At 47.2% G+C, this 107,360-nt stretch overlaps 6 protein-coding genes and 5 pseudogenes across 31 annotated transcripts; 1 reads left to right on the top strand and 10 right to left on the bottom strand.

Annotated features, from left to right (window-relative positions):
* Positions 1-1,682: 1,682 nt before the first annotated feature.
* LOC123781813 (uncharacterized) lies at positions 1,683-2,608 on the bottom strand. Of its 19 annotated transcripts, none has more exons than XM_087854419.1 (3): positions 2,404-2,608; positions 1,954-2,172; positions 1,683-1,887 (listed from the first exon to the last, which is right to left on the bottom strand). In XM_087854419.1, exons 1-3 carry the CDS (start codon positions 2,526-2,528, stop codon positions 1,683-1,685), a joined length of 549 nt encoding a protein of 182 aa, XP_087710545.1. In that variant the 5' UTR covers positions 2,529-2,608. The 19 variants fall into 19 exon arrangements, with proteins under 19 accessions (XP_087710545.1, XP_045637485.1, XP_087710540.1 ...); XM_045781529.1 differs by having other exon boundaries at positions 1,683-1,893; positions 2,239-2,528; XM_087854414.1 differs by having other exon boundaries at positions 1,683-1,802; positions 1,893-2,118; positions 2,239-2,528.
* Positions 2,609-23,539: 20,931 nt separating this feature from the next.
* LOC148107953 (uncharacterized) lies at positions 23,540-24,408 on the bottom strand. 2 transcript variants are annotated; one of them, XM_087854421.1, is made up of 2 exons: positions 24,087-24,408; positions 23,540-23,993 (listed from the first exon to the last, which is right to left on the bottom strand). In XM_087854421.1, the coding sequence occupies exons 1-2, from the start codon at positions 24,406-24,408 to the stop codon at positions 23,608-23,610; spliced, it is 708 nt and encodes a 235-aa protein (XP_087710547.1). In that variant the 3' UTR covers positions 23,540-23,607. The 2 variants fall into 2 exon arrangements, with proteins under 2 accessions (XP_087710547.1, XP_087710546.1); XM_087854420.1 differs by having other exon boundaries at positions 23,540-24,408.
* A 4,253-nt stretch (positions 24,409-28,661) lies between these two features.
* LOC148107952 (uncharacterized) lies at positions 28,662-29,335 on the bottom strand. Its single transcript, XM_045781538.1, has one exon. The coding sequence runs from the start codon at positions 29,333-29,335 to the stop codon at positions 28,730-28,732; it is 606 nt and encodes a 201-aa protein (XP_045637494.1). The 3' UTR covers positions 28,662-28,729.
* A 4,255-nt stretch (positions 29,336-33,590) lies between these two features.
* Positions 33,591-34,264, bottom strand: LOC123781818 (uncharacterized). Its single transcript, XM_045781551.1, has one exon. It carries the CDS (start codon positions 34,262-34,264, stop codon positions 33,659-33,661), a length of 606 nt encoding a protein of 201 aa, XP_045637507.1. The 3' UTR covers positions 33,591-33,658.
* Positions 34,265-38,519: 4,255 nt separating this feature from the next.
* LOC123781816 (uncharacterized) lies at positions 38,520-44,079 on the bottom strand. Of its 7 annotated transcripts, XM_087854400.1 has the most exons (3): positions 43,552-44,079; positions 39,086-39,142; positions 38,520-38,977 (listed from the first exon to the last, which is right to left on the bottom strand). In XM_087854400.1, the coding sequence occupies exons 1-3, from the start codon at positions 44,077-44,079 to the stop codon at positions 38,588-38,590; spliced, it is 975 nt and encodes a 324-aa protein (XP_087710526.1). In that variant the 3' UTR covers positions 38,520-38,587. The 7 variants fall into 7 exon arrangements, with proteins under 7 accessions (XP_087710526.1, XP_045637497.1, XP_087710527.1 ...); XM_045781541.2 differs by lacking the exon at positions 39,086-39,142 and having other exon boundaries at positions 38,520-38,918; positions 43,550-44,079; XM_087854401.1 differs by lacking the exon at positions 39,086-39,142 and having other exon boundaries at positions 38,520-38,947.
* A 12,354-nt stretch (positions 44,080-56,433) lies between these two features.
* On the top strand, positions 56,434-57,394 carry LOC123781881 (uncharacterized; annotated as a pseudogene).
* A 13,943-nt stretch (positions 57,395-71,337) lies between these two features.
* LOC148107951 (uncharacterized) lies at positions 71,338-72,141 on the bottom strand (annotated as a pseudogene).
* Positions 72,142-75,221: 3,080 nt separating this feature from the next.
* Positions 75,222-76,025, bottom strand: LOC148107950 (uncharacterized; annotated as a pseudogene).
* Positions 76,026-79,105: 3,080 nt separating this feature from the next.
* Positions 79,106-79,909, bottom strand: LOC123781922 (uncharacterized; annotated as a pseudogene).
* Positions 79,910-82,989: 3,080 nt separating this feature from the next.
* On the bottom strand, positions 82,990-83,793 carry LOC123781920 (uncharacterized; annotated as a pseudogene).
* Positions 83,794-87,257: 3,464 nt separating this feature from the next.
* Positions 87,258-95,446, bottom strand: LOC123781921 (uncharacterized). Its single transcript, XM_087854399.1, has 5 exons — positions 95,123-95,446; positions 94,937-95,023; positions 91,239-91,529; positions 91,084-91,139; positions 87,258-87,614 (listed from the first exon to the last, which is right to left on the bottom strand). Exons 1-5 carry the CDS (start codon positions 95,444-95,446, stop codon positions 87,266-87,268), a joined length of 1,107 nt encoding a protein of 368 aa, XP_087710525.1. The 3' UTR covers positions 87,258-87,265.
* Between the last annotated feature and the right edge of the window lie 11,914 nt (positions 95,447-107,360).

The following is a 107,360-nucleotide window of genomic DNA, read 5'->3' as shown; positions in this document are numbered from 1 at the left end:
GACGTGGCATACATCTCCATTTATCTAGACCTTCTCCAGTTTCTCTTTGTAAAGTTTTGTAACTGTGGGGGCAGAGCTCTTCCATATTTTTGTTACCTTTTTCCCTCAACATGTTATGTTTTTGATGCTTTTGAAAGCTGAATTGCTCTTATTTAATTTTAATTATGTAGTTGTTGATAGTTATATAAAATACAATTAATAATAAAATAAAATTAATTTATAATGATACAAATCTCATGTCCTTGTCAAATTCACTTACTAGTTTCAGGAGTTGTTTTTGTAGTGTGGGAGCCCAACCTTCTATTCTCACCCCAAGTGAGTAACTGATGACTTAGCTCCTTTCTGTTCTTCATCAGTGAACGTGTCCCTACCTCTCTCTCCTAACTCAGTGATCTTACTGTGGCTGTAGGGTTGAAGGGTGGGGTACATTATTAATAAAATTGTCCTTTTGGGAACTGTGTCCCCATTTGTATCACACTTTCATCTAAAGAGGGGCTTCAAAACTCAGTCTTATTAATACAAGTAAAAGCGCAGAGAAAAAATATTGTGTAGAAACCCGAGTGGACAAATGTATAGAAAAACATTTAAAAGTAAATAACTCTACTAGAATATCTGCTCTGTTACTGTAGAGAGCTTTCTGTGTGTTGGTCTCCATTACTCCAGTACTTTTAATAGTGCCTCCCATGTAATAAATGCTCAATAAATACTATCTGGATGAATGAATGAAAAAATTGGCATTTGGGAGGGTCAATGAAAGCAGACCCACTTTTCGGTGAAAACACTGTGTCCCCATTTCCCCATGGAAGCAACTGACAGGAACTCAAGAATACCCTCTTATGTGGTCATGCAGTCTACAGTTTGTCCCAGTTTCCACCAAACACATCATCTTATCAAGGGCATGCTTTACTCATCTAGGCTACCTGCCTGTCCCTTGAATCTGAAACTTCTCTATCAAAAAAATAAGACATGACTGAGGCCCTGTCGCACACTGCACATTTGATCTGTTACATGAATGACAACAGTGTTATTCAGTACGAGTCTGAATATAGACTTGTACACTGCTAAACAATACATTGCATAGCTATGGTGGCTGGTGTGAGGCATGAAATGTGCATTGTGTTCTTTTTGCTTTTATATACCTACAGTCTTCCAAACTTCTAGTTTTCACTTTTTTGTTTATTTTCCTAGGACAGATTCATAGTGCTAGGTGATTTACCCATAAAATAAGGAGGCATGTAGGAAAGAATCAGGCAGTGAATAATGGAACCTGACTGTTACTGAGAAGTGACAAGACCAAGTGTGTATCCTGCAGGTGTAGGTTAAATACACTTGCCTGCGAGCTGAAGACAGAATCCTAAGGGACCAACAATCACACTGAATTGTTAATGCAGGGCGGTGTAACTTTATTTTGGTACAAACATATATCAGGTTACAGAAAAGGCCTAGGAAAGGGAAGTTAGGAGAATGATTTCAGCAATTGTCAGGTCGAGGGGTAAAATCTGTTACTGTATAAGTGCTCCATGCCATATCCATCGTCAACAGCATGATTGGTTCCTCAATGGAATCAAGGACCAATTCAGTTGAGCAACATCATTTCCAATCCATGTGTTCTAAAAGCACAAAAGGAGGGTCAACAAATGTGGGGCAGAGGTAAGCAGAGATGGTGGTCACAGGGAAGGGTCTCAGCAGCAAGAGGAGGCACAGCACATGGGGCGGGGGCAGGTGGAGATGACACAGGTGGGGCGATAGCAGGTGGTGTGGCAGGAGACCCGGCCACAGACTGGGCGCAGACAGCAGGAGGGGCAGCAGCAGGAGGGCTGGCAGCAGCTGGAGCCACAGCCGCTGGAACCACAGCAGGAGGGGCGGCAGCAGCTAGAGATGCAGCAGCTGGGCCTGCAGCAGCTGGAGCCACAGCAGCTGGAGCCACCGCAGGAGGGGCGGCAGCAGCTGGACACACAGCAGCTGGGGCGGCAGCAGGTGGTCTGGCAGCAGGAGGGGCGGCAGCAGCTAGAGATGCAGCAGCTGGGCCTGCAGCAGCTGGAGCCACAGCAGCTGGAGCCACCACAGGTGGGGCGGCAGCAGCTGGACACACAGCAGCTGGGGCGGCAGCAGGTGGTCCTGCAGCAGGTGGTCTGGCAGCAGGTGGGGCGGCAGCAGCTAGAGATGCAGCAGCTGGGCCTGCAGCAGCTGGAGCCACAGCAGCTGGAGCCACCGCAGGAGGGGCGGCAGCAGCTGGACACACAGCAGCTGGGGCGGCAGCAGGTGGTCCTGCAGCAGGTGGTCCTGCAGCAGGTGGTCTGGCAGCAGGTGGGGTGGCAGCAGCTAGAGATGCAGCAGCTGGGCCTGCAGCAGCTGGAGCCACCGCAGCTGGAGCCACCGCAGGAGGGGTGGCAGCAGCTGGACACACAGCAGCTGGGGCGGCAGCAGGTGGTCCTGCAGCAGGTGGTCTGGCAGCAGGTGGGGCGGCAGCAGGTCTCCTGGCCACAGCCCTGGTCAGAGCAGACGGAGCCACAACAGGAGTTGACCATGGTGTCAGAAGGTGGAGGTTCTGATATTAGTAAGAGAGCGAGCTTAGTGAATTTGAAAATCCCTCTGCTGCTTGTCCTCTTTTATACTCTGCTGAAGCTGCTATGTTCTTGTCCTGGACCATTTCCTAGTTTTATTTTCCTAAAGAAATATTAGTCATTAAATTAGATCACTGTATTTTTCTGGTTAAGTATTTTCAAATGAAGAAAAATAAGATTTCCTTTTCCTGGTGTGCTAAGATTTCCAATCTGGTCATTCTCAAAATTGTCTTTTCTATTTTCTTGTTTGTCAAAAGGGCCTATCACATGGGTTCAGTCACTGATGTTTACCTGTGATCTGTGTATCACTCCATGATGTTGTTTGGACAAATTATTCACATGTTGCCAAGGTCTTTTTTGATGTCAAAAGAGAGGTAGAATTAGGGAATAGAAAAAAGTTCATCTTTATGAGTTACCTGTGAGCTATGAGGAAGACAGACCCTATCTTTGAGTTGTGAATACTCATTAGAGAATAGATTCTGGCTGTTTCAAAGTATGTGCTAAGTATTACTTCCTGTGTTCAATTTGAAACCGTTACCAATGACTCATTGTTTGTAAATTTTAAAAGGTATTTGGAGCCTCTTTGAAGGGACTCTCATTGGCCCAGTATGGGGCAACTTGAACAGCAAAATAAATAGTGGTAGTAATGGATTTTAACCCGTTTAAAAAAAAAAAAAAAACCCGTGAGTCCATATTGAGACTAATTAAAGAAATGAAAAAGAAAGATGAGAAAGTTATCCATGGTAGTAGAGTGTCAACTAATAAATGTAGAAGGAAAAATTGAGTGACAAAATCACCATTTACAACCCTCATAATAAAACTTGATTCAAATAAATATCGTCAGTGGATTCGATAGCTATTTGGCGAAAGTTTGTTGGGGGACAGGATATTTGCACACTTTTGAAATATTTCCTCATCAGTTATTTATTATTTCAAAGGAAAAAATGCTAACTTTACTGTGGAGAAACTTGAGAAAAAAGCTTTAACCATGGGATCAGTGTTAGCGTCGTTAATAATAGGACCAATGGACATGTGTCTCCCTAGGTCACACACTGAAAGGACACATCACTTATGTAGTATTTCTGTCAAAATGCATCACCCAAATCAAATTATGAGGGATTCAGACAAATACATACTAAGGAATATTCCACATAATGCCTTCCCTTTAAAAATGTCAGAGTCAACAAATATAATGACAAACCAAGGAATTGTTTCAGATTTAAGGAGACTAAAGAGACACAATATCTAAATGCAATTCATGAGTATGGATAAAAATTTCTCTATAGGATATTCTTGGTACAACTGGCAACATGCTGATATTAAATGTATATTAAAGGATAGTAACACATCAGCATTTAATTGATATGTGTTCTCTGATTATGCAGGAGAATGTCCATAGTCTTAGAATCTAAGTTTATATATCTATATTTAAATCTTTGTGTCTGTATCATATCTACCTACCTCCCTATGTCTGTCGATTGGAGAGAAACAAATGTGGCAAAATGTTGAATCTAGATGAAGCTATATGGTATAAAGGAGGTCTTCATATTACCATTCTGTAAGTTTGACATTTTTTTCAAAAGTAAAAAGTTAAAAAATATTAGAAAAGATTAGGATTGAAAGAATCTTTTGCTGCAGTGTTAATATATTAAGAGGGAGTAATTTCTGTCTTTGGGGGGAAATACTAAAGTATAAAACAAATTTTACTTTATAGGATCTTCTATAATAACCCTTTTTATATTTCTAACTAGTGTAGTAAATCTTTCATTTTCTTGGGGACTTGAAAATATAGGACTTTTGGCAACATTGCTGATTGAGTTGTACAGGCAGATAGAAATGCTTGAAAAATATTTTAATTACATGGCTGAACTTGAAAAAAGAAAAGAAAAATTCTCATTTTCCAGAAATGAAAAGAGAACTCAAACTGTAAACAGTAGCTGATGTCCTAGGGCCTATGGAATTTGTTGGTCTCTAGTTATAAGCTCTCGGAATTGGAGGCTGGTAGTTAATACCCAGGCAGGTGTAAGAAATGGGACCTGAAACCATCACAAGGCAGGATCCAAGAAGGGAGAACTCTATAGAGTTTGCACGTCTAAAGTGGCACCTTTTAGGATGGGGACAAGAAAACCTTATCTACCCACGAGGGATTTTACATGGTAATCAAGGCTCCTGGGAACATCTAAGCCACAGTTACACTAACAGGCTTTCTAATTTATGCTATATGCATACTGAAGGGATCTCAAGGGGCAAAGTGTTACAAAATAGTGAACATCCTTGGAATCATCAGAAACAAAAGCAAAAATCATAGCACACAGAAATAACTGCTATAAAGGAAAAATTCAAAATAAAAAAGCACTAGGAAAAGAAACCACACATAGGCTGGATGGGATTTCCACAGGGGAAAATGTTATAAAATACGCAAGAGAATAATCCACCATGAGGGGCATAGTAGATAGAAGAAAAGAAAATATAAACTCAAGAATTGAGATATAATTGAAGATTCTGAAGAGTATAAATAAACTGGAGTTCAAAGGGGCCCTTCAATCTGTGGCTTGATGTTTCTGTCACTTTTGTTAAATTGCCCATCAGGCATCTTTGTGTGTAGCTTCTTCCCTGTTCTCTTCTCCGGGGACTCAAGTTTGTGTGCACATTTGATCTTCTTTCACTTTGTTCCGTGTGTATGTCATGCTCTTGTCTGTATTTTTTTTTTTAACCTTTTTCCTCTTTGTATTTTAGTGTGGATATTTTCTACTTCCAATGTGCTCTCTCTTCTGTCCGGTCTGCTAAACCCCTTTATTGAGTTCTGAATTTCAGATTTTGAGTTTTGCAGTTCTAGGATTTTCACTAGACTTTTGTTCTCATTTTTGTCTTTACATATTCTGGTTCTCTGATGAAATTGGCCATTTTTCATCTATTACTTTAAATATATTAATCATAGTTATTTTAAAGTTAGTTTTAATACTTTATGTGGATCATCTTTGAATCTGTTTCTACTGTCTTTTTCTTGGTTTTAGTAATTTGGTCCTTTTTTTCTTCTGGCATATCTATTTTTAATTGAATACCAGACGTTATATATGAAAAACTAGAGAGGCTTGAGGTGATTTTATCTTCCACCTTGAAGGATTTAATTTTCTTCTTAGACTCTGGGACCCTCAATCCTGCCTGCATTGATCAATTCCCAGTGCTTAAAATCAATTGTTCTCTTCATTTTATCCAGTTCTTATAGTCATCCTCATTGGGAAGTTTGGTCCGGTACCAGCTACTTCATCATAGCTGGATGTGGAATTCTGTCCTTTGATTTTTGTGCCACTCTCTTTTGGACGCTCTGCTCTATTACTCGTCTTTCCTCTGACTGTTCCTTTCTAGTGCCTGTCCTTGCTCTTCCTTCAGCTTTCCTATAGCTCAGGTCAGAGATGTCTGCTCTGTAGATACTTCCTACGGCCCAGGAAACCACCTTCAGGCCCGCAGCATTAAAACTCATTTTAGATTTGTAAGCACCTCTCTTACATACTGTAGTTGGTAGCCTCTAAGATGACTGCTGGTGATCCCTGCCTCCTGGTACTCCTGTCCTTGTGTGATCCCCTCCCCTCAAGTGTGAGCTAGACATGGTGATTCATTTGGAAAATAATGGAATACAGCAGTACCGAGAATATGTCCCTCTCAAGATTAGGTTATTATAAGCTTTCCATCTCGGGTTTTCTTGCTACTTTTCTCACCTTCTTAGATTACTTGCTCTGGGGGGAGCCAGATGGCATGTTGCTTGAACAGCGCACATGGTGAGGAACTGAAAACTCCTGCCAGCAGCCATGTGAGTGAGCTTGGAAGTGGATTTTTCTGCCCTCATGCGAATGCAGCCCTGGTCAACAGACTTGCAGGCAATCTCAGGAGAGAGCCTGACTTGCCACTTTTGGATTGCTAACCCTCAGAAAGTATGTGAGATAATAAATGTTTGTTGTTATAAGCTGTCAGATTTTGGGATAACTTGTTACACAAGTGTAGATAAGTGATATGCATACCAATTCCGTATGTGTGAAATTCTCCTGAATTTTTCATGAAGACAATCATATTATCTGCAAATAATTACAGGGTGTTTTTGTTGTTGTTATTGTTTTCTTTCCAATTCTTCCAATTATATTCTTTTTCTTAAAATTTTTCTTTATTGTGAAGGAAAAAGTACTGATAGAGCCCCTCCCCCTCAAAAACAAAAAGTTTTTACGCTCAAGCCAACTGAAGGTGCAACTAATTCTCATCTGCCATCTCAGATCTATTAGGAGTTCTGTGCCTTCAGTGGGGTTGAGAAATAATGTCCCTAGGCAAGTTAATTTATGGAGTTAAGCACAATCATGAGTCAGTCCCACTGTATTACTTATTAGCTCTGCAACTCTCAGAATATGCATTTAGTACAAAGTTTGCTAAATGTTTCTCCTTTCACTAGCATGAATTCATCAGAAATTTATTTGTACCTTTTTTTTTTTTTTTTTTTACTGGATGGAGTCCATAGGGATTTGGGAGTATTCTGGGCTTACTAAGAACCAAACTAGTGCATTGATTGGTTTCTTGTCAGTCCCACACTCCTCATAAAATTTGTTGACAAAGTGCCCCTAAACATGTCTATAAGTACACATCCCAGAAAGGTTGTTAAGATAAGGAAATATTAAAATTCAAGTACTTTCCCTTTTCTGCTATCCCCCAACTACTCAGGGAGATTGATTTTCCTAAAAGATCATTTTTTTGTTGTTAATGGTTGGAGATGAAGTTAGAGAAGCTGAGAGGGTAATAAATTGGATTACACAGGAGATGGATGGACTGTAAGGAAGACCCCCTGGTTTTCTAAGAAAACCAGACAAGGGAAGAATAATGGAGGTGGGGAAAGGAAGGGAGAAAGAAAGAGGAAAGGAACAGAGGGATGAGAGATCTACGAGGAGTGTAGGGCAAAGTAGGCTCCCAGAAATATTGAAGAAAGGCTTGCTGTGGCATATAACCCTTTTCCTCTATGCCCCTAAATTTTTTGCATAAAAATCTTTGATTCTTCAGTGCTTTTGGACATTCTGTATATTGTTATTTCTGAGTCGGTTGGTTGGTTTTTAATGTCACACTCCATGTTGGGATTTTCCTGAAGGTAAGAACAGGGACTAGGAAGCCTGATTCAGTGGCATGTTGGGTTTAATTTCCCAGCAAATGAGGACAATCACTGCAAAGCAATAGACACAAGAACATTGTATTTTTAGGCCAGGAAGGTGGAACTTTATTCAGAAGCAGCAACAAGATACAGAAATCTTCCTGTAAAAGGAAATACAGACTTTTGGATCTGATGCTGTGACAGCAGTGCCCCTGAGGACCCTGCAGGAATTTCTGTGTTTGGAACAGGGTGACTTGGCACCCAGAAATCAAAAGGTCACATGTAGAATTTGGGCAATTCTAGTCATTTCTTGCTATGAATACTACCTAATTCCATACTCTGTGTCCACTTGGGGGAAAAGTCAACAAAGGTGAGAGTTTGGCCTGAGGCTGGGATGTGGACACACAGTTGTTGGGAATGGCCACCCCTAAGGCATCCATATGGTGTATAGAGTCTGCTGCTGTGATGAACCCAATGAAGGGAAGAGGGTGGGTTCAGGGAAGGGTCTCAGCAGCAAGAGGAGGCACAGCACATGGGGCGGGGGCAGGTGGAGATGACACAGGTGGGGCGGTAGCAAGTGGTGTGGCAGGAGACCCGGCCACAGACTGGGCGCAGGCAGCAGGAGGGACAGCAGCAGGAGGGCTGGCAGCAGCTGGAGCCACAGCAGCTGGAACCACTGCAGGAGGGGCGGCAGCAGCTAGAGATGCAGCAGCTGGGCCTGCAGCAGCTGGAGCCACCGCAGGAGGGGCGGCAGCAGCTGGACACACAGCAGCTGGGGCGGCAGCAGGTGGTCTGGCAGCAGGTGGGGCGGCAGCAGCTAGAGATGCAGCAGGAGGGGCGGCAGCAGCTGGAGCCACAGCAGCTGGAGCCACCGCAGGAAGGGCGGCAGCAGCTGGACACACAGCAGCTGGGGCGGCAGCAGGTGGTCCTGCAGCAGGTGGTCTGGCAGCAGGTGGGGCGGCAGCAGCTAGAGATGCAGCAGCTGGGCCTGCAGCAGCTGGAACCACAGCTGGAGGGGCAGCAGCAGGTCTCCTGGCAGAGGCCGTGGCTGCAGCCCTGGTCAGAGCAGACAGAACCACAAGAGGAATTAACCATGGTGTCAGAGAGTGGAAATTGTGGGTGTGTTTCCAAAAGAGTGAGTTTGGAACTGTCCTTGCCACATGGCCCCTTTTATACCCTGCTGAGGGACTTCTATGATTATGAAAAGACTATTTCCTTCTTTTTTGTTTATATGACTACAAATACAATTAGTAAATTAGATTATTATGTTTTTCTAGTAAAAACTCTTAATGCATAGAAAATAGTTATTTCCCTTTTCTCAAGTTCCCCAGGGTTCTCATGTGAATCACTTCCTATTTCTTCCTTTGTTCGCAGTGTCACAAGACTTTAATCTCTGGGTATCATGTGACACAGTTGGGTCCCTGTCTCTTCTATGTTTCTCACCTTAACATGATGGAGAAAGATCTCTAGTGGAAAATTCATATTTCAATAGATGGAATGCTGGTAGGAAAAAGGAAAGTAAGCTTCTTCTTTTTGAGCATAAGAAGTGAGGAGACTTATGATTCACTGTGTATATTGTGGTGGTCTTTGTGTTAATGAAATTTCTACAGCATTCCAAGCTGTGTTATTTCTCATCATTCTGATGTACTTTGAAACAGCAGCAACTCAGGGTTTTTAAATAGCAAAGAGTCATCTGGGATTGATCAGTATTGATCTTCAGAAGTGTCTTCTGGACTGGGCTAGAGTAATTGGGCTGATAGTTTTTGACCTGTCTTTTGAAATGTCAGAATATGCCATGGTTATACTTTATGGCCATTTTTATTAAAATTTTTTTCAAATATTCTAACTGAAAATGTCTGTCAGTTTTTGTGGTATCATTTATGTTTAAGATTTTCTTGGAAGCATTAAGAGGAATATAAATGATATTTATGATCTTTCATGTAACTTACATAGTAATTGCATCCATAAAGAGTTTTGTAATCAAGGCCACATCTAGTTATGCTCCTAAGTAAGAGGGATTCTTAAGTGCCGTAGGTATTCAGGGAAAAAAATATTCAAGGAAAGAGCAAGTTACATTCATAATAGTCCCTCTTCGTGCGAAGTCTCTCATGAGCTCAGTGTTCTCCTAGTTATCTTTTCCCATTGAGTTAAAATGCCACCTTCCTCCTGTACCTTCCTTGGCATGACACAAAGTCAAGTCCTTTCTCCATTGCACTTCCATTGTGCTTTGTACATGCATGGGTTCCATCATGTCATTTTCTACCAGAAATGCATTTATGTATCTGACTCCCTCTAGGATATAAACTTGATAAGGGCAAGGACTGTGCTTTACTCATCTTTGTATTCCCCAGGGCCTGAAATAGAATGGTTTTTGATAAAGGAGATTTCTTTTTTTTTTTTTTATTAATGATTTTTTATTATATTATGTTAGTCACCATACAGTACATCCCCGGTTTCCAAGATAAAGGAGATTTCTATTTAATGAGTGTAGATGTCTCAGTCATCAAAGAAGACACATTGCCCTTTTGTTGTTCAAGAGAAAGGACAAGATTTGAGATTGGGCATAACTCTGGCCTGTGATGATGAAAGGGAAATGTCTGGAAGGTTTACTTTAAGAAGTAGTGAGAGATAAATTGAGATTGCTAGAATGAGGGAGAGATTGTGTGTAGCCTTAAATTTCAGGAGAAATGGTGGGATTTATTAAGAGCCATTAGGCAGGAATGCAATAGATATATGCCATATATAATTTACTTTTATTTTTTATTTGCCTTTAGAAATGCCAAAATACACTTGGCTTTCTGGGGAGAGACGCTGTTTAAAGGTTGAAGTGGAGCAAGGTGAGAGGTGCGCTCTCAGCCTCAGGTGATGGTAATGAGCATAACAGTGTTACTTCAAAGAAAGAATCAGCAAAGGCTTGAACCAAATTGAACATAGAGGTATGAGGAAGGTTTTTCATAAAACTTACAAAACATACTCCATCCATTTTTATGTATTTTATAACTATATCCATGTATATAATGTATGCCCTTTCCTCCTAAAAGCCAATAATTTAAAGTTTTAAGGGAAAATAAATTAGAAAGTATTTATGTGCTAAAAAAAGAACTGAAACCATTTAGAGATAAAGAAGAGATATTTGGCATAATTACGCACTGAGTATACCTGCCCTTTTTAGGAGCCTACACAAAATGAAAACACGATGGATTGTGGAATTCCTGTCCTTCTTTCCTTCCTCCTCCAGCCTCTGAGTGCTGCCCGCTGAGCACTTTGCTGGACGCTGCACTAACACAACCACCAGCACCTTAGGCAGTTGTTCTGGTGCTTTCCACAGTTAGCACATTTGCCAGTCCCAACAACCCAGTGCAGTAAGTTTCACTATAATCTCCCCTTTACAGATGAGGAAACTGAGGCACAGGGAGAATTAAAACCAATAAATAGGAAGCAGTGATTTGTTTCCAGCCAACCCAGCACTGGAGTCCACATTTTTAAGCACTATACACACTGCCTGTCTGAAAAGTTAGATGGGAAAGACATTGTCGTTACCCGCACGCTGCTCTAGGTTAATAACGCACTCTGCATTATTAACGTATAAAATAAGCGTGCAACTTCCATAGAGTCATTTGAAACCCCACTGTCAGCACATATCTATGGACATGTATTCTGCGTTTTTCAAATTCCTTATCATGGGCCTAAGAGCCCCCTGTTGGTCACTATTCATTTAGTATTTTTCTATTTCTTTTTGGAATTAGCTGTGACCATTGTATATTTTTCTTAAATAATTAGAACTAAAATCTGTATCCCTTCCAGATGATGTGATTTATTTTGTAATAAAGGAGAACATGTAATACTTTAACAGTTCCCTTGGAATTTACCTCTATACCCCAAACATGCTTGCTTATTATGTGATTCTTCCCTTAGACAGTAGGGAAGTGCATACCCAGTAAAGCTGCCTCAAGTGAGGTAACTGAATTATGATGTGATACCACTATGGTGCTTGTCATTTTCCACACGGGGCTGGAAAACTTTTCCCCACCCCCTTCCCTTTGTCTGAATCAGTCCTCTGGTCATAACCACTGAGCTGGGCTGTGGGTTGCAGCTCTGCGTCCACCCCTCCATCCCTGTGAGCTTTGGCAAGACCAGCATTGCTAAGACATGAAAAGAAAACAATCTCCTTCTTTAGAAGGAGTGTAGGGATAGTTTAAATGTTGCTTAGCATTGTCTTGGGTAGGGAAGAAGTGGAGGTAAAAACAAAACAAAAACGAGTCTCTGATGAAACGTTTTTATATTTTCCATCTTTTATACTTTAAAATTTAATTTGAACATTTTGAATATCATTTTTTCACATGTATTCCTCCCACCTTCCCACAGTCACCTAAATTCTCTCCATGAAGGCAGCCAGAGCTTCCAGGTTTTTGTTGCTCATTCTGAAGATATTTAATACCTAAGAAACAAATAAGAATGTTTATTCATTTCTTTCCTTTATACCAATGGTAGTACATCAGTCATGGTCCTCTTGCTTTGCTTTTTCACCTGAAGCATTCAGAGAGTGCATATACCACCTTGCCATTCTCTTTCTTTTACCGTAGCATTGTATTCGATTTGTGAAGGTATTATAATTTATTGGACCAGTCTTCCGGTGTTGGATATTTAGTTTGCTTTTAGTCTTTTGAGATTACATACAATGCTGCAATGAATAAGCCTGTTCATACATAATTTCACATGTGTGAGTGTTTTCTGTAGAATAAATTCCTACGGAAGTAGAATAGCTGGATCAAGGAGTATACATTTGTTTATAATATTTGTTAGGTAATGCCAACTCCACCTTCCACAGAGGTTGTACCCATTTACACATCTACCAGCAATGTGTGAATATTTTGTTTTTCCCCATTTTTATTGATGCAATGGTACACAGGATACACAAATACATAGATACATATATAGAGATATGTATTTATGTATGTAAACACCTGTTTATCATTAATCTTGGTCAATATGATAGGTGGGTGAAAAAGTTTCTCTAGGTGATTCTTTTTCTTTTTCAAATTTTTATTTAAATTCTAGTTAATTAATATATAGTGTAATATTGGTTTCAAGAGTAGAATTTAGTGATTCATCACTTAATATAACACCCAGTGCTCATCACAAGTGCCCTCCTAAATACCCATCACCTATTTAGCCCATCCCCCATCACCTCCTCTCTCTATGTGATTTTAATTTGCATTTCCCTTATTGTAAGTGAGATTGAGCAGCTATTCAGATGTTTAAGGCTATTAGTATTTCCTTTTCTATAAGAAAAATTATAGAAATTTATAGAAAAATTATAGAAAATTTTCTATATTGTCTATAATTTGTTTTTATGTTTTTCTACTATGTTTAACCTTTATACATTGATTTTTGTAGGAGCTCTTTATATAAAGCATAAAAGGCTAAAAATTAGCCTTTTTATGTAATATGAATTTCAAATATTTTTCCTAGTTTGTCTTTCTTCTTTGACATTGCTTATGTGGTTTTTGCCATGCAGATGTTTACTTTTGATATGGTCAGATTTATTAGTTCTTTTTCTTTTATGACTTATGGGTTGGTGTCATACTTTGAAAGACCTTTCCAGTTGTGGTTTTGCATAAACACTGTTTCATAATTTCTTCTGTTCAAAGTTTCATGTTTTATGTTTTCAAATATTTAATCCGTGAGGATTACAAGATGTGAGGTTTAAATGTTTTTAAATCTGATATGAATCATAACCTAACACCACTTACTAAAAAGTATTTTTCCCCCTACTGATTTAAGATGCCACCTTTTCATTTCTTTATGTATTTGAGTCTATTTCTGGACTTGCTTTTTCAAATTCATTGATGATTTTTCACTCATGAATTCCACAATTATCAATGTATAGTATTAACTTGCTCTTAATGGTTATCAGGTCCAAGCCAGCCTCACTAGATTATGGCAGTATGCTAGTGAACTCAGACATCCATGTAGCCAAACATATAAATCTATACTTGGTTACCTGCCATGAGGATGTAAATTGCACCTGGCAGAACCTGAAGCTGGCATGGAAGAGAATGCAGCAGGCAAGTCTGGGATGGCGTACCAGTCTGGCTAGGCTTGTTGTGCCTCCTATAAAGTTCTGATATATTAGTTACAACTGAAGCAACCAGAGGAAAGAGCTGTTTAATCACCAGGAGTCTGCTGTTAACCTCCAAGAACTGTCTTCCCTTACACTGGCCAGACAGGACTATTAAAAGGGTTTGTGGGGATTATAAGGCTCCCTTCAGCTATCTCCTTCATCAGAACAGTCATTTCTTGTCGCTCTTCTGTAATTCAATATTGCTTAGAGTTTACTACTGAGGAGGGCTCGAACAATTCAGTGGTGCATATTTAACACGGCCAAATAAAACTGGATGAAGGGCAGACTTACTCCATGCTCTGTTCACTTAAAATGTGTGTTTGGGTAAAGTCAATGGGACCACAGCCCCACTTTCCCGTTCATAACTGTTTCTACCTTGGTTTTCTCTGCCACAGTATCTCTGGTATCACACTTTTGGATCTTTCAGAGCACAGTAACTCTCTCTGATGGAAATTACTGTACATTGAGTGCCTGTATATAGTAATCCTGAGAAGTTTGGCATGCTGCCCTTTGACGACTTTACCTGAATCCTTGCATAGGTCTTCAGGCATAGGGTAACTGCTCCTTGCTATTACAAGCCCTGCTATTGAGTTATTCCTTGTTGCTTTCCCTAAGCTCTGTCCACACTTTCGTAAACAGTCCTTTTATTACACAGATTAAGAGTGCGATCTTGTTCCTGCTGTGACCCAGTTCTTGTTATAAAAACAGGAAATTATAAGCCTCATATACTTCAATACTGAAAAAAGCAGTATAAAACCTACATTCTTTGATTCAGCTCTAGCTAATAAAGCATAACATTAAAATGAGAGCCTGCATCCTATAATTAGTACTCACCAAAGAGGGACATATGGGAGGATGAATGATTAATTCTAGTGTGAATAGACAGGGCTGTATTCTATAGAACATTTCAGAGTAAGTTGAAAAGGTCAAGCTGAAAATGTCTACCAGACATTTCTGTGATATGCTAAGAATATGGTATCCAGCCTGTGTTGGGGTGAACCCCATTTTATATCAACTCCTATCTGGTTTGTCTCTTATACCTTATAAATTTTTTTTTTAATTTTAGAAATAATAACTCCTAATTACACTTGTTAAATTTTTGGGAAATATAACACAGCTAATAGATAAAACTGATGTATGCACAATTTGAATTGAAGATGTTTTTATTGTACTTCAGATTATGAACCAAAATGTATAGACCCTTATATTTGTATAAACATGATATTATTATATATATTGTGACATATTCTCAGCTAAGGAAGATTATTCTTCCCTGAGTCTGGATGCTGAGAAAACTGAGTCTCACAGAAATATCATATGAATATCTCTTAAGTAAAACCAGGCAAGTTGATAAGAGCCCAAAGTGAAAAAAAATCATCAACAAGATGAGAAACTTCAGTAACATGAGAATTTTCATGAGACTGAAAAAATAATATAGTTTTGGTCTAGAAATACTAAAATTTTGAGCATCTATTAGTGAAAAGTTTTAAAATTTTTATGGAAAAGTTGCCATGGACTTCATAGATTTCCAGAAATCTGGATTTAGAAGGTATACTTAGTATTCTAAAAGAGAGTTTTTGTGCTTAGAGAGGAAAGGAGGAAGGAAAGAAGAGGAGGGAAGGAGGGAGGAGAAAATACTTGAGCTAGGTAGAACACCCGATATTTGCACAACCAATAATGGAGCATACTGGAAGTAGGAATATAGTTAAGTGAAATTTAGATGACTTTATGATGTTCATCTCACTAGTGTTGTTAAAAGGACATTTGAGACATATACTAAAACTTAATTTTGAGTTATAGAGGACAGTGAAACAATTATGAAAACTTCCTCTGCTGTTTACCAAAGACAATACTATGCTAAGATAGTAATCTAGTCCAAGGTAGTGTTTCAAGACAAATACCCAAAAAAAGATATTTATTGAGAGCGTACATTACGTGCCCCACCCTGTGCTAACTGTATTACATGGATTATGTCTTTGAACCTTTGAGGAACATAGTGTGTTGTCCCCATTTCTCAGAGAAAGCAAAGTGAGCCTTGGAGAGGTTAAGCAGTTTTTGTCCATGTCATAGAATGAATGCCTAGCGGAGTCTTGATTCCACTGTAAGTAACTGCTCTTGAACATGTTCTCCTGCATTTGAAGAAAGCTGGCCTTTGGTGTGAGGTGATAGGTGAAGGCACACACACATACACACATGCACACACACATGCACATGTGAAATCATTAATAAATTGGGAGATTTTAATATCAGAGGAAATGACTGTTTATTAAGAACATAAGAAAACAGTGTCCTCTAAGATCGTCATAGTCAGTGTATACAAGGGATGAAGATATTGCTGGCCTAAAAATAAATGCACTTGGACCTGGGTTAAAAATCATTTGACGGGGGCGCCTAGGTGGCTCAGTCGTTAAGCCTCTGCCTTCAGCTCAGGGTGTGATCCTGGCGTTCTGGGATCGACCCCATATCAGGCTCCTCCGCAGGGAGCCTGCTTCTTCCTCTCCCACTCCCCCTGCTCATGTCCCCGCTCTCGCTGGCTCTCGCTCTTTCTCTGTCAAATAAATAAATGTTGAAAAAGAACATTTGACAGATGTTTTTATCTGTCATTTCCTAGAACTGAGTGCCACCTCTGAATGCCAATCAGAAGATGAAGAGTTAGCAGCTAAGAGTCCATTTCGCAGTCACTGGGTGGCTCTAATATATTTTATGTGGCTTGTGAAGACATCCATATATCACAAAGATTATACACAGACTCAACAGCAAGAGGATGCACAGCACATGGGGCGGGGGCAGGTGGAGATGACACAGGTGGGACGATAGCAAGTGGTGTGGCAGGAGACCCGGCCACAGACTGGACGCAGGCAGCAGGAGGGGCAGCAGCAGGAGGGCTGGCAGCAGCTGGAGCCACAGCCACTGGAACCACAGCAGGAGGGGCGGCAGCAGCTAGAGATGCAGCAGCTGGGCCTGCAGCAGCTGGAGCCACAGCAGCTGGAGCCACCGCAGGAGGGGCGGCAGCAGCTGGACACACAGCAGCTGGGGCGGCAGCAGGTGGTCTGGCAGCAGGTGGTCTGGCAGCAGGTGGGGCGGCAGCAGCTAGAGATGCAGCAGCTGGGCCTGCAGCAGCTGGAGCCGCAGCAGCTGGAGCCACTGCAGGAGGGGCGGCAGCAGCTGGACACACAGCAGCTGGGGCGGCAGCAGGTGGTCTGGCAGCAGGTGGGGCGGCAGCAGGTCTCCTGGCCACAGCCCTGGTCAGAGCAGACGGAGCCACAACAGGAGTTGACCATGGTGTCAGAAGGTGGAGGTTCTGGGTGGGTTTGCAGGAAAGTGAAGGTCTTGAGTGTGGAGGTCTCCTTGCGCCATGGCCTCTATATACCGCCCGAACAGGGTGGTTTGTCAACACATCTTCCTTGTTGTTGTTTACCTAACATTTAAGTAATTATCAGGTACACAACAGTGTTTGTCTATGTAATGGTTTAAACTCATGGGAAACAAATTTTCTTTTCTAGATGTGATCAATTCTATCTGGCCTCCTTTTTCCTCCTGACTCACACCCACTGGCATCTTCTGGACCGCCGTCTCCTCCTCTTCCTCCACAGAGGGCTGTTATGTGATAGGTGGCCTTTGCAATTACATTTCTTCCTCTCCCCTCCTGGATCCCCTAGCAGGATGGGATCCGGGCCAACACATCTCTGGTCGTGCATTTCTTCCCGTGATCAGCGGGGAGGACATCCCACGTGCATCGTGTGGCATGTGAGAAGTAGCACAAGACAAGAGGAAAAGGCCCGATATTACGGGTCATTGTTGAGCAATGAGGAAGGGGACAGCTGTCTATGTGTGTGTGATGTTGTTGATCCCTGCCACTGGCATGGGTTTTCCTGGGTGTTTCTACCTTTGGGATCACGTTGTCTACCCTGAAACCGTGGCAGGCCATTGTCTGTACGCTTCCCGTCACTGCCCTGAGTCGTAGTTCATTAAGTGCTAACTTTGCCGTCACATATTTTTCTGTTGCATTTCTCTGGATGGTCTTTACGGTCCGAAAAACTTAGCCTCATTTTTATTCTTATGTCATTCTTAATTGAAAATACTCTTCCACAGAGCAAAAAGGATATGTTGAATAATCAGAAGGTGCCTCTCCTCAGAATTTATCTCCAGAGCTGGGAGATCTATAGCACATGTTTTTTGTTTGTCTGTTTGTCTGTCTGTCTGTTTGTTTTTTGGTGGGGGGATGCATTTGAAATGTGTATGGATCTTAGTCAAGGTAACTTCATTTAGTTACTATTTCTCCTTCTTCTCCGCTTAGTGATAGTCCAACTTTAGCATGCAGCAAGTCATCGAAAGGGCCTATGAAATCTGTCGGGACAAACGCTACAGGTTGTGATTACACGGGGAGCCTGAGGTTTGGCATTTCTAACAAGTACCCCGATGATGTTGGTGCCGAAGGCCCAAGGACCACACTTAGGGACCTACTCCTTCATTCTGTTCATTCCTGCTTTGAGGAAGTGCCTCTATCAAGTTCCTTCCTGTTCCTTTTCAGTTACTGGAAGCAGCGCCCCCCATAGCCACACACACACACCCTTACCAGCAGTAGACTATGTAAAATACCATCAGACGAGCTCGTAGTAGTGTAATGCAACTTCAACAATGGTGTTTAAGGCAAAGTAGCCAAGATGAGAATTTGGTAAAGACAGAGATTTATTCAGAAATAAATGGTTTAGTCACTATTTCTTGTTTACATTTCCTGATTGATTTTATATTTTTGGTGGAATGTGCACACATTGAGATTCAAAAAATCCTAAGTGTCGTCCTCCATAGTGATGGATTTTGTTTGATACTCAGAAACCCACCCGTGGAATTCCCACATCTATCAGGATAGAACATTTCCATTATACCAGAAAGTGCCCGCTTGTCCCTTAGTAAGTCCCCACTTGTCCCTTAGTAAGTCCCCACAGCCGTAGAGGCGACTGCCGTTTCAATATGTTTTCTTTTACCATAGATCTCTTTTGATCTAGAACATCAAACAGACTCTGTGTCTATATCTATGTGTATATCTATGTCGTGTGTGTGTGTGTGCGTACACTTTCCATACAGCATATAGCATTTCTCTTTGGTTTGGCACCATTAACCTGGCTTCTGCCTGTAAGAATGCCTGATGTTGATGCGTGTATCACTGTTTCAGCCAGTGGTGTACTAGTGAAGTAGCAAGACGTACTTTAACTCTTAGCATTAAATTTCACGGTAGGGTGACCATCCATTCCCTAAGGTAACCTTCATTTTAAATCTTAAATAGAGTGTGCATTTCAGTTCAGCCTAAAGTTTTAAAAATTCTTTCATATGATGAAAAATGCACATAACCAAAAAGCTTGTAAAGTATACAAGCATAATATAAAAAAAGTAGTTATGGAGCAAACATTTGTATGCCCAAAGCTTGAGTCAAGAAATAGAACATTGTTGCCACCAAGAAGGCTCTTGCTAGGTCTTTTCTTGACCACAGTGCCTTTTCCACCCTACAGGCGATTACCATGCTGATCGATCGATCTTTTTTTTTTTTTAAATTTTAATTATTCATTTGAGAGGGAGGGAGAGAAAGACACCCAGCGAGAGCAGGAATACAAGCAGGGGGTGTGGAGAGGAAGAGGCAGGCTCCCAGCAGAGGAGCCTGATATGGCGCTGGATCCCGGAACGCTGGGATCACGCCCTGAGCCCCCCAGCGGAAGGCAGATGCTTAACGACTGAGCCACCCAGGCGCCCCCCATGCTGATTTTTCAAGTAACCTATTCATTTAGTTTCCTTACAGTTTTATTAGCTAGGTATGCATGCCTAAAAGATACAGCTTTGTTTTATGTTTCTGACATTTTTAAAAGGGAAATCTTACTATGAAAGTGTTTTGATTCTTTCACTCAATACTATGTAAGAGTTCTGGTAGGCAGCCTCCAAGAAGGCCTTCAAGGGGCTTTCCACCTCCTGGTGTTCACGGTCTCATGTATTTCGCTCCCCTCGAGTGACTTGCTTCTAAACCTCGGCAGATGGCAACATCAAGGGGTTGAGTTACAAAAGACGGTGACTTTCATCTTAAAGCCAGCCCTTTCTCCCTCTCTCACGGGCTTTGATGAAGCCAGGTGCTATGTGGGAGACATCCTTGCAGCAGAGAACTGAGCACAGTCTCCATTCACCAACCAGCAAGGAAGTAAGGTCGTCACGCTAGTGGCCCTCAAGGAACTGAATCCCGCCGGTGACCACATAAGTGAAGTGACAAGTGGCTTCTTCCCCAGTCGAGACCTCACCTGAGACCCCAGTGCCAGGCAGCACCTTGCGTGCAGCCCTTTGAACCCTGTGAAATGGATGGTCTAGGTGGGCCATACCTACCTAGATTGTGGATCCACAGGACCCGAGATACTAAAAATGAGTGTCATTTTAAGCTGCTAAATTTTGAGGTAATAGTGCATAAGAGCAGATACCCAGTGCGGATTTATGTTGGACCGCAGCACACACAGGTGAGAAAGGAGGAATTGAAAGGTGCAAAGAAGTACAGATGCCAAAATAAAATAGATGTAGTCCTAAAGCCTGACAACGCAAACTGCCTGTGTTCCCTAGGAGAGATCTGGGGGCACTCTGTTTACTCAGATATTGAGGAATCATCAAATCCCAGTGCCAGCATGGTCACTGAGAGAGTAGTGCCTATTCTGTAAAGTCAGAGGTTGTGTTGGGATTGCTGGGACCAGGAATATGCTCCCTAGGAATAATGGGGATGATAATATCCCTGAATGGTAGAGTCCAGGTGGCAGCATTTAAGTCTAGGAAGCAATGTGGGTATAATTATGTGATGGCCAACAAGATTGGAATGACAAAGGGGCAGAATGATGTGTAACGCTCAGGGACCTAGCAATATGGTTAATAGATCATGGTGTCCCTCATAATAGGATATAGGCAGCCAGGGGGCGAGGGCTGCCTGGGTGGCTCAGTTGGTTCAGCGTCTGCCTTTGTCTCAAGGCATGGTCCCGGCATTCTAGGAACCAGCTCCGGGTTGGTCTCCCTACTCAGTGGGGAGTGTGCTTCTGCCTCAGCCCCTCACCCCGCCTGTGCTCAGTCTCTCTCTCTGTCTCTCACTCTCTCTCTCACCCCTCCCAAAATAAATAAGTAGATAAGTAAGTATATAAATAAATAAATAAAGATATGGGCAGCTAAATAGGGTGCAGTTTTGTGTGTGTGTGTGTGTGTGTGTGTGTGCGCGCGCGCATGCGTTCTGGGGCGCGCGTGTGTGCGCACACACCCCCGTCTGCCACGTGTGTATTTAAAAGAGCTTACGAATATAAGAACAAAGGCTGAGGTCATTGACCCCCGTAGAAGGTCATGATTCTTGACACAGTTTGTAGACCTCAGGCTATTCTCAGACCCATTAACCCATCGTCGGAGAGACCAGTCTTCTTGGATGAAGGATCACGGCAAGTGTATATCATCGAATATCCTTGGTCGTTGCCCAAGAATCTATAGCCATTGACCCAGGGCAAGCTGGAATACTCCTATGTTGGCAGGCTGTTGGACATGGGATCTGAATTGAACAGATTGCAGGAGATCCAAAATCTTTCATGGCCCCTGTTTGAATACCCCGTTCTAGATGTTAGAGTGAAAGGAGAAGTTTCCTCATTATCTTCATCCCGGTGATCCATTTGGGGGAATTTGTGGCTCCTTCTACCATAATTGTAGGCTGTGTGCATCTAGGGGTCATGGTTCTAAGAGTGGACAGCTAGCTGGAGGGGGACGTGGTAAAATTCTGATCGGCATGAAAACTCTGGCTGTCACCTTATCCCTTTGGGTTTCTAGTGCCAGGAAATCATCAAGCAAGGAAGGGAGCTATGGGAGCCGTCAGGAAGATGTTTAGCATTGAGGTGATCTGCAGGGGCGTTCTTGGTATTCCACTTTGCAGTATCAACCGCTGATGAGCAAGTAGTGTAGCCTGAAGAGGACATAGGAACGACGGGCTCAGGGCTCTGAGGGATGGGGATGGAGGTCAGTGCCCCAGGCAAGTCAGCTAAAGGAGGCGAGGAGCCACCCACTAACTCCCCTCTTGTAGGTTCTTCTGGAACTTGTGGCAAAGCGCATGGAGGGAGGTTAATGAGGGTAATCCATAGACACGAGCAGAGCTGGAGGTAGCTATGTGATACTCATTCGCATCCCTTTTTCCATAAATGCCCTGATCCGCACGCTAGTGCAGAGTATGGACTACTCGTGGCTCACACTGTTCACCCACACTGTTCTGCAGGCAATTGTCTCGGCCTAGGGGTGGACCACACCTGGAAGTCTGCCCCCTCCATCATTTCTACCCACCAAGGGTTGTCCACGGGTAGTGATAAGTGATGTAGGAGTACATAGGCCCAACCCCTTCGCGTCTAAGAGGAGCAGGCCCGGAACACGGTCCACACCCCTCATCTGTGGGGTCGGAACCTGAGGGTAGAATTGAACTGAAACCACATTTTGCATTCGTTTCCTTTAGACCCCCCTCTTTTGTTTCCCTCCGTTTCTTACTCATTTCTCCTGAGAGGTGTTCCTTACACATCCTGTTTTAGTCTCCGGATTTTTGAATGCAACATTAGAATGACAGTTTGGGACAGGTCCCCTTAAACAGGCCTCCTTTAGGGAGACAGTTCCTAAAATGGTGTGCCGTGTTACTCACGGGAGCGTGTCCTGTCCCTCAGGATAGAGAGTGATATTTTAAAAATTGGAGACTAATAGTCTAAAAGCAAGTGTGCAAAGAACGGTAAGAAGAAACAGCATACTGTGAAAAGATTAAGTGCATCCATGGAGAATAGGTTCCAAGAGTTGACTGCCACCATTGTTACCATTCCTCTTGTATGGAAATGTTTTGAAGGCACTGATACTGAGATTCAGAACGCTGGTGTTAGGGTGATGTCAGGAGCAGACTCACAAAACAGGGGTTTGAGAGCAAGTAGTTGGTTTGGGAGATGATCTCAAGAAGTGCTGTAGGGAACCTGAGAAACGATGCAGGGAAGGGATGGGAGCCAAACCAGAACGATTTCAAGAGCGCATGACTCCTGTAGGAGCCTGGGGTTCCGTCCTGGCTGAGGACCTCTGGTCTCACACGCCCCACTGAAGGGGAAAGAGGCTAGGGCGCTTATCCACCAGGTGCTGCCCACTGGTTGAGGACTTCTCCTAGAGACTTACTTTCCCTACCTCTGGCCTGCCGAGAGCTTCCTCCGTCACCTAGACAAAGCCCTCCGCAGAGAGCTCCAGGTGCTGGCTGTAGCCCACCAGTGTCAGTGTGAGCACGGGGAGTGCTGGGGGAATAGCGGTGCAAATCTGAAAGTCATCTACTGTGGACTCCTCTTTCTGCAGGGAACACCAGAACCACAATCCGACAGCTACGGATAACAGTTCATGAGGGAAAACTAATGAGACACAGTGCCCTTCGATCTGTATGCCTGGAGAGTTTAAGATTTATTTAAGATATAGGAACATCTCCATATGAGGAAACCTGGCAGGAAACAAAAATGTGATTGGGATGACATGCTGGTTGACAGATCTCAGAGAACGTTCAAGCTCTGTATTCATTTGGGAGGGAGCTAGTAAGAAGGAGGTGGGGAGGAGGGTGTTGGTGGTGAGGGGCCGTGTTTGGAGGCCAACTCAGTTGAAAAGTCCGCCGGAACTGAGGTTTGACCTCAGTTGGCCTCTCATGATTCAGCTCGCGGTTGGACTACATCAAGAAGATTGGCTGATGAAAGAGAGCGGGGTGCTGGCCAGGATACTCAGCAGCAGAAGCCACTAGAGCAGGTTGGGCAGCAGCAGGTGGTCTAGCAACAGCTGGGGCGGCAGCAGCTGGACACACAGCAGCTGGGGCGGCAGCAGGTGGTCCTGCAGCAGGTGGTCTGGCAGCAGGTGGGGCGACAGCAGCTAGAGATGCAGCAGCTGGGCCTGCAGCAGCTGGAGCCACCGCAGGAGGGGCGGCAGCAGCTGGACACACAGCAGCTGGGGCGGCAGCAGGTGGTCCTGCAGCAGGTGGTCCTGCAGCAGGTGGTCTGGCAGCAGCTGGGGCGGCAGCAGGTGGTCTGGCAGCAGGTGGGGCGGCAGCAGCTAGAGATGCAGCAGCTGGGCCTGCAGCAGCTGGAGCCGCAGCAGCTGGAGCCACCGCAGGAGGGGCGGCAGCAGCTGGACACACAGCAGCTGGGGCGGCAGCAGGTGGTCTGGCAGCAGGTGGGGTGGTAGCAGCTAGAGATGCAGCATCTGGGCCTGCAGCAGCTGGAGCCACAGCAGCTGGAGCCACCGCAGGAGGGCCGGCAGCAGCTGGACACACAGCAGCTGGGGCGGCAGCAGGTGGTCCTGCAGCAGGTGGTCCTGCAGCAGGTGGTCTGGCAGCAGCTGGGGCGGCAGCAGGTGGTCTGGCAGCAGGTGGGGCGGCAGCAGCTAGAGATGCAGCAGCTGGGCCTGCAGCAGCTGGAGCCGCAGCAGCTGGAGCCACCGCAGGAGGGGCGGCAGCAGCTGGACACACAGCAGCTGGGGCGGCAGCAGGTGGTCTGGCAGCAGGTGGGGCGGCAGCAGGTCTCCTGGCCACAGCCCTGGTCAGAGCAGACGGAGCCACAACAGGAGTTGACCATGGTGTCAGAGGGTGGAGGTTCTGGGTGGGTTTGCAGGAAAGTGAAGGTCTTGAGTGTGGAGGTCTCCTTGCGCCATGGCCTCTATATACCGCCCGAACAGGGTGGTTTGTCAACACATCTTCCTTGTTGTTGTTTACCTAACATTTAAGTAATTATCAGGTACACAACAGTGTTTGTCTATGTAATGGTTTAAACTCATGGGAAACAAATTTTCTTTTCTAGATGTGATCAATTCTATCTGGCCTCCTTTTTCCTCCTGACTCACACCCACTGGCATCTTCTGGACCGCCGTCTCCTCCTCTTCCTCCACAGAGGGCTGTTATGTGATAGGTGGCCTTTGCAATTACATTTCTTCCTCTCCCCTCCTGGATCCCCTAGCAGGATGGGATCCGGGCCAACACATCTCTGGTCGTGCATTTCTTCCCGTGATCAGCGGGGAGGACATCCCACGTGCACCGTGTGGCATGTGAGAAGTGGCACAAGACAAGAGGAAAAGGCCCGATATTACGGGTCATTGTTGAGCAATGAGGAAGGGGACAGCTGTCTATGTGTGTGTGATGTTGTTGATCCCTGCCACTGGCATGGGTTTTCCTGGGTGTTTCTACCTTTGGGATCACGTTGTCTACCCTGAAACCGTGGCAGGCCATTGTCTGTACGCTTCCCGTCACTGCCCTGAGTCGTAGTTCATTAAGTGCTAACTTTGCCGTCACATATTTTTCTGTTGCATTTCTCTGGATGGTCTTTACGGTCCGAAAAACTTAGCCTCATTTTTATTCTTATGTCATTCTTAATTGAAAATACTCTTCCACAGAGCAAAAAGGATATGTTGAATAATCAGAAGGTGCCTCTCCTCAGAATTTATCTCCAGAGCTGGGAGATCTATAGCACATGTTTTTTGTTTGTTTGTTTGTCTGTCTGTCTGTCTGTTTGTTTTTTGGTGGGGGGATGCATTTGAAATGTGTATGGATCTTAGTCAAGGTAACTTCATTTAGTTACTATTTCTCCTTCTTCTCCGCTTAGTGATAGTCCAACTTTAGCATGCAGCAAGTCATCGAAAGGGCCTATGAAATCTGTCGGGACAAACGCTACAGGTTGTGATTACACGGGGAGCCTGAGGTTTGGCATTTCTAACAAGTACCCCGATGATGTTGGTGCCGAAGGCCCAAGGACCACACTTAGGGACCTACTCGTTCATTCTGTTCATTCGTGCTTTGAGGAAGTTCCTCTATCAAGTTCCTTCCTGTTCCTTTTCAGTTACTGGAAGCAGCGCCCCCCATAGCCACACACACACCCCCTTACCAGCAGTAGACTATGTAAAAAAACATCAGAAGAGCTCGTAGTAGTGTAATGCAACTTCAACAATGGTGTTTAAGGCAAAGTAGCCAAGATGAGAATTTGGTAAAGACAGAGCTTTATTCATAAATAAATGGTTTAGTCACTATTTCTTGTTTACATTTCCTGATTGATTTTATATTTTTGGTGGAATGTGCACACATTGAGATTCAAAAAATCCTAAGTGTCGTCCTCCATAGTGATGGATTTTGTTTGATACTCAGAAACCCACCCGTGGAATTCCCACATCTATCAGGATAGAACATTTCCATTATACCAGAAAGTGCCCGCTTGTCCCTTAGTAAGTCCCCACAGCCGTAGAGGCGACTGCCGTTTCAATATGTTTTCTTTTACCGTAGATCTCTTTTGATCTAGAACATCAAACAGACTCTGTGTCTATATCTATGTGTATATCTATGTCGTGTGTGTGTGTGTGTGTGCGTGCGCACACACCCCCATCTGCCACGTGTGTATTTAAAAGAGCTTACGAATATAAGAACAAAGGCTGAGGTCATTGACCCCCGTAGAAGGTCATGATTCTTGACACAGTTTGTAGACCTCAGGCTATTCTCAGACCCATTAACCCGTCGTCGGAGAGACCAGTCTTCTTGGATGAAGGATCACGGCAAGTGTATATCATCGAATATCCTTGGTCGTTGCCCAAGAATCTATAGCCATTGACCCAGGGCAAGCTGGAATACTCCTATGTTGGCAGGCTGTTGGACATGGGATCTGAATTGAACAGATTGCAGGAGATCCAAAATCTTTCATGGCCCCTGTTTGAATACCCCGTTCTAGATGTTAGAGTGAAAGGAGAAGTTTCCTCATTATCTTCATCCCGGTGATCCATTTGGGGGAATTTGTGGCTCCTTCTACCATAATTGTAGGCTGTGTGCATCTAGGGGTCATGGTTCTAAGAGTGGACAGCTAGCTGGAGGGGGACGTGGTAAAATTCTGATCGGCATGAAAACTCTGGCTGTCACCTTATCCCTTTGGGTTTCTAGTGCCAGGAAATCATCAAGCAAGGAAGGGAGCTATGGGAGCCGTCAGGAAGATGTTTAGCATTGAGGTGATCTGCAGGGGCGTTCTTGGTATTCCACTTTGCAGTATCAACCGCTGATGAGCAAGTAGTGTAGCCTGAAGAGGACATAGGAACGACGGGCTCAGGGCTCTGAGGGATGGGGATGGAGGTCAGTGCCCCAGGCAAGTCAGCTAAAGGAGGCGAGGAGCCACCCACTAACTCCCCTCTTGTAGGTTCTTCTGGAACTTGTGGCAAAGCGCATGGAGGGAGGTTAATGAGGGTAATCCATAGACACGAGCAGAGCTGGAGGTAGCTATGTGATACTCATTCGCATCCCTTTTTCCATAAATGCCCTGATCCGCACGCTAGTGCAGAGTATGGACTACTCGTGGCTCACACTGTTCACCCACACTGTTCTGCAGGCAATTGTCTCGGCCTAGGGGTGGACCACACCTGGAAGTCTGCCCCCTCCATCATTTCTACCCACCAAGGGTTGTCCACGGGTAGTGATAAGTGATGTAGGAGTACATAGGCCCAACCCCTTCGCGTCTAAGAGGAGCAGGCCCGGAACACGGTCCACACCCCTCATCTGTGGGGTCGGAACCTGAGGGTAGAATTGAACTGAAACCACATTTTGCATTCGTTTCCTTTAGACCCCCCTCTTTTGTTTCCCTCCGTTTCTTACTCATTTCTCCTGAGAGGTGTTCCTTACACATCCTGTTTTAGTCTCCGGATTTTTGAATGCAACGTTAGAATGACAGTTTGGGACAGGTCCCCTTAAACAGGCCTCCTTTAGGGAGACAGTTCCTAAAATGGTGTGCCGTGTTACTCACGGGAGCGTGTCCTGTCCCTCAGGATAGAGAGTGATATTTTAAAAATTGGAGACTAATAGTCTAAAAGCAAGTGTGCAAAGAACGGTAAGAAGAAACAGCATACTGTGAAAAGATTAAGTGCATCCATGGAGAATAGGTTCCAAGAGTTGACTGCCACCATTGTTACCATTCCTCTTGTATGGAAATGTTTTGAAGGCACTGATACTGAGATTCAGAACGCTGGTGTTAGGGTGATGTCAGGAGCAGACTCACAAAACAGGGGTTTGAGAGCAAGTAGTTGGTTTGGGAGATGATCTCAAGAAGTGCTGTAGGGAACCTGAGAAACGATGCAGGGAAGGGATGGGAGCCAAACCAGAACGATTTCAAGAGCGCATGACTCCTGTAGGAGCCTGGGGTTCCGTCCTGGCTGAGGACCTCTGGTCTCACACGCCCCACTGAAGGGGAAAGAGGCTAGGGCGCTTATCCACCAGGTGCTGCCCACTGGTTGAGGACTTCTCCTAGAGACTTACTTTCCCTACCTCTGGCCTGCCGAGAGCTTCCTCCGTCACCTAGACAAAGCCCTCCGCAGAGAGCTCCAGGTGCTGGCTGTAGCCCACCAGTGTCAGTGTGAGCACGGGGAGTGCTGGGGGAATAGCGGTGCAAATCTGAAAGTCATCTACTGTGGACTCCTCTTTCTGCAGGGAACACCAGAACCACAATCCGACAGCTACGGATAACAGTTCATGAGGGAAAACTAATGAGACACAGTGCCCTTCGATCTGTATGCCTGGAGAGTTTAAGATTTATTTAAGATATAGGAACATCTCCATATGAGGAAACCTGGCAGGAAACAAAAATGTGATTGGGATGACATGCTGGTTGACAGATCTCAGAGAACGTTCAAGCTCTGTATTCATTTGGGAGGGAGCTAGTAAGAAGGAGGTGGGGAGGAGGGTGTTGGTGGTGAGGGGCCGTGTTTGGAGGCCAACTCAGTTGAAAAGTCCGCCGGAACTGAGGTTTGACCTCAGTTGGCCTCTCATGATTCAGCTCGCGGTTGGACTACATCAAGAAGATTGGCTGATGAAAGAGAGCGGGGTGCTGGCCAGGATACTCAGCAGCAGAAGCCACTAGAGCAGGTTGGGCAGCAGCAGGTGGTCTAGCAACAGCTGGGGCGGCAGCAGCTGGACACACAGCAGCTGGGGCGGCAGCAGGTGGTCCTGCAGCAGGTGGTCTGGCAGCAGGTGGGGCGACAGCAGCTAGAGATGCAGCAGCTGGGCCTGCAGCAGCTGGAGCCACCGCAGGAGGGGCGGCAGCAGCTGGAGATGCAGCAGCTGGGGCGGCAGCAGGTGGTCTGGCAGCAGGTGGGGTGGTAGCAGCTAGAGATGCAGCATCTGGGCCTGCAGCAGCTGGAGCCACAGCAGCTGGAGCCACCGCAGGAGGGCCGGCAGCAGCTGGACACACAGCAGCTGGGGCGGCAGCAGGTGGTCCTGCAGCAGGTGGTCCTGCAGCAGGTGGTCTGGCAGCAGCTGGGGCGGCAGCAGGTGGTCTGGCAGCAGGTGGGGCGGCAGCAGCTAGAGATGCAGCAGCTGGGCCTGCAGCAGCTGGAGCCGCAGCAGCTGGAGCCACCGCAGGAGGGGCGGCAGCAGCTGGACACACAGCAGCTGGGGCGGCAGCAGGTGGTCTGGCAGCAGGTGGGGCGGCAGCAGGTCTCCTGGCCACAGCCCTGGTCAGAGCAGACGGAGCCACAACAGGAGTTGACCATGGTGTCAGAGGGTGGAGGTTCTGGGTGGGTTTGCAGGAAAGTGAAGGTCTTGAGTGTGGAGGTCTCCTTGCGCCATGGCCTCTATATACCGCCCGAACAGGGTGGTTTGTCAACACATCTTCCTTGTTGTTGTTTACCTAACATTTAAGTAATTATCAGGTACACAACAGTGTTTGTCTATGTAATGGTTTAAACTCATGGGAAACAAATTTTCTTTTCTAGATGTGATCAGTTCTATCTGGCCTCCTTTTTCCTCCTGACTCACACCCACTGGCATCTTCTGGACCGCCGTCTCCTCCTCTTCCTCCACAGAGGGCTGTTATGTGATAGGTGGCCTTTGCAATTACATTTCTTCCTCTCCCCTCCTGGATCCCCTAGCAGGATGGGATCCGGGCCAACACATCTCTGGTCGTGCATTTCTTCCCGTGATCAGCGGGGAGGACATCCCACGTGCACCGTGTGGCATGTGAGAAGTGGCACAAGACAAGAGGAAAAGGCCCGATATTACGGGTCATTGTTGAGCAATGAGGAAGGGGACAGCTGTCTATGTGTGTGTGATGTTGTTGATCCCTGCCACTGGCATGGGTTTTCCTGGGTGTTTCTACCTTTGGGATCACGTTGTCTACCCTGAAACCGTGGCAGGCCATTGTCTGTACGCTTCCCGTCACTGCCCTGAGTCGTAGTTCATTAAGTGCTAACTTTGCCGTCACATATTTTTCTGTTGCATTTCTCTGGATGGTCTTTACGGTCCGAAAAACTTAGCCTCATTTTTATTCTTATGTCATTCTTAATTGAAAATACTCTTCCACAGAGCAAAAAGGATATGTTGAATAATCAGAAGGTGCCTCTCCTCAGAATTTATCTCCAGAGCTGGGAGATCTATAGCACATGTTTTTTGTTTGTTTGTTTGTCTGTCTGTCTGTCTGTTTGTTTTTTGGTGGGGGGATGCATTTGAAATGTGTATGGATCTTAGTCAAGGTAACTTCATTTAGTTACTATTTCTCCTTCTTCTCCGCTTAGTGATAGTCCAACTTTAGCATGCAGCAAGTCATCGAAAGGGCCTATGAAATCTGTCGGGACAAACGCTACAGGTTGTGATTACACGGGGAGCCTGAGGTTTGGCATTTCTAACAAGTACCCCGATGATGTTGGTGCCGAAGGCCCAAGGACCACACTTAGGGACCTACTCGTTCATTCTGTTCATTCGTGCTTTGAGGAAGTTCCTCTATCAAGTTCCTTCCTGTTCCTTTTCAGTTACTGGAAGCAGCGCCCCCCATAGCCACACACACACCCCCTTACCAGCAGTAGACTATGTAAAAAAACATCAGAAGAGCTCGTAGTAGTGTAATGCAACTTCAACAATGGTGTTTAAGGCAAAGTAGCCAAGATGAGAATTTGGTAAAGACAGAGCTTTATTCATAAATAAATGGTTTAGTCACTATTTCTTGTTTACATTTCCTGATTGATTTTATATTTTTGGTGGAATGTGCACACATTGAGATTCAAAAAATCCTAAGTGTCGTCCTCCATAGTGATGGATTTTGTTTGATACTCAGAAACCCACCCGTGGAATTCCCACATCTATCAGGATAGAACATTTCCATTATACCAGAAAGTGCCCGCTTGTCCCTTAGTAAGTCCCCACAGCCGTAGAGGCGACTGCCGTTTCAATATGTTTTCTTTTACCGTAGATCTCTTTTGATCTAGAACATCAAACAGACTCTGTGTCTATATCTATGTGTATATCTATGTCGTGTGTGTGTGTGTGTGTGTGCGTGCGCACACACCCCCATCTGCCACGTGTGTATTTAAAAGAGCTTACGAATATAAGAACAAAGGCTGAGGTCATTGACCCCCGTAGAAGGTCATGATTCTTGACACAGTTTGTAGACCTCAGGCTATTCTCAGACCCATTAACCCGTCGTCGGAGAGACCAGTCTTCTTGGATGAAGGATCACGGCAAGTGTATATCATCGAATATCCTTGGTCGTTGCCCAAGAATCTATAGCCATTGACCCAGGGCAAGCTGGAATACTCCTATGTTGGCAGGCTGTTGGACATGGGATCTGAATTGAACAGATTGCAGGAGATCCAAAATCTTTCATGGCCCCTGTTTGAATACCCCGTTCTAGATGTTAGAGTGAAAGGAGAAGTTTCCTCATTATCTTCATCCCGGTGATCCATTTGGGGGAATTTGTGGCTCCTTCTACCATAATTGTAGGCTGTGTGCATCTAGGGGTCATGGTTCTAAGAGTGGACAGCTAGCTGGAGGGGGACGTGGTAAAATTCTGATCGGCATGAAAACTCTGGCTGTCACCTTATCCCTTTGGGTTTCTAGTGCCAGGAAATCATCAAGCAAGGAAGGGAGCTATGGGAGCCGTCAGGAAGATGTTTAGCATTGAGGTGATCTGCAGGGGCGTTCTTGGTATTCCACTTTGCAGTATCAACCGCTGATGAGCAAGTAGTGTAGCCTGAAGAGGACATAGGAACGACGGGCTCAGGGCTCTGAGGGATGGGGATGGAGGTCAGTGCCCCAGGCAAGTCAGCTAAAGGAGGCGAGGAGCCACCCACTAACTCCCCTCTTGTAGGTTCTTCTGGAACTTGTGGCAAAGCGCATGGAGGGAGGTTAATGAGGGTAATCCATAGACACGAGCAGAGCTGGAGGTAGCTATGTGATACTCATTCGCATCCCTTTTTCCATAAATGCCCTGATCCGCACGCTAGTGCAGAGTATGGACTACTCGTGGCTCACACTGTTCACCCACACTGTTCTGCAGGCAATTGTCTCGGCCTAGGGGTGGACCACACCTGGAAGTCTGCCCCCTCCATCATTTCTACCCACCAAGGGTTGTCCACGGGTAGTGATAAGTGATGTAGGAGTACATAGGCCCAACCCCTTCGCGTCTAAGAGGAGCAGGCCCGGAACACGGTCCACACCCCTCATCTGTGGGGTCGGAACCTGAGGGTAGAATTGAACTGAAACCACATTTTGCATTCGTTTCCTTTAGACCCCCCTCTTTTGTTTCCCTCCGTTTCTTACTCATTTCTCCTGAGAGGTGTTCCTTACACATCCTGTTTTAGTCTCCGGATTTTTGAATGCAACGTTAGAATGACAGTTTGGGACAGGTCCCCTTAAACAGGCCTCCTTTAGGGAGACAGTTCCTAAAATGGTGTGCCGTGTTACTCACGGGAGCGTGTCCTGTCCCTCAGGATAGAGAGTGATATTTTAAAAATTGGAGACTAATAGTCTAAAAGCAAGTGTGCAAAGAACGGTAAGAAGAAACAGCATACTGTGAAAAGATTAAGTGCATCCATGGAGAATAGGTTCCAAGAGTTGACTGCCACCATTGTTACCATTCCTCTTGTATGGAAATGTTTTGAAGGCACTGATACTGAGATTCAGAACGCTGGTGTTAGGGTGATGTCAGGAGCAGACTCACAAAACAGGGGTTTGAGAGCAAGTAGTTGGTTTGGGAGATGATCTCAAGAAGTGCTGTAGGGAACCTGAGAAACGATGCAGGGAAGGGATGGGAGCCAAACCAGAACGATTTCAAGAGCGCATGACTCCTGTAGGAGCCTGGGGTTCCGTCCTGGCTGAGGACCTCTGGTCTCACACGCCCCACTGAAGGGGAAAGAGGCTAGGGCGCTTATCCACCAGGTGCTGCCCACTGGTTGAGGACTTCTCCTAGAGACTTACTTTCCCTACCTCTGGCCTGCCGAGAGCTTCCTCCGTCACCTAGACAAAGCCCTCCGCAGAGAGCTCCAGGTGCTGGCTGTAGCCCACCAGTGTCAGTGTGAGCACGGGGAGTGCTGGGGGAATAGCGGTGCAAATCTGAAAGTCATCTACTGTGGACTCCTCTTTCTGCAGGGAACACCAGAACCACAATCCGACAGCTACGGATAACAGTTCATGAGGGAAAACTAATGAGACACAGTGCCCTTCGATCTGTATGCCTGGAGAGTTTAAGATTTATTTAAGATATAGGAACATCTCCATATGAGGAAACCTGGCAGGAAACAAAAATGTGATTGGGATGACATGCTGGTTGACAGATCTCAGAGAACGTTCAAGCTCTGTATTCATTTGGGAGGGAGCTAGTAAGAAGGAGGTGGGGAGGAGGGTGTTGGTGGTGAGGGGCCGTGTTTGGAGGCCAACTCAGTTGAAAAGTCCGCCGGAACTGAGGTTTGACCTCAGTTGGCCTCTCATGATTCAGCTCGCGGTTGGACTACATCAAGAAGATTGGCTGATGAAAGAGAGCGGGGTGCTGGCCAGGATACTCAGCAGCAGAAGCCACTAGAGCAGGTTGGGCAGCAGCAGGTGGTCTAGCAACAGCTGGGGCGGCAGCAGCTGGACACACAGCAGCTGGGGCGGCAGCAGGTGGTCCTGCAGCAGGTGGTCTGGCAGCAGGTGGGGCGACAGCAGCTAGAGATGCAGCAGCTGGGCCTGCAGCAGCTGGAGCCACCGCAGGAGGGGCGGCAGCAGCTGGAGATGCAGCAGCTGGGGCGGCAGCAGGTGGTCTGGCAGCAGGTGGGGTGGTAGCAGCTAGAGATGCAGCATCTGGGCCTGCAGCAGCTGGAGCCACAGCAGCTGGAGCCACCGCAGGAGGGCCGGCAGCAGCTGGACACACAGCAGCTGGGGCGGCAGCAGGTGGTCCTGCAGCAGGTGGTCCTGCAGCAGGTGGTCTGGCAGCAGCTGGGGCGGCAGCAGGTGGTCTGGCAGCAGGTGGGGCGGCAGCAGCTAGAGATGCAGCAGCTGGGCCTGCAGCAGCTGGAGCCGCAGCAGCTGGAGCCACCGCAGGAGGGGCGGCAGCAGCTGGACACACAGCAGCTGGGGCGGCAGCAGGTGGTCTGGCAGCAGGTGGGGCGGCAGCAGGTCTCCTGGCCACAGCCCTGGTCAGAGCAGACGGAGCCACAACAGGAGTTGACCATGGTGTCAGAGGGTGGAGGTTCTGGGTGGGTTTGCAGGAAAGTGAAGGTCTTGAGTGTGGAGGTCTCCTTGCGCCATGGCCTCTATATACCGCCCGAACAGGGTGGTTTGTCAACACATCTTCCTTGTTGTTGTTTACCTAACATTTAAGTAATTATCAGGTACACAACAGTGTTTGTCTATGTAATGGTTTAAACTCATGGGAAACAAATTTTCTTTTCTAGATGTGATCAATTCTATCTGGCCTCCTTTTTCCTCCTGACTCACACCCACTGGCATCTTCTGGACCGCCGTCTCCTCCTCTTCCTCCACAGAGGGCTGTTATGTGATAGGTGGCCTTTGCAATTACATTTCTTCCTCTCCCCTCCTGGATCCCCTAGCAGGATGGGATCCGGGCCAACACATCTCTGGTCGTGCATTTCTTCCCGTGATCAGCGGGGAGGACATCCCACGTGCACCGTGTGGCATGTGAGAAGTGGCACAAGACAAGAGGAAAAGGCCCGATATTACGGGTCATTGTTGAGCAATGAGGAAGGGGACAGCTGTCTATGTGTGTGTGATGTTGTTGATCCCTGCCACTGGCATGGGTTTTCCTGGGTGTTTCTACCTTTGGGATCACGTTGTCTACCCTGAAACCGTGGCAGGCCATTGTCTGTACGCTTCCCGTCACTGCCCTGAGTCGTAGTTCATTAAGTGCTAACTTTGCCGTCACATATTTTTCTGTTGCATTTCTCTGGATGGTCTTTACGGTCCGAAAAACTTAGCCTCATTTTTATTCTTATGTCATTCTTAATTGAAAATACTCTTCCACAGAGCAAAAAGGATATGTTGAATAATCAGAAGGTGCCTCTCCTCAGAATTTATCTCCAGAGCTGGGAGATCTATAGCACATGTTTTTTGTTTGTTTGTTTGTCTGTCTGTCTGTCTGTTTGTTTTTTGGTGGGGGGATGCATTTGAAATGTGTATGGATCTTAGTCAAGGTAACTTCATTTAGTTACTATTTCTCCTTCTTCTCCGCTTAGTGATAGTCCAACTTTAGCATGCAGCAAGTCATCGAAAGGGCCTATGAAATCTGTCGGGACAAACGCTACAGGTTGTGATTACACGGGGAGCCTGAGGTTTGGCATTTCTAACAAGTACCCCGATGATGTTGGTGCCGAAGGCCCAAGGACCACACTTAGGGACCTACTCGTTCATTCTGTTCATTCGTGCTTTGAGGAAGTTCCTCTATCAAGTTCCTTCCTGTTCCTTTTCAGTTACTGGAAGCAGCGCCCCCCATAGCCACACACACACCCCCTTACCAGCAGTAGACTATGTAAAAAAACATCAGAAGAGCTCGTAGTAGTGTAATGCAACTTCAACAATGGTGTTTAAGGCAAAGTAGCCAAGATGAGAATTTGGTAAAGACAGAGCTTTATTCATAAATAAATGGTTTAGTCACTATTTCTTGTTTACATTTCCTGATTGATTTTATATTTTTGGTGGAATGTGCACACATTGAGATTCAAAAAATCCTAAGTGTCGTCCTCCATAGTGATGGATTTTGTTTGATACTCAGAAACCCACCCGTGGAATTCCCACATCTATCAGGATAGAACATTTCCATTATACCAGAAAGTGCCCGCTTGTCCCTTAGTAAGTCCCCACAGCCGTAGAGGCGACTGCCGTTTCAATATGTTTTCTTTTACCGTAGATCTCTTTTGATCTAGAACATCAAACAGACTCTGTGTCTATATCTATGTGTATATCTATGTCGTGTGTGTGTGTGTGTGTGTGCGTGCGCACACACCCCCATCTGCCACGTGTGTATTTAAAAGAGCTTACGAATATAAGAACAAAGGCTGAGGTCATTGACCCCCGTAGAAGGTCATGATTCTTGACACAGTTTGTAGACCTCAGGCTATTCTCAGACCCATTAACCCGTCGTCGGAGAGACCAGTCTTCTTGGATGAAGGATCACGGCAAGTGTATATCATCGAATATCCTTGGTCGTTGCCCAAGAATCTATAGCCATTGACCCAGGGCAAGCTGGAATACTCCTATGTTGGCAGGCTGTTGGACATGGGATCTGAATTGAACAGATTGCAGGAGATCCAAAATCTTTCATGGCCCCTGTTTGAATACCCCGTTCTAGATGTTAGAGTGAAAGGAGAAGTTTCCTCATTATCTTCATCCCGGTGATCCATTTGGGGGAATTTGTGGCTCCTTCTACCATAATTGTAGGCTGTGTGCATCTAGGGGTCATGGTTCTAAGAGTGGACAGCTAGCTGGAGGGGGACGTGGTAAAATTCTGATCGGCATGAAAACTCTGGCTGTCACCTTATCCCTTTGGGTTTCTAGTGCCAGGAAATCATCAAGCAAGGAAGGGAGCTATGGGAGCCGTCAGGAAGATGTTTAGCATTGAGGTGATCTGCAGGGGCGTTCTTGGTATTCCACTTTGCAGTATCAACCGCTGATGAGCAAGTAGTGTAGCCTGAAGAGGACATAGGAACGACGGGCTCAGGGCTCTGAGGGATGGGGATGGAGGTCAGTGCCCCAGGCAAGTCAGCTAAAGGAGGCGAGGAGCCACCCACTAACTCCCCTCTTGTAGGTTCTTCTGGAACTTGTGGCAAAGCGCATGGAGGGAGGTTAATGAGGGTAATCCATAGACACGAGCAGAGCTGGAGGTAGCTATGTGATACTCATTCGCATCCCTTTTTCCATAAATGCCCTGATCCGCACGCTAGTGCAGAGTATGGACTACTCGTGGCTCACACTGTTCACCCACACTGTTCTGCAGGCAATTGTCTCGGCCTAGGGGTGGACCACACCTGGAAGTCTGCCCCCTCCATCATTTCTACCCACCAAGGGTTGTCCACGGGTAGTGATAAGTGATGTAGGAGTACATAGGCCCAACCCCTTCGCGTCTAAGAGGAGCAGGCCCGGAACACGGTCCACACCCCTCATCTGTGGGGTCGGAACCTGAGGGTAGAATTGAACTGAAACCACATTTTGCATTCGTTTCCTTTAGACCCCCCTCTTTTGTTTCCCTCCGTTTCTTACTCATTTCTCCTGAGAGGTGTTCCTTACACATCCTGTTTTAGTCTCCGGATTTTTGAATGCAACGTTAGAATGACAGTTTGGGACAGGTCCCCTTAAACAGGCCTCCTTTAGGGAGACAGTTCCTAAAATGGTGTGCCGTGTTACTCACGGGAGCGTGTCCTGTCCCTCAGGATAGAGAGTGATATTTTAAAAATTGGAGACTAATAGTCTAAAAGCAAGTGTGCAAAGAACGGTAAGAAGAAACAGCATACTGTGAAAAGATTAAGTGCATCCATGGAGAATAGGTTCCAAGAGTTGACTGCCACCATTGTTACCATTCCTCTTGTATGGAAATGTTTTGAAGGCACTGATACTGAGATTCAGAACGCTGGTGTTAGGGTGATGTCAGGAGCAGACTCACAAAACAGGGGTTTGAGAGCAAGTAGTTGGTTTGGGAGATGATCTCAAGAAGTGCTGTAGGGAACCTGAGAAACGATGCAGGGAAGGGATGGGAGCCAAACCAGAACGATTTCAAGAGCGCATGACTCCTGTAGGAGCCTGGGGTTCCGTCCTGGCTGAGGACCTCTGGTCTCACACGCCCCACTGAAGGGGAAAGAGGCTAGGGCGCTTATCCACCAGGTGCTGCCCACTGGTTGAGGACTTCTCCTAGAGACTTACTTTCCCTACCTCTGGCCTGCCGAGAGCTTCCTCCGTCACCTAGACAAAGCCCTCCGCAGAGAGCTCCAGGTGCTGGCTGTAGCCCACCAGTGTCAGTGTGAGCACGGGGAGTGCTGGGGGAATAGCGGTGCAAATCTGAAAGTCATCTACTGTGGACTCCTCTTTCTGCAGGGAACACCAGAACCACAATCCGACAGCTACGGATAACAGTTCATGAGGGAAAACTAATGAGACACAGTGCCCTTCGATCTGTATGCCTGGAGAGTTTAAGATTTATTTAAGATATAGGAACATCTCCATATGAGGAAACCTGGCAGGAAACAAAAATGTGATTGGGATGACATGCTGGTTGACAGATCTCAGAGAACGTTCAAGCTCTGTATTCATTTGGGAGGGAGCTAGTAAGAAGGAGGTGGGGAGGAGGGTGTTGGTGGTGAGGGGCCGTGTTTGGAGGCCAACTCAGTTGAAAAGTCCGCCGGAACTGAGGTTTGACCTCAGTTGGCCTCTCATGATTCAGCTCGCGGTTGGACTACATCAAGAAGATTGGCTGATGAAAGAGAGCGGGGTGCTGGCCAGGATACTCAGCAGCAGAAGCCACTAGAGCAGGTTGGGCAGCAGCAGGTGGTCTAGCAACAGCTGGGGCGGCAGCAGCTGGACACACAGCAGCTGGGGCGGCAGCAGGTGGTCCTGCAGCAGGTGGTCTGGCAGCAGGTGGGGCGACAGCAGCTAGAGATGCAGCAGCTGGGCCTGCAGCAGCTGGAGCCACCGCAGGAGGGGCGGCAGCAGCTGGAGATGCAGCAGCTGGGGCGGCAGCAGGTGGTCTGGCAGCAGGTGGGGTGGTAGCAGCTAGAGATGCAGCATCTGGGCCTGCAGCAGCTGGAGCCACAGCAGCTGGAGCCACCGCAGGAGGGCCGGCAGCAGCTGGACACACAGCAGCTGGGGCGGCAGCAGGTGGTCCTGCAGCAGGTGGTCCTGCAGCAGGTGGTCTGGCAGCAGCTGGGGCGGCAGCAGGTGGTCTGGCAGCAGGTGGGGCGGCAGCAGCTAGAGATGCAGCAGCTGGGCCTGCAGCAGCTGGAGCCGCAGCAGCTGGAGCCACCGCAGGAGGGGCGGCAGCAGCTGGACACACAGCAGCTGGGGCGGCAGCAGGTGGTCTGGCAGCAGGTGGGGCGGCAGCAGGTCTCCTGGCCACAGCCCTGGTCAGAGCAGACGGAGCCACAACAGGAGTTGACCATGGTGTCAGAGGGTGGAGGTTCTGGGTGGGTTTGCAGGAAAGTGAAGGTCTTGAGTGTGGAGGTCTCCTTGCGCCATGGCCTCTATATACCGCCCGAACAGGGTGGTTTGTCAACACATCTTCCTTGTTGTTGTTTACCTAACATTTAAGTAATTATCAGGTACACAACAGTGTTTGTCTATGTAATGGTTTAAACTCATGGGAAACAAATTTTCTTTTCTAGATGTGATCAGTTCTATCTGGCCTCCTTTTTCCTCCTGACTCACACCCACTGGCATCTTCTGGACCGCCGTCTCCTCCTCTTCCTCCACAGAGGGCTGTTATGTGATAGGTGGCCTTTGCAATTACATTTCTTCCTCTCCCCTCCTGGATCCCCTAGCAGGATGGGATCCGGGCCAACACATCTCTGGTCGTGCATTTCTTCCCGTGATCAGCGGGGAGGACATCCCACGTGCACCGTGTGGCATGTGAGAAGTGGCACAAGACAAGAGGAAAAGGCCCTATATTACGGGTCATTGTTGAGCAATGAGGAAGGGGACAGCTGTCTATGTGTGTGTGATGTTGTTGATCCCTGCCACTGGCATGGGTTTTCCTGGGTGTTTCTACCTTTGGGATCACGTTGTCTACCCTGAAACCGTGGCAGGCCATTGTCTGTACGCTTCCCGTCACTGCCCTGAGTCGTAGTTCATTAAGTGCTAACTTTGCCGTCACATATTTTTCTGTTGCATTTCTCTGGATGGTCTTTACGGTCCGAAAAACTTAGCCTCATTTTTATTCTTATGTCATTCTTAATTGAAAATACTCTTCCACAGAGCAAAAAGGATATGTTGAATAATCAGAAGGTGCCTCTCCTCAGAATTTATCTCCAGAGCTGGGAGATCTATAGCACATGTTTTTTGTTTGTTTGTTTGTCTGTCTGTCTGTCTGTTTGTTTTTTGGTGGGGGGATGCATTTGAAATGTGTATGGATCTTAGTCAAGGTAACTTCATTTAGTTACTATTTCTCCTTCTTCTCCGCTTAGTGATAGTCCAACTTTAGCATGCAGCAAGTCATCGAAAGGGCCTATGAAATCTGTCGGGACAAACGCTACAGGTTGTGATTACACGGGGAGCCTGAGGTTTGGCATTTCTAACAAGTACCCCGATGATGTTGGTGCCGAAGGCCCAAGGACCACACTTAGGGACCTACTCGTTCATTCTGTTCATTCGTGCTTTGAGGAAGTTCCTCTATCAAGTTCCTTCCTGTTCCTTTTCAGTTACTGGAAGCAGCGCCCCCCATAGCCACACACACACCCCCTTACCAGCAGTAGACTATGTAAAAAAACATCAGAAGAGCTCGTAGTAGTGTAATGCAACTTCAACAATGGTGTTTAAGGCAAAGTAGCCAAGATGAGAATTTGGTAAAGACAGAGCTTTATTCATAAATAAATGGTTTAGTCACTATTTCTTGTTTACATTTCCTGATTGATTTTATATTTTTGGTGGAATGTGCACACATTGAGATTCAAAAAATCCTAAGTGTCGTCCTCCATAGTGATGGATTTTGTTTGATACTCAGAAACCCACCCGTGGAATTCCCACATCTATCAGGATAGAACATTTCCATTATACCAGAAAGTGCCCGCTTGTCCCTTAGTAAGTCCCCACAGCCGTAGAGGCGACTGCCGTTTCAATATGTTTTCTTTTACCGTAGATCTCTTTTGATCTAGAACATCAAACAGACTCTGTGTCTATATCTATGTGTATATCTATGTCGTGTGTGTGTGTGTGTGTGTGTGCGTGCGCACACACCCCCATCTGCCACGTGTGTATTTAAAAGAGCTTACGAATATAAGAACAAAGGCTGAGGTCATTGACCCCCGTAGAAGGTCATGATTCTTGACACAGTTTGTAGACCTCAGGCTATTCTCAGACCTGTTAACCCGTCGTCGGAGAGACCAGTCTTCTTGGATGAAGGATCACGGCAAGTGTATATCATCGAATATCCTTGGTCGTTGCCCAAGAATCTATAGCCATTGACCCAGGGCAAGCTGGAATACTCCTATGTTGGCAGGCTGTTGGACATGGGATCTGAATTGAACAGATTGCAGGAGATCCAAAATCTTTCATGGCCCCTGTTTGAATACCCCGTTCTAGATGTTAGAGTGAAAGGAGAAGTTTCCTCATTATCTTCATCCCGGTGATCCATTTGGGGGAATTTGTGGCTCCTTCTACCATAATTGTAGGCTGTGTGCATCTAGGGGTCATGGTTCTAAGAGTGGACAGCTAGCTGGAGGGGGACGTGGTAAAATTCTGATCGGCATGAAAACTCTGGCTGTCACCTTATCCCTTTGGGTTTCTAGTGCCAGGAAATCATCAAGCAAGGAAGGGAGCTATGGGAGCCGTCAGGAAGATGTTTAGCATTGAGGTGATCTGCAGGGGCGTTCTTGGTATTCCACTTTGCAGTATCAACCGCTGATGAGCAAGTAGTGTAGCCTGAAGAGGACATAGGAACGACGGGCTCAGGGCTCTGAGGGATGGGGATGGAGGTCAGTGCCCCAGGCAAGTCAGCTAAAGGAGGCGAGGAGCCACCCACTAACTCCCCTCTTGTAGGTTCTTCTGGAACTTGTGGCAAAGCGCATGGAGGGAGGTTAATGAGGGTAATCCATAGACACGAGCAGAGCTGGAGGTAGCTATGTGATACTCATTCGCATCCCTTTTTCCATAAATGCCCTGATCCGCACGCTAGTGCAGAGTATGGACTACTCGTGGCTCACACTGTTCACCCACACTGTTCTGCAGGCAATTGTCTCGGCCTAGGGGTGGACCACACCTGGAAGTCTGCCCCCTCCATCATTTCTACCCACCAAGGGTTGTCCACGGGTAGTGATAAGTGATGTAGGAGTACATAGGCCCAACCCCTTCGCGTCTAAGAGGAGCAGGCCCGGAACACGGTCCACACCCCTCATCTGTGGGGTCGGAACCTGAGGGTAGAATTGAACTGAAACCACATTTTGCATTCGTTTCCTTTAGACCCCCCTCTTTTGTTTCCCTCCGTTTCTTACTCATTTCTCCTGAGAGGTGTTCCTTACACATCCTGTTTTAGTCTCCGGATTTTTGAATGCAACGTTAGAATGACAGTTTGGGACAGGTCCCCTTAAACAGGCCTCCTTTAGGGAGACAGTTCCTAAAATGGTGTGCCGTGTTACTCACGGGAGCGTGTCCTGTCCCTCAGGATAGAGAGTGATATTTTAAAAATTGGAGACTAATAGTCTAAAAGCAAGTGTGCAAAGAACGGTAAGAAGAAACAGCATACTGTGAAAAGATTAAGTGCATCCATGGAGAATAGGTTCCAAGAGTTGACTGCCACCATTGTTACCATTCCTCTTGTATGGAAATGTTTTGAAGGCACTGATACTGAGATTCAGAACGCTGGTGTTAGGGTGATGTCAGGAGCAGACTCACAAAACAGGGGTTTGAGAGCAAGTAGTTGGTTTGGGAGATGATCTCAAGAAGTGCTGTAGGGAACCTGAGAAACGATGCAGGGAAGGGATGGGAGCCAAACCAGAACGATTTCAAGAGCGCATGACTCCTGTAGGAGCCTGGGGTTCCGTCCTGGCTGAGGACCTCTGGTCTCACACGCCCCACTGAAGGGGAAAGAGGCTAGGGCGCTTATCCACCAGGTGCTGCCCACTGGTTGAGGACTTCTCCTAGAGACTTACTTTCCCTACCTCTGGCCTGCCGAGAGCTTCCTCCGTCACCTAGACAAAGCCCTCCGCAGAGAGCTCCAGGTGCTGGCTGTAGCCCACCAGTGTCAGTGTGAGCACGGGGAGTGCTGGGGGAATAGCGGTGCAAATCTGAAAGTCATCTACTGTGGACTCCTCTTTCTGCAGGGAACACCAGAACCACAATCCGACAGCTACGGATAACAGTTCATGAGGGAAAACTAATGAGACACAGTGCCCTTCGATCTGTATGCCTGGAGAGTTTAAGATTTATTTAAGATATAGGAACATCTCCATATGAGGAAACCTGGCAGGAAACAAAAATGTGATTGGGATGACATGCTGGTTGACAGATCTCAGAGAACGTTCAAGCTCTGTATTCATTTGGGAGGGAGCTAGTAAGAAGGAGGTGGGGAGGAGGGTGTTGGTGGTGAGGGGCCGTGTTTGGAGGCCAACTCAGTTGAAAAGTCCGCCGGAACTGAGGTTTGACCTCAGTTGGCCTCTCATGATTCAGCTTGCGGTTGGACTACATCAAGAAGATTGGCTGATGAAAGAGAGCGGGGTGCTGGCCAGGATACTCAGCAGCAGAAGCCACTAGAGCAGGTTGGGCAGCAGCAGGTGGTCTAGCAACAGCTGGGGCGGCAGCAGCTGGACACACAGCAGCTGGGGCGGCAGCAGGTGGTCCTGCAGCAGGTGGTCTGGCAGCAGGTGGGGCGGCAGCAGCTAGAGATGCAGCAGCTGGGCCTGCAGCAGCTGGAGCCACCGCAGGAGGGGCGGCAGCAGCTGGACACACAGCAGCTGGGGCGGCAGCAGGTGGTCCTGCAGCAGGTGGTCCTGCAGCAGGTGGGGCGGCAGCAGGTGGTCCTGCAGCAGGTGGGGCGGCAGCAGCTGGAGCCACCGCAGGAGGGGCGGCAGCAGCTGGACACACAGCAGCTGGGGCGGCAGCAGGTGGTCCTGCAGCAGGTGGTCTGGCAGCAGGTGGGGCGGCAGCAGCTAGAGATGCAGCAGCTGGGCCTGCAGCAGCTGGAGCCGCAGCAGCTGGAGCCACCGCAGGAGGGGCGGCAGCAGCTGGACACACAGCAGCTGGGGCGGCAGCAGGTGGTCTGGCAGCAGGTGGGGCGGCAGCAGGTCTCCTGGCCACAGCCCTGGTCAGAGCAGACGGAGCCACAACAGGAGTTGACCATGGTGTCAGAGGGTGGAGGTTCTGGGTGGGTTTGCAGGAAAGTGAAGGTCTTGAGTGTGGAGGTCTCCTTGCGCCATGGCCTCTATATACCGCCCGTACAGGGTGATTTGTCAACACATCTTCCTTGTTGTTGTTTACCTAACATTTAAGTAATTATCAGGTACACAACAGTGTTTGTCTATGTAATGGTTTAAACTCATGGGAAACAAATTTTCTTTTCTGGATGTGATCAGTTCTATCTGGCCTCCTTTTTCCTCCTGACTCACACCCACTGGCATCTTCTGGACCGCCGTCTCCTCCTCTTCCTCCACAGAGGGCTGTTATGTGATAGGTGGCCTTTGCAATTACATTTCTTCCTCTCCCCTCCTGGATCCCCTAGCAGGATGGGATCCGGGCCAACACATCTCTGGTCGTGCATTTCTTCCCGTGATCAGCGGGGAGGACATCCCACGTGCATCGTGTGGCATGTGAGAAGTAGCACAAGACAAGAGGAAAAGGCCCGATATTACGGGTCATTGTTGAGCAATGAGGAAGGGGACAGCTGTCTGTGTGTGTGTGATGTTGTTGATCCCTGCCACTGGCATGGGTTTTCCTGGGTGTTTCTACCTTTGGGATCACGTTGTCTACCCTGAAACCGTGGCAGGCCATTGTCTGTACGCTTCCCGTCACTGCCCTGAGTCGTAGTTCATTAAGTGCTAACTTTGCCGTCACATATTTTTCTGTTGCATTTCTCTGGATGGTCTTTACGGTCCGAAAAACTTAGCCTCATTTTTATTCTTATGTCATTCTTAATTGAAAATACTCTTCCACAGAGCAAAAAGGATATGTTGAATAATCAGAAGGTGCCTCTCCTCAGAATTTATCTCCAGAGCTGGGAGATCTATAGCACATGTTTTTTGTTTGTCTGTTTGTCTGTCTGTCTGTTTGTTTTTTGGTGGGGGGATGCATTTGAAATGTGTATGGATCTTAGTCAAGGTAACTTCATTTAGTTACTATTTCTCCTTCTTCTCCGCTTAGTGATAGTCCAACTTTAGCATGCAGCAAGTCATCGAAAGGGCCTATGAAATCTGTCGGGACAAACGCTACAGGTTGTGATTACACGGGGAGCCTGAGGTTTGGCATTTCTAACAAGTACCCCGATGATGTTGGTGCCGAAGGCCCAAGGACCACACTTAGGGACCTACTCGTTCATTCTGTTCATTCGTGCTTTGAGGAAGTTCCTCTATCAAGTTCCTTCCTGTTCCTTTTCAGTTACTGGAAGCAGCGCCCCCCATAGCCACACACACACCCCCTTACCAGCAGTAGACTATGTAAAAATACATCAGAAGAGCTCGTAGTAGTGTAATGCAACTTCAACAATGGTGTTTAAGGCAAAGTAGCCAAGATGAGAATTTGGTAAAGACAGAGCTTTATTCATAAATAAATGGTTTAGTCACTATTTCTTGTTTACATTTCCTGATTGATTTTATATTTTTGGTGGAATGTGCACACATTGAGATTCAAAAAATCCTAAGTGTCGTCCTCCATAGTGATGGATTTTGTTTGATACTCAGAAACCCACCCGTGGAATTCCCACATCTATCAGGATAGAACATTTCCATTATACCAGAAAGTGCCCGCTTGTCCCTTAGTAAGTCCCCACAGCCGTAGAGGCGACTGCCGTTTCAATATGTTTTCTTTTACCGTAGATCTCTTTTGATCTAGAACATCAAACAGACTCTGTGTCTATATCTATGTGTATATCTATGTCGTGTGTGTGTGTGTGCGTGCGCACACACCCCCGTCTGCCACGTGTGTATTTAAAAGAGCTTACAAATATAAGAACAAAGGCTGAGGTCATTGACCCCCGTAGAAGGTCATGATTCTTGACACAGTTTGTAGACCTCAGGCTATTCTCAGACCCGTTAACCCGTCGTCGGAGAGACCAGTCTTCTTGGATGAAGGATCACGGCAAGTGTATATCATCGAATATCCTTGGTCGTTGCCCAAGAATCTATAGCCATTGACCCAGGGCAAGCTGGAATACTCCTATGTTGGCAGGCTGTTGGACATGGGATCTGAATTGAACAGATTGCAGGAGATCCAAAATCTTTCATGGCCCCTGTTTGAATACCCCGTTCTAGATGTTAGAGTGAAAGGAGAAGTTTCCTCATTATCTTCATCCCGGTGATCCATTTGGGGGAATTTGTGGCTCCTTCTACCATAATTGTAGGCTGTGTGCATCTAGGGGTCATGGTTCTAAGAGTGGACAGCTAGCTGGAGGGGGACGTGGTAAAATTCTGATCGGCATGAAAACTCTGGCTGTCACCTTATCCCTTTGGGTTTCTAGTGCCAGGAAATCATCAAGCAAGGAAGGGAGCTATGGGAGCCGTCAGGAAGATGTTTAGCATTGAGGTGATCTGCAGGGGCGTTCTTGGTATTCCACTTTGCAGTATCAACCGCTGATGAGCAAGTAGTGTAGCCTGAAGAGGACATAGGAACGACGGGCTCAGGGCTCTGAGGGATGGGGATGGAGGTCAGTGCCCCAGGCAAGTCAGCTAAAGGAGGCGAGGAGCCACCCACTAACTCCCCTCTTGTAGGTTCTTCTGGAACTTGTGGCAAAGCGCATGGAGGGAGGTTAATGAGAGCAATCCATAGACACGAGCAGAGCTGGCGGTAGATATGTGATACTCATTCGCATCCCTTTTTCCATCATGCCCTGATCCGCACATAATCAACACGTTAGCAAGGAACGGCAGGATGGGCGACGTCGGGTCCAGGAGGCCGTGCAGTGTGCGTGTATGATGACTTGGAGTAATCCATGACCTCTGAACCATGTAAGGTAGCCAAACAAACTCTAGCGTTTGGGGAAGGAAGCGTGATGCGTTGGAGGGAAATCAAGTTGCCTCTCTGGGAGGGAGTGGGGCGTATGCAGGGGTGGGGCGGAGGGCGGAGTGGGGGAGACACTAAGTGAGGTAGAAGGAAGAGAAGAGAGCATGGGCATTCACAGGAGTCCCGACAGAGAGAAGGCTGGCGCTTCTGGTCCCGACCTAACGCATGATGCTGCCTCGGCACTCAGGGACGTGACGCTGGATTCAGGCTCTGAGAGGAAGAGTGCACTTAGGCCCTGAGTCACCTCCCGGGAGCAGTGGAGGGACCTCTGAGGAGCTAGGAAGGCTCCTGACCTGGGCAGACGCCTGCACGGCGGACGAGCTATGTGGGAGGCTCTGGACAGACTGCCAAGACCAAACATGCCTCCTGCTGGTCCTTAGGAGCTGGGGGTTTGCGTGACCAGATGAAAAACTGACTTGACGTATGTTTCCTACTGTTTGCTGGAATTTGACTCTATGCTTCACGTACAGTTTCTCCAATTTTTGAAGGAATTTTTTTCTTTGAAGATCCTACTTCTATTCAAGTTATTTCACATACAGTGTAGCATTAATTTCTGGGGTAGAACCCAGTGATTCATCAGTTGCATATAACACCGAGTGCTCATTCCATCATGTTCTCTCCTTAATGTCCATCACTCAGTTACCCCATCCTCCATTCACCTCTCCTCCAGCAATCCTCAGTTTGTTCACTGTATTGAAGAGTCTCTTATGTTTTGGCTTCCTCTCTTTATCTTTATTTTTCCTTCTCTCCCCCTACGTTCATCCTTTTTGTTTCTTAAATTCCACATATGAGTGAAATCATATGGTATTTGTCTCTCTCTGACTTATTTCGTTTAGCATAGTACATTCTTGTTCCATCCACATTATTTCAAATGGGAAGATTTAATTCTTTTTGGGGGCTGAGTAAATTCCATTATATACATATATATATATACACACACACACAACCAGACACATTCATATATATACATATATATGTATGCACACATGTATACATATATATACATATGTATTTGTATTTCATTCCAGTATATCATATTCCACACACACACACACACACACACACACACACACACACACACACACACACCACATCTTTATCCATTCATCATTTGATGGACATTTGGGCTCTTTCCAGGTTTCGGCTATTGTGGATTGTGCTGCTATAAACTTTTGGGTTTATGATGCTCTTCAAATCACTATTTTGTATCCTTTCGATAAATATCTAGTAGTGCTGTTGCTAATTTGTAGTGTAGCTCTTTTTTTAACTTTTCGAGGAACCTCCATGCTGTTTTCTAGAGTAGCTGCTCCAGTTTGTGTTCCCACTTACATAATAAGAAGATCCCCCTTTTCTGCATCCTCACCAACATTTGTTCTTTCCTGACTTGTTAATATTAATCATTCTGACGGGTGTGTAGTGGTATCTCATTGTGGTTTTGATTTGTATTTCCCTGATGCCAAGCGATAGTGAGCATTTCTTCATATTCCTGTTGGCCATGTGTATGTCTTCTTTGAGGAAATATCTGTTCATGCCTTCTGCCCACTTCTTAACTGGCTTATTTGTTTTTTTGGGTGTTGAGTTTGATAAGTTCCTTACAGATTTTGGATACTAACCTTTATCCAGTACGTCATTTGCAAAAATCTCTGCCATTGCGCAGGTTGCCATTTAATTTTGTTGACTGTTTCCTTTGCTGGGCAGAAGCTCTTTATCTTGATGAAGTCTCACTAGTTCCTTTTTGCTTTTGTTTCCCTTGTCTCTGAAGACGTGAAGTAAGAAGTTGATAGGTCCTTGCGGTACCTAGGTGGCTCAATTGGTTAGGCGTCTGCCTTCGGCTCAGGTCACAGTCCCAGAGTTCTGGGACTGGGCCCCGCATTGGGCTCTTTGTTCAGTGTAAAGACTGTTTCTTCCTCTGCCCCTCATCCTGCTCGTTCTCTCTCTCAAATAAACAAATGAATAAATAAAATCTTTAAAAAAAAAGTTGCTGTGTCTGAGGTCAAAGAGGTTGCTGCTCTAGGAATTTGATGGACTCCTGTCTGACATTTAGGTCCCTCATCCATTTTGAGTTTATTTCTGTGTGTGGTATAAGAAAGCGGTCCAGTTTCATTCTTCTGCATGTTGGTGTCCAATTTTCCCAACACCATTTGTTAAAGAGACTGTCTTTTTTTCCATCGTATATTTTTTCCTGCTTTGTTGGAGATTAGTTGACCATAGAGTTGAGGGTCCACTTCTGGGTTCTCTGTTCTGTCGCATTGATCTATGTGTCTGTTTTTGTACCAGTATCATACTGTCTTGATGATTACAGCTTTGTAAGAGAGCTTGAGGCCCAGAATTGTGATGGCTCCCTCCTTGCTTTTCTTTTTCAACATTACTTTGGCTAATCGGGGTGTTTTCTGGTTCCATAGAAATTTTAAAATTTTTTGTTCTAACTCTGTGTTATTTTGATAGGGATTGCATTGACTATATAGATTGCTTTGGGAAATGTAGACATCTTAACAATATCTGTTCTTCCAATACATGAACATGGAATGTTTTTCCATTTCTTTGTGTCTTCCTCAATTTCATTCATAAGTGTTGTATAGTTTTCAGAGTACAGATCTTTTACCTCTTTGGTTAGGTTTATTCCTTGGTATCTCATGGTTTTTCGTGTGGTTATAAATGGGATAGATTCCTTGATTTCTTCTTCTGCATCATTATTGGTGTATAGAAATGCAGCAGACTTCTGTCCATTGATTTTATATCCCGTGACTTTGCTGAATTCCTCTTTCAGTTCTAGCACTTTTTTGGTGGAGTCTTTTGGGTTTTCTACATAGAGTATCATGTTGTCTGTGAAGAGTGGAAGTTTGACTTCTTACTCGCCAGTTTGGATGTCTTTTATTTCTTTTTGTTGTCGACTGCTGAGGCTAGGACTTCTAGTACTATGTTAAACAACAGTGGTGAGAGTGGACATCCCTGTTGTGCTTCTGACCTTAGGGGAAAGCTCTCAGTTTTTCCCCACTGAGAATGATATTCACTGTGGGCTTTTCATTTATGGCTTTTATGATCTTGAGGTATGTTCCCTCTATCCCTACAATGTGGAGAGTTTTAATCAAGAAAGAATGCTGTATTTTGTCAAATGCTTTTATGCATCTATTGAGAGGATCGTATGGGTTTTTTTTGTTTTGTTTTTATTTTATTTATTTATTTACTTTTTTAATAATAATTTTTTATTATGTTAGTCACCATGCAGTACATCCCTAGTTTTTGATGTAAAGTTCCATGATTCATTACTTGCGTATAACACCCAGTGCACCATGGAATATGTGCCCTCCTTAATACCCATCACCAAATGCTTTTATGCATCTATTGAGAGGATCGTATGGTTCTTACCCTTTCTTTTATTAATGTGGTGTATCACATTCATTGATTTGTGGATATTGAACCACCCCTGCAACTTAAGAATAAATCACACTTAGTTGTGGTGAATAATTCTTTTAATGTACTGTTGGATTTGATTAGCTAGTATCTTGTTCAGAATCTTTGCATCCATGTTCATCAGGGATATTGGTCTATAATTCTTTTTAGTGAGGACTTTGGTTTTGGAATCAAGGTAATGCTGGCCTCATAGAATGATTTGGAAGTTTTCCTTCCATTTCTGTTTTTTTGGGGGGAACAGTTTGAGATGAATAGGTATTACTTGTTCTTTGAGTGTTTGGTAGAATTCCCATTGGGAAGCTGTCTGGCCCTGGACTCTTGTTTGTTGGGAGATTTTTGAATACTGATTCAATTACTTTGCTGGTTATGGGTCTATTCAGATTTTCTGTTTGTCCCTGCTTCAGTTTTGGAATTTATGTGTTTCTGGGAATTTATTCATTTCTTCCAGATTGCCTAATTTTTTGGCATGTGATTGCTCATAATATTCTCTTAAAATTTTATTTCTTTGGTGTTGGTTATGATCTCTCCTCTTTCATTCATGATTTTATTTATTTGGGTCCTTTTTCTTTTCTCTCTCTCTCTCTCTCTCTCTCTCTCTCTTTTTGATAAGTCTGGCTAGGGGTTTACCAGTTTCGTTAATTCTTTCAAAGAACCAGCTCTGGTTTCGTTGATCTGTACTATTTTATTTTTCATTTCTGTATCATTTATTTCTGCTCTAATCTTTATTATTTCCCTTTTCCTACTGGACTTAGACTTTATTTGCTGTTCTTTTTCCAGCTCGTTTAGGTGTAAGGTTAGGTTGTGTATTTGAGACTTTTCTTGCTTTTTGAGGAAGGCCTTTATTATTATATACTTCCCTCTTAGGACCTCCTTTGCTACATCCCAAAGATTTTGGACTATTTTATTTTTATTCTCATTTACTTCTATGTATTTTTAAAATTCTTCTTTAATTTCCTGGTTAAATCATCCATTCTTTACTAGGATGTTCTTTAACCTCCATGTATTTGTGGTCTTTCCAAATTTTTTCTTGTGGTTGACTTCAAGTTTCATAGCATTGTGATCTGAAAATATGCATGGTATAATCTCAGTCTTTTTGTACCAGTTGAGGCCTGATTTATGATCCAGTATGTCATCTATTCTGGAGAATGTTTCATGCACACTTGAAAAGAATGTGTATTCTGCTGCTTTAGGATGAAATGCTCTGAATACGTCTGTGAAATCCATCTGGTCCAGTGTGTCGTTCAAATCCCTTGTTTCCTTGTTGATCTTCTACTTAGATGATCTGTTCATTGCTGTGAGTGGGGTGTTAAAGTGCCCCACTGTTATTGTATTCTTATCAATAAGTTTCCTTACGTTTATTATTAATTGATTTATATTTTTGGCTGCTCCCAAGTTAGGGGCATTAATATTTATAGTTGTTAGATCCTCTTGTTGGATAGACTCCTTTGTTATGATATAGTGTGATTCTTCATCTCCTATTACAGTCTTTGGTTTAAAATCTAGTTTGTCTAATATAAGGATGGCTACTCCAGCTTTCTTTTGATGTCCATTAACATGATAAATGGTCCTCCACTCCCTCACTATCTGGAGGTGTCTTTGGGTCTAAAATGAATCTCTTGTAAGCAGCATATTGATGGGTGTTTTTTTGTTTGTTTGTTTGTTTGTTTTTACCCATTCTGATACTCTGTGTCTTTTGATTGGAGTATTTATTCCATGTACATTCAGAGTAATTATTGAAAGATATTAATTTAGTGCCATTATATTACCTGTAAAGTCGCTGTTCCTGTAGATTGTGTTCCTTTCTATTCTGTGTTGCTTTTCGTCTCTCTTTCCCACTCAAAGGGTTCCCTTTAATATTTCTTGTAGAGCTGGTTTAGTGTCATGAACTCCTATAGTTTTTGCTTGTCTTAGAAACTCTTTATCTCCCCTTCTATTCTGAATGACAGCCTTGCTAAAATATTCTTGGCTGCATGTTTTTCCCATTTAGCACTTTGAATATTTCCATCCACTCCTTTTTGGCCTGCCAGATCTCTGTGGACAGGTCAGCTGCTAAGCTTATGTGTTTACCCTTGTAAGTTAAGAACCTTTGTCCCTAGTGGCTTCCAGAATTCTCTCTTTATCTTTTATTTTGCAAGTTTCACTATGATATATCATGGTGTTGATCTGCTTTTGTTGATTTTGAGGGAGTTTTCTATGCCTTTTGGACTTGAATGCCTGTTTTCTTACCCAGATTAGGGAAGTTCTCAGCTATAATTTGTTCAAATATACCTTCTACCCCTTTTTCCTGCTCTTCCTCTGGGACTGTTATGTTATAGATATTATTTTGCTTTATGTAATTGCTGAGTTCTCAAAGTCTACCTTTATAGTCTAATAGTTCTCTTTCCCTCTTTTTTTCAACATCATTATTTTCCATAATTTTATCTTCCGTATCACCTATTTTCTCCTCTGTTTCTTCAGTCCTCATGATTATACCTGTTAGTTTTGCATCTCAGTTACAGCATTTTTAAATTTCAGCCTGGCTAGTTTTTAGGTCCTTTCTCTGCAGCAAGGGTTTCTCTGGTGTCTTCTATGCTTTTTTCAAGCCCATTTAGTAGTCTTATGACTGTTGTTCTAAATTCATATTCAGATATATTGCTTATATGTGTTTTGAGCAAGTCCTTGGCTGTGATTTCTTCTTGAACTTCCTTTTGGGGAGAGTTCCTCTGTCTTGTCACTTAGGCAAAGTTTCTGTCATTTGCCAGTTATGAAAGCCTGTTATGTTTTGTGCACCTGAGGGTAATGCTATATTAAAAAGAGGTCATTCACTGTCCTGAGCCTAGCACGTCAGGAAGTGTTTTTGGTGTATACTGTGTGCACTCTGCTGTAGCATTTTGGCTGCTTTTTCCCACTGGTCAGTCCTCTGAAGAGTCCCTCCTTGCAGTGGGAAGTGTTTGAACTTTTAACTAGGTGTGCTTTAATGTGTTTGTTCAAATAAGTGTGGGGAGAAAAGGGGGGGGAAGCCTGATCCAAAGAAAAGAGAAAAGGATATGAAAAAACAAACTAATAAACAAACAAAAAATTATAAGCATGATTCCAAAGGAAAAAAACAAAAGAAGAAAAAGAAAAAAAATACAGCCTGGTCCTATTTCCACCAGAACTGAAGGTGATGCTTTGAAGCACTGTATGATCAGTAGACTTGGTGCCTGTGGGGTGCTTCCTGTGCTGGTCTTCTGGGGGAGAAGCCCGCTGCACTTGCTCAGAGTCAGTCCTGCTTCAGGGAATATACACTTGCCAGGCATGCGGGGGGCGGGGGGGGGGGACAGTCAGTGATGGGGGAGAGGCGGGGTTGGATATAAGTGGCTCTCACTTCCTCTGGGTGTTGCTGTGTTGTTCTCTGAAGTCTGACCTTGTAGGTGGTGACTGGAATATGGTGCCACCCCACTCTGTCATCCTTGGACAGGGCATCTTACATCCACAGCTGCTCAGGAAGCCCTCACAGAAAAGCAAGGGCCGTCAGTGCACCACAGATCTTCTGCATTTTATCTTCGGCGCATGGCCGGGATTCAGGACTCCAGATCTTGAAGGACCCTGCACTGCACAGATCCACTCCTTCCTCTGAAGTAGAGCCTCCCCACCGCGCTCTGTCTAGTGTCCTTTGTCCGAGAAAACAGTCCCATTCCTGTGCAGTGTGCAAAATCTATGGTGTAGCACCTGGAAAATCATCACCAGGTTATCTGCCCTTTGCACATGTCCCTGTCCCCTGCTGATGAAAGGCCATTAGATGGCACCTGCAGGGTCTTTTGGATTTAGAGAGGCAATATACCCTATCCAAATGTACTACAGGAAGGGGAATGTTCTCTCCCAGTGTAAACCAGGAAATCCCTATACCAATTTATGCCTTCCCTGGCCAGGCCTTCCTTCGCCCCAGGAGTGAGTACCAAAGCTCCACTTTGCAGACTTCCAAAACCTCAGTTTGAGCTCCACACACTGTTTGTAAAAAGCCTGTGATACGCAGTTCTTCTTGCTCCCCCAACCCCTGATCCAGAGGGGTTTTCTTCTTTACAAAAAGAAAAAAAAAGATGTTAATTATTTATTTAACAGAGATCAAGCATGAGTAGGGCGGGGGGGCAGAGGGAGATGAAGTGGGACAAGCAGACTCCCCACTGAGCCCCGGGAGCCCAGTGTGGGGCTCAGTCCCGGGATCCGGAGATCATGACCTGAGCTGAAGGCAGAAGCTTAACCAGCTGAGCCACCCAGCTTCCCCAGAGAGGATTCCTTCTTGTGCAAACCCATTGCTGGACTCTTTCAGCCCCTCTCTCTTTCTCTCCCTTTTCCCTCCCCACAGAAAGGGCCCCCCTCCACTACATGGCAAGATAGTTTTTTCTTACGAATTCACTTCCACACACCTCACACCTGCCATGCTGTCTCCCTTCATCCATGGAGATCCTTCTTCCAATCCTCAGATCAATTTCCTGGGTGTTCCAAGTGATCTAACCTCAATACAGCTGTGTTTGAGGGACCAGAAAAGCCCTACTTCTCTGCCATTTATCACCTCCCTCCTAATTCTTGAAGGAATGTTTAAAGTGTGTCTTGAGATTCCCATTGCAGGGATGAGGAAATTCAGTCTGAGACGGGTAAAGTTACAGCAGAGTTTGGTGTCTCCCAGAAGCCACTCTGAAGAACAGCATCCAGGCATGTAGTTTGTTTGGGGAGGGCAGATCCCACGGGGGGAGTGTGAGGAAGTGACACAGGGAGGTGGCACTATGAGTCCAGCGTCCCAGCTTGCAAGTGAAGCTTAACCCTGAGAGATATATCAGAAATGATGTAACACATTCATTGGGATTCTCCTAATTCAGCAACAAGGGATCTGGATTCTTTATACACCAACTCTCCAGAAGCACTGCTTGAGCGTTTCCCGCAGTGTGGCACGCACAGGACGCATGACGTTCTCCTGTGGCATGAAAACAGCCCTTAGGCATAGAGATGCGGCTCTGGTGGGTAGCAATTGTCCTGAACACCGGCAGATCTGAGATATATGGCTGGCGTATTAAGACATCATCTACATTCTACAGTCCTCTCCGCTCACACCCAATATTTTCTTCTTAATGATGGTGGACAGGCACAATTTGTATAAGAGGAAGACAGAGGAGGAAGATGAAGGAAAAGAGGAGGGGACGTGAGGTGGGGAGAGTGGAAGGTAGAGCGAGGGAGGGAAGCAGAGGGGAAGAGCAAGCAATAGCTGTGGAGTCAGTGACATTAAGGAACTTCCTCTGCTGGTTAACAAGGTGAGGACTAGAGTCACCAGCTCATCCTGGTTTCCCCAAACTGCCCCAGTTATAGCACTGAAAGTCCCACGTCCTGGAAAAGCCCTCATTTCTGGGTGAATCAGGACTGCTGGTCACTCAGGAAGTCTGGCGATTGATGCCTGCCTCCTCTCGGTGTACTGCGGCTGTTTCTTTCCACCTGCTTGATTCTGCCTTGACATATGGAAGAGATGAAGTCAGATATCCTCCACCCAGGTGTCTCTGACTGAACTGGGATACACAGGTGGGGTAGCGTGCTACGAGAGGCAGATGCCTGTGCGAGTCTGGAATCAGGCTTTGTGGGGAAACCGACTTGGGTTCACACATGATTTCAGTTCATCACTATGACCATAGCCACATCATGCCCCTCACCTCAGGGATAGTCCCAATCTACATGCAACCTAAGGACCAGCGCTGGGGAAGGACCACTAACCTGACTCGCCAACCACTTCCCAGCCCAGTGGGAATTACATCACATGATGAAATTATTGAAGCAAGACTGCTGCTGCTGATGTGACCACCTTGTGTTCATCAGAAGATGTTTCTATGAGTTATCGTCAATTAAGAAACACATTGAACACTTACGTTCTAAAGATTCATAACATTAGGAAAACAACTTCCCCTTTTGCAATTCCCAAATTATTGGGAAAACAACAGAAACAACAACAAGGAAGTCACGCCCATTGGTCCAAATTTGGGGATGCAGCGCATAAAAGCCCCACAACAGGAGGAGACAACAGAATCTGAGAAACTCACTTCTGAACAGAAGCTCCCCCTCCACCTGTGACACCATGACCGACTTGTGCTGCTCCCCTTGCTGCCAGCCTACGTGCTGCAGGACCACCTGCTGCAGGACCACCTGTTGCCAGCCCAGCTGCTACGGGTGCGGCGGTGGCTGTGGACAAGGCGGCAGCGGGTCCAGCTGCTGCGGGTCCTGCTGCTGCCAGCCTTGCTGCTGCCGCCCAACTTGCTGTCAGACCACCTGCTGCAGGACCACCTGCTGCCGGCCCAGCTGCTGTGTGTCCAGCTGCTGCCAGCCCAGCTGCTGTGGGTCCAGTGGCTGTGGACAAACTTGCTGTGGGTCCAGCTGCTGTCAGCCAGCCTGCTGTACCCCTGTGTACTGCAGGAGAACGTGCTACCAGCCCACCTGCTGCTGCGTGCCTGGATGCCTAGCCCAGGGCTGTGGATCCAGCTGCTGCTAGCCTGGTTGCCAGCCAAACTGCTGCCGCACCACCTGCTGCAGGACCACCTGCTGCCACCGCTGCTGTGTGTCCAGCTGCTGCCAGCCTTCCGACTGCCAGGTGCCTCACCAGGAACCACCACCTGCACATTGCACTGATTTGCCATTTGGGAAACAAAGACACTGCCAAAGGTTGCTGAAAGCCAGCATGCAGTCGCCAGCATTTCTGTTACCCATCTGCCTGTTCAGAAGCTTGTGAATCAGCTTGATGAAGCGTGGGCCACTTCTCCTGATTCTCTTCTTCCTTAGGTCTTGGGAGTCCCTGCCAGCTTCGTGCATCCAGATAGGGAGTCAAGATCTCTGCTTGGACTCCATAGTCAAGATCTTCATCCTGTCTGACCCCTTTGAGAAATAAATCCTCCTACTTGACATGTATTTTTTTGCAACTATTAATGTCTGCACAAGTATGTTTTCTTTCGCAGCGTACTCGTGGTTCTTGTATGCTGATTTCTTCCTGTCATCATCCTTTTGAATGTCTCCCTAGACACAGGGAATCTCACATGAATTTCTTAATAAACCCTGTACCGATTCGCAACCCATATGGTGTTCGTGTCCTTGTACCGCATTCGCGACGTAACGATTTATATGCAGGTCACATACCCCATACACTACCCTTTTGGAGCCTCATACGCTCCCCCACAAATTCATTCATCCATTTGCGGATGAGGAAGCCTCAGGACGTCATGTCGGAGAGCTGACGGGGACACAAAACTCGGACGCCGGGCTGCGTCTGCTGCCCTTGTTGAAGGGCACTCCCCTTCCCATCTGTAGGCGAGTTAGGCAACGCCCTGGGCCTGAGCACCAGCAAGATGTTCCTTTGAGGGTCTTCGTGGAGCGCGGAAGTCCTGTTCTCCTGTAGTTGCCGGTGTTAGATACGTGGGACAACGTGGTAGACGTTCGTGTCCTACCACTCAGGGACCCGCAGCCCCGTGCGAGGGCAGCGGGCCCGGCCCTTTAGAGCTCTTGGGAACACGGGGGCCCTTGCGTGGCCTCGGGCACCATCCAGCCCCTCATGCACCCCTCCGCATCAGAGATAGGTGAGCCTGCGGTGGCCTCACGACTGAAGGCCGCAGCTGCACACGCATGTCATGTTGTGTCATGAAGGTCCCCTTCTGGTTGGGCCTTGTGGTCCTCGGGACCTATTAGCAGAGTACAGAGGGATCAGGCCTTTTTGTGCCCAACCCATCATGCTCCCCAACTGGCGGGCGATTTGGCCTCATGATCCACATGTTAGTGTCCGTAGTGTAGTGGTTATCACGTTCGCCTCACGTGATCCACATGGTAGCAAGAAAAGGAAGGAAGGATGACATCAGGGCCGAGAGCCCGTGCAGTGGGCGTGTATGATCACTTGGAGTAATCCATGAGCTCTACACCATCTAAGGGAACCAGACAACCTCCAGCGTTTGGGGAAGGAACCCTGAAGCGTTCCCTTTGAGGGAAATCAGCGTGCCTCTCTGGGAGCAGGGTGTAGGCAGGGGTGGGGCGGAGGGCGAGGGGAGACTAAGTGAGGAAGAAGAAAGAGAAAAGACCAGGGGCCTTCACAGGAGTCCGGACAGACAGAAGGCTGGTGCTTCTGGTCCCGAACTAAAGCATGACGCTGCCTCGGCGCTCAGGGACGAGAGGCTGGATTCAGGCTCTGAGAGGAAGAGCAGACTTAGGCCCCGAGTCACCTCCCGGGAACAGCGGAGGGACCTCTGAGGAGCTAGGAAGGCTTCTGTCTGGGGCACACGCCAGCACTGGAAACCAGCTATCCAGGAGGCTCTGGACAGACTGCCAAGACCAAACTGGCCTCTTGCTGGCTCTGGAGAGCTGGGGGTCTGTGAGCTGAGATGAGGAACGGACAAGACCTGAGTGGCCTCCTACTTGCGCGGTACTGAGCGAATGCTTCATGTACATTTTCTTTAATTATTGAAGTAATTTTCCACAGAGGTATCAAGGTTCCCATTGCAGGGATGAGGAAATCAAGATTGAGACGGGTAAAGTTATGGCAGAGTTTGGTGTCTCCCAGAAGCCACTCTGAAGAACAGCATCCAGGCATGTAGTCTGTTTGGGAAGGGCAGATCCCACGGGGAGAGTGTGAGGAAGTGACACAGGGAAGTGGCACTATGAGTCCAGCGTCCCAGCTTGCAAGTGAAGCTTAACCCTGAGAGATGTATCAGAAATGATGTAACACATTCATTGGGATTCTCCTAATTCAGCAACAAGGGATCTGGATTCTTTATACACCAACTCTCCAGAAGCACTGCTTGAGCGTTTCTCTCAGTGTGGCACGCACAGGACGCATGACGTTCTCCTGTGGCATGAAAACAGCCCTTAGGCATAGAGATGCGGCTCTGGTGGGTAGCAATTGTCCTGAACACCGGCAGATCTGAGATATATGGCTGGCGTATTAAGACATCATCTACATTCTACAGTCCTCTCCGCTCACACCCAATATTTTCTTCTTAATGATGGTGGACAGGCACAATTTGTATAAGAGGAAGACAGAGGAGGAAGATGAAGGAAAAGAGGAGGGGACGTGAGGTGGGGAGAGTGGAAGGTAGAGCGAGGGAGGGAAGCAGAGGGGAAGAGCAAGCAATAGCTGTGGAGTCAGTGACATTAAGGAACTTCCTCTGCTGGTTAACAAGGTGAGGACTAGAGTCACCAGCTCATCCTGGTTTCCCCAAACTGCCCCAGTTATAGCACTGAAAGTCCCACGTCCTGGAAAAGCCCTCATTTCTGGGTGAATCAGGACTGCTGGTCACTCAGGAAGTCTGGCGATTGATGCCTGCCTCCTCTTGGTGTACTGCGGCTGTTTCTATCCACCTGCTTGATTCTGCCTTGACATATGGAAGAGATGAAGTCAGATATCCTCCACCCAGGTGTCTCTGACTGAACCGGGATACACAGGTGGGGTAGCGTGCTACGAGAGGCAGATGCCTGTGCGAGTCTGGAATCAGGCTTTGTGGGGAAACCGACTTGGGTTCACACATGATTTCGGTTCATCACTATGACCATAGCCACATCATGCCCCTCACCTCAGGGATAGTCCCAATCTACATGCAACCTAAGGACCAGCGCTGGGGAAGGACCACTAACCTGACTCGCCAACCACTTCCCAGCCCAGTGGGAATTACATCACATGATGAAATTATTGAAGCAAGACTGCTGCTGCTGATGTGACCACCTTGTGTTCATCAGAAGATGTTTCTGTGAGTTATCGTCTATTATGATACTCATTAAAGACTTATTTTTTAATGATTTATCATATTTAGGCAGCAGTTTCCTGTTTCAAGTTCCCCAGTGACTATGTTAATCAAGGTAAACAACTATGAAAATTCTGCTTATTGTTTCAATCCCTGGCAGGTCAGGTGCCTAAAAGCCCCACAACAGGAGGAGACAACAGAATCTGAGAAATTCACATCTGAACAGAATCCCTGCTCCACCTGTGAATTCATGGCTGAATCGTTCTCCTCCCTTTGCTGTCACCCTGTGTGCTTCCAGACCACCTGCACTGGCCCAGCTGCTGCGGGTCCTGGTGCTGCCACCCAACTTGCTGTCAAACGTCATGCTTAGGACAACCTTCTGCCAGCTCACCTGCTGCAGAACTAGGTGCTGCCAGCCCAGCTGTCGTGGTTCTAGTGGCTGTGGACAAAGCTGCTGTAGTTCCAGCTGCTGTGAGCCCTGCTAGGGTCCAAAGTGCTTTTAGAGCACCCTCCGTAGGACCCCCTGCTGCTGCTCGTGTCTGTTCAGCTGCTCTCAGCCTTCCTGCTCCTGATTGCCTGCCACAAACCACCTTCTTCTCCACATAACCTTTGTTAACTATCTTTTTTTGGGGGGGGACAAATTCTCTTCCTAGATTTTGCTCAAAGCCAGTATACTATCACCATAATTTCTGTGAATCATCCATCTTTTTAAGGACTTGTGAATCAACTTGATGAAATACAGGGTAGTTTCCCCAGTTCTCTTCCTCTGTGTAGATGGTCATGTGCCAGTTTGGTGCATTCAGTATGGAGCGTAGGTTTCTGCTTTGACACTGAATCAGTATCTTCACCTTCTCCCTCCAAGTTACTCAGGAAAACAAGTCCTCATAACTTTTTCTTAGGTTTTGGCTACTGATCTTCAGAATAATCTCATCATTTTTTAAGTGTATCTATGATTTATATATTCTTTATTCTTTTCATAGTCACTCTGAATTGTCTTCATAGAAGCAGGAGCTCTTACATATATTTCTTTTTTAAATTTAATTTAATTTTTTAACTTATGTTCAGTTAGCCACTGTATAGTACATCATTAGTGTTTGATGTAGTGTTAAATCCTGTGCCGTTAGTCATCCCAAATTGTGTTTTGTTTTATTGTACAGCATTCCTGACCTAGGGACCTATCTACATATTGCCCATCACGTGCCTTATCTATTTTGAGCCCTATGACAGCATCCCTCAAGTCAGAATGTCCATTTTTCAGGTGAGAAAATTTTACTGTGTGATGTTTTGTAAGTAAAAATGGCTATCCTCATATCAAAAACTGGGTCTTTTCCTCCTGTTCAAGGACACGTACATATACATATGAGGACAAGCAGAGATGAAACTGGACTGAGTACTAGGAGGATGTGCACTTGAATTTATCCTTAGCAGTAGAAGGAATAATCCCTTAAATATGCAATTAACATTTACCAAGTTCTTCCCAAGTCAGTGTCCCACACCTTGGCGAGCAGCAGATATTTCAGTCAGGAAGCAGTGGCTGCGTTTAAGAGCTCTCATGAATGCAGGGAAACTTCCCTTGTTTCAGGATCTGACCAGACCCTCATGTAATGGATCTGCATCAAATAATTTTGAGCATCCATTGTATCCTCACGAGAGAGAGGTTCATTTATCAGCATTTGTTCTTCAGTATCATATAAATCAAATTCTTGTATGTCCTCCTTCTCCTGAGTACCTTTTTGTTTATATTTTTTATAATAATTTTTTATTATGTTAGTCACCATACAGTACATCCCTAGTTTTTGATGTAGTGTTCCATGATTCATTATTTGCGTATAACACCCAGTGCACCATGCAATATGTGCCCTCCTTAATACCCATCACCAGGCTATCCCAATCCCCCACCCCCCTCCCCTCTGAAGGCCTCAGTTTGTTTCCCAGAGTCCATAGTCTCTCATGGTTCATTCCCCCTTCTGTTTAACCCCCTTCATTCTTCCCTTCCTTCTCCTACCGACCTTCCTGCTATTCCTTATGTTCTGTAAATGAGTGAAATCATATGATAATTGTCTTTCTCTGCTTGACTTATTTCACTTAGCATAATCTTCTTCAGTCCCGTCCATGTTGCTGCAAATGTTGTGTAATCGTTCTTTCTGATGGCTGAGTAATATTTCATTGTATATATGGACCACATCTTCTTAATCCAGTCATCTGTTGAAGGGCATCTCGGCTCCTTCCACAATTTAGCTATTGTGGACAATGCTGCTATGAACATTGGGTTGCATATGGCCCTTCTCTTCACTACATCTGTATCTTTGGGGTAAATACCCAGTAGTGCAATGGCTGGATCATAGGGTAGCTCTACTTTTAACTTTTTAAGGGACCTCCACACTGCTTTCCAAAGTGGCTGTACCAACTTGCATTCCCACCAACAGTGTAAGAGGGATCCCTTTTCTCCACATCCTCTCCAACATTTGTTGTTTCTTGCCTTGTCAATTTTTGCCATTCTAACTAGTGTAAGGTGGTTTGTCAATGTGGTTTTGATTTGAATTTCCCTGATGGCTAATGATTCTGAGTACCTTTTTAGAGCAAAAAGGAATTAAGCAGTCCCCTGCAAAGTATAGACCCTGTAGCGTGCTTCCCAACTTTAAACGAAGTTGCTTCAGTGTGGTATTGTTCATTTTCAGGAGGGATGTTACCCTGTTAAGCGCTTGACATCAGTCTCTGCTGCTGACAAACAGTACATTCAGCAGAGACATCCATGGTGAGAGGAGCAAATGCTGTTGGTTCCATGCAAATCCTCTGTGTTTCATGCCATGTGGCTACTTTGTTCATGGTATCCAGTGTAAATACTGGAGCATCTGATGAGAGAGATGGGATACATCATCCCAAACTTGTCTGGAGCCTCTCAAGTGACAGATACTCTGTGGTGGCAATGATGTGGGACACAGAGAGGGAACACTTTCTGTCCACATACCCATCTCTGTCCAAATGATTCTGTAATCTTTCAGTCTTGCTGCTTTCAGGTCTCAGACCAAGCAACCAAGATTTTCACCACTTGCCAACAGCCCATGAACACTGTTCCCTCAGCTCAGTTTCCTCCAAACAAAATGTATATCCATGTATGCTGCTCACAGTTCTTCTCACTGGGAGTATTCCCACTTTCCACTCCATTTTCAGACCAGAAGTTGTTAATCTGTTGAAAAATTTCCCTATATGACATAAAAGCTGCTACTGGGGTTATTAATTGATAAAATTCAAGGTGTTCCATGATCATATGTCATATTCCATTAGGTTTCTGCAGGAATCAAATGGAATTATAAACAAATAATGTATCATTTAGTCATTTAGGTCAACAGCAACTTCTAGATATGAAATTGCTTCTCATTAGTACCTTGGTCTGGAGGTTTAATTTGTAAATTTGAGGTATGTTTGAGTTTATGTTAAGTCATGGACAGAGAGGTAAACAAAGGAGGCAAAACCAGGGTTATCGAGGGAAAAAAGATCTATTACTATTAAGGATTTTTGAATAAAATTTATTTCTGCTGTATTCCTCAAAAATATAAGAATTGTGATCTCCTATTGAAGATATCTGCCTAAAGACTGGCTGATACAATAAAGGAGGGGAAAAAAGCGAAATCATTCCAGATTAATCCATGGGTGGACATACTATTTGAGATAGAAGTGGGGGGAAAAGATATGTACAGAAGGATGGATGATGGGGTACCTGGATTGCTCAGTTGGTTAAGCATCTGACTTGATTTCGTCTCGGTTCATGATCTCAGGGCCATGAGATCAAGCCCTGCATCCAGCCCTGCTCAGCATGGAGCCTGCCTAAGATTCCCTCTCTCCCTCTCCCTTTGCCCCTCCCCCCACTCATGTGCTGTCCCCCCCCCCCCAAATGATGGATGACACAAAATATAGGAGAAACTTTCATGATGGGCCATAAATATAGTCTATATTTTCCCCAAAACACATAGCTAGTGAGTAGCAGAACAGAAATTTGAATACTCTTCTCTATGATTCCAATTCTCATAACCAAGATCTATTGTCTTCTATGATAGAGAACTTAACAGTTGAAGATAAAATTGGAGATGAATAGTTGCACAATTGTTGAGGGAGCTTAGTACAGAAAATGGATAATGCAAACTAGAAGGAACTTACAAAAATGGCACCAACAAAAGTAGGCTCTATAATGGATTGGGGGTGGAAGCTAGAAGCTCTATAGAATTTTTTCCTGTGTTTCCATCTAGAAGTTCTGTAGTTTTAAGCTTTACATTTAGGTCTATAATCCATGTGAGTTGGATTTTGTATATGATATGAAGAATGGGTTGAAGTTCTTTGTTGTTTTTTTTTTGCACATGTATATTTAATTGTTCCAACACCATTTGTTTAAAAGACCACACTTTCTCTGCATATTAACTTGGCATCTTTCTTTAAAAATCAATGCATAATAAATGTGAGTCTGTTTCTGGACCTCAGTTTTGTTCCACTGATCTGTATCTTCATCATTTCATCTGTACCCCACAAAACAGCTGTTTTGAAGCCAAGATGGTGTTTCACTGTACATGCAATTTCATACAAGTTACTTTACTCAGCACTGATTTCCTCAGCTCCAATATGGTAGTAATAATACCCACTTTTCAGAATTGTATGAGAACTAAAAATAGTGCAGATAAAGCATCTATCTCAATACCCAGGGTATGGTAGGCCCTCAGGAAATGTTAGTAATTCTTTCCATCCATTCTCTGCATTGTAAAATGTAGTAATCTGGCAGAGAATTCCAGATACATCCTCTAGGAATATCACATTCTCTGTCACATCTACTGTGTTAACTAATCCAAAGTATTTTCTTAAGAAGGTGGCCATAGTGGTACTTGGGTGGTCCAGTCAGTTGAGCGTCTGCCTTTGGTTCGGGTCATGATCTCAAGGTTCTGGAATCAGGTCCCATGTTGGGCTCCTTGCCCCATGGGGAGCCTGCTTCTCCCTTTCCCTCTGCCTGCTGCTCTCCCTGTTTGTGCTCGCTCTCTGATAGATAGATAAAGTCTTTAAAAAAAAAAAAAGGTGGCCATAATCAAAACTTATTTTCTGCACAAAGCTTTCTTAACCCTTGTACTGCTGGGTGCCTTAGCTGTTATCTTTATTATTCATCTTTTCATCCAAAGATCCAGGTTTCCTCCATTTGGGAACCAACCTAATGTCCATCTTGATTTTGAATAGTGCATCCGTTCTGCTCCTTTTCTTTCTTTCTTTCTTTCTTTCTTTCTTTCTTTCTTTCTTTCTTTCTTTTCTTTCTTTTCTTTCTTTTCTTTCTTTTCTTTCTTCTTTCTTTTCTTTCTTTCTCTCTTCTTTCTTCTTTCTTTCTTTCATTCATTCTTTCATTCATTCATTCATTTGTCAGAGAGAGAGCGCGCATGCACAAACAGAAGAATGGCAGGCAGGAGGAGAAGCAGGCTCCCCACTGAGCAATGAGTCTGATGCGGGACTCGATCCCAGGACCCTGGGATCGTGACCTGAGCTGAAGGCGGATGCTTAATCAACTAAGCCACCCAAGCGTAACCGCTTTTTTCCTTTCTCCTTTTTCCTTTTTCCTGAAAATTCTGAGTTTTATTTCCTTTAGTTTATGTGCCTTTATCTCATAGAACACAGGAAGTTCTCTTTCCATTAACAGCGCGAAGATTATGATTGGATCAAAGCATTATATGCATACTGGATGGTTACCTCAATTATCAGGACTCTACAAACTTATTTTAACAATGTCCAGGTCAGGAGACCAAATTGCCTCAAAGTTTGGGAGCCCAGGAATTGTGTTCTGAGCTTGTGTGCTTTCTAAGAGTGATTCTTCATCTCAATTTCTGTTAAGATAAGTGAAATGAGGGGTGCCTGGGTGTTGCACTCAGTTAAGCATCCGACTCTTGGTTTTGGCTCAGGTTATGATCTCAGAGATTGAGCCCTGAGTTGGGCTCTATGCTTGGCGTGGAATCTGCTTGAGATTCTCTCTTCATCTCCCTCTGCCCTCCCCGCCCCACTCATGCTCTCTCTGTCTCAAATAAATAAAATCTTAAAAAAAAAAGATAAATGAAATGATACCAGCATGTCAATCCATGACATCAAAAAAAACAGGTTCCTCCAGGCAAGAATAGGGCCAGGAACAGTTTATGTGCCAATGATATTCATGTTGTTTTTGATGACAGGTTGCACTAGGGCAGATTAGAATCCAGAGAAGATGTAAATAAAGCCTCCCTTCATTAACTAAAACTCTATTGGTCAAAATGTGGGAAGAATATTAAGGAAGAGCTTGGTACACTGAAATCATTCTCTATATGAAATTTATAATTATTTCCATTGTTAGAGAAATGACTCAAAATGTATGCCTTCCTTGTGCCCCATCACTAGTGTCATTTCTATTTTTGGGAGATGTAGATAAAAATGTCCTTGACCTGAAATCAAAGGACTTGCTGCTGTCAACTATTCACACTATGGTAAACCATTTCCTGGTCCCTGAGAACAATAATGGAATGATAATCTCAGCTCTGCCTAATTTGTAGGACAATTGTGATAACTTGAATGAGATAACAAATATATAATGAAACCCAAAAGTAGAACTTCAAAAAGGACTTCAAAAAGGAAGTGCTGTAAATACACATGCAAATGAAAAAAAAACCATGCAAAAAAAACCCCACATCCTGGATGCAGGATGATACAAATTTTATTAGGAAAGAACAGAAAGAAGAAAATTCAGTGCCATTGTGAAGAGTTGAGTAACCTGGCAGAAGTTACTATTATATAATGCATATATCTAAAAAGATGATCAGTATTGATCACTGTAGAGAGCTAAAATACACTCAGAAGAATCTGTTTAGGTGCCATAGAGGTGAAAGGTCATGATCACTTTTCTGAGGCTGAGTGTGAATCAGTGGATGTTGACCAGCATCTGGAGTTGACCAAATGTAGTTATCAGCAATTCCTACAGTGATCAAGATAAATAAGAATAAAAACAAATTGAATAGACTGCATTCCCTCCATAGACACAGAAGCATTACAGAAAAAGATGACAACAAGTGCAGTGTAAGGCTGTGTTCCCAGTAAATTTAGGGAGCCACTTCTTGGAAGATAGTAACGTTGGCATATGGTCTAGGAAATGTATCTCTGGTGAGTAGTGGGTTTATAGCAAGTTGATCAGCAGCAGGAAGGCTGGCAGAGGCTGGACACACAGCAAGGGAGGGAACAGGTGGTCCTACAGCAGGTGGTACAGCAGGAAGCTGGGCTGTAACAAGCCTAACAGAAGCTGGATCCATAACCTTGGACTAGGAACCCAGGCATGCAGCAAGTGGGGTGGTAGCAGGTTCTCCTACAGTACACGGGGGTACAGCAAGCTGACTAACAGCAGCTGCATAGACAGCAGGTTTGTCCACAGCCACAGGAACTACAGCAACTGAGCAAGCAGCAGGTGGTCCTGCAGCAGGAGGTCTGACAGCAAGTAGGTCAGCAGCAGGGCTGGTAGGGCTCGTTCAGCAGGACCCGCAGCCGCCTTGTCCACAGCCACCGCAACCTTAGCAGCTGGGCTAGCAGCAGATGGTCCTCCAGCAGATGGTGCGGCAGCAATTTGGCTGGCAACCAGGCTAGCAGCAGCTGGATCCACAGCCCTGGGCTAGGCATCCAGGCACGCAGCAGCAGGTGGGCTGGTAGCACGTTCTCCTGCAGTACACAGGGGTACAGCAGGCTGGCTGACAGCAGCTGGACCCACAGCAAGTTTGTCCACAGCCACTGGACCCACAGCAGCTGGGCTGGCAGCAGCTGGACACACAGCAGCTGGGCCGGCAGCAGGTGGTCCTGCAGCAGGTGGTCTGACAGCAAGTTGGGCGGCAGCAGCAAGGCTGGCAGCAGCAGGACCCGCAGCAGCTGGACCCGCTGCCGCCTTGTCCACAGACACTGGACCCACAGCAGCTGGGCTGGCAGCAGCTGGACACACAGCAGCTGGGCCGGCAGCAGGTGGTCCTGCAGCAGGTGGTCTGACAGCAAGTTGGGCGGCAGCAGCAAGGCTGGCAGCAGCAGGACCCGCAGCAGCTGGACCCGCTGCCGCCTTGTCCACAGCCACCGCCGCACCCGTAGCAGCTGGGCTGGCAACAGGTGGTCCTGCAGCAGGTGGTCCTGCAGCACGTAGGCTGGCAGCAAGGGGAGCAGCACAAGTCGGTCATGGTGTCACAGGTGGAGGGGAGCTTCTGTTCAGAAGTGAGTTTCTCAGATTCTGTTGTCTCCTCCTGTTGTGGGGCTTTTATGCGCTGCATCCCCCAATTTGGACCAATGGGCGTGACTTCCTTGTTGTTGTTTCTGTTGTTTTCCCAATAATTTGGGAATTGCAAAAGGGGAAGTTGTTTTCCTAATGTTACGAATCTTTAGAAAGTAAGTGTTCAATGTGTTTCTTAATTGACGATAACTCATAGAAACATCTTCTGATGAACACAAGGTGGTCACATCAGCAGCAGCAGTCTTGCTTCAATAATTTCATCATGTGATGTAATTCCCACTGGGCTGGGAAGTGGTTGGCGAGTCAGGTTAGTGGTCCTTCCCCAGCGCTGGTCCTTAGGTTGCATGTAGATTGGGACTATCCCTGAGGTGAGGGGCATGATGTGGCTATGGTCATAGTGATGAACTGAAATCATGTGTGAACCCAAGTCGGTTTCCCCACAAAGCCTGATTCCAGACTCGCACAGGCATCTGCCTCTCGTAGCACGCTACCCCACCTGTGTATCCTGGTTCAGTCAGAGACACCTGGGTGGAGGATATCTGACTTCATCTCTTCCATATGTCAAGGCAGAATCAAGCAGGTGGATAGAAACAGCCGCAGTACACCAAGAGGAGGCAGGCATCAATCGCCAGACTTCCTGAGTGACCAGCAGTCCTGATTCACCCAGAAATGAGGGCTTTTCCAGGACGTGGGACTTTCAGTGCTATAACTGGGGCAGTTTGGGGAAACCAGGATGAGCTGGTGACTCTAGTCCTCACCTTGTTAACCAGCAGAGGAAGTTCCTTAATGTCACTGACTCCACAGCTATTGCTTGCTCTTCCCCTCTGCTTCCCTCCCTCGCTCTACCTTCCACTCTCCCCACCTCACGTCCCCTCCTCTTTTCCTTCATCTTCCTCCTCTGTCTTCCTCTTATACAAATTGTGCCTGTCCACCATCATTAAGAAGAAAATATTGGGTGTGAGCGGAGAGGACTGTAGAATGTAGATGATGTCTTAATACGCCAGCCATATATCTCAGATCTGCCGGTGTTCAGGACAATTGCTACCCACCAGAGCCGCATCTCTATGCCTAAGGGCTGTTTTCATGCCACAGGAGAACGTCATGCGTCCTGTGCGTGCCACACTGAGGGAAACGCTCAAGCAGTGCTTCTGGAGAGTTGGTGTATAAAGAATCCAGATCCCTTGTTGCTGAATTAGGAGAATCCCAATGAATGTGTTACATCATTTCTGATATATCTCTCAGGGTTAAGCTTCACTTGCAAGCTGGGACGCTGGACTCATAGTGCCACTTCCCTGTGTCACTTCCTCACACTCCCCCCGTGGGATCTGCCCTCCCCAAACAGACTACATGCCTGGATGCTGTTCTTCAGAGTGGCTTCTGGGAGACACCAAACTCTGCCATAACTTTACCCGTCTCAGTCTTGATTTCCTCATCCCTGCAATGGGAACCTTGATACCCCTGTGGAAAATTACTTCAATAATTAAAGAAAATGTACATAAAGCATTCACTCAGTACCACGCAAGTAGGAGGCCACTCAGGTCTTGTCCGTTCCTCATCTCAGCTCACAGACCCCCAGCTCTCAAGAGCCAGCAAGAGGTCAGTTTGGTCTTGGCAGTCTGTCCAGAGCCTCCTGGATAGCTGGCTTCCAGTGCTGGCATGTGCCCCAGACAGAAGCCTTCCTAGCGCCTCAGAGTTCCCTCCGCTGTTCCCGGGAGGTGACTCGGGGCCTAAGTCTGCTCTTCCTCTCAGAGCCTGAATCCAGCCTCTCGTCCCTGAGTGCCGAGGCAGCGTCATGCTTTAGTTCGGGACCAGAAGCACCAGCCTTCTCTCTGTCGGGACTCCTGTGAAGGCCCCTGCTGTTTTCTCTTTCTTCTTCCTCACTTAGTCTCCCCTCGCCCTCCGCCCCACCCCTGCCTACGCCCCGCTCCCAGAGAGGCACGCTGATTTCCCTCAAAGGGAACGCTTCAGGGTTCCTTCCCCAAACGCTGGAGGTTGTCTGGTTCCCTTAGATGGTGTAGAGCTCATGGATTACTCCAAGTGATCATACACACCCACTGCACGGGCTCTCGGCCCTGATGTCATCCTTCCTTCCTTTTCTTGCTACCACGTGGATCACGTGAGGCGAACGTGATAACCACTACACTACGGACACTAACATGTGGATCATGAGGCCAAATCGCCCGCCAGTTGGGGAGCATGATGGGCTGGGCACAAAATGGCCTGATCCCTCTGTACTCTGCTAATAGGTCCCGAGGACCACGAGGCCCAACCAGAAGGGGACCTTCATGACACAACATGACGTGCGTGTGCAGCTGCGGCCTTCAGTCGTGAGGCCACCGCAGGCTCACCTATCTCTGATGCGGAGGGGTGCATGAGGGGCTGGATGGTGCCCGAGGCGACGCAAGGGCCCCCGTGTTCCCAAGAGCTCTAAAGGGCCGGGCCCGCTGCCCTCACATGGGGCTGCGGGTCCATGAGTGGTAGGACACGAACGTCTACCACGTTGTCCCACATATCTAGCCCCGGCAACTACCTGAGAACAGGACTTCCGCGCTCCACGAAGACCCTCAAAGGAACATCTTGCTGGTGCTCAGGCCCAGGGCGTTGCCTAACTCGCCTACAGATGGGAAGGGGAGTGCCCTTCAACAAGGGCAGCAGACGCAGCCCGGCGTCCGAGTTTTGTGTCCCCGTCAGCTCTCCGACATGACGTCCTGAGGCTTCCTCATCCGCAAATGGAGGAATGAATTTGTGGGGGAGCGTATGAGGCTCCAAAAGGGTAGTGTACGGGGTATGTGACCTGCATATAAATCGTTACGTCGCGAATGCGGTACAAGGACACGAACACCATATGGGTTGCAAATCGGTACAGGGTTTATTAAGAAATTCATGTGAGATTCCCTGTGTCTAGGGAGACATTCAAAAGGATGATGACAGGAAGAAATCAGCATACAAGAACCACGAGTACGCTGCGAAAGAAAACATACTTGTGCAGACATTAATAGTTGCAAAAAAATAACATGTCAAGTAGGAGGATTTATTTCTCAAAGGGGTCAGACAGGATGAAGATCTTGACTGTGGAGTCCAAGCAGAGATCTTGACTCCCTATCTGGATGCACGAAGCTGGCAGGGACTCCCAAGACCTAAGGAAGAAGAGAATCAGGAGAAGTGGCCCACGCTTCATCAAGCTGATTCACAAGCTTCTGAACAGGCAGATGAGTAACAGAAATGCTGGCGACTGCATGCTGGCTTTCAGCAACCTTTGGCAGTGTCTTTGTTTCCCAAATGGCAAATCAGTGCAATGTGCAGGTGGTGGTTCCTGGTGAGGCACCTGGCAGTCGGAAGGCTGGCAGCAGCTGGACACACAGCAGGGGTGGCAGCAGGTGGTCCTGCAGCAGGTGGTGCGGCAGCAGTTTGGCTGGCAACCAGGCTAGCAGCAGCTGGATCCACAGCCCTGGGCTAGGCATCCAGGCACGCAGCAGCAGGTGGGCTGGTAGCACGTTCTCCTGCAGTACACAGGGGTACAGCAGGCTGGCTGACAGCAGCTGGACCCACAGCAAGTTTGTCCACAGCCACTGGACCCACAGCAGCTGGGCTGGCAGCAGCTGGACACACAGCAGCTGGGCCGGCAGCAGGTGGTCCTGCAGCAGGTGGTCTGACAGCAAGTTGGGCGGCAGCAGCAAGGCTGGCAGCAGCAGGACCCGCAGCAGCTGGACCCGCTGCCGCCTTGTCCACAGCCACCGCCGCACCCGTAGCAGCTGGGCTGGCAACAGGTGGTCCTGCAGCAGGTGGTCCTGCAGCACGTAGGCTGGCAGCAAGGGGAGCAGCACAAGTCGGTCATGGTGTCACAGGTGGAGGGGAGCTTCTGTTCAGAAGTGAGTTTCTCAGATTCTGTTGTCTCCTCCTGTTGTGGGGCTTTTATGCGCTGCATCCCCCAATTTGGACCAATGGGCGTGACTTCCTTGTTGTTGTTTCTGTTGTTTTCCCAATAATTTGGAATTGCAAAAGGGGAAGTTGTTTTCCTAATGTTACGAATCTTTAGAAAATAAGTGTTCAATGTGTTTCTTAATTGACGATAACTCCTAGAAACATCTTCTGATGAACACAAGGTGGTCACATCAGCAGCAGCAGTCTTGCTTCAATAATTTCATCATGTGATGTAATTCCCACTGGGCTGGGAAGTGGTTGGCGAGTCAGGTTAGTGGTCCTTCCCCAGCGCTGGTCCTTAGGTTGCATGTAGATTGGGACTTTCCCTGAGGTGAGGGGCATGATGTGGCTATGGTCATAGTGATGAACCGAAATCATGTGTGAACCCAAGTCGGTTTCCCCACAAAGCCTGATTCCAGACTCGCACAGGCATCTGCCTCTCGTAGCACGCTACCCCACCTGTGTATCCCGGTTCAGTCAGAGACACCTGGGTGGAGGATATCTGACTTCATCTCTTCCATATGTCAAGGCAGAATCAAGCAGGTGGATAGAAACAGCCGCAGTACACCGAGAGGAGGCAGGCATCAATCGCCAGACTTCCTGAGTGACCAGCAGTCCTGATTCACCCAGAAATGAGGGCTTTTCCAGGACGTGGGACTTTCAGTGCTATAACTGGGGCAGTTTGGGGAAACCAGGATGAGCTGGTGACTCTAGTCCTCACCTTGTTAACCAGCAGAGGAAGTTCCTTAATGTCACTGACTCCACAGCTATTGCTTGCTCTTCCCCTCTGCTTCCCTCCCTCGCTCTACCTTCCACTCTCCCCACCTCACGTCCCCTCCTCTTTTCCTTCATCTTCCTCCTCTGTCTTCCTCTTATACAAATTGTGCCTGTCCACCATCATTAAGAAGAAAATATTGGGTGTGAGCGGAGAGGACTGTAGAATGTAGATGATGTCTTAATACGCCAGCCATATATCTCAGATCTGCCGGTGTTCAGGACAATTGCTACCCACCAGAGCCGCATCTCTATGCCTAAGGGCTGTTTTCATGCCACAGGAGAACGTCATGCGTCCTGTGCGTGCCACACTGAGGGAAACGCTCAAGCAGTGCTTCTGGAGAGTTGGTGTATAAAGAATCCAGATCCCTTGTTGCTGAATTAGGAGAATCCCAATGAATGTGTTACATCATTTCTGATATATCTCTCAGGGTTAAGCTTCACTTGCAAGCTGGGACGCTGGACTCATAGTGCCACTTCCCTGTGTCACTTCCTCACACTCCCCCCGTGGGATCTGCCCTCCCCAAACAGACTACATGCCTGGATGCTGTTCTTCAGAGTGGCTTCTGGGAGACACCAAACTCTGCCATAACTTTACCCGTCTCAGTCTTGATTTCCTCATCCCTGCAATGGGAACCTTGATACCCCTGTGGAAAATTACTTCAATAATTAAAGAAAATGTACATAAAGCATTCACTCAGTACCACGCAAGTAGGAGGCCACTCAGGTCTTGTCCGTTCCTCATCTCAGCTCACAGACCCCCAGCTCTCAAGAGCCAGCAAGAGGTCAGTTTGGTCTTGGCAGTCTGTCCAGAGCCTCCTGGATAGCTGGCTTCCAGTGCTGGCATGTGCCCCAGACAGAAGCCTTCCTAGCGCCTCAGAGTTCCCTCCGCTGTTCCCGGGAGGTGACTCGGGGCCTAAGTCTGCTCTTCCTCTCAGAGCCTGAATCCAGCCTCTCGTCCCTGAGTGCCGAGGCAGCGTCATGCTTTAGTTCGGGACCAGAAGCACCAGCCTTCTGTCTGTCGGGACTCCTGTGAAGGCCCCTGCTGTTTTCTCTTTCTTCTTCCTCACTTAGTCTCCCCTCGCCCTCCACCCCACCCCTGCCTACGCCCCGCTCCCAGAGAGGCACGCTGATTTCCCTCAAAGGGAACGCTTCAGGGTTCCTTCCCCAAACGCTGGAGGTTGTCTGGTTCCCTTAGATGGTGTAGAGCTCATGGATTACTCCAAGTGATCATACACGCCCACTGCACGGGCTCTCGGCCCTGATGTCATCCTTCCTTCCTTTTCTTGCTACCACGTGGATCACGTGAGGCGAACGTGATAACCACTACACTACGGACACTAACATGTGGATCATGAGGCCAAATCGCCCGCCAGTTGGGGAGCATGATGGGCTGGGCACAAAATGGCCTGATCCCTCTGTACTCTGCTAATAGGTCCCGAGGACCACGAGGCCCAACCAGAAGGGGACCTTCATGACACAACATGACGTGCGTGTGCAGCTGCGGCCTTCAGTCGTGAGGCCACCGCAGGCTCACCTATCTCTGATGCGGAGGGGTGCATGAGGGGCTGGATGGTGCCCGAGGCGACGCAAGGGCCCCCGTGTTCCCAAGAGCTCTAAAGGGCCGGGCCCGCTGCCCTCACACGGGGCTGCAGGTCCATGAGTGGTAGGACACGAACGTCTACCACGTTGTCCCACATATCTAGCCCCGGCAACTACCTGAGAACAGGACTTCCGCGCTCCACGAAGACCCTCAAAGGAACATCTTGCTGGTGCTCAGGCCCAGGGCGTTGCCTAACTCGCCTACAGATGGGAAGGGGAGTGCCCTTCAACAAGGGCAGCAGACGCAGCCCGGCGTCCGAGTTTTGTGTCCCCGTCAGCTCTCCGACATGACGTCCTGAGGTTTCCTCATCCGCAAATGGAGGAATGAATTTGTGGGGGAGCGTATGAGGCTCCAAAAGGGTAGTGTACGGGGTATGTGACCTGCATATAAATCGTTACGTCGCGAATGCGGTACAAGGACACGAACACCATATGGGTTGCAAATCGGTACAGGGTTTATTAAGAAATTCATGTGAGATTCCCTGTGTCTAGGGAGACATTCAAAAGGATGATGACAGGAAGAAATCAGCATACAAGAACCACGAGTACGCTGCGAAAGAAAACATACTTGTGCAGACATTAATAGTTGCAAAAAAATAACATGTCAAGTAGGAGGATTTATTTCTCAAAGGGGTCAGACAGGATGAAGATCTTGACTGTGGAGTCCAAGCAGAGATCTTGACTCCCTATCTGGATGCACGAAGCTGGCAGGGACTCCCAAGACCTAAGGAAGAAGAGAATCAGGAGAAGTGGCCCACGCTTCATCAAGCTGATTCACAAGCTTCTGAACAGGCAGATGAGTAACAGAAATGCTGGCGACTGCATGCTGGCTTTCAGCAACCTTTGGCAGTGTCTTTGTTTCCCAAATGGCAAATCAGTGCAATGTGCAGGTGGTGGTTCCTGGTGAGGCACCTGGCAGTCGGAAGGCTGGCAGCAGCTGGACACACAGCAGGGGTGGCAGCAGGTGGTCCTGCAGCAGGTGGTGCGGCAGCAGTTTGGCTGGCAACCAGGCTAGCAGCAGCTGGATCCACAGCCCTGGGCTAGGCATCCAGGCACGCAGCAGCAGGTGGGCTGGTAGCACGTTCTCCTGCAGTACACAGGGGTACAGCAGGCTGGCTGACAGCAGCTGGACCCACAGCAAGTTTGTCCACAGCCACTGGACCCACAGCAGCTGGGCTGGCAGCAGCTGGACACACAGCAGCTGGGCCGGCAGCAGGTGGTCCTGCAGCAGGTGGTCTGACAGCAAGTTGGGCGGCAGCAGCAAGGCTGGCAGCAGCAGGACCCGCAGCAGCTGGACCCGCTGCCGCCTTGTCCACAGCCACCGCCGCACCCGTAGCAGCTGGGCTGGCAACAGGTGGTCCTGCAGCAGGTGGTCCTGCAGCACGTAGGCTGGCAGCAAGGGGAGCAGCACAAGTCGGTCATGGTGTCACAGGTGGAGGGGAGCTTCTGTTCAGAAGTGAGTTTCTCAGATTCTGTTGTCTCCTCCTGTTGTGGGGCTTTTATGCGCTGCATCCCCCAATTTGGACCAATGGGCGTGACTTCCTTGTTGTTGTTTCTGTTGTTTTCCCAATAATTTGGAATTGCAAAAGGGGAAGTTGTTTTCCTAATGTTACGAATCTTTAGAAAATAAGTGTTCAATGTGTTTCTTAATTGACGATAACTCCTAGAAACATCTTCTGATGAACACAAGGTGGTCACATCAGCAGCAGCAGTCTTGCTTCAATAATTTCATCATGTGATGTAATTCCCACTGGGCTGGGAAGTGGTTGGCGAGTCAGGTTAGTGGTCCTTCCCCAGCGCTGGTCCTTAGGTTGCATGTAGATTGGGACTTTCCCTGAGGTGAGGGGCATGATGTGGCTATGGTCATAGTGATGAACCGAAATCATGTGTGAACCCAAGTCGGTTTCCCCACAAAGCCTGATTCCAGACTCGCACAGGCATCTGCCTCTCGTAGCACGCTACCCCACCTGTGTATCCCGGTTCAGTCAGAGACACCTGGGTGGAGGATATCTGACTTCATCTCTTCCATATGTCAAGGCAGAATCAAGCAGGTGGATAGAAACAGCCGCAGTACACCGAGAGGAGGCAGGCATCAATCGCCAGACTTCCTGAGTGACCAGCAGTCCTGATTCACCCAGAAATGAGGGCTTTTCCAGGACGTGGGACTTTCAGTGCTATAACTGGGGCAGTTTGGGGAAACCAGGATGAGCTGGTGACTCTAGTCCTCACCTTGTTAACCAGCAGAGGAAGTTCCTTAATGTCACTGACTCCACAGCTATTGCTTGCTCTTCCCCTCTGCTTCCCTCCCTCGCTCTACCTTCCACTCTCCCCACCTCACGTCCCCTCCTCTTTTCCTTCATCTTCCTCCTCTGTCTTCCTCTTATACAAATTGTGCCTGTCCACCATCATTAAGAAGAAAATATTGGGTGTGAGCGGAGAGGACTGTAGAATGTAGATGATGTCTTAATACGCCAGCCATATATCTCAGATCTGCCGGTGTTCAGGACAATTGCTACCCACCAGAGCCGCATCTCTATGCCTAAGGGCTGTTTTCATGCCACAGGAGAACGTCATGCGTCCTGTGCGTGCCACACTGAGGGAAACGCTCAAGCAGTGCTTCTGGAGAGTTGGTGTATAAAGAATCCAGATCCCTTGTTGCTGAATTAGGAGAATCCCAATGAATGTGTTACATCATTTCTGATATATCTCTCAGGGTTAAGCTTCACTTGCAAGCTGGGACGCTGGACTCATAGTGCCACTTCCCTGTGTCACTTCCTCACACTCCCCCCGTGGGATCTGCCCTCCCCAAACAGACTACATGCCTGGATGCTGTTCTTCAGAGTGGCTTCTGGGAGACACCAAACTCTGCCATAACTTTACCCGTCTCAGTCTTGATTTCCTCATCCCTGCAATGGGAACCTTGATACCCCTGTGGAAAATTACTTCAATAATTAAAGAAAATGTACATAAAGCATTCACTCAGTACCACGCAAGTAGGAGGCCACTCAGGTCTTGTCCGTTCCTCATCTCAGCTCACAGACCCCCAGCTCTCAAGAGCCAGCAAGAGGTCAGTTTGGTCTTGGCAGTCTGATCAGAGCCTCCTGGATAGCTGGCTTCCAGTGCTGGCATGTGCCCCAGACAGAAGCCTTCCTAGCGCCTCAGAGTTCCCTCTGCTGTTCCCGGGAGGTGACTCGGGGCCTAAGTCTGCTCTTCCTCTCAGAGCCTGAATCCAGCCTCTCGTCCCTGAGTGCCGAGGCAGCGTCATGCTTTAGTTCGGGACCAGAAGCACCAGCCTTCTCTCTGTCGGGACTCCTGTGAAGGCCCCTGCTGTTTTCTCTTTCTTCTTCCTCACTTAGTCTCCCCTCGCCCTCCGCCCCACCCCTGCCTACGCCCCGCTCCCAGAGAGGCACGCTGATTTCCCTCAAAGGGAACGCTTCAGGGTTCCTTCCCCAAACGCTGGAGGTTGTCTGGTTCCCTTAGATGGTGTAGAGCTCATGGATTACTCCAAGTGATCATACACACCCACTGCACGGGCTCTCGGCCCTGATGTCATCCTTCCTTCCTTTTCTTGCTACCACGTGGATCACGTGAGGCGAACGTGATAACCACTACACTACGGACACTAACATGTGGATCATGAGGCCAAATCGCCCGCCAGTTGGGGAGCATGATGGGCTGGGCACAAAATGGCCTGATCCCTCTGTACTCTGCTAATAGGTCCCGAGGACCACGAGGCCCAACCAGAAGGGGACCTTCATGACACAACATGACGTGCGTGTGCAGCTGCGGCCTTCAGTCGTGAGGCCACCGCAGGCTCACCTATCTCTGATGCGGAGGGGTGCATGAGGGGCTGGATGGTGCCCGAGGCGACGCAAGGGCCCCCGTGTTCCCAAGAGCTCTAAAGGGCCGGGCCCGCTGCCCTCACACGGGGCTGCAGGTCCATGAGTGGTAGGACACGAACGTCTACCACGTTGTCCCACATATCTAGCCCCGGCAACTACCTGAGAACAGGACTTCCGCGCTCCACGAAGACCCTCAAAGGAACATCTTGCTGGTGCTCAGGCCCAGGGCGTTGCCTAACTCGCCTACAGATGGGAAGGGGAGTGCCCTTCAACAAGGGCAGCAGACGCAGCCCGGCGTCCGAGTTTTGTGTCCCCGTCAGCTCTCCGACATGACGTCCTGAGGTTTCCTCATCCGCAAATGGAGGAATGAATTTGTGGGGGAGCGTATGAGGCTCCAAAAGGGTAGTGTACGGGGTATGTGACCTGCATATAAATCGTTACGTCGCGAATGCGGTACAAGGACACGAACACCATATGGGTTGCAAATCGGTACAGGGTTTATTAAGAAATTCATGTGAGATTCCCTGTGTCTAGGGAGACATTCAAAAGGATGATGACAGGAAGAAATCAGCATACAAGAACCACGAGTACGCTGCGAAAGAAAACATACTTGTGCAGACATTAATAGTTGCAAAAAAATAACATGTCAAGTAGGAGGATTTATTTCTCAAAGGGGTCAGACAGGATGAAGATCTTGACTGTGGAGTCCAAGCAGAGATCTTGACTCCCTATCTGGATGCACGAAGCTGGCAGGGACTCCCAAGACCTAAGGAAGAAGAGAATCAGGAGAAGTGGCCCACGCTTCATCAAGCTGATTCACAAGCTTCTGAACAGGCAGATGAGTAACAGAAATGCTGGCGACTGCATGCTGGCTTTCAGCAACCTTTGGCAGTGTCTTTGTTTCCCAAATGGCAAATCAGTGCAATGTGCAGGTGGTGGTTCCTGGTGAGGCACCTGGCAGTCGGAAGGCTGGCAGCAGCTGGACACACAGCAGGGGTGGCAGCAGGTGGTCCTGCAGCAGGTGGTGCGGCAGCAGTTTGGCTGGCAACCAGGCTAGCAGCAGCTGGATCCACAGCCCTGGGCTAGGCATCCAGGCACGCAGCAGCAGGTGGGCTGGTAGCACGTTCTCCTGCAGTACACAGGGGTACAGCAGGCTGGCTGACAGCAGCTGGACCCACAGCAAGTTTGTCCACAGCCACTGGACCCACAGCAGCTGGGCTGGCAGCAGCTGGACACACAGCAGCTGGGCCGGCAGCAGGTGGTCCTGCAGCAGGTGGTCTGACAGCAAGTTGGGCGGCAGCAGCAAGGCTGGCAGCAGCAGGACCCGCAGCAGCTGGACCCGCTGCCGCCTTGTCCACAGCCACCGCCGCACCCGTAGCAGCTGGGCTGGCAACAGGTGGTCCTGCAGCAGGTGGTCCTGCAGCACGTAGGCTGGCAGCAAGGGGAGCAGCACAAGTCGGTCATGGTGTCACAGGTGGAGGGGAGCTTCTGTTCAGAAGTGAGTTTCTCAGATTCTGTTGTCTCCTCCTGTTGTGGGGCTTTTATGCGCTGCATCCCCCAATTTGGACCAATGGGCGTGACTTCCTTGTTGTTGTTTCTGTTGTTTTCCCAATAATTTGGAATTGCAAAAGGGGAAGTTGTTTTCCTAATGTTACGAATCTTTAGAAAATAAGTGTTCAATGTGTTTCTTAATTGACGATAACTCCTAGAAACATCTTCTGATGAACACAAGGTGGTCACATCAGCAGCAGCAGTCTTGCTTCAATAATTTCATCATGTGATGTAATTCCCACTGGGCTGGGAAGTGGTTGGCGAGTCAGGTTAGTGGTCCTTCCCCAGCGCTGGTCCTTAGGTTGCATGTAGATTGGGACTTTCCCTGAGGTGAGGGGCATGATGTGGCTATGGTCATAGTGATGAACCGAAATCATGTGTGAACCCAAGTCGGTTTCCCCACAAAGCCTGATTCCAGACTCGCACAGGCATCTGCCTCTCGTAGCACGCTACCCCACCTGTGTATCCCGGTTCAGTCAGAGACACCTGGGTGGAGGATATCTGACTTCATCTCTTCCATATGTCAAGGCAGAATCAAGCAGGTGGATAGAAACAGCCGCAGTACACCGAGAGGAGGCAGGCATCAATCGCCAGACTTCCTGAGTGACCAGCAGTCCTGATTCACCCAGAAATGAGGGCTTTTCCAGGACGTGGGACTTTCAGTGCTATAACTGGGGCAGTTTGGGGAAACCAGGATGAGCTGGTGACTCTAGTCCTCACCTTGTTAACCAGCAGAGGAAGTTCCTTAATGTCACTGACTCCACAGCTATTGCTTGCTCTTCCCCTCTGCTTCCCTCCCTCGCTCTACCTTCCACTCTCCCCACCTCACGTCCCCTCCTCTTTTCCTTCATCTTCCTCCTCTGTCTTCCTCTTATACAAATTGTGCCTGTCCACCATCATTAAGAAGAAAATATTGGGTGTGAGCGGAGAGGACTGTAGAATGTAGATGATGTCTTAATACGCCAGCCATATATCTCAGATCTGCCGGTGTTCAGGACAATTGCTACCCACCAGAGCCGCATCTCTATGCCTAAGGGCTGTTTTCATGCCACAGGAGAACGTCATGCGTCCTGTGCGTGCCACACTGAGGGAAACGCTCAAGCAGTGCTTCTGGAGAGTTGGTGTATAAAGAATCCAGATCCCTTGTTGCTGAATTAGGAGAATCCCAATGAATGTGTTACATCATTTCTGATATATCTCTCAGGGTTAAGCTTCACTTGCAAGCTGGGACGCTGGACTCATAGTGCCACTTCCCTGTGTCACTTCCTCACACTCCCCCCGTGGGATCTGCCCTCCCCAAACAGACTACATGCCTAGATGCTGTTCTTCAGAGTGGCTTCTGGGAGACACCAAACTCTGCCATAACTTTACCCGTCTCAGTCTTGATTTCCTCATCCCTGCAATGGGAACCTTGATACCCCTGTGGAAAATTACTTCAATAATTAAAGAAAATGTACATAAAGCATTCACTCAGTACCACGCAAGTAGGAGGCCACTCAGGTCTTGTCCGTTCCTCATCTCAGCTCACAGACCCCCAGCTCTCAAGAGCCAGCAAGAGGTCAGTTTGGTCTTGGCAGTCTGATCAGAGCCTCCTGGATAGCTGGCTTCCAGTGCTGGCATGTGCCCCAGACAGAAGCCTTCCTAGCGCCTCAGAGTTCCCTCTGCTGTTCCCGGGAGGTGACTCGGGGCCTAAGTCTGCTCTTCCTCTCAGAGCCTGAATCCAGCCTCTCGTCCCTGAGTGCCGAGGCAGCGTCATGCTTTAGTTCGGGACCAGAAGCACCAGCCTTCTCTCTGTCGGGACTCCTGTGAAGGCCCCTGCTGTTTTCTCTTTCTTCTTCCTCACTTAGTCTCCCCTCGCCCTCCGCCCCACCCCTGCCTACGCCCCGCTCCCAGAGAGGCACGCTGATTTCCCTCAAAGGGAACGCTTCAGGGTTCCTTCCCCAAACGCTGGAGGTTGTCTGGTTCCCTTAGATGGTGTAGAGCTCATGGATTACTCCAAGTGATCATACACACCCACTGCACGGGCTCTCGGCCCTGATGTCATCCTTCCTTCCTTTTCTTGCTACCACGTGGATCACGTGAGGCGAACGTGATAACCACTACACTACGGACACTAACATGTGGATCATGAGGCCAAATCGCCCGCCAGTTGGGGAGCATGATGGGCTGGGCACAAAATGGCCTGATCCCTCTGTACTCTGCTAATAGGTCCCGAGGACCACGAGGCCCAACCAGAAGGGGACCTTCATGACACAACATGACGTGCGTGTGCAGCTGCGGCCTTCAGTCGTGAGGCCACCGCAGGCTCACCTATCTCTGATGCGGAGGGGTGCATGAGGGGCTGGATGGTGCCCGAGGCGACGCAAGGGCCCCCGTGTTCCCAAGAGCTCTAAAGGGCCGGGCCCGCTGCCCTCACACGGGGCTGCAGGTCCATGAGTGGTAGGACACGAACGTCTACCACGTTGTCCCACATATCTAGCCCCGGCAACTACCTGAGAACAGGACTTCCGCGCTCCACGAAGACCCTCAAAGGAACATCTTGCTGGTGCTCAGGCCCAGGGCGTTGCCTAACTCGCCTACAGATGGGAAGGGGAGTGCCCTTCAACAAGGGCAGCAGACGCAGCCCGGCGTCCGAGTTTTGTGTCCCCGTCAGCTCTCCGACATGACGTCCTGAGGCTTCCTCATCCGCAAATGGAGGAATGAATTTGTGGGGGAGCGTATGAGGCTCCAAAAGGGTAGTGTACGGGGTAGGTGACCTGCATATAAATCGTTACGTCGCGAATGCGGTACAAGGACACGAACACCATATGGGTTGCAAATCGGTACAGGGTTTATTAAGAAATTCATGTGAGATTCCCTGTGTCTAGGGAGACATTCAAAAGGATGATGACAGGAAGAAATCAGCATACAAGAACCACGAGTACGCTGCGAAAGAAAACATACTTGTGCAGACATTAATAGTTGCAAAAAAATAACATGTCAAGTAGGAGGATTTATTTCTCAAAGGGGTCAGACAGGATGAAGATCTTGACTGTGGAGTCCAAGCAGAGATCTTGACTCCCTATCTGGATGCACGAAGCTGGCAGGGACTCCCAAGACCTAAGGAAGAAGAGAATCAGGAGAAGTGGCCCACGCTTCATCAAGCTGATTCACAAGCTTCTGAACAGGCAGATGAGTAACAGAAATGCTGGCGACTGCATGCTGGCTTTCAGCAACCTTTGGCAGTGTCTTTGTTTCCCAAATGGCAAATCAGTGCAATGTGCAGGTGGTGGTTCCTGGTGAGGCACCTGGCAGTCGGAAGGCTGGCAGCAGCTGGACACACAGCAGGGGTGGCAGCAGGTGGTCCTGCAGCAGGTGGTGCGGCAGCAGTTTGGCTGGCAACCAGGCTAGCAGCAGCTGGATCCACAGCCCTGGGCTAGGCATCCAGGCACGCAGCAGCAGGTGGGCTGGTAGCACGTTCTCCTGCAGTACACAGGGGTACAGCAGGCTGGCTGACAGCAGCTGGACCCACAGCAAGTTTGTCCACAGCCACTGGACCCACAGCAGCTGGGCTGGCAGCAGCTGGACACACAGCAGCTGGGCCGGCAGCAGGTGGTCCTGCAGCAGGTGGTCTGACAGCAAGTTGGGCGGCAGCAGCAAGGCTGGCAGCAGCAGGACCCGCAGCAGCTGGACCCGCTGCCGCCTTGTCCACAGCCACCGCCGCACCCGTAGCAGCTGGGCTGGCAACAGGTGGTCCTGCAGCAGGTGGTCCTGCAGCACGTAGGCTGGCAGCAAGGGGAGCAGCACAAGTCGGTCATGGTGTCACAGGTGGAGGGGAGCTTCTGTTCAGAAGTGAGTTTCTCAGATTCTGTTGTCTCCTCCTGTTGTGGGGCTTTTATGCGCTGCATCCCCCAATTTGGACCAATGGGCGTGACTTCCTTGTTGTTGTTTCTGTTGTTTTCCCAATAATTTGGAATTGCAAAAGGGGAAGTTGTTGTCCTAATGTTACGAATCTTTAGAAAGTAAGTATTCAATGTGTTTCTTAATTGACGATAACTCCTAGAAACATCTTCTGATGAACACAAGGTGGTCACATCAGCAGCAGCAGTCTTGCTTCAATAATTTCATCATGTGATGTAATTCCCACTGGGCTGGGAAGTGGTTGGCGAGTCAGGTTAGTGGTCCTTCCCCAGCGCTGGTCCTTAGGTTGCATGTAGATTGGGACTATCCCTGAGGTGAGGGGCATGATGTGGCTATGGTCATAGTGATGAACTGAAATCATGTGTGAACCCAAGTCGGTTTCCCCACAAAGCCTGATTCCAGACTCGCACAGGCATCTGCCTCTCGTAGCACGCTACCCCACCTGTGTATCCCGGTTCAGTCAGAGACACCTGGGTGGAGGATATCTGACTTCATCTCTTCCATATGTCAAGGCAGAATCAAGCAGGTGGATAGAAACAGCCGCAGTACACCAAGAGGAGGCAGGCATCAATCGCCAGACTTCCTGAGTGACCAGCAGTCCTGATTCACCCAGAAATGAGGGCTTTTCCAGGACGTGGGACTTTCAGTGCTATAACTGGGGCAGTTTGGGGAAACCAGGATGAGCTGGTGACTCTAGTCCTCACCTTGTTAACCAGCAGAGGAAGTTCCTTAATGTCACTGACTCCACAGTTATTGCTTGCTCTTCCCCTCTGCTTCCCTCCCTCGCTCTACCTTCCACTCTCCCACCTCACGTCCCCTCCTCTTTTCCTTCATCTTCCTCCTCTGTCTTCCTCTTATACAAATTGTGCCTGTCCACCATCATTAAGAAGAAAATATTGGGTGTGAGCGGAGAGGACTGTAGAATGTAGATGATGTCTTAATACGCCAGCCATATATCTCAGATCTGCCGGTGTTCAGGACAATTGCTACCCACCAGAGCCGCATCTCTATGCCTAAGGGCTGTTTTCATGCCACAGGAGAACGTCATGCGTCCTGTGCGTGCCACACTGAGGGAAACGCTCAAGCAGTGCTTCTGGAGAGTTGGTGTGTAAAGAATCCAGATCCCTTGTTGCTGAATTAGGAGAATCCCAATGAATGTGTTACATCATTTCTGATATATCTCTCAGGGTTAAGCTTCACTTGGAGGCTGGGACGCTGGACTCATAGTGCCACTTACCTGTGTCACTTCCTCACACTCTCCCCGTGGGATCTGCCCTCCCCAAACAGACTACATGCCTAGATGCTGTTCTTCAGAGTGGCTTCTGGGAGACACCAAACTCTACCATAACTTTACCCGTCTCAGTCTTGATTTCCTCATCCCTGCAATGGGAACCTTGATACCTCTGTGGAAAATTACTTCAATAATTAAAGAAAATGTACATGAAGCATTCACTCAGTACCACGCAAGTAGGAGGCCACTCAGGTCTTGTCCGTTCCTCATCTCAGCTCACAGACCCCCAGCTCTCAAGAGCCAGCAAGAGGCCAGTTTGGTCTTGTCAGTCTGTCCAGAGCCTCCTGGATAGCTGGCTTCCAGTGCTGGCATGTGCCCCAGAGAGAAGCCTTCCTAGCTCCTCAGAGGTCCCTCCGCTGTTCCCGGGAGGTGACTCGGGGCCTAAGTCTGCTCTTCCTCTCAGAGCCTGAATCCAGCCTCTCGTCCCTGAGTGACGAGGCAGCGTCATGCTTTACTTCGGGACCAGAAGCACCAGCCTTCTGTCTGTCGGGACTCCTGTGAAGGCCCCTGCTGTTTTCTCTTTCTTCTTCCTCACTTAGTCTCCCCTCGCCCTCCGCCCCACCCCTGCCTACGCCCCGCTCCCAGAGAGGCACGCTGATTTCCCTCAAAGGGAACGCTTCAGGGTTCCTTCCCCAAACGCTGGAGGTTGTCTGATTCCCTTAGATGGTGTAGAGCTCATGGATTACTCCAAGTGATCATACATGCCCACTGCACGGGCTCTCGGCCCTGATGTCATCCTTCCTTCCTTTTCTTGCTACCACGTGGATCACGTGAGGCGAACGTGATAACCACTACACTACGGACACTAACATGTGGATCATGAGGCCAAATCGCCCGCCAGTTGGGGAGCATGATGGGCTGGGCACAAAATGGCCTGATCCCTCTGTACTCTGCTAATAGGTCCCGAGGACCACGAGGCCCAACCAGAAGGGGACCTTCATGACACAACATGACGTGCGTGTGCAGCTGCGGCCTTCAGTCGTGAGGCCACCGCAGGCTCACCTATCTCTGATGCGGAGGGGTGCATGAGGGGCTGGATGGTGCCCGAGGCGACGCAAGGGCCCCCGTGTTCCCAAGAGCTCTAAAGGGCCGGGCCCGCTGCCCTCACACGGGGCTGCAGGTCCATGAGTGGTAGGACACGAACGTCTACCACGTTGTCCCACATATCTAGCCCCGGCAACTACCTGAGAACAGGACTTCCGCGCTCCACGAAGACCCTCAAAGGAACATCTTGCTGGTGCTCAGGCCCAGGGCGTTGCCTAACTCACCTACAGATGGGAAGGGGAGTGCCCTTCAACAAGGGCAGCAGACGCAGCCCGGCGTCCGAGTTTTGTGTCCCCGTCAGCTCTCCGACATGACGTCCTGAGGCTTCCTCATCCGCAAATGGAGGAATGAATTTGTGGGGGAGCGTATGAGGCTCCAAAAGGGTAGTGTACGGGGTAGGTGACCTGCATATAAATCGTTACGTCGCGAATGCGGTACAAGGACACGAACACCATATGGGTTGCAAATCGGTACAAGGTTTATTAAGAAATTCATGTGAGATTCCCTGTGTCTAGGGAGACATTCAAAAGGATGATGACAGGAAGAAATCAGCATACAAGAACCACGAGTACGCTGCGAAAGAAAACATACTTGTGCAGACATTAATAGTTGCAAAAAAATAACATGTCAGGTAGGAGGATTTATTTCTCAAAGGGGTCAGACAGGATGAAGATCTTGACTGTGGAGTCCAAGCAGAGATCTTGACTCCCTATCTGGATGCACGAAGCTGGCAGGGACTCCCAAGACCTAAGGAAGAAGAGAATCAGGAGAAGTGGCCCACGCTTCATCAAGCTGATTCACAAGCTTCTGAACAGGCAGATGGGTAACAGAAATGCTGGCGACTGCATGCTGGCTTTCAGCAACCTTTGGCAGTGTCTTTGTTTCCCAAATGGCAAATCAGTGCAATGTGCAGGTGGTGGTTCCTGGTGAGGCACCTGGCAGTCGGAAGGCTGGCAGCAGCTGGACACACAGCAGGGGTGGCAGCAGGTGGTCCTGCAGCAGGTGGTGCGGCAGCAGTTTGGCTGGCAACCAGGCTAGCAGCAGCTGGATCCACAGCCCTGGGCTAGGCATCCAGGCACGCAGCAGCAGGTGGGCTGGTAGCACGTTCTCCTGCAGTACACAGGGGTACAGCAGGCTGGCTGACAGCAGCTGGACCCACAGCAAGTTTGTCCACAGCCACTGGACCCACAGCAGCTGGGCTGGCAGCAGCTGGACACACAGCAGCTGGGCCGGCAGCAGGTGGTCCTGCAGCAGGTGGTCTGACAGCAAGTTGGGCGGCAGCAGCAAGGCTGGCAGCAGCAGGACCCGCAGCAGCTGGACCCGCTGCCGCCTTGTCCACAGCCGCCGCCGCACCCGCAGCAGCTGGGCTGGCAGCAGGTGGTCCTGCAGCAGGTGGTCCTGCAGCACATAGGCTGGCAGCAAGGGGAGCAGCACGAGTCGGTCATGGTGTCATAGGTGGAGGGGGAGCTTCTGTTCAGAAGTGAGTTTCTCAGATTCTGTTGTCTCCTCCTGTTGTGGGGCTTTTATGCGCTGAATCCCCAAATTTGGACCAATGGGCGTGACTTCCTTGTTGTTGTTTCTGTTGTTTTCCCAATAATTTGGGAATTGCAAAAGGGGAAGTTGTTTTCCTAATGTTACGAATCTTTAGAAAGTAAGTGTTCAATGTGTTTCTTAATTGACGATAACTCCTAGAAACATCTTCTGATGAACACAAGGTGGTCACATCAGCAGCAGCAGTCTTGCTTCAATAATTTCATCATGTGATGTAATTCCCACTGGGCTGGGAAGTGGTTGGCGAGTCAGGTTAGTGGTCCTTCCCCAGCGCTGGTCCTTAGGTTGCATGTAGATTGGGACTATCCCTGAGGTGAGGGGCATGATGTGGCTATGGTCATAGTGATGAACTGAAATCATGTGTGATCCCAAGTCGGTTTCCCCACAAAGCCTGATTCCAGACTCGCACAGGCATCTGCCTCTCGTAGCACGCTACCCCACCTGTGTATCCCGGTTCAGTCAGAGACACCTGGGTGGAGGATATCTGACTTCATCTCTTCCATATGTCAAGGCAGAATCAAGCAGGTGGATAGAAACAGCCGCAGTACACCAAGAGGAGGCAGGCATCAATCGCCAGACTTCCTGAGTGACCAGCAGTCCTGATTCACCCAGAAATGAGGGCTTTTCCAGGACGTGGGACTTTCAGTGCTATAACTGGGGCAGTTTGGGGAAACCAGGATGAGCTGGTGACTCTAGTCCTCACCTTGTTAACCAGCAGAGGAAGTTCCTTAATGTCACTGACTCCACAGCTATTGCTTGCTCTTCCCCTCTGCTTCCCTCCCTCGCTCTACCTTCCACTCTCCCCACCTCACGTCCCCTCCTCTTTTCCTTCATCTTCCTCCTCTGTCTTCCTCTTATACAAATTGTGCCTGTCCACCATCATTAAGAAGAAAATATTGGGTGTGAGCGGAGAGGACTGTAGAATGTAGATGATGTCTTAATACGCCAGCCATATATCTCAGATCTGCCGGTGTTCAGGACAATTGCTACCCACCAGAGCCGCATCTCTATGCCTAAGGGCTGTTTTCATGCCACAGGAGAACGTCATGCGTCCTGTGCGTGCCACACTGAGAGAAACGCTCAAGCAGTGCTTCTGGAGAGTTGGTGTATAAAGAATCCAGATCCCTTGTTGCTGAATTAGGAGAATCCCAATGAATGTGTTACATCATTTCTGATATATCTCTCAGGGTTAAGCTTCACTTGCAAGCTGGGACGCTGGACTCATAGTGCCACTTCCCTGTGTCACTTCCTCACACTCTCCCCGTGGGATCTGCCCTTCCCAAACAGACTACATGCCTAGATGCTGTTCTTCAGAGTGGCTTCTGGGAGACACCAAACTCTGCCATAACTTTACCCGTCTCAGTCTTGATTTCCTCATCCCTGCAATGGGAACCTTGATACCCCTGTGGAAAATTACTTCAATAATTAAAGAAAATGTACATGAAGCATTCACTCAGTACTACGCAAGTAGGAGGCCACTCAGGTCTTGTCCGTTCCTCATCTCAGCTCACAGACCCCCAGCTCTCAAGAGCCAGCAAGAGGCCAGTTTGGTCTTGTCAGTCTGTCCAGAGCCTCCTGGATAGCTGGCTTCCAGTGCTGGCATGTGCCCCAGACAGAAGCCTTCCTAGCTCCTCAGAGTTCCCTCCGCTGTTCCCGGGAGGTGACTCGGGGCCTAAGTCTGCTCTTCCTCTCAGAGCCTGAATCCAGCCTCTCGTCCCTGAGCGCCGAGGCAGCGTCATGCTTTAGTTCGGGACCAGAAGCACCAGCCTTCTGTCTGTCGGGACTCCTGTGAAGGCCCCTGCTGTTTTCTCTTTCTTCTTCCTCACTTAGTCTCCCCTCGCCCTCCGCCCCACCCCTGCCTACGCCCCGCTCCCAGAGAGGCACGCTGATTTCCCTCAAAGGGAACGCTTCAGGGTTCCTTCCCCAAACGCTGGAGGTTGTCTGGTTCCCTTAGATGGTGTAGAGCTCATGGATTACTCCAAGTGATCATACACGCCCACTGCACGGGCTCTCGGCCCTGATGTCATCCTTCCTTCCTTTTCTTGCTACCACGTGGATCACGTGAGGCGAACGTGATAACCACTACACTACGGACACTAACATGTGGATCATGAGGCCAAATCGCCCGCCAGTTGGGGAGCATGATGGGCTGGGCACAAAATGGCCTGATCCCTCTGTACTCTGCTAATAGGTCCCGAGGACCACGAGGCCCAACCAGAAGGGGACCTTCATGACACAACATGACGTGCGTGTGCAGCTGCGGCCTTCAGTCGTGAGGCCACCGCAGGCTCACCTATCTCTGATGCGGAGGGGTGCATGAGGGGCTGGATGGTGCCCGAGGCCACGCAAGGGCCCCCGTGTTCCCAAGAGCTCTAAAGGGCCGGGCCCGCTGCTCTCACATGGGGCTGCGGGTCCCTGAGTGGTAGGACACGAACGTCTACCACGTTGTCCCACATATCTAGCACCGGCAACTACCTGAGAACAGGACTTCCGCGCTCCACGAAGACCCTCAAAGGAACATCTTGCTGGTGCTCAGGCCCAGGGCGTTGCCTAACTCGCCTACAGATGGGAAGGGGAGTGCCCTTCAACAAGGGCAGCAGACGCAGCCCGGCGTCCGAGTTTTGTGTCCCCGTCAGCTCTCCGACATGACGTCCTGAGGCTTCCTCATCCGCAAATGGATGAATGAATTTGTGGGGGAGCGTATGAGGCTCCAAAAGGGTAGTGTACGGGGTAGGTGACCTGCATATAAATCGTTACGTCGCGAATGCGGTACAAGGACACGAACACCATATGGGTTGCAAATCGGTACAGGGTTTATTAAGAAATTCATGTGAGATTCCCTGTGTCTAGGGAGACATTCAAAAGGATGATGACAGGATGAAATCAGCATACAAGAACCACGAGTACGCTGCGAAAGAAAACATACTTGTGCAGACATTAATAGTTGCAAAAAAATAACATGTCAAGTAGGAGGATTTATTTCTCAAAGGGGTCAGACAGGATGAAGATCTTGACTGTGGAGTCCAAGCAGAGATCTTGACTCCCTATCTGGATGCACGAAGCTGGCAGGGACTCCCAAGACCTAAGGAAGAAGAGAATCAGGAGAAGTGGCCCACGCTTCATCAAGCTGATTCACAAGCTTCTGAACAGGCAGATGAGTAACAGAAATGCTGGCGACTGCATGCTGGCTTTCAGCAACCTTTGGCAGTGTCTTTGTTTCCCAAATGGCAAATCAGTGCAATGTGCAGGTGGTGGTTCCTGGTGAGGCACCTGGCAGTCGGAAGGCTGGCAGCAGCTGGACACACAGCAGCGGTGGCAGCAGGTGGTCCTGCAGCAGGTGGTGCGGCAGCAGTTTGGCTGGCAACCAGGCTAGCAGCAGCTGGATCCACAGCCCTGGGCTAGGCATCCAGGCACGCAGCAGCAGGTGGGCTGGTAGCACGTTCTCCTGCAGTACACAGGGGTACAGCAGGCTGGCTGACAGCAGCTGGACCCACAGCAAGTTTGTCCACAGCCACTGGACCCACAGCAGCTGGGCTGGCAGCAGCTGGACACACAGCAGCTGGGCCGGCAGCAAGTGGTCCTGCAGCAGGTGGTCTGACAGCAAGTTGGGCGGCAGCAGCAAGGCTGGCAGCAGCAGGACCCACAGCAGCTGCACCCGCTGCCGCCTTGGCCACAGCCACCGCCGCACCCGTAGCAGCTGGGCTGGCAACAGGTGGTCCTGCAGCAGGTGGTCCTGCAGCACGTAGGCTGGCAGCAAGGGGAGCAGCACGAGTCGGTCATGGTGTCACAGGTGGAGGGGAGCTTCTGTTCAGAAGTGAGTTTCTCAGATTCTGTTGTCTCCTCCTGTTGTGGGGCTTTTATGCGCTGCATCCCCCAATTTGGACCAATGGGCGTGACTTCCTTGTTGTTGTTTCTGTTGTTTTCCCAATAATTTGGAATTGCAAAAGGGGAAGTTGTTTTCCTAATGTTACGAATCTTTAGAAAATAAGTGTTCAATGTGTTTCTTAATTGATGATAACTCCTAGAAACATCTTCTGATGAACACAAGGTGGTCACATCAGCAGCAGCAGTCTTGCTTCAATAATTTCATCATGTGATGTAATTCCCACTGGGCTGGGAAGTGGTTGGCGAGTCAGGTTAGTGGTCCTTCCCCAGCGCTGGTCCATAGGTTGCATGTAGATTGGGACTATCCCTGAGGTGAGGGGCATGATGTGGCTATGGTCATAGTGATGAACTGAAATCATGTGTGATCCCAAGTCGGTTTCCCCACAAAGCCTGATTCCAGACTCGCACAGGCATCTGCCTCTCGTAGCACGCTACCCCACCTGTGTATCCCGGTTCAGTCAGAGACACCTGGGTGGAGGATATCTGACTTCATCTCTTCCATATGTCAAGGCAGAATCAAGCAGGTGGATAGAAACAGCCGCAGTACACCGAGAGGAGGCAGGCATCAATCGCCAGACTTCCTGAGTGACCAGCAGTCCTGATTCACCCAGAAATGAGGGCTTTTCCAGGACGTGGGTCTTTCAGTGCTATAACTGGGGCAGTTTGGGGAAACCAGGATGAGCTGGTGACTCTAGTCCTCACCTTGTTAACCAGCAGAGGAAGTTCCTTAATGTCACTGACTCCACAGTTATTGCTTGCTCTTCCCCTCTGCTTCCCTCCCTCGCTCTACCTTCCACTCTCCCCACCTCACGTCCCCTCCTCTTTTCCTTCATCTTCCTCCTCTGTCTTCCTCTTATACAAATTGTGCCTGTCCACCATCATTAAGAAGAAAATATTGGGTGTGAGCGGAGAGGACTGTAGAATGTAGATGATGTCTTAATACGCCAGCCATATATCTCAGCTCTGCCGGTGTTCAGGACAATTGCTACCCACCAGAGCCGCATCTCTATGCCTAAGGGCTGTTTTCATGCCACAGGAGAACGTCATGCGTCCTGTGCGTGCCACACTGAGAGAAACGCTCAAGCAGTGCTTCTGGAGAGTTGGTGTATAAAGAATCCAGATCCCTTGTTGCTGAATTAGGAGAATCCCAATGAATGTGTTACATCATTTCTGATATATCTCTCAGGGTTAAGCTTCACTTGCAAGCTGGGACGCTGGACTCATAGTGCCACTTCCCTGTGTCACTTCCTCACACTCTCCCCGTGGGATCTGCCCTTCCCAAACAGACTACATGCCTAGATGCTGTTCTTCAGAGTGGCTCCTGGGAGACACCAAACTCTGCCATAACTTTACCCGTCTCAGTCTTGATTTCCTCATCCCTGCAATGGGAACCTTGATACCTCTGTGGAAAATTACTTCAATAATTAAAGAAAATGTACATGAAGCATTCACTCAGTACCGCGCAAGTAGGAGGCCACTCAGGTCTTGTCCGTTCCTCATCTCAGCTCACAGACCCCCAGCTCTCAAGAGCCAGCAAGAGGTCAGTTTGGTCTTGGCAGTCTGTCCAGAGCCTCCTGGATAGCTGGCTTCCAGTGCTGGCATGTGCCCCAGACAGAAGCCTTCCTAGCTCCTCAGAGGTCCCTCCGCTGTTCCCGGGAGGTGACTCAGGGCCTAAGTCTGCTCTTCCTCTCAGAGCCTGAATCCAGCCTCTCGTCCCTGAGCGCCGAGGCAGCGTCATGCTTTAGTTCGGGACCAGAAGCACCAGCCTTCTGTCTGTCGGGACTCCTGTGAAGGCCCCTGCTGTTTTCTCTTTCTTCTTCCTCACTTAGTCTCCCCTCGCCCTCCGCCCCACCCCTGCCTACGCCCCGCTCCCAGAGAGGCACGCTGATTTCCCTCAAAGGGAACGCTTCAGGGTTCCTTCCCCAAACGCTGGAGGTTGTCTGATTCCCTTAGATGGTGTAGAGCTCATGGATTACTCCAAGTGATCATACACGCCCACTGCACAGGCTCTCGGCCCTGATGTCATCCTTCCTTCCTTTTCTTGCTACCATGTGGATCACGTGAGGCGAACGTGAGAACCACTACACTACGGACACTAACATGTGGATCATGAGGCCAAATCACCCGCCAGTTGGGGAGCATGATGGGTTGGGCACAAAAAGGCCTGATCCCTCTGTACTCTGCTAATAGGTCCCGAGGACCACGAGGCCCAACCAGAAGGGGACCTTCATGACACAACATGACGTGCGTGTGCAGCTGCGGCCTTCAGTCGTGAGGCCACCGCAGGCTCACCTATCTCTGATGCGGAGGGGTGCATGAGGGGCTGGATGGTGCCCGAGGCCACGCAAGGGCCCCCGTGTTCCCAAGAGCTCTAAAGGGCCGGGCCCGCTGCTCTCACATGGGGCTGCGGGTCCCTGAGTGGTAGGACACGAACGTCTACCACGTTGTCCCACATATCTAGCACCGGCAACTACCTGAGAACAGGACTTCCGCGCTCCACGAAGACCCTCAAAGGAACATCTTGCTGGTGCTCAGGCCCAGGGCGTTGCCTAACTCGCCTACAGATGGGAAGGGGAGTGCCCTTCAACAAGGGCAGCAGACGCAGCCCGGCGTCCGAGTTTTGTGTCCCCGTCAGCTCTCCGACATGACGTCCTGAGGTTTCCTCATCCGCAAATGGATGAATGAATTTGTGGGGGAGCGTATGAGGCTCCAAAAGGGTAGTGTACGGGGTATGTGACCTGCATATAAATCGTTACGTCGCGAATGCGGTAGAAGGACACGAACACCATATGGGTTGCAAATCGGTACAGGGTTTATTAAGAAATTCATGTGAGATTCCCTGTGTCTAGGGAGACATTCAAAAGGATGATGACAGGATGAAATCAGCATACAAGAACCACGAGTATGCTGCGAAAGAAAACATACTTGTGCAGACATTAATAGTTGCAAAAAAATAACATGTCAAGTAGGAGGATTTATTTCTCAAAGGGGTCAGACAGGATGAAGATCTTGACTGTGGAATCCAAGCAGAGATCTTGACTCCCTATCTGGATGCACGAAGCTGGCAGGGACTCCCAAGACCTAAGGAAGAAGAGAATCAGGAGAAGTGGCCCACGCTTCATCAAGCTGATTCACAAGCTTCTGAACAGGCAGATGAGTAACAGAAATGCTGGCGACTGCATGCTGGCTTTCAGCAACCTTTGGCAGTGTCTTTGTTTCCCAAATGGCAAATCAGTGCAATGTGCAGGTGGTGGTTCCTGGTGAGGCACCTGGCAGTCGGAAGGCTGGCAGCAGCTGGACACACAGCAGCGGTGGCAGCAGGTGGTCCTGCAGCAGGTGGTGCGGCAGCAGTTTGGCTGGCAACCAGGCTAGCAGCAGCTGGATCCACAGCCCTGGGCTAGGCATCCAGGCACGCAGCAGCAGGTGGGCTGGTAGCACGTTCTCCTGCAGTACACAGGGGTACAGCAGGCTGGCTGACAGCAGCTGGACCCACAGCAAGTTTGTCCACAGCCACTGGACCCACAGCAGCTGGGCTGGCAGCAGCTGGACACACAGCAGCTGGGCCGGCAGCAGGTGGTCCTGCAGCAGGTGGTCTCACAGCAAGTTGGGCGGCAGCAGCAAGGCTGGCAGCAGCAGGACCCGCAGCAGCTGGACCCGCTGCCGCCTTGTCCACAGCCGCTGCCGCACCCGCAGCAGCTGGGCTGGCAGCAGGTGGTCCTGCAGCAGGTGGTCCTGCAGCACGTAGGCTGGCAGCAAGGGGAGCAGCACGAGTCGGTCATGGTGTCACAGGTGGAGGGGAGCTTCTGTTCAGAAGTGAGTTTCTCAGATTCTGTTGTCTCCTCCTGTTGTGGGGCTTTTATGCGCTGCATCCCCCAATTTGGACCAATGGGCGTGACTTCCTTGTTGTTGTTTCTGTTGTTTTCCCAATAATTTGGGAATTGCAAATGGGGAAGTTGTTTTCCCAATGTTATGAATCTTTAGAAAATAAGTGTTCAATGTGTTTCTTAATCGACTATAAGTCATAGAATCATTTCAGATAAAAGGATTGTTGTCATATCGTTAGTATTTTCCTGGTTCAATAATAATCCCTACATGTAATGTAGTTATCCTTGTACTGGTTTGTGTTTGGGAGTTTTGAGTAGTATTACCTTCCTGGCTTTTTTTTCTAGGCTCCTTGTAGATTTGGGAGTTCCGTGTGGTGAGGAGTATTCTGATTATTTTCAGAGGAACAGATGAGTCCATGGCTGAGTCCGAGTCTCTTTCCCCGCAAAGCCTGATTCTAGACTCTCACAGGCATTTGTCTCTCCTAGCACCTTACCCCCCCACCTTGTTTCTCAGTTCTGTCAAAGACCCATGGGTGGAGTAAACCTGGCATCGTCTGTTCCGTATGGCAGGACAGAACCAATGTGTAGAAGCAGCAGCAGTAGTTAATAGGGACTACTAAGCAATCATCAGTTTATGTACTTCCTTTGTGAGCAGTAATATTGATTTACCCTGAAACAAGGGTATTCCCTGGGTGTGGAACTTTTTTGATAGAACTGGTGAAGTGGCAAACCAGGATGAGTTGGTGAGTTTAGTCTTAACCTTGTTAATCAGCAGAGTATGTGACTTCATGTCATTGACAACACATTTATAGTTTAATATATGGGCTTTTGTATTTTTTTCTTACTTGCTTACATTTAATATGCGAATTGGACTAGTTAAGGTGATACCTGATTTGTCTTTTGTATCTAACGTGTTTAAATGTTTTTAGGTATACCATTCATTTAAAAAGCGTACAAATTATTAATTCCCAACTTGATTGATTATCACAGAATGAACACACGCATGTTAAGGTAACCAGGATAAGAAATTTAAATTAAAGTCACTGTCTCCAAATTATACTTCTTCATTGTCCCCAGAGTTCCTAATCACTGTGTTTATTGTAACCCTGTAGGTTGATTTGGCTTTTTAAAGCTTTATATAAGTGAAAGAGTATAGAATTGACTCTGTGCAGTGTTTGAGAGATCAGCAGTGTAAATATTTGTTGTTTACTCATTGTCATTGCTATTTAATTATTTCACTGAATGAATATGACACAATTTATTTCTTGGCTCTTCTCTTGATAAACATGTATGTATTTTGAAGTTTGGGTAAATTAAAAACAGTGCTTCTATGAATGTTGTTTTAGAGGTTGTTTACTAAACACACAAACATTTCTTTGGCCATACATCCAGGAGGAGATTGCTCACAGCATTACTTGGTCAAAATATTTATCTCATTTTTTTCTCACATGCAGGTCAACCCTTCAATTTTTCTGGATATTTTTCTTATTTCCCTCCCATTATGGATGGGACAAGTTGCAGACAGATACCTTCTCTAAGAGACCACAATTCTCATATTTTCAACTTTTACTGCAAAACACATTGAATCCATCATGCTTATTTTTAGTTAAGAGTAGTTTCTTCTGTCTTTATTCTTCTGTGATAATCTGTTATTTTGTCTCTCTTGTTTAATTCTGTCCCTGACTCAACATAAACCGTACTTCAAGTTTAGAAGTTATAAGTCTCCTTTATTGGCATAAAGCTGTTGATAAAAGTTTCTAATAATCCTTCCAATTTCATTGGTGTTGGTTGTGACCTCTCCTTTTTCATTCATAATTTTATTAATTTGGGTCCTTTCTCTATTATTTTGGATAAGTCTTGCCAGTGGTCTGTCAGTTTTATTAATTCTCTCAAAGAACCAGCTTCTAGCTCTGTTGATCTGCTCTACTGTACTCCCGGTTTCTATTTCATTGATTTCTGCTCTAATCTTGGTCAACTGCTTCCTCGTGCGTGGATTAGGCCTGTCCCTCTGTTGCTGTTCCAGCTTCTTGAGGTGAGAATATAAAAACTGCATTTTAGATTTTTCTATTCTTTTGAGTGAGGCTTGGATGGCTGTGTATTTCCCCCTTAGGACCGCCTTTGCAGTATCCCATAGGTTTTGGACCGTTGTGTTTTCATTCTCGTTGGTTTCTATAAATTGTTTAAATTGATTTTTGATTTCCTGGTTTATCGAATCATTCCTGAGCAGGATGGTTCTTAGTCTCCAAGTGTTTGAGTTTCTTCCAAATTTTTCCTTGTGGTTGAGTTCCAGTTTCAAAGTGTTGTGGTCTGAGTATATGCAGGGAATAATTTCAGTCTTTTGGTATCAGTTGAGACCTGTTTTGTGTCCCAGAACATGCTCTATTCTTGAGAATGTTCCATGGGCATTAGAATAGAATGAGTATTCTTTGGTTCTGGGGTGTAGTGTTCTATATATATCTATGAGGTCCAACTCATAGAGTATGGCATTCAAAGCCCCTTTTCTTTGTCAATTTTTTGCATGGGTGTTCTATCTATTTCTGATAGTGGGGTGTTGAGGTCCCCTACTATTAATGTATTTTTATCTATATGTCTCTTTATTCTGGTTAAGAGTTGGCTTGTGTATCTAGCTGCTCCCCTGTTGGGGGCATATATATTTATAATTGTCATATCCACTTGTTGGATACATCCTTTAAGAATAATATAGTGCCCTTCTGTGTCTCTAACTATAGTCTTTAGTTTAAAATCCAATCTGTCTAATATGAGAATTGCTACCCCAGCTTTCTTTTGAGGTCCATTGGCGTGAAAGATTGTATTCCATCCCTTTACTTTCAGTCTGAATGTATCTTTAGGTTCAAAATGAGTTTCTTGTAGACAGCAAATGGATGAGTCATGTCTTTTTATCCAATCTGCAACCCTGTGGTGGATTATGGGAGCATTTAGGCCATTTACATTGAGACTGAATATTGAGAGATATGATTTTAATGATGCCATGTTGCCAGTACAGTCTTTGTTTCTATCGACTGTGACTTTCTCTTCTGTATCACTCTTGGGGCCTTTTTACCTTTATAGAACCCCCCCTTAATATTTCCTGTAGTGCTGGTTTCGTGGTTACAAAATAGGTCAATGACTGGCGATTCTGGAAGGTCTTTATTTCTCCATCAATTCTGAATGAGAGCCTTGCTGGATAAAGGATCCTTGACTGCATGTTTTTCTCTGAAAGAGCTTTAAAAATGCCCCCCCAACCCTTTCTCTCATTCCAGGTCTGTGTAGACAGGTCTGACGTAATTCTGATACCTTTGCCTTGGTAAGTGAGAAATTTCTTTGCCCTGGCCGCTTTCAATACTGTATCCTTGGATCTAATATTTGCAAAATGCACTATGACGTGACGTGGCATAGGTTTGCCATGGTTGAGCTTGGGAGGGGTCCTCTCTGCCTCTTGGACACAGATGTTTGTTTCCCTTGCTAGATTAGGGAAGTTTTCAGCTACAATTTGTTCAAATATCTCTTCTAGACCTCTGTTTTTCTCCACCCCCTCGGGGATGCCAATGATTCTGATATTGGAACATTTCATTGAGTCAGTAATCTCCCATAACCTACATTCATGAGCATGGATTTTTTTAAGTCCAGATTCTATTTTAGTTTTCTCTTCTACTAACCCATCCTCCAATTTGCTGATACGTTCTTCTGCCTCATTCACCCTGGCTGTCAGAGCCTCTAGTTTTGACTGCATTTGGCTCATAGAATTTTTAATTTCTGCCAGATTCTCTCTCATTTCTGCCCTTAGAGATTCTGTATTCTCATTAACATTTTCGTTAATACTTTTTTCAAGTCTGCACATCATCTTGACCATTGTTACTCTGAATTCCATTTCTGATAATTTGGTTCTATCCATATCCATTAGTTCTGTGGCAGAGGCCACAGACTCATTGTCTTTTCTTTGCTGGGGGGGATTTCTCCTTCTCGTCATTCTCATGAGGAGAGGTTGCGGGGTTGTCCAGAGCCCAAATTATTGACCAGGACCCAGGCCATGTGCCCTTGTTTTATAGGGATCTTAGGGATGTGGGCTTATTGATTTTTCAGCCTGCCTTCTGGGGGAGGGGCCTGCTGCGCCGATACTCAGGCAACCCTGTTTGGTTAGAGTCTCCATGTCCCCTGCGAGGGGGTGTGGGGGTGGGCACATGTGAGCCGGTCTTTCCAGGCTTTTGTTCTCTGGCGGCTTTCCCTGCCAGTTTGCTGTGCCTCTTCTGAGAGTCAGAGCAGCAGTGGCCGAATCTCAGCCTCTGTTACGGAACAGAGGGATCGCGGACCATTCTCCACTGATGTTCTGGCCAGTTTAACTCTGTTTCTGTTGGTGCTGCTCAACCCTGCAGCATTCCAGGATGTGCGCCCCACTCCCGGCTTCCCAGCCCTCACTTCCAGGGCCGGCGCGTCTCTGTCCTTTGTGTTTCTAACACTGCCAGGCACCAGCCACCCCTGCACGCCCCTGGAGCTCCCGGTCTCAGTCTGGTTCCAATGAGCACAGCTTTATGCCAATAAATTAAGCAATCTGGAAGAGATGGAATCCTTCCTGGAAACCTATAAACAACCAAGACTGAAACAGGAAGAAATTGATTCCTTAAACAGGCCAATTAATTATGAAGAGATTGAGTCAGTGATAAACAACCTTCCAAATAACAAAACTCCAGGCCCGGACGGTTTTCCTGGGGAATTCTACCAAACATTCAAAGAAGAAATAATACCTATTCTCCTAAAGCTATTTCAAAAAATAGAAACAGAAGGAAAGCTACCAAACTCATTCTATGAGGCCAATATTACCTTGATCCCCAAACCAGGCAAAGACCCCATCAAAAAGGAGAATTATAGACCGATTTTCCTAATGAATATGGATGCCAAGATCCTCAACAAGATCCTGGCTAACAGAATCCAACAGTACATTAAAAGGATTATCCATCATGACCAAGTGGGATTCATCCCTGGAATGCAAGGGTGGTTCAACATTCGCAAATCGATCAGTGTCTTAGATTTTATCCAGAAAGAAAAATTCAAAAATCATATGATTCTCTCAATAGATACAGAAAAATCATTTGACAAAATTCAGCATCCTTTCCTGATTAAAACTCTTCAGAGTGTAGGGATAGAGGGTACATTCCTCAATCTCATAAAAACCATCTATGAAAAGCCTACAGCAAATATCATTCTCAATGGGGAAAAGCTGGAAGCCTTTCCTTTAAGATCAGGAAGACGACAGGGATGCCCACTCTCACCATTATTATTCAACATAATACTAGAAGTCCTTGCAACAGCAATCAGACAACAAAAAGGGATAAAAGGTATCCAAATCGGCAAAGAAGAAGTCAAAATGTCTCTCTTTGCAGATGACATGATACTCTATATGGAAAACCCAAAAGAATCCACCCCCAAACTATTAGAAGTTAAAGAGCAATTCAGTAATGTGGCAGGATACAAAATCAATGCTCAGAAGTCAGTTGCATTTCTATACACGAATAATGAGACTGAAGAAAGAGAAATTAGGGAATCCATCCCATTTACAATAGCACCAAAAATCATACGTTACCTTGGAATTAACCAGAGACGTAAAGGACCTATATTCTAGAAAATACAAATCACTCTTGAAGGACATTGAAGAAGACACAAAATGATGGAAAAATATTCATGCTCATGGATCAGAAGAATTAACATAGTTAAAATGTTCATGCTACCCAGAGCAATCTGCACTTTCAATGCTATCCCGATCAAAATACCAATGACATTTTTCAAAGAACTGGAACAAACAGCCCTTAAATTTGTGTGGAACCAGAAAAGGCCCCGAATCACCAAGGAATTGTTGAAAAGGGAAAACAAAGCTGGAGGCATCACATTGCCGGATTTCAAGCTGTACTACAAAGCTGTGATCACAAAGACAGCATGGTACTGGCACAAAAACAGACACATAGACCAATGGAACAGAAGAGAGAACCCAGAAATGGACTGTCGGCTCTTTGGGCAACTAATTTTTGACAAAGCAGGAAAAAACATCCAGTGGAAAAAAGATAGTCTCTTCAATAAATGGTGCTGGGAAAATTGGACAGCTACATGCAAAAGAATGAAACTTGACCACTATCTCACACCATACACAAAAATAAACTCCAAATGGATGAAAGACCTCGATGTGAGACAGGAATCCATCAAAATCCTAGAGGAGAACATAGGCAGCAACCTCTATGACATCGGCCAAAGCAACCTTTTTCATGACACATCTCCAAAGGCAAGAGAAACAAAACATAAAATGAACTTGTGGTACTTCATCAAGATAAAAAGCTTCTGCACAGTCAAGGAAACAGTCAAAAAAACTAAGAGGCAGCCCACGGAATGGGAGAATATATTTGCAAATGATGCTACAGATAAAAGACTGGTGTCCAAGATCTACAAAGAACTTCTCAAACTCAATATGTGAGAAACAAATAAATAAATCATAAAATGGGCTGAAGATATGAACAGACTCTTTTCCAATGAAGACATAAAATGGCCAACAGACACATGAAAAAATGTTCAAAATCATTAGCCATCAGGGAAATTCAAATCAAAACCACACGAAGAGAAAAATTAGGAGTTAAGATGGCGGAGGAGTCGGAGACACCGTTTTCAGCCGGTCCTCCGAGTCGAGCTGGATAGGTACCAGACCAGCCTAAACAACCACGGAACCAGCCTGAGACGCAGGAAGACGCATCTGGATCTCTACAAATGAACATCTCCAGCGCTGAGTATTGAGAGGCTGAGATTCGGCCGCTGCTGCTCTGACTCTCAGAAGAGGCACAGCAAACCGCCAGGGAAAGCCGCCAGAGAACAAAAGCCTGGAAATACCGGCTCAGAGAGTGCCCATCCCCATCCTCCCTCGCAGGGGACACGGAGACTCTACCCAAACAGGGCTGCCTGAGTATCGGCGCGGCAGGCCCCTCCCCCAGAAGGCAGGCTGAAAAATCAAGAAGCCCACAACCCGAGGTGCCGGGGTGGCGCAGTCATTGAGCACCTGTCTTCGGCTTAGGGCGTGATCCCAGCGTTCCAGAAAGGAGTCCCTCATCGGGCTCCTCCGCTGGGAGCCTGCTTCTTCCTCTCCCACTCCCCTGCTTCTGTTCCCTCTCTCGCTGGTTGGCTGCCACATAAATAAATAAATAAAATCTTTAAAGAAGAAGCCCACATCCCTAAGATCCCTATAAAACAAGGGGCACGGCCTGGGACCCAGTCAATAATTTGGGCTCTGGAAACCCCGCAACCTCTCCTCATCAGAATGACAAGAAGGAGAAGCCCCCACGAGCAAAGAAAAGACAGTGAGTCTGTGGCCTCTGCCACAGAAATAATGGATATGGATGTAACCAAATTATCAGAAATGGAATTCAGAGTAACGATGGTCAAAATGATGAGTAGAATTGAAAAAAGTATAAACGAAAAGGTTACTGAGAATATAGAATCCCTAAGGACAGAAATGAGAGCGAATCTGACAGAAATTAAAAATTCTATGAGCCAAATGCAGGCAAAACTAGAGGCTCTGACAGCCAGGGTTGCAGAAGCAGAGGAACGGGTTAGTGAATTGGAGGATGGGTTAATAGAGGAAAAAATGAAAATAGAAGATGGTCTTTAAAAAATCCACGCCCACGAATGTAGGTTACGGGAGATTACTGACTCAATGAAATGATCCAATGTTAGAATCATCGGCATCCCCGAGGGGGTGGAGAAAAACAGAGGTCTAGAAGAGATATTTGAACAAATTGTAGCTGAAAACTTCCCTAATCTAGCAAGGGAAACAAACATTCGTGTCCAAGAGGCAGAGAGGACCCCTCCCAAGCTCAACCACAACAAACCTACGCCACGTCATGTCATAGTGCATTTTGCAAATATTAGATGCAAGGATACAGTATTGAAAGCGGCCAGGGCAAAGAAATTTCTCACGTACCAAGGCAAAAGCATCAGAATTACGTCAGACCTGTCTACACAGACCTGGAATGAGAGAAAGGGTTGGGGGAGCATATTTAAAGCTCTTTCAGAGAAAAACATGCAGCCAAGGATCCTTTATCCAGCAAGACTGTCATTCAGAATTGATGGAGAAATAAAGACATTTCAGAATCGCCAGTCACTAACCAATTTTGTAACTATGAAACCAGCCCTACAGGAGATATTACGGGGGGTTCTATAAAAGTAAAAAGGCCCCAAGAGTGATACAGAACAGAAAGTCACAGCCAATACAAAAAAAAGACTTTACTGGCAACATGGCAACATTAAAATCATATCTATCAGTAATCAGTCTTAATGTAAATGGTTTGAACCATCCCATAAAGCGCCACAGGGTTGCAGATTGGATAAAAAGAAATGACCCATCCATTTGCTGTCTACAAGAGACTCATTTCAAACCCAAAGATGCATTCAGACTGAGAGTAAGGGGATGGAGTACCATCTTTCACGCAAATGGTCCTCAAAAGAAAGCTGGGGTAGCAATTCTCATATCAGATAAATTGGATTTTAAACTACAGACTATAGTTAGAGATGCAGAAGGGCACTATATTATTCTTAAGGGAAGTATTCAACAAGTGGATTTGACAATTATAAATATATATGCCCCCAACAGGGGAGCAGCAAGATACACAAGCCAACTCTTAACCAGAATAAAGAGACATATAGGTAAAAATACATTAATAGTAGGGGACCTCAACACTCCACTCTCAGAAATAGACAGAACACCCTGGCAAAAACTAAGCAAAGAATCAAAGGCTTTGAATGCCATACTCGACGAGTTGGACTTCATAGATATATATAGAACACTACACCCCAGAACCAAAGAATACTCATTCTATTCTAATGCCCATGGAACATTCTCAAGAATAGACCATGTTCTGGGACACAAAACAGGTCTCAACCGATACCAAAAGATTGAAATTATCCCCTGCATATTCTCAGACCACAACGCTCTGAAATTGGAACTCAACCACAAGGAAAAATTTGGAAGAAACTCAAACACTTGGAGACTAAGAACCATCCTGCTCAGGAATGACTCGATAAACCAGGAAATCAAAAATCAAATTAAACAATTTATGGAGACCAATGAGAATGAAAATACAACAGTCCAAAACCTATGGGATACGGCAAAGGCAGTCCTAAGGGGGAAATACATAGCCATCCAAGCCTCACTCAAAAGAATAGAAAAATCTAAAATGCAGTTTTTATATTCTCACCTCAAGAAGCTGGAACAGCAACAGAGGTACAGGCCTAATCCACGCACGAGGAAGCAGTTGACCAAAATTAGAGCTGAAATCAATCAAGCAGAAACCAGAAGTACAGTAGAGCAGATCAACAGGACTAGAAGCTGGTTCTTTGAGAGAATCAATAAAATTGACAGACCACTGGCAAGACTTATCCAAAAGAAAAGAGAAAGGACCCAGATTATTAAAATTATGAATGAAAAAGGAGAGGTCACGACGAGCACCATTGAAATTGGAAGGATTATTAGAAATTTTTATCAACAGCTATATGCCAATAAACTAAGCAATCTGGAAGAGATGGAATCTTTCCTGGAAACCTATAAACTACCAAGATTGAAACCGGAAGAAATTGATTCCTTAAACAGGCCAATTAATTATGAAGAAATTGAGTCAGTGATAAACAACCTTCCAAATAACAAAACTCCAGGCCCAGACGGTTTTCCTGGGGAATTCTACCAAACATTCAAAGAAGAAATAATACCTATTCTCCTAAAGCTATTTCAAAAAATAGAAACAGAAGGAAAGCTACCAAACTCATTCTATGAGGCCAATATTACCTTGATCCCCAAACCAGGCAAAGACCCCCTCAAAAAGGAGAATTACAGACCGATTTCCCTAATGAATATGGACGCCAAAATCCTCAACAAGATACTTGCTAATAGAATCCAACAGTACATTAAAAGGATTATCCATCACGATCAAGTGGGATTCATACCTGGGATGCAAGCGTGGTTCAATATTCGCAAATCAATCAGCGTGATACATCATATCAACAAGAAAAGACTCAGGAACCATATGATCCTCTCAATCGATGCCGAAAAAGCATTTGACAAAATACAGCATCTTTCCTGATTAAAACCCTTCAGAGTGTAGGAATAGAAGGTACATTTCTCAATCTCATAAAAGCCATCTATGAAAAGCCTACTGCAAATATTATTCTCAATGGAGAAAAGCTGGAAGCCTCTCCCTTAAGATCAGGAACTCGACAAGGATGCCCACTCTCGCCACTATTATTCAACATAGTACTAGAAGTCCTTGCAACAGCAATCAGATGACAAAAAGGGATCAAAGGTATTCAAATCGGCAAAGAAGAAGTCAAAATGTCTCTCTTTGCAGATGACATGATACTCTATATGGAAAACCCAAAAGAAGCCACTCCCAAATTATTAGAAGTTATAGAGCAATTCAGTAACGTGGCAGGATACAAAATAAATGCTCAGAAATCAGTTGCATTTCTATACACGAATAACGAGACCGAAGAAAGAGAAATTAGGGAATCCATCCCATTTACAATAGCACCAAAAACCATACGTTACCTTGGAATTAACTTAACCAGAGACGTAAAGGACCTATATTCTAGAAACTATAAATCACTCTTGAAAGACATTGAGGAAGACATAAAAAGATGGAAAGATATTCCATGCTCATGGATCGGAAGAATTAACATAGTGAAAATGTCCATGCTACCCAGAGCAATCTACACTTTCAATGCTATCCCGATCAAAATACCAAGGACATTTTTCAAAGAACTGGAACAAACAGTCCCTAAATTTGTATGGAAACAGAAAAGGCCCCGAATCTCCAAGGAACTGTTGAAAAGGAAAAACAAAGCTGGGGGCATCACAATGCCGGATTTCGAGCTGTACTACAAAGCTGTGATCACAAAGACAGCATGGTACTGGCACAAAAACAGACACATAGACCAATGGAACAGAATAGAGAGCCCAGAAATGGACCCTCGGCTTTTTGGGCAACTAATATTTGATAAAGCAGGAAAAAACATCCGGTGGGAAAAAGTCTCTTCAATAAATGGTGCTGGGAAAATTGGACAGCTACATGCAAGAGAATGAAACTTGACCACTATCTCACACCATACACAAAAATAAACTCCAAATGGATGAAAGACCTCAATGTGAGACAGGAATCTATCAAAATTCGAGAGGAGAACATAGGCAACAACCTCTACGACATCGGCCAAAGCAACCTTTTTCATGACACATCCCCAAAGGCAAGAGAAACAAAAGATAAAATGAATTTATGGGACTTCATCAAGATTAAAAGTTTCTGCACAGCCAAGGAAACAGTCAGAAAAACTAAGAGGCAGCCCACGGAATGGGAGAATATATTTGCAAATGACACTACAGATAAAGGACTGGTATCCAAGATCTACAAAGAACTTCTCAAACTCAATACACGAGAAACAAATAAACAAATCAAAAAATGGGCAGAAGATATGAACAGACACTTTTCCAATGAAGACATACAAATGGCTAACAGACACATGAAAAAATGTTCAAAATCATTAGCCATCAAGGAAATTCAAATCAAAACCACACTGAGATACCACCTTACGCCAGTTAGAATGGCAAAAATAGACAAGGCAAGAAACAACAATTGTTGGAGAGGATGTGGAGAAAGGGGATCCCTCCTACATTGTTGGTGGGAATGCAAGTTGGTACAGCCACTCTGGAAAACAGTGTGGAGGTCCCTTAAAAAGTTAAAAATTGAGCTACCCTATGATCCAGCCATTGCACTACTGGGTATTTACCTCAAAGATACAGACGTAGTGAAGAGAAGGGCCATATGCACCCCAATGTTTATAGCAGCATTGTCCACAATAG

Source organism: Ursus americanus, chromosome 23 (assembly GCF_024610735.1).
Source record: "Ursus americanus isolate L20-20 chromosome 23, mUrsAme1.1.p, whole genome shotgun sequence".
Lineage (NCBI taxonomy): Eukaryota > Metazoa > Chordata > Mammalia > Carnivora > Ursidae > Ursus > Ursus americanus.
This window is presented reverse-complemented; position numbering and strand designations above follow the sequence as displayed.

What these genes read in the sequence shown, in the direction of transcription:
- LOC123781813 (XM_087854407.1), bottom strand. Translation starts at nt 2,528, where the DNA reads ATGGTCAACTCCTGTTGTGGCTCCGTCTGCTCTGACCAGGGCTGTGGC.
- LOC148107953 (XM_087854420.1), bottom strand. Translation starts at nt 24,408, where the DNA reads ATGGTCAACTCCTGTTGTGGCTCCGTCTGCTCTGACCAGGGCTGTGGC.
- LOC148107952 (XM_045781538.1), bottom strand. Translation starts at nt 29,335, where the DNA reads ATGGTCAACTCCTGTTGTGGCTCCGTCTGCTCTGACCAGGGCTGTGGC.
- LOC123781818 (XM_045781551.1), bottom strand. Translation starts at nt 34,264, where the DNA reads ATGGTCAACTCCTGTTGTGGCTCCGTCTGCTCTGACCAGGGCTGTGGC.
- LOC123781816 (XM_087854400.1), bottom strand. Translation starts at nt 44,079, where the DNA reads ATGGTCAACTCCTGTTGTGGCTCCGTCTGCTCTGACCAGGGCTGTGGC. An exon ending in GCTGCCGCCCCAGCTGCTGT is followed by an intron (nt 39,143 to 43,551) that starts GTGTCCAGCTGC and finishes GGCTGTGGCCAG; the next exon opens with GAGACCTGCTGCCGCCCCAC. An exon ending in GCTGCCGCCCCAGCTGCTGT is followed by an intron (nt 38,978 to 39,085) that starts GTGTCCAGCTGC and finishes ACCTGCTGCCAG; the next exon opens with ACCACCTGCTGCCGCCCCAG.
- LOC123781921 (XM_087854399.1), bottom strand. Translation starts at nt 95,446, where the DNA reads ATGACCGACTCGTGCTGCTCCCCTTGCTGCCAGCCTACGTGCTGCAGG. An exon ending in AGCCAGCCTGCTGTACCCCT is followed by an intron (nt 91,140 to 91,238) that starts GTGTACTGCAGG and finishes CCTGGTTGCCAG; the next exon opens with CCAAACTGCTGCCGCACCAC. An exon ending in TGCTGCCACCGCTGCTGTGT is followed by an intron (nt 87,615 to 91,083) that starts GTCCAGCTGCTG and finishes CACCTGCTGCAG; the next exon opens with GACCACCTGCTGCCAGCCCA.